We start from the raw sequence: 119410 nt of genomic DNA on the forward strand, positions 1-119410 counted from the left end.
GTCTGGGTTGGGGTATCACTTTGAATACTAGTGCGAGACAATTATAACATGTAAATATAGTGGAGCATCGCTTTAAAGGGGAAATCACAGAGAGGGTGTCAACTCATTGAGGTGGTCAGTGGTAAATAGATATATCCGATGTAGTCTCCTTTGCTGTGCTCATGTCTGTCTCTTTCTCTGTCTACCACACTGTATATCCATCTCTGTTCCACTCTGGTCACAGTTTGTTGCACATTTTCGTAAGGCATCTCTGTTTCAAATCTGTGGATGGGGGATGCGGAGAGAGATGAAATTAGTGGTTTGATTATTGTGCAAACAAATAACAATCAAAGTGCAGGGTTAAGCTACATACAGCAACATCAATGATTTGACCAAGGGTTCTTTTATGTACTGTGACAAGGATACTTCTTGAGATCATTGAAGAGTGTAAAGATAAAGAACGGTCACTCAGTGGCCACCATCTTCCCATCCTCCAGCATGAGAGTATTCTCTAAAGGGTTCATTAGGCCCGGTGAAGGACACAGCTGTATCTGTCATCCTATCATCCACACCTGGGATGTTGTGGATTGATCTAGCATGTCAAATGCTCTCAGAGAGAATGGTCTGTGCTGACCCCTCTCCTATATTAGTCTGCGTTTCAATGAGGGAGCTCACAGGTTCTGAATGACAGTGCTTTAATGAGGTCCAGTGAAGAGAAAGACAGTTCTGATCTGCTCTGTTACCTGCTTCTAATTGTTTCACTTTCATGAAAGGTTGGTAAATACTGCCACAATCATACTTTTTATCTGTCTCTTGATTGATAATATTTGAGTGATACTTGTAACTCACTCAAAACTCTAATGACATAAAGACCTACAGACCTCCAAAGTTTTATTTGGATGTGAGGTGAATTTACATTAGAAGTTACAGGTCATGTCCCATTATTACTAGTCAGGACATTATTAGTGGATTGTAGAGTTTGTTTGAGGCCTAGGGCTCCCCTCATGAAGGTAATTGGTCTATCAATGGCTCCTACTGAGTTATTTCTGTAGATTAATTACTGTATAAATACAATACATTGTATACATACTTACTCTGTTGATACTTGCCATAGTTTTGTATCAACTCCATATGAATTTGCTTAAATACTTTTGTTACACTAGATCAGTTATCAGTCCTCATACTTGATAATGCCCCTAAAACCAACACTTACTTCTTGAGAAGGACACTCTTCTGACCCGTCTGCACACCTCAAATGTATGTTTCTCGTACCACAGATGAGTATCGGCACAATACCTATTTCACAAAATCAGTAAATTAATAGTCAAATTACATTAAAAAAAACTTTGTGTGTGTGTAATTGTGTTTAAAAAAAGCTATTTCAGAATTAAATGCTAAAACTACAGTAACCATGGAGTTCATTGTTCACACAGTTTACGTAGCAGGTAAAACTAAGGTGGTGTTATATAGTCTATAATACCTCCTCATCTTAGTCTTTAGGCTGTAGGAACGGCAGAGACACTGGGAGAAAAACTTGCAGAGCTCGAGTACGCAGGGCTGAAGCTTTTGAGCGCTCACAGTGGTGGTGGTGGTAGTGCTCATAATGGAGTTGTCACTCAGCTCTCCTGTGTGGGACAACTCTGGCCTTCTCCATGGGCAGCCTGCCAAAGAGAGGCATGAGTCTTAAAGATAAAGAAGTCCTTTTGTTGAACTTTTAAAGTGTCAGAAAATGTCTTGCACATTCAACACGCTAAAATTCAGCTCCACGTCCTGTGCAGCACACCCGCAATCCCAAGTATCTCAAACATAATGTAAGACAAATTGTTACAATAAAGTTAAAATTTAAAAAAAAAGTAGAAGAATAGAGTGGCTTTGTCACATACCTCTACCTCTTCCTACACAGGAAGAACTGCATTCATGTATTACAATAGAAAAGAAATAAGGTAAATGATGATATATGAGTAAAAGAGATGAATGGAGCCACACAGCAATAAATCTCAGGTAAACCCTAAAGACTTTAATTTGTTTTATTTTTTATAATATGCTCGATAATTTATAACCCTACAGGCTAGGCTAGAATGATTCTGTAGGCCGACTGTCTATTCTAAATCAAATGTCCCTTTTCCCTTGTGAAAGGAAAATTGTTTAACTTTCTGAATCATATTTCAGAAACAAATCCAATAATATATCTAGGCTTTCAACAAAATCCTCTAAATTATTTTTTTTCTGAATATTGATGAGTCAAATAGTTTATCTCCTTTATTGCTAAGATTAATTTCACTTCTTTACATCCATAACCATTTTCCAGATGTTTCCCTTTGAAGCTCAACCTATATCCCATAGCCATGCTTCTTCTAGGTAGTGTGATCCATTAAAATGATCACTCTGTAGGAAGCTCCTATTCACTCTCACTTCTGTAACACATAGCAGGTGCATGGGGTCCAATTACCATAGAAATATGAAGCTACTTCCCTTCACAGCTATGAGAGCAATGGTACTTTGCTTTTTACCTCCGTGCTACAGTACTTGCCAGCCATGTGTCTGTCACAAAGCACACAAAGCACACTCCTCTTTAGTCAAATTAACTATTAGAAATACAGTCATTCATAAGTTGTCTGGATCGTGAAGTAATGCACTGTCTGACTTTACTAAAATAAGAAACAAACCAGCATTTTTAAATTTCTCATAAATGCTATTTGAACAGTGAGCAGGTGTCGCCACCTAGTGTCCCTTTCTCTATCTACAGAAGTATCTCAATCTGTATACTGGGAAGTATGGATGGTCCACTAAGGGGGTATGTATGCTAGCACAGTCAATTATTTGGATGATTTTTGTTACCGTAGTAGAGTATTAGTAAGAATCAAGTAGCTGTACATGAATACTGTTATTTCTGCATTATCAAAGCATAACATATTTTATATCACATATCAGGTAGAATTAGAGTTGGTGTGTGTGTGTGTGTGTGTGTGTCTTTTGTCAGCCAGATGTAATTTAAAAATGTGTCTAATGTTTCAAAAGAACACACACCCTTCACATAAAGTAGACTAATCTGAACCCACTCCCTCGTGTACCCATTCCCCATCTCCATTCATCCCTACACACAGACACATCAGAGTGCCCTTAACCATAGCCTCCAAAAGGCCTTAATAATGTCATAGAAAATAGATCAATCGAAAATACATAGCCATAATTTGCTTTTGACGCTGACTGCCCAAGACCATGAAAGCACTCCAACGGGGGACTATGTCTGCGTTTCCATGGCTACTATCTCTCCACAGCCTGCTGCATGCGTATACACACACACACACACACACACACACACACAAACTTTTCTTCAGGCTGGAGTCGAATCAGTGCCTATGGTCTATGCAGAAATGTTACCAGTGGATGCTTTATATCAGGGATTCCCCAAGGTTTTCAGCTCACAACCTCAAAATGAGGTTCAGGAAATTCCTTGCTAGTGATATTTTATAAGAGGAATCAATGATTAACAGATATTGTGGTATTTTACCAGAGGATAAGATGTTATTATGTAACTGATCTAATAATTTATTTCAGTAATGGTAGTGTATGAGACTGAATATGCATCAAACACAATGTCAATGCATTACATTAGTAAATATAATTTGACGGCTTACCTGGTTTCTCTGTGACTGGTGTTTTGGTAACCACTATGGTTGTGGTTGTAGTGGTAGTGGTTGGTAAGGCTGTGGTTGTTGTTGCAGGAACTGTGCTCGGTTGGACTGTGGTTGTGGTCAGTTTGGTTGTGGTCGGAGGGACTGTGCTTGTGGTCATGGCTTTAGTGTTTGTGGTTGGAGGGACTGTGGTTGATGAGGCACTGATGGTGGTTGGTTGGGTTGTGGTCAGTAGGTATGTGGTCGATGGGACTGTGGTCTGTAGGGTGGCAGTTGTGGTTGGTAGTGTTGTTATTCTTAGGTCCGCAGTTGTTGTTGTTGGCCGGACTGTGGTCCATAGGGTTTCGGTTATGGTCATTGGGACTGTGGTCCTTAGGGCTGCAATTGTTGTCCGTCGGACTGTGGCCTGTTGGGCTACAGTTATGATTGGTAGGGCTGTGGTTGTGGTTGCTGAGGCCATGGAAGTAGTCAATAGGGCTGTTGGGGCTGTGGTCAATGGAGCTGTTGCTGTGGTCAATGAAGTTGTAGTTCGGATTATAGGGGTTGTCATCGATGAGGCTGTGGATGAAACTATTGAAACAGGCAGATGGAAGTTCTGTTTACTCAAGTGGTCAAGTATGAAATGTATTACTCATAAAAGCATTTAGGAATACTTCTGTTTGCATTTGACATGTCAAATTGTTTCTTGAATTGATGGTTGAGAAATACATGCATGGGTACCAACCTGAATTCCACTGGTTTATATCAAACTATTGGATGATGATGATGATGATGGTGATGATGATGATGATGATGATGATGAATGTAGCATTCATTGGGGTATGTTATGGGGTACATTTTCACTACAAGCTACTCCTGATGAATGCAATGACTTGGAACTGCCAGAACAGCATATACTCAACTGGAGCATACAGGTACCCAGAGCAATAAAAAAAAAAATGCATTGGATTTGGGACTAGAATAATGTGTTGCACTAAAACAGATTTTATGCTCAAATGCACTTATCAGGAGCTGACTGTATTTGTTTGTACAGTACCAGGCAAAACTCACCATGTGCAGTGGCGTGGACTCTACTGGTAAGTATTGCACTTAACCCAGATGGAGACATCTGGCTGACGTTCGTCGGCAGTTGGTGCCACTCTAGTGGAGGAAAGGGCATTTAATGCATCTTGAAAGCATGAATTAATTTCATATTTTCAGGAACTGTGCTTTCAGAGTCATTAAAATCAGCTGACACTTGCTCACCAATGGGTATCTTGTTAGTTGAGATGTTACCTCGAGAAAGAAAGAGAGAGAGAATAAAAAGCAGGAGGGAGGAATAGATATGTTTTTATCTCATAGGAGATGTCACCTGAAATGTTAAAGTTGTTGTTGAGCTAGAGGATGTTTTAAATCAAATATAGCTTCAAAGACACATTTACACAAAGAGGCCTGTACAGTAATAGAGTATCTTTTGAAGATGGTGTCTCTTTGTCTCTCTGTGAGCCATGCTATCCTACAGTAGATTGAGATGGCATTCAGATATATCAATTGTGTGTGTGTGTGTGTGTGTGTGTGTGTGTGTGTGTGTGTGTGTGTGTGTGTGTGTGTGTGTGTGTGTGTGTGTGTGTGTGTGTGTGTGTGTCAGTGTGAAAACAGACCTTTGTGTGCATCTTCGGTAATGGTCTGATTGAACAAAGGCATGATGGAGTCTACTTCCCAGAGTTTAGACAGGTCTTTATCTGAACAAAACAGCAAAGAAAAACACTCATTATACCCATCATGAACATAATCAATGTATAACTGAAAGAATAAACCGCATGTGAGGCAAAAATATTTATATTTAGAGATTGAAGTTACTGTATAAGGGGTCCAAGCTTGACTAGAAAAGTACAAAATACTGTATCATACCTCAGTATGTAGCCCTGTATTCAACTGCTTAGGTCACACTACTGAATATCCATCCGTAGTTTACAACAATTCAATGTTGCTGATTAATATCAGTTCTCCTAATAATGAAAATGGTGACTCATCACACCACACCACCTTAGTAAGACAACGTTTAGATGAAGTTTACCAACCTGTTTTACCTGCCATAACACAGATGTATATACAGTCTGAATTATTCTTCTGGCTTACTGAAAGGAGTAAACAAGTTATCATCAAAACAAGATCAGAATAGTGATTACTAATAGATTAAAGACCCCATGCATGCAGGTGTTGTGGCATACAATTTCACAACTGCAAACAACTTGTTAAAGCTTCTCTCATCCACTGTACCTGATAATATGGAGCTAGATTTGAATAGCTCTTGAAGATAACTTGTGGAATTCCCCATAACATCCAACAGTATGGCAGTAAAGTCTGATAGGAGATAACATATAAGACAAAAATTAAACAGTACACACAATATTGAGTATTTACTCAGTAGTTACATGATGAAATGGTAATTACACAATAATAACATATGAATAATGTTTTGTTATTTTTGGATTCATTATAACAAGCACCACTAGGCACCATTTGGTTCCAGGAAGTTAATAATTGTTTTGAATTCTGTAAAGTACCAATTTTTACCACACATGTTTTAAATACATGGTAAATACAGCACCATGCAAACAGTACCGTAACATAAAGTGCCACAAATACACTATGTAGTATACACTATGTATCTATTCACTTAGGCATATTCATTGCAAATATAAATCTATCTATGATTTTCTCTATGTTGCAAAGAGAAAAATACCTACAGGTAGTAGTGAATATTGGTTATTTCCAGGTGTGGGTTAGGGTTAGGGTTTTATTTTTTTACTTTCATACAAATTGTATGTGGCATTCGTCACAGATTGTCTACTTTAAGATATTTCAAACTATGTTAACATTGGAGAGAGAACGAGTGAGATGGATGTCCTACCCGTTAAGTCATTAGTCTCGTTTGTTACACAATAGCAATACCTCTTCGGAAACATGTTGCTCTCAAAACTTCTGAAACTGGAAACTGCAACACAAAATGGAAAGCATTAAAAGAATGTGTTGTCACAAAGGCCAGTATAACTAAGGCACCCCGTGGTGCTGAATCAAACGCAGACCTACGGAAGCCCTAAAAGGCCATGATATTAATTAAAAAAAAAAAAAAATGTTAATTTTCTTGGTTTTCTCGAGATCTCAAATTATTTATGTGATTATCTCAAGATAACAAACGTTGTTTTCCTGAGATAACGAGTAAACGTAATGTGAGATTTCTAACTATTAAGCTATTTCAGCTTAATAGTTTCAGCAGTGTCAGGTCTTGATCAAAGAAATGTGACAGTGATCAATATGCTCCTGCTCCTCTGACATCGGTAAGCAATATAGACTATCTCGTTATCTCGAGAAAACAACATTTAGTTTTCTTGATATCTCAAAATGATCCTGTTATCTCGAGACAATGACATAAATAACTCAAGATCACGAGAAAACAAAGAAAATTAAGTTCTTATCACGGCAAAACGGAGTAAGAAAAATCTATCAATACATGGCCTTTTACGTCTTCCGTACAGACCGATAGTAAGTTGCCGATATATTTTTTACATTTTCTTATGCAGAATGTGTTATGGGATGATACCAATGAATAATGATTAGATTGGTGGATGAGTGGTACACGCTGCAGTTGCTGTTGCACATCAACTGATTGTGTGATCGCGGAGAGCTGTTATATGCAATCTATTCCCGCCTGAATGTTATCAGAACTGCGAAACAGAGTATACATGCAGTTACTATTACAGACCACAAGAGGGGAGTGAAATTACACGGTTTCACAAGATACTGACCATAACAGCTGACCAGTATCGGCTGTGTAATGATTGGATTGGATAACAGGTTGGATTTAGATCCATACGCATACTCCCCAAAAACCTCCAAAACATACACATTACATTTGAGGCAAAGGGCAAGCGTTTCACCCCGAAGGAAAACTGTATGTCAGAGATCAGTAGATTGAGGAAGAAGTCAGAGATATTCAATGTTATTTACTGTTGTAGACCAGAAGAGTGAGCTTATGAAGAGCCAGGGAACTGTGTGAGGTCACACTCAGTAAGGAGAAGAGCTGACGGGAACCTAGGGATGGAGAGGTAGAGATAAACAGGTATTATGATTACAACATGGAATATTCTAAAATAAAATTGTGTTTATGGTATATGTGTGTTACTCTTCCTGTTATACATTAACTGTACAGTATACACTACAACTGTACAGAGAATATGAAGATAACCTCTGAGTATTGGAATGTGTAAAAACAAGTTCTGGGATCAAATTACATGGAAAATATTAACCTGATTTGAGAGGGTAATCACAAGGACTCCTATAATTATGATATGAATTATTCATGACCCATTCACTGTCTATTCACTTGAATTAAAGATTTACAACACCCAATTTATTTCCACATTAATCATATTTTGGCAACATACCCGATTGTGTTGAATTGATTAATGTATTGACCAAGGGAGTGAGATCTATGGAGGCTGGATCAATATATTCTGCTGGAATTTCTGGGAGGGAATAGGAAACAATGCTATTAATGTGAGTTGATACAGTTTACTCAAGAATATCCAATATAGAAATAATCAACACATATCCTAAATTCAAGTTTGAAAAACACAAGGAATAGTTCAGCCTTAATGAATTTGAAGTACTGATACTGTTTAGGATTGTACCAGAAATTAGTAATTCTTGACCATTTAGTATTATTTTAGCCAGTATTTAAATAATTTGAATCTGGGTCAGAATTATTTTTTTTCTTATCCAGGATCAGATGGATCCGGCTGATTGGTCCTATACTACTCAAAACAGATGATCTGATCCTGGGTAGCAAATATTCTGATCCAGATTGAAAGTTTTGAAATCTTGGGTCCAGGTCACACTCATGTCGATGGATAAAGTGTTATGTACAGTAAATGCAATTTATTGTACATGCAAGATAAAGACTTGGTACCTGTTGATACTAGAACATCCCTCTTATGAATTTGCTCCTGGGTTCTATGTCTTAGAGCTGCATGAAAATAATATGCAAATAAAATTAGGAATTGATACCACAGGGCAAAATAATACAAATATACTGTAATGACAATAATTGTTATGCAATAAAAGTCTCATATTGATATGATCTGTAATCATTTTAAGATATACTGTATACGTACAGTAGGCCATGAGAAATGTAACTCTCAGTAATAATGCACTGTATCTAACATGAAAGCAAATGGCAACATCAATCTACTGCTTAAAACAGGGTAAAATCATACCTATGTACACTGCCTATAAAAAAAGTGAAGCCATCTAGATGGAATAAGAACATTTAAAACCTTGGTAGGATGAGTATTCTGTTAAGACATAATGACCTACCTATATTGAAGAGGACTAGGAGTAGAACCACAGTTACACATACTCTGAGACACAGCCATGGGGGATTTCTTGACCTCCAAAAGCCTGCCATTGCATTTGCAAACCCACCTACAAAGACACAACGCAAACTATTTTAGAGCCATTCAAAGTGCATCCTAACCAAACTGATAAAACTCATTTGTTTTGCCTCAAAAGTAGTATTGTTTGTAAGATATTTTTTGCCCCTTACAATGATGTCATCAGGTGATGTACTCACCACTGAGGTTAATGGAATTCAGCTCTCATGAGCTCTAAATAAAGCTCAATTTTGAGAACATATAGAGATTACGTAACAAGACTTACAAAACTACAGTATCTCTGGGTCTTCCGAAGTAATGCACATTTTTTCTTTTTATATTACCTCTAGTGTTTGAAGATGACATCTGTTGCTTTTGCTCCAGTGATGCAATGCGGTTTTGAAAGAGGTTTAGTGAGTTAGCTAAAGCAGTTAATTCATATGTCAAGGACTCAGAATAACAGACCTGTTGTTTTCTGTTCTTTTCAGACATGTTCTTTTCAGATGTTTGTGCTGCAAAATCTATATATGCTCACATAACTAGGAAATCTGATTACAGTAGTACTAGAATTATATACAATTACTTTGTATCAGGTCTACTACATACTTCTGTTTTGGGGAGGTTTGCTACAAAAAAAAAGTATAGATATAAATATCAGGAGGTTTACTTGCCAAACTTTCTGTCAATGTCTGTCTGTCAAGTATACCTACCTTTCCCGCCCCCATCTCTCAATAGCTTACCTTTTTGAATCCTTAGCCTTAATTCAGCCACACAATTCATCCAACGACATCAAACTCCACCTTGTCAAACAGGCACTAGTGGGAAGCCTTTTTTCAATTGCAAGATGGCAAAGCCTGGCAGTCGACTGGCACCTCACTGAGCTGAGGCTGGGCACAGGCTAGGCACTTGGGTGGGCACGGAAGGTTGTACTGTAGATAGGCAGACATACTGAGAGCATTAGCCCAGTCCTATTGGCTTCCTCCAGTTGCTCTGTATTTAGCTGTAATAAGCCGTTGGCGTGTCATATGAGACCCGGCAGCACCAGAGGAAAAAGGGGTGAATAGGAGTCTTTAATGACAGGGGAGTGGTGGGCACTCCGACCGCGGGCACACAGCCGTAATTGGCAGAGGGAAATAAGCCTTGGGGGCTTTGGGACACTGGTGAGGGCCTGGGAAAAGCTTCTCTTAAAAGAGAAAAAAAAACTAGACAGTGGTTGGAAAACCTGTCGGGTCTGTAATGTGGTGAACAAACTATGAACTGGTTGAAGGCTATAGTATTATGCCAACAGATAACCCATCTCTAAATTGTTGAATCTTAGTGCACTGTTAGGCTTCTGATCCGTCACTTTAACCTTGTAGATACATGAAATCAAAGCGTGAAAACAGCCTATGAAAATGTGGTGTTCCATTTGTTTTTATCTAAACGAATCAGAGCAGATATTTCTGTAAAATGATTGGGCATTTAATACCACCTTAACAAGCTGGGATGACAACTTTTCATTTGAATGTCTCTTTATTAATAACTGGTGCAATTGAAAAGACAAAAACATAAAAAATCAAGTAAGAATACCATTTGCATATTATATAATTAAATCAAAATATTAAAAGTGGTCTAGTTCATAATATAAATGACAAGTACAATTTAAAAACTGGAATGCGGAAATAATGTTACACAGCTCAGAAGGCCACTAGTGTAAGGTTGTTTCATAAATAAGATAATATGAGAGTGGAAAACTAGTAAAGCAAGAACAGGTTCTACCTTCAATTAAGTTGCTGTTACAGTATAGCCTACATAACACTGACATAGCAATATGATAATGCCTGCCACACTTCAATTCATTTTGAACAATTTTCTTTCCAACATTTAATGCCAGATCTAGCGTAGATTTATTAATGCTTATAATAACCTTTTATGACATATAGACAGAAATTATGCTATTGCTATGACAGTTCATGCCTTAACAGCCACAGCAAGGAAAGCATGACCAAAAACAAATGACCTGTTACACTAAGAAAACTTGTACTGTAACAGGGCAAGGCACAAATAATTCATAGCAGTCATATGCCCATAATCATAGGTTATGCAGAATGTGTACATGAGTCCATTGCTTGCTATGCTTTTATATTACTAATATTTATACTCTTTCTTATGCAACAAAGTGTTGTGGAAGTATCAATGTATATAGACATGTCTACAGCATGATATGTAGATTAAATCAAAAAAGGTTTTCATAGACACTGCATCTTTTATAAAAGGGCAAATAAATGAAACATGTTGAGTTTTGCTATTGGATAAGGTGCACATTTTGGCATACAGACTAATTGTAGCTTTTTTGGACAGTAGAGGTGATATTTCTAAACAGGGAAAATTAACAATATGGTGTTTTGAATATCCATAGGAGAAAGAAAGTTGGAAGTTCATGTGAGTTACATCACTTCAGCAATGTTCACATGGACAATGTGATCTACTATGACAACACTTGCCTGGCAGCATAACTCAAAATTCAACACAGTATCACTTAAGGTTTCTGGTCCCAATAAATCAAACGTCAACAATAAAGTCTATGTGAATGTAGCTGCAGATGATGAAAATAACACACCACTGATTGTAAAAGGTTAAAGGGTCACCTCTGAATGACAGGAACAAAAATGCAGAAATAATGTTGTTTTCTAAATACACTCCACTGATAAACAATTGCAGTCTCTTTCACAATGCATCTGTTGAATGTCAAATGCCATTTTGACGTGCTTACATTAACAATTATGAAAAATAAAACAAGTTATAGTTCTAGATGCAGTGTGCAAAAGGCTTAAACAGAAGAACATAATTTTTTTTCACAATTCAATCCAATAATCAAAGTGGAATCATATATGTTTACCTAAACATTAAAGTCTTGGAAGACCTCTTATTGTTTGTGAACAATTATAATGGTATTATGAGTTTATGAATGGTGTTAAAGGGATTGTTCACTATTTTACACATTATAGTAAGGTGATTCCTTACCTTGAAAGTAGTCTAGGGACAAAAAACAAACAAAAAAGTTAAACATGTATGGCCAAGTCACCTCAAATGAACTGTCTGTCTTAGTTGGAAGTTACTTTGAGGTGATTTTGCCACAAAACTTTTCAATCACTCCCATTGTTTTTTTTGTTATTGGTCGCTAAAGTAAGTAATGGCTATTTAAACAACTCTAAACCATCGATTACAGTTTATCCTGGCCCATAGGCAACTTTCAAGGTAAGGAACCATAAATTGACTATAAATTGTAAAATAGTAAACTATCCCTTTATCAGTAAATTGCAGTAGAATTATTTTCTCATAAATATTTTGTCATATTATTAATTGTACTTCTAATGAGAAGCACATTCTGATGCCAGGCCAATTATCATACAGTATCTGTGGACAAAAGATGCAGCTATCTAAATTCAATTTCAGATAAAGAGAGAAGAGTTCATCTGAGGTGACATTTGCTAGATACAGTATGACATGTGGAAATAACTTTAAAGACAACCCAAATCAAATTGTATGCATTCTTTGGTTAATGGATATGAGGTTGATATGTGATAAAATAAATAAAATAAAAATAAATAAAATAAAAATAAATCACTGAAACTGAAAAAAGACAAATATTCCAAACATGAACATTTTTTCAAAAAACTAATCTCTCATGGGAGTTATGACTTGGATCTGAATAGCAATTAATTTGATTCACAAATATACCATGTTCCATAACAACTATGGTACAATTTATGGCCTGTTTTGATGACTTCCAAAAGCCTGGTTCAATTATAGATTAATAACCTAATAACATGTCAATTGAAAACATTCAAATATCGCAAATAGTTAGTTGTAATGTACAGTAGGTGTGAGGACAGATATTGTGGACTGCATGTTTCAAAGGCACAATGAGCAGAATAATTCTAAACAGCTGGTACACCATTAATGGTAACACATTTCTAATAAAAAAAACACATGCTTTATTATCTCTCAGATAGTTTTATGTGATATGTTCCAGGCCACATATTGTATTCTTAACTAAAAAGTGGTTAAATAATGGTTAACAAACAGCCTAGTAATGTTTTTTAAGTAGATCTTCAAATGGTAGTTATGATGGGTAAAAACAGTTTTAACTGTACCTCCTTGTTCAGCCGAAAATTGCCCCCAAAATTGACCAAATAAAAAGAGAGATTTGTGGACTCCAACTGACCCTAGAGTACATACAGGCTGTATATTATTGATAAATCTCCAAGTAAATCAGAACAAGCTATTTTTGAAAAACACTCATAAGTTGTTTAAGGTAAATTATATCCATTTATTCTTGAAGAATATAACTTGAGTTTAGTTCAACTGTCTTACTTCATCAAAACCCAAAATATAAGCTTATTTTACTCCATTGTTCGTAAACAATGTAATTGTAAAAACAAAGCTTCCAAACATGGTAAAAACTGTTGGGGCTATTGCTCTGACAGCTAGCTATGCCATTTAAACCCAAATGAGATGCGCATACAGAATTTGAACTCACAGCTGCTTAAACATGATTGCTCTGTCCCACTCTGTCCTCAGCACTTGTGATTTAGAGCAGGCTTAAGTTTGACCTTGAATAGCACTGTTCTCCAGTAGTCACCTCACGTTCCACTAGGGGTCAGGTAAGTTGTAAGAAGCAGGTTTAAGCAGAGGAAAGCAGTAATATAAAATACTTTCTTTCGATACACACGTTATTATTATATTTAAAAATTTAAAATGATTATGCTACCATAATGTTTAACTGGCGCGATTTACTCTGTCAATGTTATTAGTGGTCTTTCTTTTTGTTATTGTTCTTGCTCATACTTCTTCTTCTTCCGATTTTTTCCACCACTACTCTTCCTACAGCTTTTAAGCTATTCATACCAATCCATCTTTAAAACATAAGCAGAGACGTCTGACTTAAGTTGCTTGTATTTGAAACTCACTCTACTTTTAAACCATTCAAACTTTCAAAAGTGCACATTTGAACATGGAGGTCTATGAAAACCAAAAGATGCAATTTTTGGACCACCGCTACTCTTACACCTTTCAAGCTATTCATACCAATCCAACTGTGAAATGTGCAGGAAACTCTGAATTATGAACCCCGACAAAAGCTTTCTGATACCTACCTGTTTTCAACTTTTTAAACTATTCAACTTTTTGTAACTTCAAAAACTCTCACCCACTAAGAAAGTCATTACAAGCCCACTAATGATTTCAGTCCAACTTTAACCTCTTAATTGTATTGATATATTCCTCTATATATCTATCCATTCTCTCTCTCTCTCTCTATTGCTCATCTATCTGCCTTTATGCTACCCTCTGACCATCTTTTATCCATTGGTCCATCCTATCATCTCACTGTCCTTCATCTGTCGTCCAAACTTAAATCTTCCATCTTCCAACTATTTCCACAACCAAAATAGGATTATGCAAGCCTACAACATTTCTTCTGGAACTTATTTTTCGAGTTTTAAAAAGCTATATTGTATGAGCGCACAGCTTACAAAACAGAACTCTCCATGCAAAACAACATAGTAAAAACTAAAAGGTGCATTCGCAGCGCCAGTCGGACACTGTGATTTTCAAAAACACAGACGATTCCAACCAATGAAAGGGTGATACTGCAATGTTCACTGTATTTTTATTTTTTATCTCATGGTTCAAAACTGAGAACTAGAATGTATTATGTGGCTTTAAGTATTTTTATAAGTATATTACCAAACGCAACTTGCATTGCCATTGTTTACAGCATCATGGATTCGCATCGCATTCGCTTCGTATAGACCCGGAGCACCTCTCAAGGATCATTCAGACCAGAGTTAGCGACAAGCAACAAAGTGGCCGGAGATCAGTTATTTTCAATGCTAGGCAGCTGGGCGACAGAGCAGAGCGACAACTCTGAGGGAAACAGTATTAGCAAATAGCCAAGCTAGGTACAATTATGTGAATTTGCTAATCTGGTACAGAATTGTTTTATTCTATCATAGTTATACTTAAAATGAACATAATAATAATAATTATTGATACATCAATTCATAGATTAATCATCTATGTAGTTTGTGTAGCTTCTGATGTGCACGTCGAAGTCACTATGTATTTTGAGCGTGACAAAATATTTGTGATTTGTGATATTTGTGATTTTTTTTTTCTAACCTGTGCAGTTTTTCACACTGTCTTCATTTCTGGGATGATGGGGAACGCTAAATAATGAAGACTAGTCCATGTTATTACAGTGGGATCAGGTTTGACAGTTAAATACTGTATCTGCATTATCATCGTCAGTTTTACAGCGCTGCACGATTGTTTGGGTGTCTCCAGTCACCTTCCATTTTACCAGTGTATTCTCACCTTTGAAATGATGTCATTCACTCTGATTAACAATCAGCTGGTCGGGTATGAAGTGATGTACGAGAGGAGGAGGAAGGAGGAGGAGACCTTAATTGCTTCAGCAATAAGGCACAAGAGGCCGTGCTTTATTGTGAAGAAAAGTCACAGCTTCATGCCGGCCCTCCGCTTTAGCAACCCATCAGCTTTGACTTCATTCCGGACTCAAGTGCCATATTGCGTTTGTACAATGGTTGCAAAACAAAATGGAGAATTGTAACAAGAAAACAATGCCTTAAATATGTATTGTGTAATAGATTGTTGTGGTTTCTGCCCTGCACTTAGAAATATTGTTATAACCCCCCCTCACTGTTGTCAAGGTACAACTGATAAACAAATCTTTGTAATTTGAGTGCAGGGACATTACTGTCATGTTTGGTAAACAAGAAAAACGCATCTTGTTCTGTAATGGATTGTTATTGCTGTTTGAAAGGCAAATGTGACACCTCTGGTATATTGGTAAGTGGCATATCTTTGCTGTCAAGACTACACCCACTCAATGTCTTCTAGCTTCACAAATTGCATAGCTTACTTTGCACACTATTGACATTTTCCCTCGTGTGGTTAAGCACAGCATTGAAGCATAATTGATCCCGAAAACATATTCATAATGGAAATATCCTCACACTGGCAATGTCAGAATGGACAAACCAAGCCTGGAGAGTCGTGGTGGTGGAATTGACATTTTCCATTGTCAGGACACAAAAACAAACCTTGTATCCATCCAGACTCCACTATCTTTTGAATGCCTTGCACTGTACACGCTGAGGTCTACAAACAGCAGCTGTACTGAGATGCTGTTTGACCTCAGTACCGCTTTTGACCACTCCATCCTTACCACCTTGAGTCCTTCCTCAGGCATTACAGTTACTGGTTTGAACTGGTTCACCTCCTACCTCTCTGACAGAAGTCACTATATATTCATCAACAACTGCATGTCCAACACAGCCACTGTCACCCAAGGAGTGTCTCAAGGTTCAGTGCTTGGTCCTCTCCTCTTCATCTTGTATGTGCTCCCTCTCGGACAGATTACCCTTCGCCATTGTCTCCAGTTCCATTGCTATACCAACGACACTCAGTTGTACCTCACCACCAAAACTATTACCCCAGCCACTCACTCCACCCTTGTTAACTGAAGCCCAAAGTCCCTCTCTCATTCTACCCAAGACTTCACCCTCAACATTGATGGCTTCACTGTCTCCACATCAAGCCAGATCCGTAACCTCAGTCAGCCTGGACTCCACTCTCATTTGAACCTCATGTCAAACACATGGCTAAAATGGCCTTCTTCCATCTCAGGAATGTTGCCCGTCTCCAACCCTCCCTGTCCTTCAGTGATGCAGAGATCCTCATCCATGTGTTTGTTACCTCCAGGCTGGACTACTGCAACAGTGTTGTATTTAGGGCCGCCAACAGAGTCCTCAACAGACTCAACATGTTCAGAACTCAGCTGCCCGCCTGCTCACTAGAACCCACATCATTCCAGTCCTCCAAAACCTCCACTGGCTCCCAGTCCGATTTAGGATTCAGTTTAAGATTCTCCTCCAAAGTCCTCAACAACATGGCACCCTTCTACCTCTCTGACCTCCTCCTCCGGCACACCCCTACCCGCAGTCTCCGGTCAGCTGATGCCAACCTCCATGTCCCCATCACCAACCGGCCCTGGGGGGGACCAGGCTTTCTCCGCTGCAGCCCCGACTCTTTGGAACACTCTCCCAAACCACATCAAAGAATCCAGCATGCTCTCCTCCTTCAAATGATCGCTCAAAACCGATCTTTTTAAACTTGCTTTTAATAAATTGTTATTGTTGTTTTTACTGACTGTTTTTGTTTTATCTATCTATCTATCTATCTATCTATCTATCTATCTATCTATCTATGGAATATAGTGTCTTTGAGTACTGAGAAAAACAATAAATGCATTATTATTATTATGAAACTGAGATCTGTATTTCGATCTATTGGGAGCAGATGAATCGCTGTTATATGCATTTAGGCAATCGCAACAGAAGAAGAAGATGAGCGCAGTTACAACGCAGTTACAAATAGTAGAAAACACTTATCCTCAAACTTTCTGTGTTAATCAACTAAACGCATGATTAATTTGACAGAGCAATCACGTCAGACTCAATGACAGATGCAGCGTAAACCAGTCAATACACTATGAAAGACTGTACGTCACAAACTGCAGAATGTAAACATAACTAGAGACATTCGTCATTTTTGGAGACACATTACCGTTATGATTACTAGCAATCAGTAAATTTGAGCGGTTGCTAACAAACGGTAAATATGTTCTGATTTTGTCCAAAGTTTACTAAGCTTGCAGGTAAGGTACATTTAGTCATTTACTGTAATTTACCGTTAACTACTGCAGTTAACGCTGACTCACTTTTGTTAGCAATCATAACACTGACGCCTGTGTCCAAAAATGACGAATGTGTCCAGTTTTGTTTACATTCTGCAGTTTGTGACGCATTGGCTTTCATAGCGTATTATCAGGGTGGTAACATTTCTCCAGCCCCATCCCTCAGCTTTTTACCAAAAAAGTGGTGGGTGACCGCTTTGTTGTTGTTTGAATCCTCGACTGCCCCTTTAATGTAATGAACTGTGAATGCTGAAAATTACACTGAATGTTACTTCTTTACCAACTATTGTCAACAAATACAGTAGAATCTTAACTTATATTTGCCATTTAGCTGACACACATGCACACAAGTAGAAGCTTACACAAATGCCCCTTTGACATCAATGCTACTTTGCTAGAGTAGAATCACTAATTTTTTCGCCAATCTTTGCTCTCAGTATTGAAATAAGAAGACATTATGAGACAGTATTTTCACCTATTTTGAAAGTGGCCTATATCATGCTACATTTGTCATACCTATTGATAATGTTGCTTTTGTTTTCAGATATTATATTATGTATATGTTAAATGTCACTGATGTCCTTAGCCTCAAATCAGTAAATACAAAATGATGTACTGTATTTCTTCATGTTATGGAATCATAATATTCAATATTGATGATTTCTGTGAAGCAACCTCTCTGGTTACTTTTGATTCTAATAATCTAGACATTTCTGGTTTGTGAAAAGTAGACAGTCAACCAACTGCTTATGCCAACTGACCTACAACTGTTCATCATGCAAGACATGCCTGATTTTACCATGCATTCTCACAGTGTTATGTCAGTTGTCTTGAATATGTAGGAAGGTAGTCGTAAAGCTGTTATGACCCACAACAACATATGCAGACCTGTGTTATAAAGTCTAATCAACACATTTTTCATTCTCTATTCACATTAAGGTAAATGACCCATCTATAACTAATTTTGTAAGTCTAAAATTACGTGATTATTTCAAAATGAGTTTCAAATGCAATAACAAAAAAAAAGTATTTGATGCATTTTAAAATGTTGATGAACTTTTGTCCGATGTGTAATATGTGTGTATGAAAAGTGCAGTAGTAAAACAAACCAGCTAAGTACATCTTAATGACTGTGTTGTATGCTTTAAGTGTTTATGAATCGATTTCAGGATCTACAGTATAACAACTTTTTTCTAAAACCATGTAACATGAAACATTTAGGGACACTCCTATAGTGTGCATAGTGCATAGACAAAAACACTCCTATAGTGTGTATACAGAACATACAGTAATTGCCTTTTCTCCCTGGCTTCACATTTTACCTCCAGCTCCTAGAGTAATAAGCAATAATAATAAGCAGTTATAATGTAAAAACAGAGACAGGAGACTTTTGGTTCCAAATATCCAGTTCAACTGTCCTTAAATGGTGCATCATCATGCAGACCATGCGAAAAAATGTATTCATATAAAAAAATAAGTGTTAAAAAAATGGTATAGCATTTATAAGTATCCATTCAAACTGATTTTCTTTTTCCTGATACCTGAACTCTGCAGTGTCTACCACAAAAAAATTGCATGCGTTACATGCAGTGCGGTTTGCTTTGCAGCGATAAAGCTTTGGGTGTATATATATATATACAGTATATATTTATATTAATGTTGATAGATTTTTTTTATCTTAGCTTAATGTTTGCGATGAGTGCGCTGTACAAAGTCTGTTTACTATCCAAACAGTCTGTGTGTATGCGGTCTAGAGACCATGGCTCTTTCTGGGCTATTGGGTTACAATTAGTGGCTATGGGTGTAAACCAAATGTATTCACCTTAAGTGTGTCGATGAAATCCGGATTGAGTTAGGTCTACAGGGAAAAGGTTCATCCAGACTGACTACGGTATAGTGAAACATGTATTTCACCCAATAGAGTTGTGTTGTTTTAAGTTATGTTCTGAGTAAAAGTTCAGTGTGGATTTGACCCAAACTGAATTGGGTTCAGGGTTTCTGGGATTGAAGATGAACAAGGCCTTCTCAGGGAGGCGTGTTCCACACAGACTCTGGGAAGCCCTCTCCAGTTGAGGACAGTGGGAGTTGCCCCCCACTTGGCGTGAAAGGGTCTGTGTCAGTATCCGTCTCCCCCTCTGCTAGGTAGCGTCTCTCCCTCATCCAGCTAGTCCCCCCCGCGGTCCCCAGCGTAGGGTCCTCCATGCCCTCCTCACGTTCCCCCGATATACTGAACCCACTGGGGGAGCGCTCCAGCTCCTCATGGTTCACAGAGAGCATGGACAGCGGTGTGTCCGCCCCCTGCCCCGTGGTCCTGCCTGGTCCCACTGAGAGATGCTCCATCTGGTAGTCCTGGAGGGAGCTGATGGGAAGTACGGTGGGCCGCTCTGTGTAGGTAGGGATGGGGGCTGGGTGGCGGTGGGGCAGAGGGAATTGGTGTTCTGGAGGGATACAGCTGCCCCCAGGCAGCCCCCGCTCCCCTCCACCTCCAGCACCATTAGGATCCTTGTGGTAGCTGTAGTAAGGGGTGACCTTGCTCACAGGCACCTGGTAGGACATATGTGGGCAGGTCTCTGTGTAATTGAAGAAGACCCGGCGGATCTCAGTGACAGGATCGCCTCCTGTGGGGTCGCAGGGCTCCATGGTCATGTGGGCAGCGCCGGCTGAGTCCACCTGGAGGTGCTCGATGTGCTGGATGTGCATGTCCACCAGGAAGTCCAGCTTCTTCTCCATGTCCTCCACCTGAGACAAACACAACACATCACTACCATACCAATCAAACTAAACTAAAATCAAATTGATACCTATCATCAGTAAATAAATTCTAATTTGTGAGGCAACACTATATACTATATGACAAAATATTGGCGGTATCTGCATCATTTCATAGTTTAATCGTAAGCTGTTTTCCCCATGGGACTGGCTCAGATCTCAGTCTACATTATTGTGATCAAAAAGTCATCTATCACCAATAACAGCCTATCAATGGTACAAACAAGATATAAAGCCTGCATTATGGCTCATTACCTGTCTCTCCACTCTGACAAATCTGCCCATCATGCTTTGGTCATCAGCATCTGACATGGATGCTTTGGTTAGATAGGACTCATGCCTGCAACACATTCATGCATTAGTACAGCTTGATCACAGAAATATGCTTATACTGAATCAATAACACTTCAAGAGGGTGTGCTATGTCATGGATATCAGAACGGCTGTGATGCAGTCAGAGGCAAAAGGCGTAGCCGAGTTTTTTGTAAGTGAAAGTGATGAGGTAGCCGTGCTGATATTGTGGATATCAGAATGGCTGGAATGCTTCTCGGCCAACCACAATGCTTGATTTGATCAACCGATTGTATAAATTACATTTGCTGTACACTAAAAGATTAGGAAACCAGTTGCATGTGGTGTGTTATCATGAACAATACAATGTAGTAAAAATACAAAAATCTATGTTTTTACGTTAGACATTTAGAGTTGTCAAAAGCCGATTGAGCATCATAACTCTAAATCAGACCTATGCACTGACAGGGTTTTCCAGCACTCTCAGTTTTGACTCCTGCTGCAGTAGCTTTGTTGGGCTACTTCAAACAACATAGGCTACACTCAGCACTGGGCATGTCGTTTGCTTCTCTCAAACAGCCTAATACTTAGAGAGATAATAGACCTTAAAGTGGACTGTTTTCAGAAGAATAACTCTTCTAGATTTGCATTTGGTTGAGATTGATGCACTCTAATGGAACCATTAAGCTTTTTAATGCTCAAGAGCTAATAGCAATCATCCTACAATAAGCTACTGTACTTAGCTACTGTACCAGCTACTGTAATTACTGTACAACTACGATTTCACGTTGATGTATGTAATAAATGTTTGAACATATTTCTTAGTCCAGACTTGTGTCCCCATAATCCAAAGTGCTTGTTTGAGAGTACAGCACCAAAGTGCTTGTTGTTTGAGAGCAATAAATAGCAACACCTTTGACCATCACCAGAGTGCTCCAGTATGTGGCTATGCTTGGTAACCAACACAGCTAGTCCAGCAACAATACAACGCAGAGTGGCTAGCTAGCTAAAGCCTAGTACACAGACAGGGCCATTACCCCAGGTAGGGTTAACATACAGTTTCTTCCATAGTGTCTACATTATTTGGGACTGAGTTACACACCCATCATAGTTTTACATTTGGTCTACGTTAGCTACAGTACAGTAGTTGTTGCGTGTTACATTTGCCATGTGTTGCATACATTCCATGATCCTGACTGCAGCGAGTTGTTGGGCTTGTCCTCAACATGATGTGCCCACTGTGACAACACCACCCACCGTGCGAAATGGCATGAAAAGAGAGTCCCATAATGATATGGGGCAAATGTTTTGAGGCAGAATGTAAGTTGTCATTGGACCTTGGTGACTGTTGAGGTGGATAGGAAAAGGGTGTTTTCTGGGTCTTCTTATGTTTTGGGGTGAGCGGGGGTCCAGGAGCCAGGATCATGTCTATTCTAAAACATCAAAGAGAAGAGAGAGAGATCAAAGAGGAAAGAGAGAGATGAGTTACACAATGTAAATGCTGTGAGATTGTATTAGTTGCAGTTCCTTACTGACAGAAATTAATTGACAAAACAACTTTGGTTATGTGGTGATCACGAGAAAATTAAGTTGTGATCTTGACAAAATCATAATCATGAGATATATAAGTTGTGATTTCAACATAATGAGAGAGGTTTTTTTAAAATGTATTAATATGTCCTCTCTGGACTTGCTATATGTGTGCTTGGAGCTGGGAGGTCTAAACTTTTGAGAAGTTGAGAAATTGTCCTTTCATTTCAATGAAGATTTATGCATAAATATTCATTTTGACTTAGTTAAAAGTCTGCTTACCTTGTTTGGAGGTATTTAATTCTACAGAGCATGTCCAGATGGCCAGCAGAGTACTGCTCAATCACATCCTTGACATCATAAGGCCTCAAAGTCTCCTTAAACCGCTTTTTGTTCAAGAGGAACTTCATGATCCTGAAAGAGTTAAATATGAAGCACTGTGAGGGCACTGTTAATACGATGCACACATACCTAAACCAATCACAACCTGAGAAATGATGAAGGAAGTCTAAATTAATGCACTTTGTCCAATCAGAATTAAAGAAATAGGAACCATTGAGGCTTCAACCAGGCTTCATAGCCACTTTGAACAAGTGAAAAACAAGTGAATCAAAACAAGGGTATCAAGAAGCCACAGCATAACGATGAAAGGGGATGAAGTTAGTGAACTAGCAACTGACAACTGATTTGTGTGTATTTGAGAGGACATCCACGTTTTAGTGACATGAACTCAACACTCTCCTCATAGTCGCATGGTGCTAGACAAGCATCACTCTCTGACAGTCAGAACTTATCTTGAAACAAAACCCTACAGAAGTCGACATCCCATTCAGAACTCTATTCACCTGCAGATAATGGTGTGGAAGGAAACAACAGTGTTGATCACTCATCTCTCAGGCATTCATGCTAGATTGGGTTCCTACATTATGTCAAAGGTGTGGCCTATAGATTTTCAACACTGTGTGTGTGTGTGTGTGTGTGTGTGTGTGTGTGTGTGTTTGTGATGGGAACCTTTTCCCTGTTCTGTGTCTGCTTCGTCTTTTAAACAGCTACATTTTATGTTCCAGACTGTAGTGTATATCAAGTCATAACAATTCAACAGTAGCCTACAGTCCTGTATTTTTATGGCACTCTCTGCTGTCAACCTATCAAAACTATGAACAAATTGTGTTTATAACGATGGCACAACTGACTATATGTGATTTAATTGCAATTAATTAATTGTTCATATAAATTATGTTGATTTAGGGTCATTAGCAAAAACAATATAAATATGCAGTTAATGACTAAATCATGGTAACTTCTCACATCTAAGTTTGGCATACATTAGTGCTCAGTATAGAATGAATAGAGCCTGCACACTCAAACGCTCCACCTTTATTCAACAAACAAGACAAGTGTCTACAAATGAAGTGTAAAAAGAACTCCACATTACTCCACATAAATCACTGCTCAGTAAGAGTCAACTGTGTCCAAATCTCCTAGGTTGGTTGGCAAGGGAGACACATACTAGGTTTTACCTGGCTGCCCTAAGCATTTAACCAGAAGATCACACTCCACGAGTCAGAGGTATCAGGTCTTAATGTCTTAGGGACTAAAGGACTGTCTAAGGACTGTTAAAGATATAGTTCACACATTCTTTTGAATAAAAAGCATAGGCTTGAAAATGCGTGCGACTTATGGACCATGAAAACAGGAGATAGCTGATGAAAAAAAAAATACATTAGAGTCTTCCACTACACTAATATACACTTTGTATATGAAACAAAACACTCTAAATGTATTTTACCCCCTCTTGCTAGCAAGCTGCTCTATTACTAGCATAGAAATGCCTACAATGTTTGTGTTAGCATAACCGCTAATCATTCCTAGCTATCTTGCCAGCTAAAATACTATCTGGTCGACAAGTCTTTTTGGTAGTCTTTTTCCACCCCGCTTTTAAGGCTGCTGTTTCAGGTACTGAAGCAGTGCACATTGCTACTTTTTAGTTAAAAGCACGTTTGGTGGACACAAGCCCTTAGTGGCCCTTAAAACGCAGCAATTGCAGTTGTTGCAGTTGTTTGCTCTACCCCGTCCGCAGTGGCACGGTTACCCAGACAGTCCTTTCTTCAAAGAGCTCTCCTACAAGGACATTTATTGTGTATTTTTGCTGTATATATGCAAAATATTATTAATGCATTCTAAGCTTACCTGACTGCCCTGATGACCAGCTTCAGCGTGGGGATCATCTCCTCTAAGAGGATGTCTGGGGGGAAGCCCTTCTCCTCACATGCTGGGTCAGGCAGGGCTCCAGCATCTGCAGGAAAACACACCAGCTTAGAACACCTTATTTGCAAATGATCAAAGTAGGTAGAAAACAGATGGGTGAATGTCGAATTCAAGGACGCAATGGTTTAGATGTGATGACGCTCATTGACACACAAAAACCTTCAGAGAGTTTCCCCATTAAGTCTATCATCGTACACATGACAAGACACCAAACACGATCATTCAGCTTTTATTACACAATGACTTCATTAGCTTTTAGGACCGCTTACGACTGTAGTCCTGTTATATTATATTATATTCAGGTATGTCATACTTAGACAATATGTCATGTTATTTGAGAACCTAGGCCCAACGTTGCTTCAGAGCTCTGGTAAGGGGCAGAAGGAAGGGAGTGTAGCAGTGTTCTTCTTATGACTGCTTATGACATACAGTGTGCCATTCTTATGACAGCATTATGTCAATGACATACAATCACAGTCTTTGCAGTGTTACAGAGCCCTCAGTGCCAAACAGCATTTATGCTGAAGTTGGTGTGGCGGTGTTTCTCTTATGATTGCTTATCACTTATCACAGTATGGGCTCCAATTTGCTTCTGCTAAACAGTGGCAGGCAGTGCTAAAACCATGTGCAAAGATCTTTGGTCATTTAGTGTCACCTGTCTGCTCCGACCAACACAAACTTTGCACCGACATACTGTAGGCGGAGCAATAAATGGAGGACTTGTCAAGGGGAGGGGCAAATTAGCCATTTCACTTTCAATAATTACCAATAGGCGTAAATAGACACCTACTTGATCATAACGGGCACAAAAGTGGTTGGGGATAATCCCTCATACCAAAAGCACATCCTCTACAAATATGTGGAAGTAGGCCTAGACTACTGCATTCTCACATTAGAAAATTACACGTTTCAAACAGGCTCCCTTTGAAAAGAGTCCCTTTTTTGTCGCTAGAAATTAGGCTCCTGACCCGCCCCCCTCCTCTATGGAGCATAATATTTTCTGATGTGGATATCCCCCCTTCCAAGAGACAATCCATTGTAAAACTATGAGGGAGGCGCACTAGTTAGTTAAGAAGGCCGCCTCTTATTGCGATCACCTCCGCACACAAGTGCAGCATAGAAATATCTTGGAAAATAGCTTCTCAATACATAGGTGCATCGTGAGCGCAGGAAAATGCTTTTATGTTTCTTTGAAAATCCCCCTGTTGGTCTGAGGGCTGTGTAGGCAACACAATAATATCAGACAAACTGGACAGGACAATGGACATCTTCATCTCATATTCAATTATCCCCACCCACCCATTGCCAGAGACCTGTCCTCCGTCTCTGCGCTAACTTGCTGAAGAATTAACCAATGTAGCGTCCACAATAAGTCAACTTAGTGGTGCGCAGCGCACATTCGAGTGGAAAAAATAGCCCTATGTCATCCTTATGATGACAATTATGTGCAGTCACAGTTAGTGTAACTGGAGACCCTAGTACCTTCAGAGCTCTGGCGCATTGTGTAGGCCTTCATTCGGAAGGCGGTGCGGAAGCGTTCACGGTTACTGAAGCCGGCAGGTCTAGGCTCCTTGGAAGGGCTCTCCTCGATGGAGTCTGGGTTCCCTGGCATCAGCTGCTTGCCTCTCACTGCCGATTGCCGCGTGTTAGGGAGTCGAACACGTTCCAGCAAACTTAGCTTTTGGCTAGGATGGGAGAGAATGAAAAAAAAGACATAGACATTTTTTGAGTCAGCAGCATTTGTTCACAAAGCTTCACATGGTAGTAAGGTTAAACACATTAGAAAGGTCAGCAGTCAGCTGATGTGACACAATTTCTTCAAAATTGAGGTAAATTCAGGATTCACATTGTGTATACACGCATGATGATGCCAATGCCTCTGCTTCAGAAAACCCAATAATCTCAGCCTGTTTTCCCTTTCTTTTGGCTGCCTCTTACTGTGGAGGTGTTCACAGTCTGTTGCTTCAACATACAGTAACGGTGCCTCAGCACTGAGGCGTAAGAAGGATTCAAAGAACTGCAGGAGATTGGACTCCTTTATTGTCAAATCACTGACAATATTTGGCAGCGCGAAAAGCTCCCTGGGTAAAATAAGACTCCTGTGCCTTGAAGGGAGTAACCGGAGCCGACAACAGCAAAACAAGGCCCCTGAAATGTGGAGCATTCTCCTGACTTTGCTCCCACAGCGGAGACACAATATGCTCCTCTATCTCGCCTTGAGCAGAAAGGGACGGCAGATTACGGCGCTGAGAGGCCGGAGAATGGGAAGCTTTAAGGGAAGAGAGACCCTCTTTCTGACTGCTCTTCCGACAGGATAAAGGAGAGAACATTAGATGTGATTATCGTGTAGTTGCAATAAACCCACAAAAAGGGCCACAACTCCCCATCATTCCCCCACCACTGAGTCAATCTGATCTTCAAAGCGACACACACAATCTACTCTCAGTTATGATTTAATTTCTCTCACAACTGCGTTGGTAACACTAGAGCACTGTGATAAAGGCCTCCCCATGATATGTTGGGAAAAATATGTGGGCCAAGACAAGTTGCGATAACCTCTCTGTTCTTCTCTTATTGTCCATTATTTCTACATCGGGCTACTTTTGTTTCTCACATGGTCGAAAACCTCTGGCTTACATCTCGCCTGATCTTTGAAAGCCGGAGCGATAATGTCAGGCCACTAATTTCCCACCCCCAGATCCTATCACTGCACTTGGAAACACACTCTCACTCCCTGCCTCTCTGTCTTTGAGTTGGCACAGATCCCCAGGCTAGGCTTTTGGGGCGGTTGCCAAGGAGCATTTATGGGCAGTAATTCAATCCTGAGTGGTGAACATGGATTAGAAGAGAGGGGGGTGATGGGGCCAGGGCATTGGGGCAGAACACAGCCTCTGCTGGCCTGGTAATGAGGGCCTATCAGGACCAAAGGAGCAGAGAAGTATGGGACATAGTGAAAAAAAACAGCTGGGAGGGAAACAGAAATCTGTTAAAGAGAACAGAAAACATATGGATTGTCTTCAAGGTAAGAAGCTGAGCAGAGGAACTCTGTCACATTGAGGTCAATGACAAACTCTTTGGTCTATATCTGTACCGCTAGTTTGTCAAGATGGCAGGCGGGTGAGATGAGCAGCACATTAAGTCCTGATTTCTCATGATACCAAATCAATCATCTTCCTCAGTTTTTAACGATGCCTTTTGATGTGGGGCTACATTGATGTAGAAAAAATACATTTATTTCATACAGCCCATGACCTCACTGCAACTTGTACAGTATAATTATCCCACTCACTGGATGATTTAACTGTCATTCATTCTTGAAATGTAACTAATGGACTTAATAAATACAAAATAAGTCTAAACCTAAATGTCATAAAGTGTCTGATGTGAAATTCTTCTTCATTAAAAGATTGTCAAATTGATAACATAAATAAATTAAAGCGGGGATATTCTGGGACCTTCATTAGAGGCTTTTACTTGGTATAACTGCGTCTGATTTTATCACTATTAGAGATCAAAGATTGGTGACCTACCTTGTCATGCCCTCTAAATGGTCCTTCCTTTGGATACAAAAAAGAGATACACTGAATTAACTTATGATGACAAAAAAACTTTTTTCATGAATATATGCTCATTGCAGTTTTACTTACACAAATATGTCCCCAATGTAGATTTGCCCTAGGGGCAGAATTAATTTCATTGGCTTTATGTAGGGTGCATTTTTATTTTTGCATTTTTTGTCATGTCTTTATCATTATCTGTTCAAAACTTTTGGAGTCTTTACCCTTGAAGGATGCTCCAGGACTTCTGTTGAACAAAGCTTTCATAAAGCCAATCAAATTAATTCTGCCCCTAGAGCATATCTGCCCTGGGAACACATTTGTGTAAATAAAACTGCAATGAGATGATAGTGGTTGGTGAAATGAGAGAGGACGGATTTTAGTTTTATACATTTGCCACCAACTTGACACCCCACATCTCAATCCCCAAAATGCCTAGTGGTGTCATGAAAATGCAATCGCACAAAATAATACCTTTCACAATTGAATGAGTTGAGAATAATTTTGTCAATAAGCATGCCACTGGCTTAAATCTAATGAGTTGACTCTCTGACTAAATTATATTGCTACTGTGACAGCCATTTCACATCATAACAATAAAGTAGAGCAACAATTAAACAAACAAACAAACAAACAATTAAGGTAGGACCAGATGACATCTGTGTTACCTCACAGATTTACATCCTGTTTTGTTGTGGAAGTCCAGCTTTCCATGGAAACCAATGTCGCCAATTCAGGCTAATGTTAATCATGCAAACTAAAAGACAAAACAAAAACATTGAACAAACTATGTGGTAAGAGTGATGATACACTATCAAATGAGTGGCTACATTATTAAAACTGTAAATGTACATATTGTATGTGGATTGATAAAGACAAACATGAATACAAACCAACAGAGACACATAAAATGCCATGAATAATTGGTTTATGCTTCACTTATCATGAACTTAAACATGGAATTACCTGAAACAGGGAAGAGAGATGACAGTTTCATAGAATCTCCACGTGGAAATAAGGTCTTCTCTGATTGGATTGGTGGCATAGTATCGCCAAGCAGACTGTGTACAAATGAAATAGTTGAAATAGTGAATTTGGAAAGTCATCACAGATGATTTTCTGTGTACACTAAAGGCTTTTAATTGAGGAAATACAAGTCAGCACTTTTATAAGACTGATCTATGCATGTATAGTGCTCCATGACAGGGGTCCTACTGGGCTCAGTCCTAGACCCTCTCACATTCCCATCAATGCAAGACACCATTGCTCTCTCCCATCATCCTCTTTTCTCAAGAGTGTTCATTATGTTGTCAATAATAGTGATTTATGCTTGTGAGTGAATCCTATGGATAGGTGAATAATTAGCTGGTGGACTTTGTCAGAGAGAGGGTACTGTCAATGGTATAGTAACCCAAAAATAATATTTTGCATGGACATTAAATATTGTTACATATCAGACGCAGTATATCAACCCAAATTATTGCACAAAATGTTTGGGAAACCCTGGAATGGCAATTGGGGGCTACTTGCAAGTATAACTCTATCCATGAATTGCACCTTTAAGATTCATATCTCACCTGAATGAGCCCTGCTGCTGGATGCCTGCGCTTTTCAAAGTGCTTCTGTCTGTGCTGCTCCTGGACCTTCAAAGCCAAGCCTGACCCCAGGATGCCCTGAAGGGGGAGGGACAGCATTCATTAACTACAGATCCCACCACGGAAAAAGACAGTATTAATCAAGTGCAGGTCCCCCATGGGACACACACACACACACAGTTTATCAACCACCCATAGCCATAGAAATGTACACTTTACATATAGATCCCAGAAGGAAATAGAGCTTATTGAAAGAGTATCATTTCTAAATGTCGCTTTATTTTTAAGATATTCACCTCTTCTGTATAAAATGACCATTGTGCATTGTGTGTGTAACATACAATATCGTTTTAGGCAACTAGGCCATAACTATTCATTGGTCTTAAATATTTACTTGGTTTGATACATTGGTACAATGACACATTGGTGCAGTGTAAGTGAAGCTTTGGTGATTGCTGTAATCATGATCAAAGAGTATACTCACTGCAGGCAAAGCAAAGAAGGACACTCCGATGAGAGCAAAAGTGCCAGCCAACAGTCTCCCAGCCCACGTCTTTGGGGTTTTGTCGCCGTAACCAATGGTGGTCAATGTGATCTACAAACAGTAGAGATAAGTTTCCTCTTATCAATGTACACAACATACAGTGCCCTGTGTAAGTGATGGGACAGTGAAGCATTTTTTCTTCTTTTGGCTCTACACAAAAGTTTGGATCTTAAATCAAACAATTGTTATGAGGTTAAAGTAGTATTGATTCTAGGATTTGGATTTGCCTTTGGAGTATGCTATTGGTGTCTGTCAACATGAGGACCAAATTATTAGGCAAAAAAACAACTATCAGAAACCTTAGGCTTGCCAAAAAGTCAGCAGTTTGGAACATCATTAAAAAAAATAAAAAAAAGCACTGGTGAGCTCAGCAATCGCAAACGGGCTACTAGACTTCCACAGTGGATGACCAAAGATTGCTGACCATAATTAAGAAAACTCCACAGATCAGGAACACTCTCCTGGAGGTAGGCGTGAATGTGTCAGAGACTACCATCCACAGAATAGACGAATTCAGCCAAACTACAGACGCTTCACTGCAAGGTTATCCTCAAAATTACCCTAAAAAAGGATGTTCAGGTTACAGTTTGCTAAAAGGTACCTACAAAGCTTGCCGAGGTCTGGAAAAAGGTATTGTGGACAGATAAGATTAATATTATCATGGACTAGAGTGCAAGAGGATAAAAAAGGATCTGCCCAAGATTTACAGCATACCACCTCATCTCTGAAACATGGTGCTGGGGGTGTTAGGTTTGGGCATATAACACTGCCACTAGAACTTGCTAAGTTGTCTTAATTGATGATTGTAACTGCTGACAGTAGCAGTATAATGTATTCTGAAGTGTACAGAAACATCTTTGTTCGAGTCCAAGCAAATGCCTCCAAATTCATTGGACGGCGCTACACAAAAAACAATTACCACCAAAATATTGCCATAGCAACTAGGACGTTTTTCAGAGCCAAAAATTGGACGGGCCAAGTCAATCTTCAGATTTAAATCCAAATGAACATGCATTTCATTTCCTGATGATAAGATTTTAGGCAAATATACCTCAAAACAAACAACAACTGAAGATGGCTGCAGTACAGGCCTGGCAGAGCATCACCAGAGAAGATACCTGGCGTCTGGTGGGGTCAATGAGTCGCAGACTTCAGGCAGGTATTGAATGCAAAGGATTGTCCACCAAAAACTAAACATGAGTGTTTGATTTCAAATCCAAACTTTTGGAGCGTAGAGCGAAAAGAAGAAAAAATGCTTCACTGTCCCATTACTTACGCAGGGCACTGTATGTATATCTTCACATGAAAGTAGCTGATATCAGTTGAAGGAATGCTCATAACATGTATGTGGTTTGAAAATATGTCATAAGGACACAGCCAATTGAGTTTCTTTATGTTTCTTTTAGTTGATCTTTGGTAGGCCAAGAAGGATGTGTTGATACATGATTATGGCTCTAGATTGCAGGAAAAAGCTGTTTCAGGTGTTCGAAAAAATACCAAATTTTTCAACTTCCAGAGGAGAGTGACACCACCCTCCAGACCTACTCACATCCTTCCTCACGTACATTGTGCCCCCTCAAAGAAATTGGGTGCACAATACTCCTGGCTGGAACCAATACAGTACATACACTCACTGAACACTTTATTAGGAACACCTGTACACCTCCTCATGGTGGAGGTGGTGTAATGGTGTGGGGAATGTTTTCTTGGCGCACTTTGGGCCTGTTAATACCAATCAACCATCGCTTGAATGCCACAGCCTATTTGAGTATTGTTGCTGACCATGTGCATCCCTTCATGGTCACAATTTACCCATCTTCTAATGGCTACTTCCAGCATGATAATGCACCATGTCACAAAGCAAAAGTCATCTCAAACTGGTTTCATGAACATGACAATGAGTTCAGTGTTCTTCATTGGCCTTCCCAGTCACTGGATCTGAATCCAATAGAACACCTTTGGGATGTGGTAGAATGAGAGATTCACAGCTTGAAAGTGCACCTGAAAAATGGACCAGAACCTCAAAGGACAAAAACATCTTGTGGAATCAATGCCACTAATAATTGAGGCTGTTTTGAGAGCAAAGGGAGGCCCTACCCAGTATTAGTATAGTGTTCCTAATAAAGGGAGGCCCTACCCAATATTAGCATAGTGTTCCTAATAAAGTGTTCGGTGAATGTACATTCTAAATGAACACAGTAGATAGCTCCATGTACAGTATACATATGGCTAAGTATATGCTTGTGGCCTGCCTACAAATACATACCAGGCCCCACCAGAGAGCGTCTGCGTATGTGTCAAAGTCCTGGGGGCTGGGCTGAGCAGTGGGATTCTCAGGGTCTGTCACCATGGTGCCGTCATCCTTCTCCACCAGATAAACCAGGAAGGAGGCCAGGATGAGTGACAGGAAGCCAATGTACCAGGCAGTGATCAGCTCCTGGAAACACATCATAACGGTCAGTATACTGTAGGGTTCAATCCATTCTCTGCCAAAGAAAGCTTCATACAGTACCTTATTATCGGTGGTGAAATGAGGACCCCATTCTTTCCTCTGTGTGAATATGGAGTTACATGAGGATGTTTACTGTGCATACGGACCTGTTTTAGGGTACTCCATACCTTACTGTGTGCATAGATGGAGTCATCATGGTATTAAACAATAATGCCAGAGAGGCCATGATTTATCGTCAATATTGTCACGGGTAGGGAGATTTGTGCCGGCAAACCCCTACCATGTGAAAATGTTGATGATAAATCACGGCATCATCGACGACATTATTGCTTTTATACAATATTGCATTACAGGTTACACAACAAATCCCCAAATTGTGACAAGAAAACAATGCTTTAAGTATTTATTTTGTGATAAGATTGTTGTGGTTTCTGCTCTGCGCTGAGAAATACAAACCTTGTCAAGGGACTGGGATTCCCAAATCGACTGAGGTGTAGGAACGCCTCTCGGCCAATCACAATTCTTGTTTTCATCAACCCGTTGTATAATAGTCCACTACAGTATAACTTACTGTGTGTGTAGATGGCATGACGGTACATAACATTCCATACCATATATGATGTCTTCATACTTTAGTGTGTGCGTAGATAGCATTACAGTATGTATTAGTGAAACAGACGTCAACTTGCTGCAACCGAGCATCGAACTTGTGACCTCTGGTTTGCCAAAACACGTGACCGTCCCCTCAAAAACCCGATGTTAACCAACTATGTTATCGAAAAGCTAGCAATTCAACAGCGCGGGTGGGGTTATTTGAACTTGAGGCGTGAGTTTACCATCTCAACTCGGTTACACTAGTCCTCCCATACCTTACTGTGTGCGTAGATGGCGGACCCTAGTAGTTTCCAGGTGCCTCCGCGGCGGTCCATGCGGAGCATCCGCAGGATCTGCAGGAAGCGCAGACTGCGCAGGGACGTCGCCAGCACATTGCCCTGGTTGCGGACGGCAACCACCGGCACAGAGGCAATCAACACAAAGATGTCTGCAAGACAATAAACGCAAGACGAAAAAGTTTTACAACTGAAGCATGTTTTATAAATGATCCCATTGTGGGATGCCACAATGGGATCATTTATAAATCATGCTTCGTTTGTAAAACTTGTCGATATATAGGTGCAAGCAAAACACTCTTATTCCACCTGCCTACCTAAAATACACAGGGGCTTGCGGGCGAATTTGAGCCGCCCCCTCCATCCTTTGTATCGACAGCAGCAGCCTGCTGCCCATATCCTCAGTCCAAACTCTGCTCCAAAGATGAAGATGGTGAAGGTTTCCTGAGAGTGTCACAGTGGACAAGAATAATACTTTCACAGTGAATTACATGATCGTTTCATCGCTATTCTTTCTAGATCGCTACACATATAATGAGAAGGACAATTAGAGGCTTTTTTGTGTATTCACAAAGTAAGGCAAACTTACCAATATGACAAGCCAATGGGCGGAGACCCTTTCGTGTTCTTTAAAAGTTGTTAATATGGCCAATATCAAGCATCCCAGCACAATCACAAATCTGTGAAGACAAAACAAATATCTGTTCAGAATTGTATTATCAGCCCTTCGGTACTGACAGAAATCCATGAGTTCCCCATCGCTCCTAAGATTGCACTGGAACTGCTCATGGCTGCAAATGTCTTGGATTGTTAAACCCAAAAAGAGATAGGAATGTAAAACATGTTTAGATTATCTTTTTAGGGTATCTGTATGATGTATTTAGAAAATATCTGCCGATTTCTTTAGTCAATTTGTAAGAAAATATTTTATTGACTGGCCATACAGTCCCCCATCACTTTCCCATCACTGTTTCCCAACATTGTGATCACTAAGTGCTGCCACTAGAGGGAACTACATCTCTTGGAATGTGAAGTATAATCATGACTTACAACATACCCGGTGACAGCTAGCAATACAGGAGTGTATGGGGTAGAACCAATTCAGCAGCTGAATGAATGGTTCAGTCCATCCACATTGGCCCAGTGGGGTTAACTGTTGTAACTCCTGGATGCCAGCTAACAGGATACATGCTTAGGCCAATCATAACAGGGCCAAGGGATCAGTCAATCTGTGGAAAGCCCTTCAGGAAGTAGTGCTAATGTAGAACATTATGGAGTGTCTCAATAATACAGTATAGCCCCAAGCTGGGTCATGGGGTGGATTCCAATAAAATAACCCCCTTTTTGTGACCTTGTGGTCTACCATTTAATTACCCCCTTACAGATCTAAGAGAACTGGACAGGTAGGTGCAACATGGTAATAACTCCAACAGGCCTCCTGATTGGCCAGCAGTAGTTTCCAGCCTTTGGCTTCAATTTCCTATTGGCTTGAAATTAATTTAAAGTGCTGAAATCCTCCTTTAGTTTGAAAAATCCTGACATAATTAAGTCATTCACACCCTCATGCAAATGCTCTATTGACAAGGTGTGACTCAAGCCAAAGTTACAGTTGCTCATCTAAAATAATTTCCAATATTTAACTGTTGTATTGCATTATCATTACTCTGTACTGACAGAGCCTCTGAAATAGAATTCCCCATTCGGTGCCGGTGTCGTGGCATAGTGGTAACACAATGGTTCTGGGGTTGCTGCCCGAGTCAGGTAGTGTGCCCTGTCCTCCCTCTCATCTGTTTCACTTCCTCCTTTCCCCAGTCTATATAAATACAAACAAATCCCCTGTCAGAGTTGACTAATAAGTGATATCAGTTTATCTGTGCTTCAAAAATGCTGTAAATGACAATGATGATATCACACAAGTATGGCTACCTAAACTCTGGCAAGCAAATCCAGCAGTTCATTTGTGAGTGCTACTGTATGCTGGCTTGATCTTAGGTTACACATAATGATACTATATTGCATTTCTACTAATATTAGTTTTCGTAGCCATGTGTTGACAGGTACTAGACACTGACTGGACCCCAATTAAACATTTGTATCATCATCACGCCGTCACAGCGAAACCACAATTTGTAAACCTAACCATTCGCGTTTGATTCATGGCTAATATCGCCACTTTGTAAACTCAGCCAACAACATAAGCACACATGCTGCTCATTAGCATACCAATGCTGCTTGTCGAATGTTCTCCAGCAGCATTTCTGCAAAGGTTATATTCCCAGGGCATGTCCCATTCATCAGCACTAGAGCCTGGGGAGTGCATATGCAATGCAGACTTTTAAAGATAAGCACAGACTGGTCAGGAGCATGGTGCATATTGGCAGTTAGCTCTGAAGAGGCCAGGGTTTATGACGGCTGTAAAGGTGATGGATTTACAGTAAACACTGAGTAAAGCACTAAGCTCACTATGAAGACAGTGTTGAAGAAGGGAGCAGTGCTTCAGATAGGAGATGGGAGATTGTTAATGTAATACGCTAAGCTTAATAAGGCTGAGATGCGCCAAAAGCTATCTTTGAGGCTATTGCAGAGATTGAGATTGGAACAGGGCATGAAAGTACATGCTAAGCTAACAAGACAGTCATACTTACAGAACACACACTGAGCTAGCTGATGAATCAATAATGTCTTCACACAGCTTTAGTAAAGGAATATTCAACAAATGTCAAACAAAAAAAAACTATTCTTTTCTGTTTGCTGGAACTTCAAAGCCAACCATTGTATTGTTGGCATGCCTTTTATGATACTTGAGGGGTGCACTTTAGACAACTCTGATCCAGCATTGAGGCCTCAGAAAGAGACGCCTTTGAGATTCCAGGAACTAAATCATTCATGGATTTGTTGTGTTACCATTAGGCAGCGACAATGCCTCTGATAATGTTCTGATAGGCCACACCAAAACAGCATGAATACTGTATTTCACCAGCAGCGCAAATAGCGCAGGGAGTTTACAAAATTCACTTTAAGCAAACAATTACAGGGAGTTAGCTCCTCTTGATTGACTCTGGGTAGAGTGGTTTTGCTTTAAGAGTCTTCCATGAGGCCAAATGTTATTTTGCCCAACACACAGACACACACAGACACACAGACACACAGACACACAGACACACACACACACACACACACACACACACACACACACACACTAAAGGGAAGATGTTAACTTGAGTACTGGTCACGTCAATGTTACGTCAATATAGTACGTCAATATAGTACAGTATATGTCACAATATGTCACGTCAATATAGTACAGTATATGTCACAATATGTCACGTCAATATAGTACAGTATAGTAGATACAGCAGATCTACTAATCTAGCTCATTGTGATGAAGAGGTATTTACAATAAGTGTTTTTACTTCAAGCAGTTTGTTCAATAAGCCACACACAGCATTGTCAATGTCCAATACGATTACCTCATCAATAAAGAGAGAGGAATCAAAGGGTTGATCATTAAAACAATAGAAAATGGGAGCCTCATCAAATATACTTTGTAGCAACAGGTGTTCAACACAATACGATCGTCATTCAGAGGAACTTGAGACCAGGCTATACAGTATAGTATAGGACAATGAGGAAACATATTTACACAGGGATTCAACTTTGAGGGTTCTGTTGATATCAAGTTGCAGTACAGTGTGTTTCCACTTCCGACAGATTGTCATGACAATGTCTGAATATATAATGTAGCCATATCAAAGTTCAGGTGTAAATGCAGTGCACCTTGTGGTAAAAATAGAGTACTACAGAAGCTTGTGAACAGACCGGAGATTCTATCCATTCTTCACACTTTCCACTATCTGATGGATTATTATCTGAATGAGAGCGAGTTAGACACATACTGCACCTTGGACGCTGCTACTGATACACTCCATTACCTGTTTGTTAGCGAAATAAATGAGCCGTGGAATCCAATCTCTGAGATGATTGGCAATCATGGGATCCTTACAAGGGGGCCACCCTGTTTGTAGATGCATCTGCAGAATGAAAATCCATTTATGAAAGGCGATACCAATAGGTTGCAAAAGAAGGGGAAGATCCTTCCCAGTGTCTTGTGCAAGACAGGAAAGGAGGGGTATTCACCAGGGTTGGGAGGGGTATTCGCCAGGGTTGTCAATTGTACACTTTAGCAATAAGCAGTTCCAGTATCCTCAAAAAGGATGGTCAGGTTACAGTTAAAAAGTGCCTAAAATGCCTGCAGGGGTCTGGAAAACGGTCTCATGGACAGATAAGACAAATACTGTCATGTACCATAGCGATTGCAAGAGGAAAGTTTGAAGAACAAAGGACCTGCCCAAGATTTACAGCATACCACCTTCATCTGTGAAACACGGTGGAGGGGGTGCTATGGTTTGGGCATGTATAGCTGCCACAAGAAGTGGCTAACTCGTCTTAATTGATGATGTTTTAGGTTATTTTTTGAGTGGGGCTGTCCACTCTTATATTTTTCATCTTTTTATTGGATAGAGACAGGAAAGTAAGGAGGAGAGAGCATGTCAGCAGGGCATGGGTCAGATTCAAACCCATGCTGGATGGGCATGTGTGTGCACTGTAAGCCATGGTGCAAGACCTCTGGACCACCCCAGGCCACAGCAGAATGTATTCTGAAGTGTACAGAAGTATCTTGTCTGCTCGAGTACATTCATTGGAGGCGCTTCATCATACAGTAAGATAATAACCCCAAACATACTGCCATAGCAGGGCCAAAAAGCAGAAAGTTCTTGACTGGCCATGTCAATCTTCAGATTTAAATTGCATTGCATGCATTTCATTTCCTGATTTACCTAAGAAACATTTTGCACTTTCTAAATGGTGAACCCAATCTGAAACCCCCCCCCCCGATTGAATTAAAGCTACATTTCTTCTTTGACCCCATAGTAATTGTTTGATTTCAAATCCAAAATGTTGGAGTATAGACAAAATGGAGTAGTAAAAACTCTTTCCTCTTTCCAATAGGGCACTGTATTTAAAATGATACAGCCCCTCTAAATGTCTATTTCTATTCTCAGCTATTCCATTAATCGTACCACAACTGTTCTTTAAAAGAGTGTATCCCCTTATAACCTCATTTATTTGGGCCAATAAATCATGTAGAATTAAAAGAGGAACAGTGGATAAATATTAAAAATTAACTTGTACAAGCTCAAAATCTATTTAAATCTGGGTTTTCAAAACGTAGTGTCAAGAGCATAAAGTACATTTCATTACAAATACTACGTAATGATCCTTGTCCAAGATGAAACACACGACACAAAAACCAAAAGTAATTCTAAAAAAAGCACAAACATATGGAACAACCCAACCCAAAGTAAAATGCTATCGTGGGACACATGGAGCTCCAAAGGAATACTACAAATGTAAGATTTATTAGAAAATAACCAGCTCATGCGCTTCAAGCAACCAGCTTCATGCACTAAAAGCAACATTTGGTTTAACTAATGTAGATATATTCAAGGATATGCAATTAAAAATCTGGCTCAATATGAATTTTGAGCTGAAGTTCTCTACAAGCGAAAGTGAGGTAGACCAAATACTTTCTGGAAAAGGGTGGAAAATATACTCCATAGCTCCAGATGGCCAGTCTGCTACTGGTTAGAACTACAGAATTGGGTAATGCAGGTGCCAAGAGGGATTCAACGTTTACACCACTTCTGTGCGTGTTCCAAGGCACTGAGGATCTAAGCTACCTGGTGGGACGGATGATTCTATTTTAGGATGGATGATTCTATTTTAGGATGGATGATTCTTTAATGCTCAAGAAATTTATCTTAAAAATGTGGAAAAAGATCCTTCTACAGTAACTCTTGATGAAGTCTTTAATGTGTTATTTTTTTTGAAAGAACATTAGCTGAAGAAAATGGCAACTACGCAATTTGATGATGTATGGGGAGACATATTTCCCTTATAAGCGAAGGAGGGAAATACAATGAATAATTATTAAAAGAAGGTGGGTGGTGTTCATGGGGGGTGTTCAGAGTAGCAAGTCACCTCTCATATGGCACCATGTATAGATAGCTGGATGTGTGTTTGTGTCTATGAAAGTGTGTGTAGGTGTGCGTAGGTGTGTGTGGACTGGTGTATTTGTATCTGTCCCTGTGTCTTGTGTATTGTAGGTCAGATCTATGCAGGAATCTATGCAGGCCTGGGCGAACTCCAACGGATGCTCAAGCTTACATAATCTTTTGTACAAATAAGAATGGACCTTGTATGTCTTGTAAGTCTCGTGTAATATAGCAACTGAAAAATGTATTTAAAAAAATGGCTAAATTGTCTTAATTGATGATGTAACTGCTGACGGCAGCAGCGAAATGAATTCTACAGAAACATCTTGTCTGCTCGAGCACAAGCAAATGCCTCCAAACTCATTGAACAAAACTGGGGAGTGTAGGCAGTTTAAGGACATTGTTGTTCATGTTGGCTCCAGCTTAGAATGAAGCAGTCAGAGGTCCCTAATTGCTACAGCCTGTGATCTTGCTAAAAAGATGAGTCGGCATTGAGTAGTTGTCTCTGGTCCCCTCCCACTAAGGACGAATGACAGATTTACAGCACACTCACATCACTCAATAGCTGGCTGGCTAAATGGTGCACCACACAAGGTGTAGGGTTTATTAATAATTGACCCCTACTTTTTGGGGTAAGACTTGCTAAAGAGTGATGGACTCCACTCGAGCTGGAGTGGTGCTCATCTCCTGCCTAGGAACATCGTTGATCAGACAGACTGATGCAAACTATGTTAGGGTGCATGCCAGGCAGCAGACTTTTACCCTCAAGTCTTTTAGCTTAGAGGAGTAGTAACTACAGGTACAGTAGTTTGAGTATTTTAGCTGTTTGTTGTTTGTTGTTCTACCAATGAATTCTTTGCAGCAGGACCAATCGTGTAGCTATAGCACGGTACTTACTCCACAGTCGCTCACTGATTACTCTGTATAGTCCCCCTGGGCTGTACTCAACATTCCTTAAAGAATTTGCAGAGCTCCTGTGCTATCAGACCACCTTTTTTTTCACATGCCTGCTCAGAGTAACAAATTACCAAATTACCACGGATCCCCTGCCGTCCGGCCACATTACTATAGAGGAATATAACTTCACTATCCAAAAGACCCTTGACCTCGTCACTCCACTCAGGAACAAAAAGCAGACACAAGAAATTAGCTCCCTGGTACACCCATGCACTTAAACAAGACCCAAGAAAACGTAAACGGAATTGGCGCTCCATGGTGGTTTGCTTGATGGTTTGCATCGTTTAGTGTTAGCGTGGTTTAGATCCTACAAACAAATACCAGTTTGTTCTACTGGATGAGAAAACCTCAGCTCCCTCTAAGGTCCAGTTTGGTGCCCCTTAAGACTCAGTACTCTGTCCTTTACTGTTCTCTCTGTATATACTACCCAAAGGTGATATTATTTGTAAGCATGGTGTACTGTTATGCAGATGATGGTCAACTTTATATTTCAATGAAATGAGGATTGTTGTATCGGACACAAAAAAGTGGATGGTGGGGAACTTTCTACTCTTTAACTCGGACATTGCTGAGATGCTCATCTTTGTACCAAAGAAACAGAGGAACTTTCTATCTGATCTAACGCTCAGTCTTGATGTCCACACGATCACACGAAGCAGGCAGTGAAAAACCTTGGTGTTACTATTGACCATGATCTCTCATCTAACTCTCATCGAAAATTAGGCTTTTTTTATCATTTAGTTTTGCATAAAAGTTAACTTCACACGATCGTATCCTTGCGATGTGATTACTGTAATGCACTATTATATGGCTGCCCAAACTGCTTTCTGAAAAAAACTCCAACTAGTACAGCTGCTAGAATCCTTACCAGAACAAAGCATTACATGGATTCACTCCCTCATATCTCACCAACCTCCTTCAGCCGTACAACTCTTCATTGTGCGCTTCATTCACAAGATACAGGGTGTACAGGAGTAGGCGTGTTAATGCCAGTACTGGGTGGTTACTGGGGCGCCTTCTGTTGTGGGGGCTGGGTCGGCCATACGCAGCCATATGGGCTAGGATGGTTGCGGTGTTAGCTCTGGGCAATTACGGGCTCTTGCTTCCGCCCCCTCTACCCCCCTGATGTCCCTCTGGTAGGCCGGCCCTGTGATGGAGTGGACCCGGTGTAAGCAGGCGCTGGCCATGTCCTTTAGATGTCACTTAGATGTGCAACCTGTCCCTCAGGCAACCTGATTTATATTGATTCTCTCCTATTGTTTAATATATCAAATTTTCAGTTTTCCACAGCCGATAATCTTGTGTTTTCCTCTTTCTGCTAATCTGTCAGGGCTCTGAGCCCCTAAAACTAGATTCCAGTTCCTGAAATCTTCTTGGCTGAGTGTATTTTGCCCTATCCTGGTCCTTGGTGGAGGAGGCTGCCCTTTCCCTATGGACCCCTGAACTCTTGCACCACACTACACTACATTCCACATTAGTTTACTGTTCAGCACTTGATCAGCCAGAGGAGGATGGGTCTCCCTTGGAGTCTGGTTCCTCTCAAGGTTTCTTCCCCCCAGGAAGTTGTTCCTTGCCACTGTACCCTATATTTCTTTCCCCACTGGGGAGTTTTTCTTTGGCTTGTTTTTTGGGGGTCTACAGTTCAGTGTAAGTTCATATTGTTTGTATTGTATTTATTGTTTATATTGTTTGTATTGTTATTGTTGTAAAGCACTTTGAGACAATAGTCTTTGCAAAAAGCTATATACAAATAAATTTCATTGGTTAATTGGTCGGGTCACCACTGGCTTCAGGCAGCGGACCTGCCTGTGCATGAAGGTAGAGCTTGGATCTGAAGAGCAGGATGGCAGCATTGTGGTTAAGAAAGGTGCAGAGACTCTTGCACCATTCAGAGGTCTATTGGAGAGAACCTGCATGTGGTCTATTGAGGAGGGCTAGAGGTATGGGACTGGACTGCAAACCTTTCCTTGAAGACATTGCATCTGCTAAAGGCTGCAAATGAAGGGGGTGTAGTGGCCAGTTGGAGCACATTTCCCCCAGGCTCAATATCTCATCCCTCAATGTATACGGGTATTGAATTGGTACAAGGACCACGCAGAGGGGGAGATGTTAACTTGCTCCTACTCTGCAGGGAGTCTTTTTGGATATACTCCCCACACACTCTGGGCCCCTATGGAGTGGGATATCCGGCCCTTCTTGTAAGGCCCTTTTATGTGGCTCTCTGAGGAGTCATTCATCCCACCTTAGAAAGCCCTGTTAAATATGTTCTCTCTCAGTTGCAGCTCCCCATGGTCTCGGAAGAATGGGATCATTGTCCCTAAAAAAAGAGATATAAGTTGCATGTGTTAAGGTAAGGAACATCAGGGCCTAAGAGAGCACCAGTGGTAGGAGTCCTGAGGAAACAGGGTACTGCAGGGTTTAGGTGGTGGTGTTGTATAAGTTGCCTGTGCCAAAGATGTCAGACGCCCTGAAGTGGGAAATAATCATCTAATGGACGTGCAACAGATCTTTCTCTCAACATCAGTGGAGCTTAGCTTGTTACCTACCAAGGACCGTTCACTGCATTATTAGACAGAGAAGATGATAAGAGAATTTAGCACGTTACTACGACGCGCGCAACACCAGACAGACCAGTCAGGCTAAACCACTGTTTTTTCTGAATGGGATTTTTATGGCATAGAGACGGTCTCAGGTGATGATCTGATCATCTGCCAGCCAATTTCACTGCTGAATTGCTACAGATATACCAGGGTCATTTGGCAACATTTGAATGATTAAAACTTGTCTACTGCCACTTTAATGATATAGGGGCCTTTCAAAATGTTTGTGTACGGCTGATGAGGAGGGGTTGAATGTTTGTATATGAAACATGTTCGTAGGGTTGTTGTGTGTATTGTGATGGTTTCTTGTTTTGTGGTGTGTTTTTGTGCTGTTGTGGCTTATTTGGATTTTGGGATGTGGGGATGTTTTTTAAGGGGGCTGGGTTGAGGTGCATACATTTTTAAGTGTCAATGTAAAAAAAAAAAAAAAAAAGAGGATCAACAGTCCAGCATTTTTTTGCAAGCTGCAGAGTCCTATCTTGGGATGAGATGGAGGAGGAAGTAGGATACTGCTCAAAAAAGCTACAACAGTAACTCATCCACACATGCAACCCATACACTTTATACTCCCAGCTTGTTACCTTTAAAGAAAGGAATATAAGAAATATAATGAACACCCTACTAAGCATGTAAGATATTGATATTGTAATTGAATAGTCTTCCCTTTTATATGCAGATCACATATGAGTCATTGAGAGTCATGGAGTAACTCTCAAATGAAGCAAAATGATCAGTCTCTCTCTCTCTCTCTCTCTCTCTCTCTGGAATACAATGCTTAATGTATAACTACTGTTGCCCCAGTAACCCAGCAGAGGGTAAAGTAAGTAAGCATGACTTCCTTGGATTGTTCTGGGTTTGGTGTGACATTCCCTTGAGAACTTACAGAGTGAGGACAGAATATCAAACAGCCCTCTCATCTGTGCATAACAATCTTTACTAAAACTGGACTAAAGCCATCTTCACACCGAGAAGATATGGGGCCATAGAGGCTCACCTCATCTCTGAACCACCTCATCCACTAGTACCTGAGGCGCCTTGGTAGCATTGAAATATAAAGTTGCATTTTGTCCATGGACAATAAAGACGTGACAGTGAAGCCCTGAATGCCATGAGCTGCTTTTTGACAGTGGTGCCAGTGCTCTACCAGCTGTGTGGTGCATGTGGATGTGCATCCAACGAGCAAGACAGAAAGCACAACTGGCACCTTTTCCTCCATATAGCTCTCTTACAGTATGCCTCTATTTTACTGTTATACACGTTTTCAAAGTTGTATTTTGAGTTTTGTTTGTTATACCTTTGAAGAACAAGTGCGATCTCAACCACTCTGCTTCCTCAGTGTGTGCGCAAGTGATATATTGTTACAAGCAGTTACTTTTCTGTGTAAATACGTTATGCCGTCTTAAATTGCAGAAATAGAATGTCTGTATAAATGCATCTTTTTTTATAATAATAGCAGCACTGATGGCTTTTTATGGCGGATCACCAGTGTAGATATAGCTTTAGACACTCAATTCTGTCTGAAATTATGCCATTATGTGGGTGGAATAAAGATTGGGTTTGCAACATTGTTGTGAGAAGTGATTACAGGTCATCACAGGCATCCCAAGGTAGTTGGGCCTGAACAGCAACCATGCTGTAGCTTTAATACTGTACGAATATGGATATCTCCAATATGACTTAAAGTCATAAAGCACTGCCTTGATACTCATACTGTACATTCTAAACATGTTGTAGCACACGCGCACACACACACACACACACACACACACACACACACACACACACACACACACACACACAACTAATCAACTCTGGCTCTAGGCTTGTGCAGGTTTCTGAAGGAGTCCACTACGACACTGCTCTCTTCTAGTGGTCCGAAATGTTCTCTGTGCTAATGTATTTACAGTAAATGTGCCATATGGAAACACCTTTAAGTGAGTCTCCCTTGCGGTGATAACACCTTTGGGTATTCCTAACAACCAATGCATGAAGAAGATTCAATAAAGAACTGCAGAATATGCAGTTCTGAAAGTTTGCTCTAGGATGTGCAAACATCGGGGAGGAGGACACCACTGGCACAGGATAATGACTGCACTCACAAGGACAAAAAAGACAAGATATTCATCTTTATTCAACTTCTAGTGACACCATATTACAGCTTCAAAAAAGTTTGCCTCATATCATCACAACCAATACAATTATAGTAAATGGACAAACTGACAAATGCTAACTGGAGATAATGTTTCAATGATAAAACTATGCAGCCACCTCAGCAGATGAAAATCAGTTCAATTATACAACTTGGAACAGTTTACAGTGTTCAGCTACACTCACCGAACACTTTATTAGGAACATCTGTACACCTTTGCATGGTGGAGATGGTGTAATGGTGTGGGGAATGTTTTCTTGGCATACTTTGGGCCCGTTAATACCAATCAATCATCGCTTGAATGCCAAGCCTATTTGAGTATTGTTGCTGACCATGTGCATCCCTTCATGGCCACAATTTACCCATCTTCTAATAGCTACTTCCAGCATGATAATGCACCATGTCACAAAGCAAAAGTCGTCTCAAACTGGTTTCATGTACATGACAAATGAGTTCAGTGTTCTTCAGTGGCCTTCCCAGTCACCAGATCTGAATCCAATACAACACCTTTGGGATGTGGTAGAACGGGAGATTCACAGCTTGAAAGTGCACCTGAAAAATCTGCAGGAATTACGTGATGCAATCATGTTATCATGGACCAGAAGCTCCAAGGAATGTTTCCAAGATCTTGTGGAATCAATGCCACAAAGAACTGAGGCTGTTTTGAGAGCAAAGGGAGGCCCTACCCAGTATTAGTACAGTGTTCCTAATAAAGTGTTCAGTGAGTGTATTTCACAGTGATTCATTCTGTAATTTGTATTTCTTAGAAAATGTCCTTGTATTGTTGTGTGCTTAGAGATGGGCAACCAATGTACATATACAAAGACATAATAAATGCTTATCTGTCTCTCCTCCCCATATTTGACATTGTAAGCTAGCAGGGCTTGCCATTTTTGATGACTTGACAGGATGAGGAGGGGGGAGATTGACTGTCAGAGACTGTTGTAATTCTCCCCCCGATAGGACCCTCTGGCCACTCTCATGACCCCCTGACTCAGGTCAGATTTGCAGTGGAGATCTCCACAGGAAGCTGTGTTGTGAGTGATGGATATCACAATGGCCTTGCTCCCAGCAGAACAGAGGGAGGGATAACACGGCTGAATTATATCTGCTGATCATGTAGAACAAGCGCCAGAGGAGAACATCCTGACCCCAAATAACACCAGAGAACAGCCGGTTTTCCAACATCCCAGATCGGCATGACAGTTGACAGCTTCATTGAAAATATAAAGGGGTCATTCTGGAGAGGGCTGCCATTTTGTGATATTGCAGTTTGGCCGGTATTGCATCGAGAGAAAAAAAGGAAGCATACTGTATAGGTATCGGTAATTTAAGCTATAGTTAAATTAAGGCCAGGAAAAAAGTTAAATACAAAAATGGCGTTAAAGGCAAACAAATGTATTCATACACTCAAAGATATGATCGGCTATTGAAAAGCATATTAAAGCAATAGAAGAGTGTAATGTACTGACTGTAAATAATAGGCAATTTAAAAAAAAAAAATCCTAGCCTTGATTTAGCCTTTTTTCTCAATGCACATATTTTTTCTGAAACACATGTACTAGAGACTTACATAGGTCGCCTAATTGTGCTATATTTTACTGCAGTAGCAATGGAGTTTTCTCTCAGACCAAAAGTCATATTGATTTTGTACCGATTTCCTGTCAATATAGATGAGAGACAGATCATATATTGACACGTTTATGTGTAAATCACTCTGGAGAAATGGACTAGATGCAAAGTTTCTACTCTGTCACAGTGGGTCATAAATGCTCTGGCGCTGCAGTTAATTTTACTGATGATCCAAGGTGACAGCCAATGAAATGGAAACAGCACACAGATCAATCATGCTTGGCAGTTTGAGTAAGTCTCATTTTGATATGCGCAGGCTTTGAAAGGTAGCTTCAGAGTGACATTTGAAAGGCTTTAGAGATGATGTTCGCATAAAAGGTGATTTAACTTGCGCTTAGTTAGAGACCAAATAACCTTGTAGAGACCAGACTTTCCCTAGTTCCCAAAGCCTGGGGAAATTCAAGGAAGAAGTTTGTTATCAAGGGCTGGACCTGTAACATGCTCCCAACTGGTCAATTGGCAGCTCAAAATGGAACAGCCAATCATTTTCACTGATCCCCCACGTGGATAGTGTTCCAACAACCAAATTATAATTCCAGGAAAAATAAAACCGGGGGGGTTGTAGTTCTCGAAACATGTTCCATCCACGGGAGTTCAATTCAAGATACACATTCTTCAGATAAATCTATGTCCTATGGCTATAAAACCTTTATTTTGAAGGCAGTCCTTGGATAAGAAAATATAAAAACTGGAATCTCATCATTAGCATTATGCTTTAAATAACAATTAAATAGCTTGTTATTTGCCATAGCTCACCTTGTGAATACACTCATGTCAGGGTAAGGAACCAAATATGTGATTTTGTAATTTGTGTGAAATATTTCTTTAAGAAAGCATAGGGAGTTGAGCTTGAACAGAAGCTTCACTAAAATGAGGAAGGTGTCATTGCAGTTTATATTCTCAATGCAGTGACGCTTGAGCATCAGGCATTTATATCTTCACATTCAGATACATACTGTATTAACATCCCCCCCAAAATTCTATAATAAAGAAATCTGACGCACTCCATTGACCTCATTTTTGGCCAGGTTACAAATCAAGTCTCAAATCCCGGGTGTTAATTAGCTTAAATTTCCTTGGCGTATAATTAGGGTCCTTCCAAAGGTTCCAAAGGAAATGAGTTTTCAGTAACGGCTCTTTAACCTCCCCGTATTTTGGTAATGGACAGGGAGATTGGGTGGCAGAGGAAATCGCCCTGACAAACATGGCCGCCAGAATCTGACTTCAATAAAGTAAAAGTGTTCCTGAAGTGATGTGAAATTAAGCATACAGGCCCCCCGTATTCGTCAACACAGTACGATACACCAGCTGAAGTTATCCTTCCCCAAGGGCAGAGCTCACTCATCAATCTATAAAGACTTTGCTGTCATTTTCACGGCCTGTTCAGAGTTATTCAGGGGGAAAATGGCATTATGATGAAAAATCACACTATTAGTCTAATTGGAAATTGAGTAGGCCCTGTTTACTTTTATGTGTTTAATGACCAGCTATTTGTATTTGTTGACTGATCTTATATGAATCCAGACTTATTGACCCAATTTCAAAACAATAAATTATCATTATCAGCTGTGGAACTGGAAATCGTGGTATCATCAAGAGTAACAGTATAGGGCTGGCAGTTGTAGAGCTAGCATTAGAAGTCAGTATACAGTATTTATTGATATGGTGTGGTCAACCAGGTCCATTCATGTGTTTATTCTCAGCCAGCAAGAGCTTATCGGGCTGCTGGTGAAAATAGAGCGGCTCATCAGCTAATATTGGACCCCTACCAAAATGTTGTCATGGCATATAGGTCAAGAGAAGTCATACAGATATTGAACGGAGAGAAAATGTTAAATTACAACTATTCACATACAGAATTAACCCTTTAGCACCCGATTTTGCATGTGTCTTCAAATGCCTGGTAAAATGTCTGTACACAATCAATTCAGAAAAGGTAAAGGTAAAACTACTGTCTTGAACAAGATATCCTAATAAACACTTTTAGCTGGTGGCTGATTGTTGTAATTACACCAGTGTAAGTTTTCTCTGAAAAATTGCTGTAAACATAGAAATTATTGTGCGTGGTCAAAAGGGTCAGCAAATGCTCATAAAATGTCCTGAGATGCCAGAGTAAATTTTCTAAGAAAATGACTCATTATTGGCTAAGGCATAATCACTTGAAATGGGCGTTAAGGACTGTAATCACACGTTTTCACAGGTTTCATGTAAAATAATATTTTTGTGGCTCAAAAGCTGAATGAAAACTTACATTGAGAGTCTGGATCTCTTTATCACATATAAGAGTGTTAACTGCCTATATTTGCATTAAAAAAAAAGTCATAGAGACATGCATGTAGGCAACATTGCATAACTATTGATATGAAGAAAATATGACATTTAGATTTTCTTTTCAGAAATGTGTTATTTGGGGTCTCCTTGGGCAGTCCTAATGACTGCTTAATTCTCATGCAAGGAAAACTTCGTCTGGGTATCTAAGGGTTAAGAAGTGTCTATACAAATTATAAGGCACCTTAGATCATGTGACCTATAGAGAGAAAAACTCAATATATTTTCTTATGGGACATTTTTTGCTGCTTTGCTCTACATAATTAACATACAAGACACAATATCCTTGTAATATCACCTAACTTGCAGGCCAACTGCCAAGCGCCATATGCCGCGAGGCCCACATTTTCTTGTGGTGGGTAAATCTCACAGTAATCACCTGCCACTCTGGCAGGTGCTTGGGAATGGCAGTGCATGGCAGTGCTTTATTCCATATGACCACAGAATTTGTAAACCTCTCTTTGGTATCATAATGTAGGCTGTATCATTTTTGTTTCTCAATTTTCTCAACATTTTGGTCACGGCGGCCCCCTAAAGTTTGGACGGATGCGCTTTGCTTTGACATACAGTTCGAGTCGGATAGCCTATCTTGCAGTGTGAGATTGGTCTGTCTGTAGTTTTCCTGTCCAACATCAATGCAAATAATTTATCAACAGATAATAGTTGTTTTCATGTATGGCTTTCACTGTAGCAGGCCGAAAATTACAGGAAAATAGTTTTGCCCGAGAGGTGCTTCTAAACATGATTGGTCAAGAGAGATGCGCTACAATGTTTTAGCTGAGGCACACATATCACTCAGTAGGCTATTAGGTTACTATTACAACATAACAACATTGAATATCAAACATGTTGCGTTATATACAATTGCAACATATTAACATTATTTAGGTTAATGAGTATGTAGTCATACTGTCGTTTTTGCAGCTCGTACTGGTGCGACCAGTACATTTTTTTACTCGCACAGCTGGGCTCATGGGTTGCTTAAGTGCCCACTCTGGAGCGGAGGTTGGTATACAAAGACCCATGCTTAAGCCATTTGAGCTAAACATAAAGCTCTGTAAAGGAGTGGATATTCTGCCATGCCGACAGCTTTTGCGGGCTGCTGACCCAACAGGCCACAAGCTTGCTATCTGGGTTTGTTTGTTTTTCTTTCCATAGTATATCAATGTAATAGTAATGAATATAAAGTGAATCCAAATTAGTTCACTAAATCAATTAGTTGGTACACTGATACACTTGCAACATGATCAACATTTGGAATTGATATTGTGGTGACACTTTACATTAAGGTCCCCTTTGTAAAGATTTATAAATGGTTTATTATGAATTAATAAATCACTGATAACCAGTTTATTATTCAATTTTAAACCATTTACAGTTAACTCAGTAGTTTAGATGCTTTATAAATGCACATATAAATGTTTTGAAAATTAACCCTGATGTGAAATCATGCAACATTATTTCCATATGTGGGTACACTTTGTGGTGCTCCTACTGAAAAACAATGAAGAGAACACTGGTCTGCTATCACTGTTGTCCAATGAGGTCTTGCCATACCAGGAATTAATCAATAGGTGGAGGGTCTCCGTTTCTACCATATCTGATGAGGGTAGTAGGATGGAGGCATAGATAGATAGAACACATTAATTAAAAGACCCATAATTACACAATTCCAGTGTAAAAAGTAGCAAATACAATATCCCAATTGTGCAACAATTGCAAATAATGTTGCATGATTGGCTCCTGATTGCAACCTCCCTATTTAGCAAGCACCAAGTGAATATGGAACAATCTAAACTAATGAGTAACTGTTTTGCACGTATGACCTCGGAGTGCGGAGGAATCAATACTGAAGCAATACTGTTTGCAGTAGCATGACGCTTATGACATACACGATAAACATAGTCCAAGTGAAGCCAAATTAACTTGCCCCTTCAATTTATGGGTGGTGGATTTCATCAGCAATTTATGTGATCAGGTCTCTGAAGGTCCATCTGCCAAAAGCTGTAATTTGTCACCTGAGTGCCCTTGAGGCCACAGTGCCCATTATGTCGTTGCCAAGAAGAGGTGTAAGCAATCAGTGTCACACGGCGGGTAGGCGCCGTGTTCATTGGAGAAAATAGGCCTTGTTCCGCTTAGCTCTGGCACTGTTTGGTCTAGACTCCAGAGTGAAGAGGAACTTGTTTGTTTTAGTGATTGAGAGTGCAGTACCAGGAGGAGGAGATGGGCTAGAAACTCCAGATGCTGGTTGCTTGAAGTGTATTGTACTGTACATACTGTATTGCTGACATGCCCTACTGGCAAATACCCTGGATTTTCCCAGAGTGAATCCAGCTATAGTGATGGCATACTGTATAAAAAAAAATGCTCGCCGTGTATGTATGTCATTTTGGATAGCTTATAAGTGTTTAAGAAGTAGCTAATTGGGCAATTTTGGGGTATTACTAGCCATCCTCCTGAAGGCCAACCTTGCCCTTGTTGTGTGTGTGTGTGTGTGTGTGTGTGTATGAGTGTGTGACAAATGAGTGTCTAATATGTGTTCACTAAAATAAATAAGTGTTAAAACAAATAAGTGTTATCGTACAATGTTCTATTAAGTCATCTATATCCATTAAAATATTGTTAAGTAGTGGATGATTCATAAAAAGGAGACAGTATCTAATCCATAGGATTGAGCACTGCCAATAGGGTAAACCATGCATCTTTGTAGAAAATGTACTGATTAGTAATTCACTTCCAATAAGAGGATACCACATTAAAAGAGGCTTAAATATGGTGTCTATCGACATAAAAAACAACAACCTAATGAAATACGTATTTTGATATGGATGGAACACAAGAATCTATTGCCATTTGCTCAATACATGAGTGAAGATGAATTCTATTAAATGCCATTGGGTTGAGAGAAAATGTCATACAAGCTGTTACATGAGGACAAGAAAACAATCACAAAAAGACTATAGACATTTCTTCCAATTGCAAAGACATATGGCAGTCAGACACAGCAGAGAAGAGAGTCATTTGATTACCAGAAATGCCAGATTGTATATCCACAATAAGGCATTCATACTAAATGTCTACTGACTACTGATTTCTTGCTTTGGACAGCAAATGGCACTCTCTACTGTAAAAGATGTTCATCTGTTACCCAGAATACCTTACCGTGTAGACATTGACTCCAACTTGAAGGCACAACCTGTAAATCTACCTTCGGTAAGTGTTCCTCTCAAGAGGTCCAATTTTTGTTTCGGAGGACTGAGGGGGAGGAGACTTTGCGAATGCGAAATCAAAGAGGAGGAGGACCAGGCGCCATGATTGGCATTGAACGTAATTGGTTTTGGCCACAATTGTGTGTGATATTTGTGCCAATATCACTGGGGAAAGCTCAGCAACAGATGTCACCTTTAATACATTATTTATGAGGTGAAGGGTTCAGTGTTTACCACTTTCTATTGCTGTGTTTCAACTTACATGTTGTTAGTACAGTATGTAACGTCATATAATTAGATGTCACCAGTGCTGCATCTACTGTAGACCAGATCTCAAAGAGAATTTCAGTTTCAATAGGATTTGGTACATGTCGCTTTTATTGAACTACACTTAGAAAAAAAACAGTTCCAAAAGGGTTCGTTGACTGTCCCTGTAGGAGAACCCTTTGAAGAACTCTTATGGGTTCCACGTGAAACCCTTTTGGGTTCAATTTAGAACCTTCTGTTGATAGGGTTCTACATAGAACCCAAAAAGGTTCTTCAAAGAGTTCCCCTACAGGGACAGATGAAGAACCCTTTTGTAACCGTTTGTTTCAAAGTTTCTCGGTAAAACATTTTTCTTAAGAGTGTAGGACTACAGCATGGCATTGGCTTGCTGAGATGGGGGTTGAGCAAAATCATTTATCTTGGCAAACAGTACACATTGTAGTTGAGTACAGTAGCTCAACAGGACGTGTCGACAGCCAAAGGAAGAGCATTCCAGTCGCGCTGTCCTGAGGGAACCCTGTCATGCACACACATGCACATTCTTTGACATCCCGCGCAATGCGCCATGACAATGTCAGCCCATGCAATCTTTACGACTGCCCCACATTCCGCTAGTCATCACCATGACAACTGAGGTCACTCATTCCATGTACTGCTTCGCACTGGAGGATACTATGTTTACAACAACAGATCATCCATTAAGCACTATAATTATCGCTGACGCACAAAAAACATGACGTTTGTCAGTTGGGGACCACAGTACTTCAGTTCTCAGCAAGGCAATGTCACTGTGCAATCAATTAATCAAATCCAACTGTATTCCTATAGCGTGTGTTGGGGAGTAGTTCCACTACATGTAGTTCAACTCTTAGTTCAACTACATTTTGCAGTAGCTTGGTGGTACTGTAGTTAAACTCATTTCTAATCCCAGTAGTGTTTACAGTAGTAAATTGCTTTCACCTACTGTCACACTACATTTTTTCCCAAAACAAAAACAAAAAAATAGGAACGTAACTATTATTCCAGCCCTTGAACATCAAATGTCCCTAATGACTGATTGTTTTGTGTTGGACGAAGTAGTTTTGATGTAGTAAACTGCTTTTTAGTGTTTTTGTAGTATAGCAAAAAGGGTATAATTGGTGTAGCTCCACTACTTCCCATGTAAAGTCATTCGTAGCTTAAATAAAGCTTCCCTAACACTGCGCTTTTACAAAAAACCTTTACATCACAAAGTACCAAACAGTGACCCTAACCTAAACCCCCTAAAAGCATGCAGAAGCACAGTGGAACAGTACAATTCCCAGTAAAAACGATGCTAGGCTTGCTATGAGGAGCTGCAATGCACTGCATACTACATCATTGTGCAACATATGTAATACTATCTGTATTATAGAAATGCCTGATCTCCATCACAACAGCAGCTCATAGAACTCCTAGAGGACTGTCCCTCATTCTCCAGGTCACCATGACGACACAGATAGATTTTCCAGCCGACTGAGAGGGAACAGGTTTAGGGTTGTTAGCGCAATGTGATTGGAGCCATGATGGCTCTTACGCCAGCCAATGTCATGGGTTGTTTAAGTGCCTATACGGTAGCACACAGACCACTTGGAAATTGCTCCCTCTCCCTGCTCCCATTTGTACTGGTATGTGTGCCAACAGGTTCATCTCATATCTACAGCGCAGAGCCGACTACTACAGTATTCACGTCTGGCCCTGGAGGTTATTGAATTGAACCATGTGAAAATTAGGTGAGAGGTGCAAAAAAGCCCTTTCCCCTGGTGCTGCGTTCAGCTGGCTATGGGCACAGGGAGCCTCTGACGGTGACAGCACACAGATGCTACTGCCACACAGCCCCATTTATAATAAAGAGAGCGGGAGACAAGAGAAAGACACAGAGAAAAAGAACTACAGTAAGCAACTACTGTGTGACAAGCAGGTAGCCGTTTTATTCCACAGTCAAATAAAGTAAGGCTTTATTTTGCAGTCCAGTTGGTTTACCTTTTTTACCTACAGGCCTTATTATGAGAAATTGCTATGGTAACAATGTGCTATGTACTTTGTATTTCAAATACCTCAAAATGGGTAACTACTACTTTATGCCTACAGTATGAGCTCAATGTATCCCAAATAAATAGAAAGGTAGGGACTGTGACAAAGTTACAGTAGTTGGTTGTCACAGTGCTCATAATAAAAAATCTGTGAATAAAAGTAAACCCAGTCTCCGCTGTAATTATGGCTTTATTTTTATGTAATCAAGTTGGTGCCTCTGTCTTGGTTTAAATCATCTCACTAACAGATACCAATTTGTACACATCGGTGGCGATTCATCTGAACTTTGTACTGTCAATTATGGTGTTCCACATGGCTCTGTTTTGAGACCACTACTTTTCCCCCCCAATATATGCTCCACCTAGGTAATGTAATCCATCATCATGGTGTAAAATATATGCAACTTTATGTTGCAGTGAAACCTGGCATGCCGCTGACTGTCCTGGAGTCCTTTGTGACTGACATTAGATTATGGATGGTAAATAACTTCCTCCTCAATTCTGATAAAACTGAATTGTTGGTCATTGGCACAAGAAATCTGAGCTCAAATTTCAGAGAAGTGGCACTCAATTTAGAGGGATGTGTAGTTTCCCCAAAAAACTGTAAACAATCTTGGTATTATTATTGACTCCAACGCAGCCATACGAAGTCTACAACTTGTCGAAAATGTAGCCCCCGGACTTCTCATCAGAACCAGAAAATGCGATCATATCACCCTTATTCTATCATCATTGCATTGGCTACCAGTAAAACCGTACATAGACTTCAAGGTCTAGCTTTTAACATATAAAGCTCTAAACGGTCTCACACCTGAGTATTTAGCAGATCTGATCAACTCCTACCAACCCAATCGCACCCTCAGATATAAAGATGCTGGATTGCTTGTCGTCACCCGCATCAAAAAGAAAACAGCTAGAGGCAGGGCTTTTTCTTATCGAGCACCACATCTGTGGAATTGCCAGTCTGCCTTTGTTTGGAGGTCAGCAACAGTTACCACTTTTTAGACTAACCTCAAGACACACCTTTTTAGAGTTGCATACAGTTGCCCTTATCAACTCCCCCTCCTCATTGCATGTCGAGATTATTGTGTACCCATATGTGTTTATTTGAATATGTTTTGTTAATGTTTAGTTTTTTTATTAAATGTACAATGTGTTGAGACCTTGGTGAAAATGCACTTTAAAACTAAATAAACTTTAAACTAAAAAAGCTTTTACCAGTTACCAGACTGAAGTAGACTGCAAACCTCCAAAAATCCTCAGGAAAGTCACTGGAAAACTCAGACCTGGTTCAAGCCACGTGTAATACATACGTGTATTGTACGTGTAGTACATGTGTAACACTTGACAGTATTGTGGAACACTTGTTTGCACTGAAAGATTAGTTAGGTTCTTAGTGTATGCATTAATTACATTTAGAAATGTGTCATTTGTACTACACTCTTAGCGCTAACAAGATGGCACTTACCAGGGGAGGCTGGTGGAGGTAGAAATCGAAGGACGGACTCATTGTAATGCGTGGAATGGAAAGAGGAATGGTATCAAACACGTTTCCACCTCCACCAGCCTCCACTGGAACTTACAGTACAGTATCACCATCATTTCTTTACAAAATACAGGTAAGTCAATCATGTGACAAAACATTTTAAATAGTCTCATTAAAAGATAACATATTACTGAGAATACTGGATATCTAGGCGAATAAATCTTAGACAACTGCAAGAGTGAGAGAGGGACAGATTGTGGATGGATTTGAGTAATCGCACATAAAGAAACCCAGGGACCCCAGGAAGCCTCCGACATGGCTTCAGTTTTATGAGTCGACATGCAGTCTGTCTAAGAGCTATTTCTGCTGCTTTTAACAGTTTATTTCCCACGATAGCCTACATGTTGGAAGGAAAATGGTGGCCTCTCTCTACTGCGGGTTCTTTGCACTGACAGGTGGAGGAGAGAAAGCAAGAGTTTTTTTCCCCCATCTCTAGAGATCTCTTGACTACAGCACTCAAGATTTGAAAAACATATTTAGAATGTATAACCTATGTAACCTGATATCTCTTAGCTTAGTTGTGTCAGCTAAAACATTCTGGATGGATACAATTGAATACACAGATGTTGGAATACTGTATGTGTGTCCATAGCATGATGGCTGTTAGTACATCATTTCTTCAACAAGGTCATCTAAAAATGAATGATTTAGAACCCTCATATCTCAATGTAAACTCGGTGCATTAGGAGTGGACTTACATGGTGTCTGCCCAATCAATGGTCATCTTTTTGGATGTAGTGTATTGAAAGCACTGATATCAATAACAATAGTATCAAAAGGATGCAGCCATATTACCTAATGGCCTTCCCACGACAATGATTTTTTTTTAAACGATTTCTAGGCCTGCTGTCCCGACTTGTAGAACGGTGGGAGCCGTATAGGTTCAGCATCATTGATGATGTCAGTGAAGTGCTAAGTGCTAACCATACACTTGTATCATTTGGCCATGTGCTGGAAGGTGAAGTGAGACGGTCGTGTTGAACTCTGACCGTAGTCTTCTGACTCAAACAAAGTGGAGGAAATTGCAGGGGCGGTTGAATGTACCGTGCTGTAAATAGCCATCCTGACATCAGAAGGTGGTTGACATAAATCCCCTTTGGTCTGTTTCGGTCAGTGACTCACACACATACTTTCCTCAGATCTCCTCCCAATTCCTCTTGACATCCCTACATCTCTCCATCGCTTCCAATAAAACTTAAAGGAAGTCCAGTCATTAGTTGGCATATGATGCCATTGTTTGTTGGCAAAAATGTTGCTCCTATTGAACATAATATAACATTAAACTCACTTGAGTGTGTTAATGATCCGGCACACACTTATACAGTCTGTAATACTATACATTTTCTAAACTAGGCACATTAATAAAGCATTGTTTTTGTCTTACATGGCCCCCACATTGTACAGTATTGATATAGATGGTGCACCATGATTATGACTTGACACACACAACAGAGTATAAGATCTTTATGTCTTTTCTCCAACAGGGTTAAGCCCAGCCAGACAATGACAATGATTGAAATGAACGAATGAATGACATGACAATGAACAAACAATATGGAATTTGGAAGGACAAAAGGAAAGAGATACTTCTCGAGCATACAAGCAGACAACCCACACAGAAACATTCAGGATTTAGTGATGACTCTTTCATACTGTAGGTCAAGTGAGAGACACATATGTAAGCAGAACGTCAATTACCCTTGTGTGACCTACTTAAAGACATATAGGCTACAGCACAATTCTCCCTTACAATCACTGGTGTCCTTAAAGGTGCAATCTGTAATTCAAACAACAACAAAGCAGAGTCCCCGCCACAGCACAATACCACCAATTGTCATTGCTGATACCGATTCCGAGTACTGAACGGCCGTGCCTAGTACCATTCCGATAAAAGGCTCTTTTGTAAAACAGCTGTCTACAAACTCTGTGTGTGGATGTGCTGGGATAGGCATCATTCTTGTCCATCTTGAAAACAGATAACACCGTGCTCAACCTGGGAAACATTAACTTATTGATTAAAGACTCCATTTCATAACTTTGCATAAGAAGAAATACGTGACTGAACTATGCCATACAACTTTCTTTTATTTAATTCCAGACTGCAGACACAGCGAAGAGCAGTGAAAATTACGATTTCTTCCACTAGAATTTCTGAAATAAATGTGACTTGCTCCATAGCTTTAAGTCGCTTGTGTCTCAACTCCCAATAATGATTGAGAAAGAGCAGGTGCAATCAGACTATTACTAGAGTATTAACACTGATTTGGAGAAATCCGCTCCCGAAGTTTACTTTATTTTTTGGGTAGCGGCTATTGCATTCCAGTCGCAGCACCGCAGACACCCGCACCACGGCTCAAATGAAGACTTTTTGTCTGACATTAAGCAAATCACATAGTTAGCTAGCTAGCTACTTGGCTGTGTTCACAGTTCATCTAATGAGTTTGTCAGATTGATTTTAGCTAAACTGTAATGCAAGACAGCCTTTCAAACGAAGCGGAATGGATAGAAAACACGTTGTTCTAGAGAAATCTGTAAATGTAAAGCCTAGCAACAAGAGCAAGAGAATCGACAAGAGAATCTCGTCTTTTCCGTGCGTGAAGAGCGAACATGTATGATGTAGCGGCTACCTTCGAATCTACCTTTGAGTCTTAAATCACATTCCTTTTCACTTACCTTCAGACAAAAATGATTACATGGAAGTATAGTGATTTTGGAGACAGAGAGGAAGCAGGCAGCTACATTTGGATTGAGCCATGGTTGTTATTGTTGTCACCGCAGCCGTCAGTCAACGACACGTGTTTGGACAGTTTGCGTCATGGCATTGGATCGGTAAATAGCATTCCCTATCTCCAGAGTCAAGAATCAATAGCTATATATAATTCATTTAAAAGTCCAGAAATGTACCAATGTACCTGTCTCCAATACACCGAGACTTATGTCTGACCAACATTATCTAGTGATGTGAATAACTTGCCATAACCTACGATTACATACCGTATGCAACCAGGGATTAAAGCAGTATTTTGGAGGTATTGCAGTGGAACTATCCTCAATATAAGTTGGGTCTTTCAATGTTATTTCAAAGTCAACGTTCATATAACATAGTAAATATTTGAATATGTTCCTCTTCAGCCCGTGCTTTCAGTGAGTTTCTGTCCCTAACCTATTATAATAATCACCTCAAATATTTGCTTAAGCACCTTTCTGTCCCACACAGCTGTATTAATTTTATCCTAATTCCATCCCATGACAGATAAAACATGCACACATTTTTACTTTTCACATAACTATAGCTACAGTATGTATAAAAGCTTACAATCGCTTGCAGTCGTCTTGAGTATTAATAATCAGAACAGCATGTGGGGTTTCAGTGTATCTGTCAAAAACAGCACCAAGCCTCTTAAATATGGTAGCTAACACAGACATGACAGCTACACTTGAGAGGGGTGCTAAATTGCTACTCTATAATTTAGCTGCAGAGCCACACAAATGAGCTACAGTATGATGATTAGCTCTTAAGGGGCTAATTATACAGAACACATTGTATCTGTGGCTCAAGGTACATTAGCTCACCCCCCCATTGTACCAAACCTTTCCTCATTGGTAAACAAGGTGAAGGTCAATGCTTCAGGTAACCTTTAGCTTGTTGAAGTTTTAAATGAGTGAGCTAACATTCATCTAAAGTCAATGTCATCCAGACGGTTATCTCTTTTGTGTCTAACACCACTAACCGCTAGCTCGATATTAGCTGTCCAGGGCTGAGCCAATTAAAGTCCTGTGTTATGAGGGTGTTCTGTCTCCAGAAATGAATGGGTCTTGACTGCAAATGGACTGCCATTATAGGCTTATTGTAAAAGTCCATCGCTAAATGGTACAATACCTGTGAGTGCTTGTGAAGGGGCTTTTGTGAAGAGTGATTTCAGAGAACATGTGAGATTATCCCCCCTTAAGGGGACTGATGGGGCCTTGGGTTCTGCTAGAAGTGCATTCTTACAGCATTTGTAGCCATTTTTTTCAGTAGAGCCTATTATTTGAAAGCAGCCCAATTTGAAAACAATAATTGTGTACACTTGTGCTACAGAAGTAGCTTGTGAGAAATTAGGAGCATTAAAAAAGATTATCTTGCACATTAAGAACAGGGTTAGGGATAATCAAAATCTGACCTACCATTACTCGCAGTCGTGATTAAACTAAACTTCCTGTCGTTATAAATTGAAGTCATGGTGTTATTTAAAAGCAGTCCAAGGATTTGAGGGTTAGTTTGGGATTAACGCAATAGTAGGAGCCGGCAAATCGGAATCATTGAATCTGATTCCTTTGACTTCCTGTTATTGTACCTGATAATACAATCCTTTACACCGGAGCGTAAATTACAAAAATGGGATCCCACTCTCCTGCGAGACAATCCCATTGGAAATCAAAAGCATTTAATAACTAGGCTTATTCATACTGTAAATATGACAGTGGCTGACATATTTGGGTACAAAACAAACAAAAACAAAAGATTTTGATCAACACAAATTACATGAATGTCACAGCATAAGCGATCGATCCAAGCAGCCAGGCTCAAAGTTTGGACAATATGAATACTAATGACCCTCTGACATGTCACCTATCACCTGTCAGCTGAGGCTGTACCATAGACTTTTATTACTGGACCTATCTCCATATGTAAAAGCAAACAGTAAAACGATGGGAACAAGGATGAGACAAGGCTGCTGTTTTGCAATATTGTTCTCTCGATTGAAAGAGTAGGTTTATTTTGCGTGGACTATGGACACAGTACTAGCCTGTTCGTGCTTTATTAAACCGATTAATTTGAGAAACTTCTTACATCCAATCTTGGGTATTCTCGCATCAGCAAAATGCATCATATTGACAGTGGGACGATGTAAACATTTTGGGTATTTCATCCAGCGTTATAGCATCAGGAACCTGCATCATATTGACAACAAGACAATGTTTATTTTGTGAATTTTACTCAGATGATCCATACATCAAAGTTATGTAGAAAGGTAATGTCATAATAATTAAATGGAAGCTAACGCTAGGAGAATCATGGAACACACCAGCATGCACCGTTTCATCACCTGTTGAATAACTAGACTGGAGTCAAAGCAAACTACTATTCTATATTCTAAAAACAAATACACATATACCAACTGTCTAACTTAGCGTACTGTAGCAGTGGCATGAGTGCCGCCTGCAATTTGGCATTTTCAAGGGTAGCTCGATTCAGGCCATACTAGGCTAACCTTTGTGACATGCATATGCATCATCATAGACATTGTTAAATGAGAAGTTTTGCAATATCCCGTTAAAGGCTGTGTGCGTAGGAAAGCATTGCCCTCTTTTCTCTCTACTTAGAACTGAGGTGATATGGAGAAACTCAATCAGTGTGCCTCAGTGGGCATTTACAGCTAAATGCACATGAGCTCTACAGCAGATGCACAGTACTTCGGAGGAGGTACATTTAAATGTATCTGTATAAAATACAGGTAGATGAATCTGGCTTAAGTGATGTGTTTGGTGTGGAACATTAATGGAAACGGTACACTCAAGCGATAAATGCACATGTGCTAAGGTGAGATACATTGAGATACATTTCACCTGACCTTATTATCTCCCAGTCACCAGAGTTTAAAGCCCTGCTGTTTGCACAGAGAGGGGAGTTTTGGCCGGTGGTAAGTAATTCATCACTGCCTTGGCACCAAAGGGGGGAGATAGATTTTGTTGTGCAGTTTGTGTCCCTGAGGGCCAGGAGGAACACTATCTAGATGTTTTGGGAATCAGGGTGAACTGGGACACATGAGCTGGACCACCAATCTGACACTATACAAACGGTTGTTGACAAAGCAAATTCAGGTGTGATATGCCACCAAAAACAGCGTGTAAGTGAATATACAGTACTGTAATACTCGCAAGCTAGAATAATTAGCCTCTCTCTCAGGCTGGAAACTATGTCATAGACATAATATGTCCATACAGCGGGGTATGTACATAAATCACTGGAAAGGGTTATTATTGGATCATCCTTTTCTGAGGAAAATATTTTGTCCACCTGCACTGGCTTAACAGACCTTGAGCCAGGTTGTAGGCGGTCCAGCATGAAGTGCGCAATCCCACTGATTGCTGACCTCACCCACTTAGATGGAGATGATTGGCCTGGTCATTTTCCGACCAGAGCAAATCAATTATGAGTAGATTGTCTTAATTGTTAGACTGGAAACTACCTGTAGGCTGATAGTAACATTATATTAGCCTACCTTACATGTTCTTAGCAACACCCCAAACAACATACTGTAGCAGGCTAATGAGGACATGAAATGATTGTCAGGTTTAAGAGAACGGATGGGGTACACTTTGGTTTTCTGAGCGTCAATGGCAGGACCCTGTTGTTTTGTCCACAGTTAGGGGGTATCGCTGTTTGTTACCTACTTTGTCTGTGTCTTTATATTTTCTAACGGTCTGATATACAAATCTAACACAATTGATTGTGGAATTACTTGATAATATAATCAGCACACATACTGAGGACTGGGTTAGGGAGATGCAGGACATAATCCATCTATGTTCTCTACAGTATGTGTGTTAATGCAGACTAATACACAATGTGCAGAATTTCTCTATCACCTTCTGTTTAATGGGACCCATTTAGGGGCCTGTGCATTATTCAATATCCTGACCTGTGAAATGTAATGCAATTCAAGAGAATAGGGCATTTACAGTATGCAACATACTGTATTTGGAAGCTGAGCATGTGTTCCGATGGTATTCGATACAAATTGGCATGCAATTATTCAATGTTCTATATATAATATATGCCATTTAGCTGACGCTTTTATCCACATTGCAGTGAGTGCATACATTTCAGTATATATGGTCCCAGCAGGAATCAAACCCACAACCTAAGCATTGTTAGCACCATGCTCTACCAACTGAGCCACAGAGGACCACCTGTGGTCAACCTGTTTGTTATTAATTTCCTTCTTTTGCATTCTCATCGTTCAACAATAAAACTTTGAAATGAATAAACAGCATAATTAGGTGGGCTTGTTCTTCAACATACTTTTTATTATTATTATTCCAATTCTTCCACCTGCTACTCCTCCTACAACTTTTAAGCAATTCACACCAATCCAACTTTAAAACGTGCAGAGAGGTCTAACTCATGTTGCTATGATTTTTGGTTGTGATACCTATTAAACTTTTTAAACGTTACAAACTTGAAAGTACACTTTTAAACATGGAGGTCTATGGAAGTCTGTGGTTTCTCTGCTCGGTCAAGGCTCTTCTCTGTCTTGGCACCCCAGTGGTGGAATGACCTTCCCACCACTGTCAGGACGGCAGAGTCACTACCTATCTCCCGCCATAGACTAAAGACCCATCTCTTTAGGGTACACCTGGGTTCTTCCTCCTCAGACCTCTGCACCCCCTAACACCCTACATTATCTGGACTTCCTTTCTCTTGCACTGTGACTACTGATGGCACTTGTTCATATCATAGGTTTCACTTCCGATGACTATTGTATAGTTGATTCAGTTACTTAGACAAATGTACTTATTGTAAGTCGCTTTGGATAAAAGCGTCAGATAAATGTAAGTGTAAATGTAACTCCAAAACCTCTCATCTGACTAATGGTGGAATGTTGATTTAGGCCTACATTCTGTGAGCCCCTTTGTTACTACAACTGCTATGGACCTTTCAGGACTCTTAAATGAAAACAACCTGCAGAACACATTCTTTGAATGATTACACAACAATGTACCCTTTTTGCTACCAGTTCTACTCCACTGAAACCACTCTCAACCACTCAGACAACCAACTCTCTACCCACTCCACTGAACTACCCCTATATACTGTACATGGAGTGGGGGAGAAACTAAATAACCGCAGAATACATTTATCTAGCAAGCACTGAAGATAACAGCTGAATAGAGGACAATCTGATGCCTGAAGTATGTATGTTTGGGTCAAACAAGTTCAGGGCCTTTTTTGTTTACAGCATATTGCGTATTGTAAAGCGGGTTGGGCAGCTGAATCACACTGTGCTCACTCTAGATTTTAGACTCATCCTTGGATTGGTGGCATTCCTCTTTAGTTTTTTTATCTCCTTATTTGAGATGCATAAGCATCTTTAATTGACGCCTCCAAGTGATATCATCAAACATTTTGTGAGATTACGTACGCAATTCTCAAATGAGGACTCAGCACTTAAGCTGAGACTGGAACACACTCCATAGCCATGAGTAATAGGCTGATATATTCCAAACCCATTTTATAAGATGGTATTCCATGGTATATAATGGTACTTTGCCCTGAATGAATAATGCAAGATCATAGAAAAAGTGAATTCCATTAGACTCCACTGAATTAATAGTCAATTCAAAAGAGACAAATCAAAACTTTGTCAAGGAGGATATCAATGTAAACATGAACCGAAGTAGTTTCCATTTTGAAGGAATGACAAGAATGCACTGATGTTTAATCATTGGGCTTGTACTGTGTACCTTTGAAATTGTTCTTCAGGGCATATACTCTGGTAATAGTCCTAGTCTCACTTAACCATACCTCCAAATCATGTAGCCCCACAATTCCAGTTGGTCCGACCGAGTCTCGAACTTGCGACCTCTGATTTGCCAACATGTGACCGTCTCCTCAAATACCTGATGTATTTGAAAAAGTAGCGACCTGAATTTGTATCATTTCTCCAGCTGAGAACAATACAGTACACAGCCACGTCGATGACGTCATTATTAATTTGGTTTGAATACAGTAGAAACACAGCCATTACAGCATATTGCTCTGAAGACGTTGTTTCTTTGTCAGTCATTTTGTTCAGAATGAATTGCACTTTTGATGCTTATGAGCTTTGTCATGCCTTGCCTTCTCAGGTGGCTTGGCAAACCTTCCCTTGACACAACTTATTACAACTGCTCATAAGGTTGGCATGATGAGGTTTACAGAATCTACCCTGGACATACCGTTGTTATGAATGCTGAAGTGTTTTTGTTTCATGATATGGTGATATCATTTTGCATGAGTGTTGTGTTGTTATAACTTGTCTTGGCATGTTAGAACATGTGCTATAACTTGCTTGTAAAAGCATTATGACCAGTGCATGACATCAACCAACTGGGAACTAAACAAATAAATACTGTAATCACTGATCATCATTCTACTGTACATGGCGCATTACATGGATTGAGCCACTCTGAAACAACATCAAATTCTCATTATGGCTGAATTAGTGACAAATAGGAGTCTCTACACTTTGCACATCTCAAGGTTTCTCAAAACCAAAACACTTGACCCCAATCATTTAAATCAAAAGTACATGGAAATGTATGAAAAGTATCACTCCTAGGCATAAATAAGATAATTTCAAGCCATTGACTTAGATAAGAAAAGTAATAAGATAAAGATTAAATCAAGTACAGACACTACATCTAGAAAAATACATTATCATATACCCAGTACTGTATTCACCAGCTACAACAAACATAAGTTCTACAATATGTAGAGGTGTGTAGAAAATTAACCTTCAGTAAGACACAAGAATTGACCTCAAACTAAAAGAAACATTTGATGACAAGAAAGGCCTTCTGGCATAAAGCATCTAATTAAAAGAGATGAAGATACAAAATATGAATCTACCTTATGGACAACAACAATGACCCTGCCTACCCCACAGACTCACAAATAGGTAGTATAACTTCAGCATTTTGAGTGTCTTTAGACATTTGCAGCAAATTCCAGCCAAAACAAAAACAGTTGCTAATTGTTGCTGATGCTAACACAGGCTAGCTGCCATGGCTAGACATGACGTCAACAGGTGAGCTATATTATTTATTAGTCACAAGAAGGAAAACAAATAAGAAACATCCGCAAGCTAGAGAGTCACAACAGTACAGTATCTAATAAGGTCAGATGGAGAGGCTATTACAGTAAGTTCGTACTAAGCCAAAAATAAAAATGTTTTTATTTTTTTTTGTCTTAGTTTGCTTTTAACACTTTTAGTTATTGTCAGTGCAGTCACACCTTGGGATGTTGTTCAATTTGAATATGCCTGTGGGCCTTCCCTTTGAGACTGATAGGACTTATTTCAAAACAACAGTTCAATTTCAGGGGATTTGTAACAGCAGGCGACACCAAACAACAAGATTTAATAATCTGGCATTAGGGTATTGGAGTACAGTATGTGCTATAACAGATTCATTATTTTATTACGCAATGTGTTTACAATGCACAACTGTCTACTATGCAGTATAGATACAGTCCAGAGTACAGAGTTACATTATTTTTTCCATTTCATAAATGTTAGGAGATTCAGATATTGATATTGATCTAGTGTGTTTGCCCATTACCTGGGTATAACTTACTTGGAAATTATTAATAAATAATAATGAATTTGAATTTGACAATCCTGAAAAAAAAAGAAAAAAACAGGCGAGAGGAGGTACTGTGCTGATCTGCTGTGGAGAAAACAAATGCTAAAATCATTCTATTTAGCCTATTTATCTGTTCATGAAAGTTACTTCCTAAGCAATGCTAATATGTCGATGTTTATTTCAGTAGCAGAGGGTCTTGGCTCTACATCAGAGTGGAACAGCAGGCAGGTACGCAGCACTACCTCCTGACAGTCAGGCTGACAGAACAGCTGCTTCAGTTCCCCTTTGCCCTGCCAAAGCTTGTTCACTGTTTACGAGACTGCATCGCACTGCAGCTATCTATCCGGACTCCTGTGCCAGCTCAAAGTTGTCTGAAACTTTACAGGAATGTATTAAAGTGTTGATTAGAAAGAATGGCCATGGCCTATATCTTGCATTCAGTAAAACATTCATGCATTGGTAAAAGACAAAGGCATCATCAGAGTATAGTTGAGGTTCACTGCTGCAGCCAATGACAGCCCACATAGCACCATGTAGACTAAGATTAAGGCCCAGAATGCACCAATGGCACAAAGGGTTAACAACCAGCTATGGTTCAAAGAATGATTGGTTTGGGCTACAGAGATAGAACTGTTTTATTTTCTATGGCCACTGTGTGGGTGGTGAATGCTGCATTTCAGACCCAAAATCTATTTGAGTATTTTAATCTTAAAATCACTGCTGACCGAAACGCAGTGATCTCTGAGAGGCCCACTCATCCAAGTGAAGCTGAACAGGCCGCAAAACAGGCCCCTGCTTTGAGTGAAAAGACCCCAGGCCCGCTGCTTTGCGTCATACCTGCTTGACCTCTCATACACACCGCAAGCACTGTGCCAGTGATAACCCAACGCTACAGGGGGTTCTGTTTAGAGAACAAGGAGGGTCCGGAGAACGCTGGGTGAAGAGAAGCGGGTGTGTGTAGGAGTGGATCTAGTACTCCACTTGGAGCTTACTTTACCACTTGTGTTGGCAACCTCCACTGCCTGAGCATCGACACTTCAAGTGGGAGTCCTAATTCACTGTGGTTACACACTCCAGTGTTTCTGTACTCCTATTGTGTAAAACACTAGGAACCCTATTCTCTGCTGAGAACAGTGTGTGAAACGTAAATAGAGGGATGTGTTTTCCTTGGGAACAAGGCACTTCTGCGCTTGGCATTTCAGTTTCTATGGTAACTGAAACATTGCAGGCTAAAATAGCATTTGCATATTATCCCTTTGCAACACTGTCATATCAAAGTGCAAACCTGCTTGGTATGCAGGGAGAAACCAAAAAGGAGCCTGGAAGATTGTAGTTTATCCATCAATAGTGTGATGCGTCTGAGAGTGTGGCTGACCACACAAGGATCTAGATTCAACAATATCGAGGGAGGCAAGTTGTCCCTTGTTGATCTAAGCTGGTGGACAACATGTCATTCACCTAAACGGTGAAACCAATATGCACACAAATAGCATCAAATAAAAGCTGAGAGTCTTTACTTTAGCCTCACAGTAATTGTTTGATTTCAAAACCAAACTTTCGGAGTGTAGAGCCAAAAGAAGAACAAAATGCTTCCCTGTCCCATTACTTACACAGGGCACTGTATGCATAAGTACCCTACCATATACAGTACCGTACATGAAGAGTACATGCATTCCACAGAGGAGGAGGATACTCGCCATTGATTTGAGTGCCAATTTGAAGGGCCATGTGGCAACCAAGGAGGTAACAGAAGTACTGAAGGCACTGCAAGACACAATACAGGTACCTCCCTCTTCCTCCTAAGGACTTTCCATCAGCCACGCTTGACCCCCATGCAAAACAGAACACACAAGATTAAAACACACTTCGTCAATTGGATTGACAAAAACAATGTTACCCCAATGCAAGAATTTTCACTTCGGCTTAATACAAGAGCAGCAGTTTAGTTCGAGGTTACCCAACAAGAAAAATAACGAATTTTGAATCACATAACTCAGCATATTTTCCACCATGAGTAAGAGTTGAGTTTGAGGGGCTGACACCCACATGACTGTCCAAGCTGTAATATCGTCTTGTGAAGTCAGCACTTATTGATGGTTTAAACAATACCTTAACAATACTCTATTACAGGGGCAGTGCATCATATCCATTCCCCTTCTGCAAATGATGAGCAAGCTCATCCACACAACATCCGACACCCAGGAAAGACTTTACCCCCCCGCCACCCTGCCACCCCGCCACCCCTCCATCCCTCCCAGAATTTCCACTCCCTTCTTCTCATCATGTAATTTGAGAGAGTCCGATTATGGTTTGCTGATAAGGAGAGCGAGAGAGAGAACAGCAGTGAACTGGATGGGATGCGTATAAACACGGGAGTCTTTACTTGTAAACAGGGTCTCACTTGCCGGCTTTACAAAGCGCCCTTTCTCTCATCAAGGCAAGTGCACTCGGTTTTCCAGGTTGTTCGCACGCTGAATGGCTGCATGGGAAAATAGAGATGTCAGACATGACTAAGAGGAGGGTGTGTGTGTGTGTGTGTGTGTGTGTGTGTGTGTGTGTGTGTGTGTGTGTGTGTGTGTGTGTGTGTGTGTGTGTGTGTGTGTGTGTGTGTGTGTGTGAGAGAGAGAGAGAGTGTGAGTATGAGAGTGTGAGAGTGTGAGTCACAAAGCTTCCAGAAAAGGAAGAATCTCTCACAGGGGGTGAGTTGTTTCGCTCAGCATGAGCAGTGGATTAAATCACGACTGTTTCTGCTGGATGTTGCCTGAAGCAACACTTAAAGGTCCAGTATGTAGATTTGAGCTTTAAAAGTGCAAAATGATCATAAATCTGTAGCAATCAAGGAATGAGCTATCTTGATAACAAATGTTCAGTGAAGAGCACTGTTTCAAACCAAACAAAGCACTTTCTAAAATCTAGTGTTGAGGTTGAGCACTGGTCTTTACCTTTAAGGCTGAAGACTGCAAAACATTCTATTTGAGTCAATATTTTACAGGCAGAAAGCCACACCCTGCCTAAGTGATAGAGGAAGAAATATTGTACCCTCTGGCTTCCCATCTACTGTACCTGCCTGTCTCCCCCTCTCCCTCTTTTTCCCTCAGTAGCTCCCTCAAGTAATTGCATCATAATGAAATAATACCATGACAACGAAGCGGACAAACCTGTTTGTATTGGATGCTCCATAGGACAGTAAATAAAGCTTTTTTAGCTATTTTTTGAGCGTGATAAAATAATTGTATTTGATATTCGAGATATGTGTAATAATGTAAGATAACGTGACCAGTTGCTATTATAGCTGAAAACCATTATTTAAAATATATATATATATCTTCTAACCTGCATAGTTTTTCACACTGTCTTCATATCTGGGATGATGAATAATTAACACTAGTCGTTTTTACGATGGTGGAATCAAGTTTGACAGCCAAATATCTACATTATCATGTCAGTGTTGCAGTGTTGCGCACTCCAGTGACATTCCATTTTACCAGTGTATTACATAAGTAGAATAAGGACTGTTCTTATGCCACCACATCTTAAGCTTTATGCCCTATTTGACTAATTTCCGCCTAAAAACCAGACCCAAACTAAACTGCTTATCATAATAACCTTGACATTTTGTGTGGATATGCTCAGATCATAGTGCATAATAACATACTACACATGACAAGGAGATCAAGTAAACAATAATCAAATTAATAATCAAATTAAAGCAGAATTTGGGCCCAATTATGGGCCCATCCAGTTTAAAAGGTTAACTCCATATGCTGTGTAATTAACTAATGACTATGTAACATGTTAATACAATGTTGTTACTAGAGTAAATATGACACTACACAGAGGCGTGATGTCACTTCAGGGTCCACACAAACATTCCCCATCCATCTTGATATTTTAAGAAATAAGAAGAAATTCAGTGTTGAACGAATGCTTTGAGGAATTCCCTGGCCAGTATCTTCAGAATGTGCTATCTTTATCACTGTAAAAGTCACAACAGTTGCTCTTCAAGAATACAAGTAATTACAAACTAGGGCCTTATCTCGGATGTTATTGAACGGGTGGGTTCATGCTTTCAAATGTTAGAAGTCATACAATGCCTACAGGTACGGCGCAATGCGTGAGGAATGTTAAAGTGGAGTTTCTCCAGTGTACAACTTAAAGGAGAAGGTGTAAATCACTTTTGGCCACCGCGGCAAAACTCAGTTTGAAGTTCCAAACAACTGCATGCTCCCTAATCACCCCCTGAAATTGACTTTTAGTGGTGAACATTAGCTGTTGTGTTTGTGTGTGAGTGTGAGTGTGTGTGTGTGTGTGTGTGTGTGTGTGTGTGTGTGTGTGTGTGTGTGTGTGTGTGTGTGTGTGTGTGTGTGTGTGTGTGTGTGTGCGCATGGGTGCACAGGGGTGCACAGTGGTCTCTCCACCTGACCTGACAAACTGCAAACTTGTAGACATTTGATGACACGCTTCCCAACTACAGATTACCAAAGACTGAAACTGAATCAATACTTGAGCCAACATCAAAATTCAGCCAATAGACTTTAAAATTGAAACCAACCTCTTCTGGGGCCAAATCTACATATTGCAGCATGTGCTGTTCAGTGAGTTCAGTAATTACCCAAGGTCATCCTCACAGCTTCCTGATCAACCTGGCCCAAACTGCAGTGCAGAGGGATTGGAATGCTTCCGGGGGAGAAGGCTTGCACACTTGCTGCCACAGCCATTTTGAGGTCATTTCAAGAAGAAACCTGGGCTGCATTCCATTCTAGAAAGTTGCTCTCAGCCCTCTGCCCTCATTCACTCACCTTGGTGGACCTTTATCAGGTAAGTTGACTGAGAACATGTTCTCTTTTGCAGCAACGACCTGGGGAAGAGTTGCAGGGGAAAGGAGAGGGGATGAATGAGGCAACTGAAAGCAGCGGATGATTAGGTGGCCATGATAATATAAGGGCCAGATTTGGAATGTAGCCAGGACACCGGCATTTTTCCCAATGAATGGGATCTTTAACGACTTGGGACCTGCTAGGCCTGGGTAGTTGACGCTCAGAATGGGGGTGGAAACTGCGCTCTCTGTGAATCTAAATCCATCTAAATAAATCTCCATAGCGAGCGCAGACAGCTAACATCGGCAAACCTCCAAGAGTTAGCGACTAATTCTGCTTCCGTGGGGGAAGTTGACGATAAGGCACAACCAGATCCAGAAGACGAATAACGATAGGCAGATTTCCTGCACATGCATGTACCTCCCCATCCGTCTATAGAAGGCAAAGACAATAAGGTCCCAGACGGTACAGTATGCCGGGAGCAGATACACTTCGTGGAAGGCAACACGTCTGGCCTGCCTCAGGGCATATCAGAGGGAACAACATTCTGGTATCAAATGCATACTGATCTTGACTCTTGAATACATTCCTTACCTTGCCTCCTCTCCTTAATGTCAACCATTGAAATGACAGAATGAAATGACAGAATCTAATTCAACGCTATTGCTTTACCCTGCCAAGTCCTTTTAGAGTAGAGCGCATGAAGGGAGAGGAGCGGGGGAAAGGAAAGTATGCCTGATACTGGTGCTGCTAACTTATTGTAACCTTTTTTATGCAAACGTGTTTTTTTTTCTTTTGCACATGATTGTTACCAATGTGTGGGAGCGAGACTAAAGAGTAGCGGGCCTCCACCAACCAGGGGCTGTTGGCACGGAGGGGTTACCATAGCAACCTACAACATGGTAACCCATGGTTACCCGCACCCGGGTCCAGATGCCGGTGGGAGCTCAGGGGAGGCGTGCTTTCAAGCGGTGAAAGGGGTCAAAGGTTAAACTACAGAGCTAGTGGAACCTGAGGGCTTTTTGGTCTCTGCAACACACTTTACTGTCTCCTCCGTCCTCCATTTTGGTTATATTTGCAAATTCACTGTCTCCTCCATAAAGGCAACTGTCTCTACTGTATTTGCTGATTCCTCGTTGTGTTACACAACGAGAGACGCACTGCTGTGTGTGTCTGTGTTCATAATATGCCGCAATTAATCTGTTCAAAAGTGCTTATTTCCTCCCCAATTAGCTTTGACAAGGAGAGGGATTCTTATATAAGACAACGTGATGCTGCCAGTTGGCATTTCTAATGTTGTGAATTTAGATAGCTGTATCCACAGCAAAGGTAGCAGAAAGCTGAGTATACTTGCCAAGGCTTTGTGGAAGAGGTTGTACACTTTGAAAGGGTGTTTTTAAATGGAATGCATGAGTGTGACAACAAGCTTGCTGCTAGCTCAGGCATATTACTTTGAGTCATACAAACAGCAATCTTCAGAAAAAACAAATTGTGTGTGTGTGTGTGTGTGTGTGTGTGTCACTGTGTGAATGTGTGTGTGTGTGTGTGTGCGTGTGTGTGTGTGTGTGTGTGTGTGTGTGTGTGTGTGTGTGTGTGTGTGTGTGTGTGTGTGTGTGTGTGAGCAATTCAGTCGAGTGCAAGAAATGGAGAGGGAAAACAGAATGAGCCTTTGACTGCTGGTGGCAGAAAATGATAGACACAAAGAGAAAAGGAGGGAGGGAATGTGGCTTTTACTGGTGGTAGAAACCACTAGAGACAACAAAAATGGGGGTAGGGATTGAAGAGAGATAAAGAGGCAGTCTGCTGGTGGCAGAAAAAGAGGGAGATATGAAGAGATTGAGAGACTGGGAACAAGAGAATGGAGCTGGTCAATAGAAAAGAGAGAAAGACAGAAGATAGACGTTCAACAGCTGGTGGCAGAAAACAGACACATAAAAAGACAGCAACGCAGAAAACTAACAAAGACAGAAGCTAAAAGACAAAGAGAAAAGCAGATGTATAGACAAATAGACAAAAAGGACCTTTGGAAGGCTAGCCGTAGAAAGACAGGCAAGCAGAATGAGAGAGAAAGAGAGTACGAGGACAATTTTGAGACAACGATATATGCATACAGTAGAAAATAGACCAACAGTATAGCCTGACAGAGAAAGAGACCTACTATACATAGAAATACAGATGGCTATCAGGACAGAGAGGGAGATAAGGAGACAGAGTGAGTGAGTGTTTGAGGGCTTCTAACACAGACAGACTCAAAGAGGTGAGGGCTCTGATGAATTATTCACAAGCCTGGGCCGGCTGGGAAATGTCAGGGGTTTCTGGATATGCTTAGACCGCCCGGACCACCCGCCATTTCACAGTCAAATGGTTGTACAGTAAAGGCATTGGCCCTGTTCAAATACTTTAGAGATATACATAATAATAATAATAATAATAACAATTAATCTGACCACATTGAAGTTGTGGAAGCAATCTGGTGGTTGTAGATGGATTTGAAGACAGGCTGATTGTTAAACTGAAAATATGATGAGTGTGGGGAAATACAGCTAAATTCGTGACCACTACATTCCATTTCCATGAGTTTATCTGTGTTTATGGGCCAAAGGAATTGCCTTGATCAACTGTTATAACTCTTCTGATCCTTCTGTCACAGGAGAGTGGGCATGCCTCATCAGGACCTTTTCACATACTCTCTCCTCCAGGTGTTCCAATTATGACATTTGAATGTTTCATAGATGTGTGTATCTTCATATTTGATCTAATTTTAACACGTGTTTTACGAGTAGTATTTTGATGTTATTTTCATTATTGTGTCTTTCTAGTATTTGGCTATGTGTCTTTGATTACACACCAGAGGAATTCAGTCAAATGGGCAATCAGTTTATTACACAGTCATGGTATCGCACCATTATTTCCGGGCCCAGCTGAAGACCTGTGGAGAACTCTGTTTATGAATAAATACTATTGTTGTTTTACAATTTGCCAGAAGGTATCCCCATTTGATAAAAGGTCATTTGATGTGTTCTGTAGAAATTCCATTTGGTCTGGAAACAATTATTCTTCGAGGAGTCAGTTTACCCAATCTCCTACGTGAGTTATCACGTATAGTCTTTCTAATTTGCGATTCCTGCATAGAATATTATAATCTAATTAGGAGGGACATTTCCGACGTATATATACGTAGAACGACAGGAAATGACTTTTACTTAAACAAGTTATTTGCATATTGATTCCCGACTATGGTAAGACATTGAAATACTCTAGTGAGGTGCTCTCCTTATAGGCCATAACGTTTCAAAGGCTGTCCCGACTATAAACTTCAGGCTCATTTTATTCGGCTAGTTAAGCAAGTAGAGAGCCAATTATATTATATTTATTTATTGGAGTCAGACCAACATTGTTAACTAAGTATCTTACGCTCCCTGATCGATCAAAGATCCAGCCTCACTTTAGTTGGTGAACCCTGACCGTGATCTTTTGCAGAGGTCTGACGCACATTCTGGTTTTGGACATGAACAACACTCTACAATTCTGTGAGAATTATTTTGTCTTGGTTTGGGTGAGTACTGTTTAGACTAAAGTTAATGATAATGTCAGTACTCATCCAATAACCAATAGACAAATAGTTTTACGTATCAGTAATTATGTTATGTTATGGACGCGCCTACCAATGTACGCGCGATAGCTGAGATCCTCCTTCATTTGCGCAAAAGAGGATCCAGATTTAAATCTAGCGCCGAAAATGGTGACATGTTTGGTTGCGTCACAAGACGCAGCAGTCATCATACATCAAGTTTCAATTTTAGGAATAACCGGTAAAGTTAACATAATGTTGTGGCAGTTAGGTTCTGATTACTATAAGCTTCACTTATTGTAATGGCGTGGCAATGGATTCATTGTTCTTTATAGCGTAATGAGCTGTGTTTAGAATCTGTAAAAGGTTAGTAGCAGTTTAGTGTTGCTGTTCAGTGTTTGTACATGTGCACTGAGTTTAAGTCCACATGTGTGGTTATGTCTTACAAATTCTTGGGAATGTTCCCCGCGCACGTAGCCTATGCTGAATAAGTGATTTTATCTCCCATTGTTATAGACCGTGGCCTATCTATGTCAGATGTAATTTGTACAGCATTGCTGACACTATTGTTGTCCTTTATTTTAAGTTTCAAGTCTTTTGTTTTCAAACATTTCATCTTCGGCATTGCTGAGACTTAACTTATACAGAAGTTATCAATTATTGTGTATTTTGCTTATTTTCATATACAAGCCTTAGCTTTTGTCACCATACATGAATTACAGAAATGGTTTGAATGTGCTTATGGATAGTTTTCATCTTGCTAAACTTTTCCTGTGATTTGTTATTGTTTTTCAGTTTCTTCTTTTATCTCTCCCAAATAGATCATTACCCTGGGATATTGTCATACTGATATGCAGCGGAGGGACGGATGCTACGACACCATTCTGTCTCTTTTCTTCACCATTCAGTTTCTCTGTGTTTCAGGCGAACAAGCGGGCATATCTGTAGATGGATTTTGGTAGCGCCAGCCGTGATTTAAATGTCTATACCTATTTACAGTTGAATGAGCATGCCAGGCGGACATCCTGACATCCAGATATAATGTAATGTTAATTTGTGTTAGTTGGTCATGTGACCACTGTGATAAGTTTGCTTCATCATGTCCATAACCATTTTATTAATTATTGGGAATAAATGTATGTCTTATTTTTGACCCGTCCTCTATTCTTCAGTGTTTTATTTCCAATTCTTCAGTCGTCGTCTTGCTTTCATGAATGTTTTGATTCAATCAAAAAGCCAAACCCTGACACATTTACTGTCCGCAGGCTAGCTCCAATCTTCAATGGGCCACAGATGTTTAATTGGGCTAACCCGTCTAACAAATTTGACTGCACTATTGAGATGCTGGTGTGGTCTACTGATATAGAGGGTTAGACCCTGTGACGACTTAAGAGCACAATTCATTTAATTAAAAAAAAACACTTCTCCTAACACTTCTGGGTGACTGATGTCATCACAAGTGTACAGACCTACAAAACTACAATACGCTTATTTGCATAACTTACACCAACTTTTGCAGAGGTAGTTTTTTGTTGTTGTTTGTTTTCAATGGATTGTGACAGCATTACATTTGGTAAGTAGGAGACCGACGCCTTCGCAACTTGAATAGAGCATTTCAAAGCGACCTGCTCACTCAAGAGCAGAATGGATGTATCAGCACATGGGTTGCCCCCGGATGTTAGTGGATAGGTGAAAAGTGAAGTAGCAACCACTAAAGGTTGTCCGGGCTAGAATGCCATTGAGCCACACACACGTCGGTCAGAACACATTTAGTGATCGCCTGTCACTATTTCTCCTCACAAGTTGTTCCTTCCAGTTATTTCAAACCTGGTTCATGTGAGTGGGATACAGCCTACCTCCATTGTTGTTTAAAATAAATCCTTAGTTTATCTAAGCTGCTCTAATCCAATCATGGCAGCAGGCACATCACACACCTTGTTTACAGACTGCTAAATTGACAAATGGAGTAATTATTTGGAGATAGAAAGGTATTTTGAATTATCAGGTGATGATCATATCTGTAAAACGTACAAAATCCTTAACAAGAACTCGGCACAGCCCTAAATGCTAGTTGCATCTTGGCTGCGGAATAAGACTTGAGTGCAACTAGCCTCTGGCATGGATCTTTTGATACGGTAGTCTTCATTGCATCCACCTTAAGGGTAATCTCTTCACCATAATGTTAGAGTTGAGAAGGCCAACTGTATGCCTTGAGTTTGTATATGGTTTCAGAGTTGAGTGAGTCAGTCTATGCTTGGGGCTTGACTACAACCCCAGAGATCGATCTCAGTGTCATGTTGCCAGCCAATTCTCTGTATGACTGAAGGGTTGTGAAATTTACATGAGATATGGAGTTGTTATGTAAATGTGTCTGCGCTTTCCAGCAGATAATACAACTGGCCTATACAACTGGCCTCTGACAAAGTGAATGGAACTGTACTTTTTGAAGCAGTTAATGCATGTCCTTTAAAACTGTTAATGTTACTGTCCTTTAGGAACAATGAAAGTAGAAAATCAAACTGTCAAGTCAGCATCCTCAAAATCCTTTCTCATCTCAAGCTGTGTCCTCCATCGTCCTTCAAACATATAACGTGAGCCTGCATCTTTCAGAGCAATTTGGCCTTAATATGTGTTAAATATTACCAGATATAGCCCCCTGCCACTGCTGATCCAATTACAATCCCTATTTCCATTCTAATGTGACACCTCCTCTGTCCCAAAGTTGGTGTCAGCACAAAGTATTCTCCATGATCCATTACCTCACCTCTCTTCTGGGTAGCACAACGTAAAAAAGTAAGTGAATTACTGTGAATGAGGCTGTTGATTAAAATGTTGAGATAATTGTGTACCCTATATAGAGAGACAAAAAACTGTCTTGGGATCAGTAATTGTTTACACTTTTCAGACAAACTAGAAACATTTTACAAACTAAAATTCAATTAATTGGATTTATACATTTTTAACAACAGTTTTTATTTTACCCTGATTCCCAAATCTTTTCATTAAAAAAAGTTCATCTTCACAACACAAAATCGAGTTTTGTATCACCTTATTTGTAGGATTTTAGGTTACCATCTACCACACACTTTGAACAGATGATGCTTTCACTCTTACTAACAGCCAGATGTTGACCTGCAACTGCCATTCTAAGCCTTAGTGGAATATCCTGCCCCCAATATTGTCTCTGTCAAAACAAACATCACCTTTCATCAACAAAGACAGGCACCTCTGCTATTGAGTGGAGGATTATGGGAGATAGAAACAAATCCACCATGGAATAGTGGAACTCTGTCCAATCACCTGAGCCTTCATCGCCAGCTAGGAAGCAGGAAACATAACACATACTGTGTCTTAGTGGCAGTCTCGCAGGAATTGGTACTACCCATTACACACCCTTGAGAGTACTAAGGGGGAGGGAATGGAGTGGTGTGAAACGAATGGTTTCTGATGCAAAATAAAACATGAATAAATGATGAGCACCTAGTTCACACTGGTTCTAAGTGCCCAGTCAGATCCAACATCAGGCAAAGAGCCATGTAAAAGCCTGCAATTTCCTCTTATTCTGAGCTAGCCTGTGGTAATACAGAACAATCCTCTCGCAAGGCCGGGAAGCTTTTAACACTAAAGCCACCGCCTGGTTAAACACCATTCGGGGACTCTGTGGCACACTGAAAATGCAGCATAATTTTCCAAAATGGATCCTGAGGATGGCATAGCCAAGCGAGGCATTAAGGAGTGGTAAACGGCACATGAACTGACAGCCGGGACTTAGCCCAGCTGCTCTGGTTTGAGATAGGGGAGTGAGGGATTTGTGTGTATGGGGTGGGCTTTATTAGTGAGGCAGGGAAAATGTGTGTTTGTGTGTGTGTGTGTGTGTGTGTGTGTGTGTGTGTGTGTGTGTGTGTGTGTGTGGCAGGGCTTGAGCTGCTTGTTAAGGTAGATGACATCCCCCCATGTGCAAAGATGAGAGCTAAGTGAGCCAATAGGGACAACTGTGGGTATGGGAATGGTCTTTAGCTTTCCTGGCTGATCATGCTAATTGCCTGGTGAGATAGACTCAATCGCTTCTTCCAAACGGTTAGCTGTTAGGGATATAGATCCTATTTGTTTTTTCAAGTTCAAAGAAATCTCCTCAGGTGGTCCTCTGTGGCTCTGTTGGTAGAGCATGGCGCTAACAATGCTTAGGTTGTGGGTTCGTTTCACGCTGGGACCATATATGTATCCTGAAAATGTATCCACTTACGGCAATGTAAGTTGCTTTGGCTAAAAGCATCAGCTAAATGACATACATTATTCTTATTATATTATCTCCATTATGAGGCCCACTGTACAGTACAATACAGTACTTACAGTAAAACTATCACGAGTATGACATAAGAACACACTCATAACATTATTACGCTTATGACAGCTGACTTAATAGCCTACCTTGATAATAGTTTATTTAAATTATATTTTCCAACGATTTTCCTATCCTGATGGCTCATGAAACATATTAATTCATTTTCATGACAGCTTTATGTCGGGCTTTAAGATGGAGGAGTCTAGTAAAGTGGAAAATTCCATCTCAAAAATGGAATTGCCATGGAAGTGGTTTAATTGCTGCCAAAATGAACCTGTGATTCAATTGATGTATTGATACAGATGTATTGATGTATTGACACAGATGTTAGCTTTGCAAGGCTTTCATTTTTCCAGTGCAATATAAAAGCCATGGGAGAACATGGAACATGGACTGTCTGCCAACAGAGACATCGGCTTGTCTGAGTGCCAGGAAGAGAGGCAAGGATCACTACTTGTTCAAGACAAAACTGCTGATGTTGAACGTAACAGTGTATCCCTTTCCCTCTCTGTCTGGCTCTGTCTCCCCTTTCTCTTTCTCTGTGTTCATTTGAATATAGGCAGAGATCACTACATATATCTTTCTCTTTCTCTGTGTTCATTTAAATATAGGCAGAGATCGCTGCATATATTTTGTAAAACACTCTTCTTGCTTGCCATGACTCATAGGCTCTAGTAGCACACTAATACCATAATCACACTATGGAGCCAACTGAGCTGTGCTGTTATGGCAAGGTTACGAATCTGTTGTAACAGTGCTGGAAAGGACAGTATGAAAAGGAAATATCCAAACCAGCACAGTACGGTTCAGGTCGGTCCCGTCATGTGTAAAGCCGCAAAACAACCCCGCCAACAAATCTATTAAATTGGCCCCATAATCTGTACAGTCATAACAAAAAAAGTCCCTTGTAATTGACTACAATTTCATTGCAAACACAAACTGAGAAAATTCAACTGAAGAGCTCCCAATGTTGGTAAGCTGAGCCTCCAGTTGACCCTGACTACAGTAAATCTCTATGATTCCAACGGCCGATAAAGCTGGACAGGAAGATTCTAACACGATTAGCATGGAGTCGCTCAGACAAGCCAATGGTTCTGGCTACAGTAATGTCCCTAAATAGCCTGGGCCATGCTACAGTATCATTGCCACAAGCTCTAGAACAGTACTGAGAAGAAGCAGCCAGTCGTACATCACTGGCTAATGAAGAGAAAGCAATTGTCCTAGCCAGGCTTCAGGAGGAACAACACTGAGATGATAATGAACTGAGATGGACCATATTCAGAGTCACATTACTCAAATGCTCAGTCACCATTTTGTGGTGGAGAAGGAATGACATAACACATGTTATGAGCTCATGTTAGCAATAGCAGTTTATGTCTCATATGTATCAGCTTATGTCACACTTAACATGAATGTGTAGGCCAACTGACAACCTAATAGTCATTATGGAATTCCACTTCATACCACAGTATAGGCGGTATCAACTGCTAGGACTGCTTACGACATATGTTATGTCAAATCCTAATCCTATCTATCCCCTTATGGAAGCTTTTATCAGTGACAGATAGGGTTTAATGCTATGGTGTATGACTTGTGGTGGCATCCCTAAACAACTACCAGTGATCGTGGTGTCCACCCATGGAGATCATTTGTTTTATTTTCTGCATCACTACTACAGTATTATATCCAACAAAACACAATATTTCCACAGTCAATGGTCATGTAAGTGGACATTAACTGAATATCTGTGTTCCAGAAGCCACACATACAATTATGACACAGAAATATCACTGCACTATCAAGTTCATTAGGGCTAACCAGCTCCTCCAAACACACATATTTTCAGAGGAGATTAAAAAGATGAAAAGACAGTAAGGTAACAGAGGAGAGGAGTGTGTGATGTGGTGTTTTGTAAAAGAAAAGGGCAGTCTTTAATATCTCAACATTTTTCACACTGTTGAGGCTATAGTATACCTCAGGAATATGTTGAAGCTGTACTTGAGCAACATTGTTCTATTGCAGCTTATCCATCCATCAACCAGACACTGCAGCTCTGCTCTTATTGATGACACTCTCTCTGGTTCCACACCAAAGACATGACTCATACATACAGTATGAGTGTGAGGGTTGCATTGTCTTTCCTACTCATCTTTTTCACTGTAACAGGTGTTTTTACTGTACTGTAGCTAGCTAACCAGCTAAACACCAAATAGGTTATAGTCCTCTTATTATTACATTGCCCTGCACATATTTGACATTGAACATGTCATATCCAATATAAAAGGCCTTGTGATTGCCTTGGAATCTTTGTTTATACGCGTGTGTTGTTCCACATTGTGTAAAGCTCTACTAGAGCCATCTACGTGACCCACTTGTCTTCTCCTTGGGTTTATGATGCTCACTAGGCTACACAAAAAGGAGGAAAGAATGATTCACTTGATGCAGAAAATGTGGTTATTCAAACCCTTACTCCCTTGACTCTCAGTTCTCAGTTATGTCTCTCCTTGAAACTCAATTCTCCTTTGTGCCAGCAGCATACAAAGCCAGACCCTGATCATAACCACAGATATTTCACGTGTTGTCGCTCAGCCCTAGCCATGGAGAGGGGCTTCCCCTTACAGGGGCCGATCTCCTTTCCTTTCTTGGTAACAGCATCCTCCTCAGGGTGCCTCTGCTGAACCCTGCACTATTGATCGCCGTCTCCTTTAAGAGGACTGGGAGAGGGCAGGGAAAGACACTCAGTAATGACCAGACTAGAAGAGGAAGGCTTCAAGCTGTGTGTGTGTGTGTGTGTGTGTGTGTGTGTGTGTGTGTGTGTGTGTGTGTGTGTGTGTGTGTGTGTGTGTGTTTCAAATATTGAATCACATTGTGTCATGATTAGGGTTGGAGCATGCTGTAATATTTGGAGCGTATCATGACATTGTTCTTTGTCTGTAAAAGTTCTTAAAGATATGTGCATAACTAGTGCAGTGTCCCACTTTTTGCAAGGCAAAGGACATCTAGCATTGAAAACATGTCTCTTTGTTTCACCAGACTATTTACAACACCACCCAGACACAGATATGCGATTCAGTTCAATCATTTTTGCTCACCAACCTTGTCTCAACCATAATGTACTTGGAGGATATTATCGTATACAGTATTGTGATATTTTCAAAAGTAATATCATAGCTAAGAACATTTGGATAGCTTGCTTCAGTAAGTCCAACTATTGTTCTTGCTGATATTTATTTGTATTATTAGTGAGCTTGCTTCAGCAACTCCACAACACAACTCCCCAAAACATTCTTAGAATGATTACACAACAATGCACAATCTTGGCTACCAGTTCTACCTCATTGAAACCACATAGGCCACTAGGGATGTCACAGTAACCATACCACCCTGGGGACAGAGCAAACAAACGCCATTGTTGCATTTTTTCCAATTTGTTTATGTTTTGCAAATGTTATTAGATGTCTATTTGGTATAATCTGAAAAATATACTCATAATTAAAACAACAGGCCTATGGGCTTGTGGCCACAAAATGTGCTTTTGACTAAAATAAGTGAGGCGCGCTTCTCTGTGACTTTTGGTTTTGACACTGTACCGACATTTTTTCCACTTTTAACTATTCCACTTTTTATAACTCAAAAACTCTCGAACCCTAACCCTTAACCCAAATCATTAACATGAAGGAATGTTGATTTAGGCCAACATTCTGTGAGCTTCATTGTTACTCCATTGTTACTGCAACTGCTATGGAACTTTCAGACCTTGAATAAAAACAACAAGAGACCAGCAGAACCCATTCTTAGAATGATTACATAACAATGCAATCTCTTTGCTACCAGTTCTACCGCACTTTCAACCACTACTGCTTCACACCTCATCCTAATATACTCTGTCGTATGTGTCAACGTGCTGCACACTATAGAGGCTGTCCTGATATGATCCATCAGATGACACAGCAAGACAACACCACAGTGGATGGAACTAGGCAGTGCGCGCCTCTGAAACAGAGACAGAGCCTACATGTACTGTACGCAGAGCCTTTTGACGGACGTGGCTGATTAAGACACACAAACTGATTATAGTGGGAGAGATTAGGATGCGGTATAACTCAGTACCGTATAACCCATACTGATTAACTTCTTAATTGTATTGATCTACCTCTTATCTATCCATCCTCTCTTCCATCTATCTATCTATCTATCTATCTATCCAACCAACCAACCATCAATCCATCCATACCTCCCCTCTCTCATCTATCCATTCAAGATCTCAATTTCACTGTCCAGCAATCTATCGTCCAAACCATCTTTAAACTTAAAAGTTTTAAGACTAAAAATAAGACTTTGCAAGCCCACAAAGTTTCTTCTAGAACTTATTTTTGTAGTTATTATTATTCCAATTCTTCCCAGTGTTACTCTTCCTACAACGTTTAAGCTATTCACATCAATCCAACTTTACAATGTGCAGAGAGGTCTATTTCATGTTGCTATGACTTTTGGTTTTGATACCTATTAAAGTTTTTAAACTATACAAACTTGAAAGTGCACTTTTTAACATAAAAGTCTATGGGAACCAAAAGATGGCCGCTGCTCTTACACCTTTACACCAATCCAACTGTAAAATGTACCAAAAACTCGTCAAGCCTGATAAAATCTTGTTTATACCAATACACTTTTTAAACTATTAAGCTTTTTGTAACTCCAAAAACGATCATCTGGTTCACATTCTGGGAGCCACATTGTTACAGCAACTTGCCAAGGAACTTTCAGTACTCAGTTCCAGTATAAAAACAGCATGAGACCTGCAGATCATTCTTAGAATGATTACACAACAATGCACTCTCATGGCAACCACTTCTACCCCAAAGTTCTAATAAAACCATCTATCTTACCTTTACAATCCTCTTACCTTCTCTCATAGATATGCCTATATGCCACCCTCTGACCAGCATTCATCATCCCCTCCAAGTCACCAAACTCAGTGACCTTGGCATCAGCACCTCCCTCTGCAACTGGACCCTGGACTTCCTGACCAACACACCCCAGTTTGTTAGGTTAGACAATCACACCTCCTGACCCTGAACACCAGTTTCCCACAGGGCTGTGTGCTAAGCCCTGTCCTCTACTCCCTCTTCACCCACGACTGCGTGCCTGTGCATGGCTTTAACACCATCATACCACGACACCACGGTGGTAGGCCTGATCAGTAACAACGATGAGCCGGCCTAAAGGGAGGAGGTCCAGCACCTGGCGGTGTGGTGTGCCGAAAACAACCTGGCCCTCAACACCAAGAAGACCAAGGAGCTCATTGTGGACTACAGGAAAGCTGGGGGCTACAAACACACCCCCATTTACATCAATGGGATGGAGGTGGAGCGTGTCTCCAACTTCAAGTTCCTGTCCACATCTCAGAGGACTTCTCTTGGACCCTCAACTCCTCCACCCTGGTCAAAAAGGCACAGCAGCGTCTATACTTCCTGAGGAGATTGAAGAAAGCCCATCTGTCTCCTATGAACTTCTATTGGTGCACCATTGAAAAGATTCTGACAAACTGCATCACAGTGCGGTATGGCACCTGCTCTGTCTCTGCCCTGCAACGGGTGGTGAAAACCACCCAGTACATTACCGGTGCCCAACTCCCTGCCATCGAGGTCCTCCAGCGCAGGCGGTGTCTGTGGAGGGCGCAAGGCATCAGTAGGGACATCTCTCACCCCAGCTACGGACTGTTTGCCCTCCTCCCATCCGGGAGGCAGTACAGGAGTCTCCGTCCCCGCACCAGCAGGCTCAGGATCAGCTTCTTCCCTGCAGCTGTTACTCTGCTGAACTTAGAATCCCCCCCCCTCTTCCCTACCAGCCGCCCCCCCTCCACCCGCTAACAAGAGGAACATTGACTACCAGTATCAGTGTACCCTCCCCCCATACCTATACTGGCTGCAAACTCAGGACTTCAATTTAGCTTTTGCACTACTGCTTGTTTGCACATAGCATATTTATTATATTGGTCTCTAATTATACATCTTACATATATGTAACATACCTCAAGACCTATTGTTCTTGTTCAACTGTACATATCACATTGATATTCATCTTATGTATATTCACTTATTATATTAATTTATTTATACTCAATGTAATTCCATGCACTGTCTACAATATCATATATTTTGTGCTATACCACTATTTGCACTATTTGCATCTGGTTAGATGCCAAACTACATTTCGTTGTCTCAGTACTTGTACTCGTGCAATGACAATAAAGATGAATCTAGTTAATGTGCCAAAAACTCAAAATGATCAACCCTGATAAAAGCTTTCTGATACCTATTAAACTTTTAAAACTATTAAGCTTTTTGTAACTACAAAACCTCTAAAGCCTACCGCGGACTCAAACGTCAGCATCAGACTCTTTTTACTGATGCTACCATCGTTTTCAATTGGTCTACCGCACACCAGAAGCATCAAGATGTGCATCAAGAGCTGTTGATGCAGCTCCCAGCTTCAACTCAAAACCTGGTTATATTATGAGCAACAAATGCCAGGGATCAGTCATTGAAATTACATGTCTATAGCCGAAGTTAGCTGCATAATAACAATAAAAACGGAAACAGATTAGATATAGGTGTACCTTTAGCTAGGCTACTTGAGCTAACAACTAGCCTACATATATGCTATGAACAAATATTTAAAAGATCACTATTTTCATAAGGAAATTACCCATGAAGATGATCAAGCCAAATGATGTCATAAATGCTCCTCATACCCCTCTCTGACAATAACTATAGCTCTGCTGTAATTAGTGTGTTGTCAGTCGGTTGACGGTATACAATTCCGCTTCTGGTGTGCAGTTATGCCATCACATGGTGGAATGTTGATTCAGACCAACATTCTTTGAGCTCCATTGTTACTGCAATTGCCATGGAGCTTTCAGGACTGCATGAGACCTGCAGAACTCATTCTTGATTACACAATAATGTGTTCTCTTGGCGATCAGTTCTACCCCAATAAAACCACCTTACACTCTTTATATAAACAGTTAGGTCCAGAAATATTTGGACAGTGACTTTTCAGAATTTTGGCTCTGTACGCCACCGCAATGGATTTGAAATGAAACAATCGAGATGCAATTAAAGTGCAGACTTTCAGCTTTAATTCAAGGGGTTGAACAAAAATATTGTATGAAACGTTTAGGAATTGCAACCATTTTTATACACAGTCCCCTATTTTCAGGGGCTCAAATGTAATTGGACAAATTAACATAAATAAAATGTTCATTTTTAATACTTTGTCGAGAATCCTTTGCAGGCAATGACTGCCTGAAGTCTGGAACCCATGGACAACACCAAATGTTGGGTTTTCTCCTTGGTGATGCTTTGCCAGGCCTTTACTGCAGCTGTCTTCAGTTGTTTGTGGGTCTTTCTGCCTTTAGTTTTGTCTTCAGCAAGTGAAATGCATGCTCGATCAGGTTGAGATCAGGTGATTGACTTCGGCCATTGCAGAATATTCCACTCTTTGCCTTAAAAAACTCCTGGGCTGCTTTCGCAGTATGTTTTGGGTCATTGTCCGTCTGTACTGTGAAGCGCCGTCCAATCAACTTTGCTGAATTTGGCTGAATCTGAGCAGACAGTATATCCCTAAACACTTCTGCTTGGGGTAGGACTGCATTCATCCGGCTGCTTCTGTCTTCTGTCACATCATCAATAAACACTAGTGACCTAGTGCCATTGGAAGCCATGCATGCCCTTGCCATCACACTGCCTCCACCGTGTTTTATAGATGATGTGGTATGCTTCTGACCATGAGCAGTTCCAAGCCTTCTCCATACTTTTTTCTTCATGCTGGTACAGGTTGATCGTAGTTTCATCTGTCCAAAGAATGCTGTTCCAGAACTGGGCTGGCTGTTTTTTGGCAAAGTCTAATCTGGCCTTTCTATTCTTGAGGTTTATGAATGGTTTGCATCTTGTGGTGAACCCTCTGTCTTTGCTCTCGTGAAGTCTTCTTTTTATGGTAGACTTGGATAATGATATGCCTACTTCCTGGAGAGTGTTCTTCACTTGGCTAGATGTTGTGAAGGGGTTTTTCTTTACCATGTGAAGGATCCTGCGATCATCCACCAGTGTTGTCTTCCATGGACATTCAGGCCTTTTTGTGTTGCTGAGCTCACCAGTACGTTCTTTATCTCTCAGAATGTATCAAACTTTTGATTTGGCCACTCCTAATTTGGCCGCTAATCTCTCTGATGGATTTTTTTTGTTTTTGCAGCGTAAGGATGGCCTGTTTCACTTGCATTGAGAGCTCCTTTGACCGCATGTTGTGTGTTCACAGCAACAGCTTCCAAATGCAAATGCCACATATGGAATCAACCCAGACCTTTTACCTGCTTAATTGATAAAGAAATAACAAAGGAATAGCCCACACCTGTCCATGAAACTGCTTTTGAGTCAACTGTCCAATTACTTTTGGTCCCTTGAAAAAGAGGGGGCTACATATTAAAGAGCCCATATTCATTATATAACTGTATCTTGATTATGCTTTGGTAAACAGCTAAAATAACAAAAATTGTGTCAGAGTCCAAATATATATGGACCTAACTGTATATATATCTTACTTACCTTAACAGTCCTATAACCTTTTGTCATGTCTCTCTCCTACCATCTGACCATCTTTTACCCATCCATCATTTTATCTCACTTTCTTTCAACTACTTTCCTTTTTGAGGATAACTAGTGGTTTGCACCTTGCAGTGAAGCCTCTGTAGTTTGGCTGGTGACGTATTCTGCGGATGATAGTCTCTGACACATTCACGCCTACCTCCTGGAGAGTGTTCCTGATCTGTAGGATAGTTGTTTTGGGGATGTAAAAAGTGTTGTCATTTCTAAATGGTGAAACCAATATGTACCCTAACCCTCAAATAAAAGCTGTGAATCTCTACTTAACCTTATAGTAATTGTTTGATTTAAAATCCAAGCTTTTGGAGTATAGAGCCAAAAGAAGAAAAAATCTTTCACTTTCCCATTACTTACGCAGGGCAGTGTAGTTGTTTCTTTAAGCTCTTGATATGGATGACATGTTAATGGTTGTTTGCAAGCAGTTTACTTCTCAATGAAAACAAATTACCACACTGGGCCAAATGGGCGGTAGATTTTGACATTGCGGGTAAATCTGTAAATCTTGCCAACCACTTTGGCGGGTAGCCAACAATGGTTCGCGAATACTACAGTATGATTCAATTTAAAACAAAAGTGGTGTGATCACAATTACGATTATCATTATTATCACCATTGATTCAACATTTGTGACAACACTCCTGTTGCTCCTGCCTCCTCCAGCTGACTGTAACTTATGCGCATCTCACTCATGCTTCTTCTTTCAAATCCAACCCCCGAGTCTATGAGTGTTCTTAATTCCAACCTTCCAAAATAAAGCATTAGAGTAAAATTCAACTACACTCGACAGCACGAGATAGAAAACATGCAGGGGGAAATATTCAGCAGTATTTTGACACAGGGATAAGTGCGAACCTTGACTGGTAGACCAGAAAGTAAATTTTATGGCCTGACATTTTACTGTTAAAGTCTAAAATGTTATTAAACTGAAACAAGGACCTCTGATACTCTGACACCTAGTGCTGTTTGTTGCCTAACTGTGGTGAAGGACAGGTTCCTGAGAGCTCAAATGCTTCTTGTTGGCCTACTTGACATAATTAAATTGGATGGCATCATCCTTCAGCAGCTAGGCCGCTAAAGTAATGTCCCTGGTGGACTGAGGAGGGGTGGGAGAACTTGGACGCCTTACCCATTACGCTTGTCTGGACCTGGGGAAAGCATAGCGGAATGTGCCTCTGTAGTGGTGGAGGGGGGTGGAGGGGAGGGGAAATGGATGAGTGCTGATAACACTAGACAATCGGATTTGTTCTGGTGTTTGGAATAATTGTGCACAGAGCACGTCCTCGTGGTGTCATCAGGGAAACTGGATCGGCCGGGTTAAAGTGCGAAAATGCTGAATCACAGACGACATGAGCAATTTTCACACATGGAGCATAAAAAAAGACCTGGGGGGTTCAGTGAATGCATTCTGGATACAGTACATCCCCCATGACTAGCTTAAAATGTGCTTAAATACTACCACTTAAAAGTAACCCACAATTCTACTCACCTCATACAGAGACATACAGTACACACACTTTAACCAAGTCATTTGACACACACTCTCACACAAACCACATTATCTGTGTGTGTGTGTGTGTGTGTGTGTGTTGGTGGGGGAGTGGGTCTCATAAAGGTCTAATGAGTGGCTTTTACCCCATCCCTCATCCTTAATAACACCTGCCACTCTCATCCTCTTACTGTAATGTATGTCCTCATAATCCAGCCTCATAGAGGGTGTTTTACAAAGACCTAAGTGCTCTTTAAGAGTATGTCATAAAAAGACCCACTCACAAGGACCTACATCATTAAGACAATAACAGCTGTTTCCCTTTGCGATGCCCTACAGAGAAAACTACAAATCCAGATACTTCAGGCAGCCCACCTGTGGGAGTCAATTCAACCAATTGGAGCTCATCACAAAAAATGGGAGCCACCCATCCACTTACGGACAGCTCACATGAATTACTAATAGCCTTTGTGGTTTGGGGGCTTTGTTGAGATGCAATTGTGCCATATGAGAGAAATAACACAGCATCTGCTCATAACTAATAACAGCATGACAAGGCGCATCCACATAATAATGCATTCAAATACGTTCAGTAGTAAGTAAGTAAGTAAGTATCATTAGGCCAAACCACAGACTCCATTGATATCTACTGTATCTGAGTGGCTACTGAACATACATACACAGCCTAATTCTTCTTTCATGTCATCCAGATATGAAAACAAAGTTGCTCATGTACTGTATTGTGAGTGCATCCAAATTCATATCTTCACATTGTTTGGACAATAAATGATATATATTTATACTACTGTTACTGCCATTGCTCAAAATTGTTACAATGAAAATATTGATCAATACGATGAGTATAGCTGTTTCTACTCAGACGGAGCTCCTTCATCTTCCCGCACAGTCATTTACTTTGTATTCGGAGTGAACACATTAAGTATCATTACATTCATCATCACAACATGACATGTTTTTAGTTCTGGAGAGCTGCATGGCACAGTGAGATTTCATATTGACAACCCACTGTCATGACAACATGGACATGTCTGACATTGGTGCATGTTAATCTGGAAAAGTTGAGAAAAATAAGTGGAAAACATCTATGTACAATGTAAACATCCTACCTCAAGCAGAAAAAAGTGTACTTAAGTGTATTATAAACAGATTTAAGGAATAAATAATATGTTTAGAATATATTCATTTTGTATACATATATATATTTATTATTCTTACTTAAAGTACATTAAAGTTGTACTGACTTTGTACTTCTGTGTACTTATTCAAAGTATACTTTAATTTTATGCCCTTAAAGGTCCAGCGTCGCCGAACACTAACCCGCTGGCGACACTGATACTTTGAAAATGCGCATACGCTAAGTTTTCTAATAGCACCAAACATGTGCATGTCCTTGTAAACAAACCAAATGTGAAATAGGTACGTAAAGGCCAGTGTATCTGATAGTTTGCTGAGAGTGTATAGCTGGTGAATAGACTGTTGGATGACGAAGCCACTGATCTCTCCTTCTTACAGGACCTGCTTTAACAGGATAAGTCCTTTTCCACCATTAAGGGCTACCTAGCCACCGTTTCGAAATGGGCCATATCAATCTGGATGAGACGACTAATCTGTCTGGTTTCCAGGCCACCTGTCCCATCTTGGGATTTGTCACTGGTGCTCAATGCGCTTATGAGCACTCGATTTGAGCCTTTGGAGACCGTCGACATGAACACTTTGTCTTATAAGATGCTGTTGTTGCTAGCCTTGACCACGGCCAAGTGCGTTAGCAACCTCCATGCGCTCTCGATTCATTCTTCACTCCGTTTTCCCTTGCCAATTCAAAGGTTACGGTACATCCTAACGCCACGTTCGTTCCCAAAGTCATTTATTATGACTTACAGGAGTTGTGCAGTGTTTCTTTCCATCCCCCTGCAGTTTTCATCCCTGAGAATAGGTGCCTAGAACACTCTCTGCCCCGTTGTGTACACTATGCATCTACATGAACAGAACTGAGGCATTCAGGGGATGTGAGCAACTGTTTGTGAGTTTTGCCAACCCCTCACGGGGTAGAGCGCTATCCAAACAGCGCCTTTCCCACTGGATAGTGTAGGCTATTACAGAAGATCATAGTCCTAAAAGCCTGCAGCCCCTTTTGGGAGTCCGGGCGCATTCCATGAGAGAAATTGCTACGTCTTGGGCTCGTCTTGGGCTACTTTTGAAATTGTCTCAAATCAGATTCCTTTTCAGTTACCTTCCGACAAAAACAATACCTTGGAAGGATAGTGACTTTGGAGACACAGAGGCAGCAGGCCGGCAGCTGCCTAGGCTTTGGATTGAGACATAGCCATGGTTGTTATTGCTGTTATCGGTACATCTCTAGTTGCTATAATCATAACTTGAAATAATGAAGGGCAAGATAGGCTATGCCATTCAGTGATAAGTCTAAAGCCCATGGGCCTCCTTGCTTGGTGGTTGACCTGCTGCAAGAGTTATTAAGTTCCAGGGTAACATGCAAATAGCTAATGCATTAAATGATTGTGAAATCAATCCAATATGTTTGAAGAGTAATTGCACACCATCCAATTGAGGTCTCTTTATTTATGCATACTTGATTTAATTTCCTGAATGCGAAAGTGAAGACTTTGAAGTCATTTGCTTAAAATCTTATCATCAGGAAATGAAATGCATGTAAAAAGAAATGTCCAGACCTCTGCAGGCTTTTTGGACCTTGCAGTGAAGCCTCTGTAGTTCGACTGATGACGTATTCTACGGATGGTAGTCTCTGACACATTCACGCCTACCTCCTGGAGAATGTTCCTGATCTGTGGGACAGTTGTTTTGGGGTTTTTCTTAATTATGGTGAGCATTCTTTTGTCATCCCCTGTAGAAGTCTTCCTTGGCCTAGTCTCACCAGTGCTTTTTTTTTCTTGTTAATGATGTTCCATGATGGGTTTTTTTTAGCCTAATCATGGCTTTGGTCCCGATGTTGACAAACACAAAGCCTAGAATCAATACTAGATATTGACAGTTCTCTTATGCCTTACAAATTATGTGACAAAGCACCTATCAAGCCAATTGTCCCATTACTTTTGGTGCCCTGAAATAGGGGGACTAGGTATAAAAAGTGCTGTCATTTCTAAATGGTGAATGGAGATCTCTAAATGTGCTTTTGTTCAGCTATGGTGAGATCTGACAGCAGTTGTCTTCCTGTTTGCTGATCTTTCAGTACCAGGGACAGCTCCACTCTAACACGAGAAACTCTTATTCACAAAGACATAAGGTTAAGGACTGAAATATTCTTCGCTAACCTTCAATTTGTGAGGACGGAAACCTACTGTACAAGTCAGTTACATAACAAGTGTAAACTGCGAACATCCTTTTTTCGGCACAGGGATAGATACACCTACAGATCTACTAGCTAGACACCCCAGTTTTCATCTAAGAGCAAACCCTGTGCCAACTGACAACTCATCTTATTAAGAGCAAATAGGCCTGCCATACAGATCCATTTAAAATCATCATGTGTCATAAAAAAACACAAGTAAAAGTCAAAGCTTCCTGCAGTAGCACCCGTTTGTCTGGATGGCAAGTTGAGGGCAAGGATCACAACAACACTGCTGATGCACAACATCTCTATCCACCTCTCTTGCTCTTTCCCTGACTTCTATTCCTCCCTTTCTATCTGTTCCTTCCTAGCTCTCTCTACCTGATACCGCTCCCTCTCTCTCTCCCTCTCTTGCTCTCCCTGTCTATCTCTATTTTTCTACCTGGTGCTCTCTGATATCCCTCTACCTCTCTCTTTTGTTTCTCTCCATATTTGATCTATTTTTCCCTCACTCCTTTCCCTCCCTCAATCCATCTCTCTCCCTGTCTGTCTCTATCTTTTGTTTTTCTCCCTCTATCATCCCTCTTGAGTAAGTGCATGCACCCATCTCTCTGCAACACAAGTCTGTGGAACGGAATGGATTCTGACAGTCTCACTGACACACACAGAGAATACATCTGACCCTACTATAGTCTCACTGATACACAGAGAATACACCTGACCCTACCACAGGCTGGGAGAGGAGAGTTCAACAACTTCGGCCAATGACCACAACCACAGACACACAACACTAACACACCACACACACAACACTAACAGATCACTCAAACACAACACTAACAGACCACACACACACACACACACACACACACACACACACACACTGTGTAACACAAGTCTGCGGAGCAGAGTGGATTCTGACAGTCTCACTGACACACACAGAGAATACATCTAACAGACCACACACACAAACACACCCCTACACGACCACACAGTACTATCATAGATGCTGTCCTGAGCCCAACCCAGACCACAAAAACGTTCTGTTACCCTGCAATGGAACATAGACATGATTCTGACCTGCTCACATACTGGGATATGCATGATCTGGAGCTAACTTTGATCACATCAGAAAATCAATACCAGCATCACTCTCTGTCTAACTACCTTACTTTTTACAGTTCCAAAAATCAGAATGGATGATGGCAAAAAGTGTTCTAATTACACAGCTCTGTGGTCTTGGATTTCGTTCTAACCTAGTTTGAAACTCCAGGATCTTGTTTCCTTGGACAAGTTTAAAAGGTTGGTTGGTTTACATGAGGAATGTAATTGTCAATATGCTCTTAGGGTAGTACATATGATTGATTTTATCTTTGGCTGTGCTGTATGTTTGTGTGTGTAATTGCATTGTATATGTGTTTAAGTAAGTAAGTTGTTTATGATGTGTCTATGTCTAATTTGTTTTTAGTGTGTTATGGTTGTAACTTGTTTGTCATGTAAGGGTGTAATTTGCCTTTGTTTTGTGATGTATGTGTGTCTACATTTGTGATTTGTCTGAAATATTGTTTTCCTTGGTTGCTGTCCTGGACCAGGTCTCTCTTGAAAAATAGATTTTATCTCAATGAGACAAACCTGGGTGGGTTTTAGTGCCTGAAAAAACGTGGGCGTGTGTGCGTGTGTGTGTGTGTGAGGGTGTGTGTCTGTGTGTGTGTCTGTGTGTGTCGTTTTCTGTAAACGACTTTTCTTAGTGAGTGCTTCAAGTGAAATCAATATAGTAGTAGAACATTCTGTAGATATTTTCTGTTTTCTACTTACACAAACGCATGGTACAGAAGCGCCCATCCTCGCGGTCTCTCAAGCGCATCGTAAATAAGGTTTTGAATTCTCCGCTTCCTGAGGTTATTCCGCTTAACGGGTCGTGTGTACCCCAGGGGCGTCTTGGCCAACAGTCCGAACCCCTGTGAAGACCTCTTGAAATCATCTCGTCCCGGAGCAACGAGGAGGAGAGCTCCGTCTTTGTCCGCCCCGGTCCCTGGTTCCAAGTCCCCGGGAAGAGCTGCTGTCTTTGTGTCCCTCTGCTCCTCCGCACCGTTAGCGACATTTCTGGACCTGATCCCCATGTTCACTGCTGAGCCTCGGCGCCGCGCTGTTGGAGATCTGGTGTGAGCCGCATGCCATGGTCCGGGCGATAGATGAAGATGCCTTCAGCAGTGGGTCATTTAAGGATGTGGTCCCTCTCATGAAGGGAGGTGCTCGTCAGTCCGACTGGAGAGAATATATCCTAGAGGGAGGAGGGGGGAGAAAAGCGGGATGGAGAGATTGAAAAAGAGAGAGATTGAGAGGGGGGGGGGACGTGTCACAGACGCGAACATGAGATTCGGAAATTAGGAAACTGGTATTCTAGCGTAGTTACAGTACGAAACAATAACAGTGTCGCTTTTAATGGATGCATTCGACCACATCGAGCAACAATTGCCATGGTTCATTATTTTATAGACCCCCAGAATCCATAGCCAGCAAATAGACAGGCAATAGGCTACTGTTCACTTAGCAGAAATTGAATTGTTAAAATGTGAAATTAATAGATTCCACATTAAAATAAGATGAGAAATCACACTGGATGATATGCATCAATGGCTTCAATAAGACGTTCACAAAGAGTTAGGACCTAGCCTACCCATGTTCCACTGCCGTCCGTTCCCGACAAAGCATGATTTCTGTCTCCAAGTACACCCAGCCTCCACCTGCCGCTCCCAAAAAAACCGCTGTGAGAAGATGGGTGGGAGGAGATGAGCCTTGCGTAGAGTCGATAGTGAAATTGAAGCCCATTACCAAGCATCACTGACGAACATTTTCTTTTTTTCTCACAAACACAAGAGACACAAGCTTCACGGAGCACGTGATGCGTTGCTGACATGGCATCTCCAAAAACCTCAAGGCTCTGTGACGCGCGTAAACGGATTTCATTTGGCGTCTCGAATAACAGTTTGCCTATCGATTTTTGTATTTGTTACTTGTTCGTGGTAAGCGGCAGAGGAATTCTTTTGCTATCGGTAATGCCTTATGCTATTTTTGCTGCACGTAGTGTATTTTAAATGATGAAAATATAACATCTCCATGTTAAAAGAGGCATAGTGTTGTTGGTTGGCAGTATCTGGATCATGACAATATCCCTGTCATTAAAGTTGCATGTTTAACACTGTCACAATCTACCATAGTGATTCTACCATAGATTGCACATTGGTTGTGCACCTTGCAGACAAACAACAAAAACCTGTACTCGATGCCATGGCAAACATTAGCTCTCTTTACTCTGTTGGTAAGGGATGCTTCAGTATCTCAATTTAATCAAATCCCCTTGGGTTCCCAGGCCTATCCATCTTCCCCCTGCCTCCCAGAGTGCAATTGCCTCATATAAACTCCAGAAATCCATACTGTATAGGGTGTGACAACAGGTCCTTACATCTTACATTAACTATTTTGCTTCCCTTTATATAGCATGACATGTTTATAAGTGATTTGAGAAGCATCTACTGTACTGTATGCCATATAAGGGGTTTATGAAGGCATTATGAATCCTAATTTGTTGAAAGTGGCACCAACATGTTTCATTGGTGCAGAGTTGGAGATGAGGACATAGGGGTGATAAAGGGGCGGGGTTCTTACAGTGCAGATAATTTCTGTTGATTTTTTTTTTTTTGCAATCATGTGGAACCGATGTACAGTGCAGAGGACATCTGGATACGGGGTCACAGACCACATTGCAATGTCAGGTGTAGACAGGATCCATGGTGAAAGAAACAGGGACCATTGAATAAGGACAGAAATACAGATGGACGACAATGTGATGAAGGGAAAATATGCTACTGATAGACAGGGGGCCCGGAAGCTCGTTTCTATGGACAGATATACATGATATGGGTTGGGTTGCTAAGGACATCTATGGATGTGTCACAAAAGACAGACAGGAGAGGGCAGGTGGCCATAGGACAGGGGGCGGAACATTGTCAGCTTTAGGTCAAGTGAGGATCAGACAGTGCAGTATATAGGGGCTCCTGGGATTCCTCCTACTCTCTGCAATGACTAGGCATTGGCAAACTGACAGCGGTGCCACCCAGGGCAGACATGAAAGTGAGAGAGAGATGCTGATGCATCCTCTATAAAATTGAGGAGCAGTCTCAGGGAAGGGCCCTGTGGGATACTCAATAGATGCATGTAATCCTGTAAGCCATTTCCTCTCACCCTCACCAATCTTGCCTGCGTTACTTCTTTCATTAATTCCCTTCTTCAATCTTTCCCTCCTCCCTTCTTCTTCTTCCATGCCCACTCATGATTTGATAGAGTTACAGCACGAGACTAAAGTCATAATGAGTCATAATGGCCTACATATGTTGATATATTCATTTATAAAGGATGTTATAGATATGTTATGCAACAATGACATTAAACATTATCATAAGCACATTACTTTGTGATGAAAAACCTCTTAATCTCGGTTACAACATATACTTCAAGCAAACCATCATGATGCTTATTATAAGGCCTTATGAATACACAGCAATATATTGTCCATTTATGAAACAGCTGCAGATTTGGATTGTGCATGATATACAGCCTTATATCACATACATATACAGCCTTATATCCCTGTAGGCTATTTTCACTGTTGCATTTCACTGTTCAGATGTTATAGTACAATTATAAAACATCTATGCAGTTGTGGATAGAACATCAATTCACAACACTCAATGCTAGAATCAAGTGTTCACACATGTGGAAAACACAAGGGGGCAAACTGGACTCTTTGTTTCACTTGTGTAGTAAAAGAGATCTTTCGCTTTGTGTCGTAAAAAATGGGAGCACCTCGGCGATCATGTGCTACAAGAGCTCACCCACCAGCTAACAACAGAACTCGTGTGGTACCCAAAGGGCACAGGAGAAAGTAGCTAGGCTAGTGACTCATTCAAACTCTTGTTGAGGAATCAAACTAGAGAGAACTTGGCTCAGTAAGAGTGAAGCCTGAATCAGCAGGATTCCTGTAGGGAAGAATACGCAACCTAACACCCTGGGGAAAGCTGTGAACTTTCCACCGGAACAGTTAAGCTGAGTATTTAGGTTATATCACAACACTGCAGACAGGCTTGCGAATAAAAGAAGAGTGAAAAGAATGAAATGGCAGTGCATTGCAGTGGCCTTTATAAGATGGCTGGGGCGGGGTCAGCCATGCAAAGCACTCCCTGTGTTCCAGTCATGATTGAATCGGGTTTCATCTAATAGGGTACGCAAGGGTGCATATCCCAGAGTGAGATGTCGAACCCAGTCGACTGAAAGAGAACATGACGAGAATTTGGACACGAAAGCCAAGCATAGACAGTATAGGCTGTCTATTCTCTGTCTATATTGTAACAATCATGATCATTTTCGATAGATATATCAAGAAGGCAGCAAAGGTTTTTCTTCAACTTCATGGTTATTAAGTATTATGTGGCTAGCTCAAAATGTTCTATAAGTATTCTGCTATGGTCCTAACTGAGTTTCAAATGGGTGTTGACTTGCTAGTTCGAATTGCACTATGGACAACAATATTAGCTAATTATTGTTGCTAATGCCTTTCCCTGACAACTTACTCTTACCTTAACCACTCAAAATGAATGCCTAATACTGCCTAGCCGCCACACAATTCTAAATTAATAGAGATTATAAAGGTGGTTTAATTGTCCAAAAAAAACTCTCTTATATGCGTCAACCAGGGCACACAATTGGAAATGCGTACTATCGTGTAGAGTTACACTATTTAATTATGAGACAGTGTTGGGGAAAAGACAGCTTCCGCAATAATTAAAAACAGGGAGTTCTTTATTTTTTTATTTACTGTCCTTGGGCTGCTGATGAATCAAACACAAATGGGCCAAGAAGCAACAACCCCTGTGTGCACATCTGACAATATAACCTCTGTAATAGCAGGGCATCATCAACAGTATCAACAGCCTTAGCCAATATAGAGGGCTACACAATGCTGTTTCTTATCCAGAGGGATCATAATGTAATTTATAACTAAGGAAGCAACAGAAATTGTGCTATGTCCAGACCTAAAGCCTGACTGATGCGCATTTAAAATGCAATTTATTGTTAAAAAGGACCACATCTGAGAATTAATCAGGGATTTGCTAAGGAATTAAGTTTTTCCATTTTGGCCTTGCACACTCTGGGAATAGTATCAGGGAGAATTGTCATGTTAGAAATATGAGCCAGAGGTTCAGCTAATAAAATTGAAGAGATCTGCAGGAGATACTGATCAAGCATGTCAACCCCTGCAGACTTTTAAACATCAACCTTACACAACTCATCAAACACTTCCTTGGTAGAAAGACACCAGATGGAGAATATAGGGTCAGTTGAGGCAACTACCAGGCTATCAATCTAAACAGGGTTTGGGGACTGACCATCGTTTGCCGATAGGGAGGGGCTGTTCCGTTTACTGCCCTGTAGGCGAGCACCAGGGTCTTGAATCTGATGTGAGCTGCTACTGGGAGCCAGCAAAGGGTGCAGAGGAGGGAGGTGACATGGGAGAATTTGGGGAGATTGAACACCAGATGAGCTACAGCATTCTGGATGCGCTGTAGAGGTCTGATGGCGGAGGCATGGTGCCCGGCCAGAAGTGAGTTGCAATAGTCTAGATGGGAGATGATAATTGCCTGGACCAGGAGTTGCGCTGTTTCTCTCGTATGGGCTTGTCTGGATAGGGTCTATCCTTAATTCTCAACCTTTTAACTGGAGCATGCTTATCTGCCACACAAATAAACACAGAGGACATTGATTCAGTTCATTAAGTTTTTTTGATTACACCCCTATCACAGTCAAACTAAAGGCATTTTCCAGACAAAGGCATTCAAATTGCTTGGGTACAGAAGTGGTATTCAATACAGATACAACATAACCGTTTTTTACAAAGACAGCAACACTGCCACTGAAGAAGGGGTAAAAAAAAAAACCTGAAGGATTATATTAAGGAGTGAGGAGGACTATATGGGATTAGAATAAAGAACATACTTTATTCCCCAGTATAACTTATGAAGGTTATGGACATGATAAAGCGAACTGTACACACTAGTGGTCACATGACCAACTAACACAACATTACATTATATCTTACTCCAAAAGATATTTTATGATTAATAATGATTAATGATTGATAATGATTTGCTCATCCCTGTGTGACAGACACTCGATCATACAGGATCCGAGATTCCATTAAGAGTATCTAATATGTTATTACCATGCTTTTAAGTTACAATGAATCGTGAGGAGTTTACACTTGGTCCAATACCTGAAGTCGATGAATTGAGTCTACGTGTTGTTAACTATGCATGTGAACATTCGATTATTTATGGTGAACTCCATTAATGTGATAATCGGGTCACGATTATGTTGTGCTGTTTTAACATATCTTGCGTACAACATCACATTAACGCATATAGGAAGAATGAGGATAGAGAATCAAGAAATTAACAAATGTAATAGTTTCAAAGAAACATACAAAATAAACAAACTGTAGTTAACGAATGGAAGTTCAACCATAAGTCTAACGCTATGTGTGTCAAGGACAACACAGGAGACCTGAGAAACTCAAATAATTAATGTTCTGTATCTCCTTAAATAATCTCCAAACAATAGGACATCAGATATATTGATGGGAGAGGTCTGTTGGCCTATACTTTATACATTACAATAGCAAATGAACTCACAACAGGCAAGGCGTGATATTCTCAGGACGTCCACCAGGCATGCTCATTCATGTTATATCAGCATCAGATACAGAATTGGTTAGCCATGTCTCTATTAAAATAAAAACATCTTTGCCTGAAGGACCCAAATTCTCCCAAGTCCTTTTTAGAAACCAGTCCTTTTTAGAACCTTACATTCAGTCCAACAGTCTGAGTCCGTGGTTTGAAATCAAGCGGTGTCTCTAAAACTGATAAGTCCCCACTAGCATTTTGTCTCTGTACTAACTTGAATTGGTACCAATACAAAGATGCTTATAGACACATCATTTGGTCAGTGTCTCGAACGAGGAATCAGATTATGGTAAGAGAGAATGGGAGTTATGGGAGTTCCCTTATTTGGGCCATTATCCTTACCTTCACTTTTTAGTTTTTCTGGTGTTGTCTCTATCATTATGGTGTAGCCCTTTTATAAAAGTGTGGCCTCTTCCAAAAAAGATGTCAATATAATCCATAGTTGGGAAGCGAAGCAGTAGGATTCTAGCCAGGTGTGCAAGTGCAAAAGGCTTTTTGACTTTTTCCATGTCACAGCTGTACGTTGGTAGTTGGCCCAGAGATGAAAGCACACCTTCCTGAGTTCTACAACCTGTCAATAAGCACTGCGAAATCTTCCTTCAATACCTATATTAGCTTAGTGTTGTTTGTATCAACAGGAATGACAGCTGTGTGCACATCAGACAGCTGTTTCAGAACTGTAGGGATCTGATGATCAATGTCCCGAACAAAAGCTCCAGGGAAGCAGGTGGTTCTGGCTCCAGTGATCGCCACGTCCCTAACAATGGAACTTCCAATAAAGACAATTTCTGGGGTTTGAGAAGTAGATCTTCGCACAGGAGGACCAGGCCTCACCAGGGTGGCTGAGACGCATTGGAGTGAGATGGATCATCTGTGATCATTGAGGCTGCTACCAGAGCTGGAACACTGGTCACCAGGGAGCTGTGTGGGCCCTCCAGGGCTGGAACATCTGGCTGCAGGGAGACAAAGCTGTTACCGAACTGGAACCTCTGGAACTGGTGAGGGCACAGAGAACATTGACCACTTCCACTGTTTCGATCATTTCTTGAATTAATGACTTAATTTGTTGTTCTTATTCTTAAATGCTATTAGTTACAGTATATAATGAGTATATATTCAGTATATTCAGTGGCTCCATCCAGTCTAGTGTAGATATGCTTGGCCCTGAATCAGCTTATTGTGTCCACAGCTGTGATGATGAAGTCATCATCTTGTGGGACACGGAAGATGACACACTTTTTCTGATTAAATCTGCATATCTTGCTTGGTAGACAAACATCTCCAGCTGCACCTGTAGAATCACATTTAGAAATAGAACTAGGAATTACTATTATAGTAAGTGGTAAAAAAATGACTCCATGCTATGCTTTTTGATGTCAGACAACAGGTGATGAGGACCAAGTTGGACCTAAATGGATTCTGAAGCCAGCCCTTTCCATCTGCAAGTTGCTGTGGGTTTTGTGTATTTGCTCAACCCCAATTATTTGCTCAGAGGTGCCTGGTGTGGTGCTACTCACACCTACAGCATACTTGTATGTCTCTATGGCATCTGACTCAAGCTCCTTGCCCCACACCACAAAAGGTTGTCTCAGTTGATTCTTCAGTGAGCGTGGCTGGCAGAGGTCCTGGCTTCATGGTTCCTCCTGATCTGTGTGAAGAACCTGGTGTGCAACGGATGATGTCCCTCACCCTACCCTGTGGTGGAACCAGGTCTTACAACCAGCCTCTTTTCGGGTTACCTCCTCTACCTGACAAACACGTTCCTCTGATATAGATTGTAGGTCATGGAACCATTGTTTTGGAGTGAACATATTGGGGTGCTCTTTGTATGTGCTCAGGCCAGTCGGTAGTTCTCCTGTAGTAGACAGCATCAGTAGTAACTGGTCTTCAGAGGCGTTGCAGGCTTTTGTGCGCTGCTTCCTCTCTCTTTGACACTGTTGCTCTAGAACATAATGTCCTTTACCAAAGAGGTTTCTACATTTTTGTAGACACTCTGTTCCATGAGCAGGCACCACTTGTGCAGGATACCTTGGTGTAACCCAGGCGAACAGAGGCCTCCAGCATGAAAAGGACTACTCCAAATGGATCGACTTTCCTGAAGTGGTCGTAACCCAGACTGAAGTTTCAAAAATATTCATTTAGTTAAATGGATTTAATGTTACATGAATTGTGTAGCAATATTGTGGGCTTACCCGGCCATGCAGTTACAGTGTGCTGCTATTATCTTTCCATCACTCTGGACAGCCACCCCTGTGTGATGCGTTTTTTCTGTCACCCTCCACGATGGCTTGACTTGTGCCTTTAATATGTTGCAGCCTGAAGCCTCAGGTTTGTAGTAATGGATCATTTGCATCCATCCACTCTCAAAGAAATTATGGGTCTCCAAGGAACGGTAGTTTTTCATTTTGTGAGCCGTGTAGATTCCAAGCAAGATAGGACCAGTGGAGGCTGGTGGAGGTAGAAATTGGAGGACAGGCTCATATATATATAAAAAAAATTCCCCTTCTTTTCTTTACTGTCTTGTGTGTTACTGGCTGGTGGAGGTAGAAATAGGAAGAGGAGCTCATTGTAATGCATGGAATGGAATATGTAATGGTGTGTTTGGTTCAATTCATTATTTCATTCCATGCATGAGCCTGTCCTCCAATTTCTACCTCCACCAGCCTCCACTGGTCCTATCTTGCTTGGAATCTACACGGCTCACAAAATGAAAAACTACCGTTCCTTGGAGACCCATAATTTCTTTGAGATTGGATGGATATATATATATATATATATATATATATATATATATATATATATATATATATATATCAGTTTGTTAAAACCAGACAGTCATGAGGACAGATAACAAAGGGGAGGGTGGGCCGGAAGGTATATTATTCAAGCAGCCCTAAATGTAATTACTGTTCTAACAATAAGAGGACTGGGTGTAATCTTATTTGCAAATAGTTATTGTCTATTAAGAGCCATCTCTTTTTGTCAAAGGACTCACTCCTGTCAGGATTTGAACCTGATACTTTTTCCCAGGGGGGTGAGTGTGTTATGAATACACCACAGGAGTTGATTTTGGTGATGTTAGCTGAAATAGTGGCATGGATTACAGTTTCTCCTGGCCCATCTGACCATAAGGTAACAGAATAGCAAAATAGTTAAGGTGTAATATAGTGAAATAGCTAATTTGCTAACCAAAAGCTGGCTATGCTGTGTCATAGCTACCTTATTAGACATTTTCATAGACACTATTGACACACAATTAAAGGTCCAGAATGTAACATTCAAGCTTTCTAAAAGCTTCCTAATAGTTGTAATGGCGATGTTCATTTTGGTAGTGATCAGGGAATGAGATCCCTTGAAAGAAACATTTAATTTACGAAAGCTGTTTTGGTCTGGAAAAGGCGCTTTCTAGAATGGAGTGTCCTACCCGACACTCGGTTTGCATACATATATGTTGTTACTGCCGGGGGTGTTCGAGGGGAGTGGACCGATTTTCGTCTTTCTGTCTCTGGTGGCAGCGTCTTCGAAATCGTGTGCGCATTGTTATGGAAAATACATTCATAGAACTATTTTCAGGTTATACACTTTCATATGACTGATACAACTTGTGTAACTACTGTGATGACATTTTCTCTTGCCACTCCTCTAAAGTTCTATAGCCATTGTTCTGAGAAGCACTGTATGATTTACCATATGAACAGCGGTGATCTCTGAGGGAGTGGTATGAGAGAGCAATAGTGGGGGGACAGGCGCATCCTGTCGATAGGTGTGAAATGTTGAACGGCGATTAATCAATAAGAAAGTCTCCCCATTGTTCATTCTCTCCCGCCCTTTCTCACGTAAGCACAGGCCCATCAGCCGATAGCCTTGGCGGCGCCTGTATTATGTTTAAACTGTATAAAAGACGAACCTGATCATTGACTCTTTAGACTTGTGCTGAACGGACCCCGGTTCTACGCTGGGCTGCTGTTACGCTCTTGTCTCTTGTTTGCAAGCAATAAATACCGGACTCAGATATTGTGGCTACTCAGGACTTGTTTCTTGATTCTTACCTCCGAAGAGCTAAAGTACAGAGTGGTAAATCCTAGACTTCCACCACAGCATGCAGAAACACAACAGCTAATGTCTGACACTGCAAGTCCATTTCGGGGGTTATATTATTATTAGGGAGGATGTTGTTGTCTGGAACTTACAACTGAAGTTCAATACGGTGGCCAGAAGAGGGACATTTCCAGCAAACTTACGCCCTGCTGCTTTAATGCATGTAATTGATATGTTACCTGGAGATTCATTGAGGTATATATGTAGGTATATATGTGGATATGACACATCTGACCACCGGGTGGGGCTGTTTCTCCATGTTGTGTCCGGCAGGTTGAATGGGCAGCAGGGTAGCCTCACAAGATCGAATTTATTCAGATATCTAGATCTCTGTATAGCAGGAAGGTTGGTTGAAGCTGCTGTGAATTACTTCCACTGGTTTATATTACCCTATCCACTGGTTTAAATACACTCACCGTCCACTTTATTAGGTACACCTGTTCAACTGCCCGTGAATGCAAATATCTAATCAGCCAATCACATGGCAGCAACTCAATGCATTTAGGCATGTAGACATGTTCAAGACGACCTACTGAAGTTCAAACCGAGCATCAGAATGGGGAAGAAAGGTGATTTTAGTGACTTTGAACGTGGCATGGTTGTTGGTGCCAGACGGGATGGTCTGAGTATTTCAGAAACTGCTGATCTACTGGGATTTTCACACACAACCATTCCTAGGGTTTACAGAGAATGGTCCAAAAAAGAGAAAATATCCAGTGAGTGGCAGTTCTCTGGGTGAAAATGCCTTGTTGATGCCAGAGGTCAGAGGAGAATGGCCAGATTGGTTCGAGATGATAGAAAGGCAACAGTAACTCAAATAACCACTCGTTACAACCAAGGTATGCAGAAGACCATCTCTGAATGCACAACACGTCAGACCTTGAAGCAGATGGGCTACAGCAGCAGAAGACCGCACCGGGTGCCACTCCTGTCAGCTAAGAAGAGGAAACTGAGGCTACAATTCACACGGGCTCACCAAAATTGGACAATAGAAGATTGGAAAAACGTTGCCTGGTCTGATTAGTCTCAATTTCTGCTGCGACATTCAGATGGTAGGGTCAGAATTTGGCGTAAACAACATGAAAGCATGCCTTGTATCAACGGTTCAGTCTGGTGGTGGTGGTGTAATGGTGTGGGGGATATTTTCTTGGCACACTTTGTGCCCCTTCTTACCAATTGAGCATCGTTTAAACGCCACAGCCTACCTGAGTAATGTTGCTGACCATGTCCATCCCTTTATGACCACAGTGTACCCATCTTCTGATGGATACTTCCAGCAGGATAACGCGCCATGTCACAAAGCTCACATCATCTGAAACTGGTTTCTTGAACATGACAATGAGTACACTGTACTCCAATGGCCTCCACAGTCACCAGATCTCAATCCAATAGAGCACCTTTGGGATGTGGTGGATTGGGAGATTCGCATCATGGATGTGAAGCCGACAAATTTGCAGCAACTGCGTGATGCTATCATGTCTATATGGACCAAAATCTCTGAGGAATGTTTCCAGCACCTTGTTGAATCTATGCCACAAAGAATTAAGGCAGTTCTGAAAGCAAAAGGGGGTCCAACCCGGTATTAGCAAGGTGTACCTAATAAAGTGGCCGGTGAGTGTATATTTAGTAGTTTTTTTCATTAAACGCCTATAGTCTATTATATAATGATTGGTTAATTGTCTTTTTAACAAATATTGATTTCCCTTAATGTCAATCAGATCGTATCTGTTGCTGGAATAGTATAATGTATTGCTGTTTGTTATATGGCTAGCCACTGAGCCTATTACAGGACTTGAATTGAAGTAGTGAGCTTCTTGCGCAGGTTTCGCACTGTGCCGTGTGTGCACCACGAGGATAGCGGGAAAACGCTTGTATGACTTGAAGTAAACTGGATTGCTTACATTATTTCTGGTCTGCATAAATCTCCTCAATTGACGATTATGCTTCTCTCATTTGTCCGAGAATGCAACGGTTGAATCTGTATGCTAGGATAATCTGCTAGCACTTCGCTTTGAATGATTTTGGCGCGGTTATGCCTAGATATATCTTTATGATCAATGGTCGACGCACAATATGGTTGAGGTGTCCGTTTGGCGTGTGAGGCATTGTGATTTCGGCAATTAGAGTCTTATCTCATAATTAGGAGAGTTAATCTTGACTTATAGCATGTCAGTAGAGATCTCTTATTAACTGGTTATTTGCATAATTGATTCCCGACTAATCTGACATTCAAAGAGTCTAGTGTGGTGCTCTCGTTGGTGGCCACAACGCTTGGAGGAGTAATCCGTCTATAATTCGTTTGTGTTCATTACATTTGGCGAGACTAGCAAGTAGGGAGCCTCTGTATCATCCTTTGTTCTATAGGAGTAAGATCAAACTCAAACACTACCTATCATCATTGATTCCCGATCAATCCACGATTTGCACGACGTCTACAACGTTGTGACTCCTACTTTGTGTGATATTCCCAGTCAATCGCTTACATGAATGACTGTGTGCCAAGCTAACAGATAGCATGTTTTTCTTCACAGGTAATATTTAGTAACCCATATGGGAAAGCCATATGTTTCAGTCCAATGCTTACCAGATGATGTTACTCACAGCCAGACCAGAGTAACACGGAGTAACACGGAGGGGCAAGTCAGTATATTAATATGCATAGTGCATTTGGTAATTCAAGAGTATCTACAGGAGTAGGTGTATTGACACCGCTGTACAAATGGCTTTAGACCGCACATGGACTTTCTGACGGCCAGGCCACAGGTGGTCAGGGTGGGTAGACACACCTCCAGCTCACTCACACTGAGCACAGGGTCCCCCCAGGGCTGTGTCCTTAGTCCCCTCCTCTACTCCCTGTACACCCACGACTGTGTGGCTAAGTCCAGCGAAAACTCCATCATCAAGTTTGCGGACGACACGGTCGTGGTGGGGCTGATCTCAGATAACAATGAGAAAGGCTACCTGGACGAGGTGGCGGACCTGTCACTCTGGTGTCAGGAGAACAGTCTCATCCTGAATGTCTCCAAGACAAAAGAGCTGATTGTGGACTTCAGGAGAGCACAACAACTAAGGGCCTACACACCGCTGGACATCGGAGGGACTGCTGTGGACAGGGTGAGCAGTTTTAAATACCTGGGAGTCCACATCTCAGAAGACCTGACCTGGACTACCCACATCAGTTCTCTGGTGGGAAAGGCAAGGCAGCGCCTGTTCCATCTCAGGCAACTGAGGAAATTCAGAGTCTCCCGGAGGATCCTTCAGTCCTTCTACTCTGGAGCTGTGGAGAGCATCCTGGCTGGCAACATCACCGTCTGGTACGGTAACAGCACGGCCCAGGACAGGCGAACTCTGCAAAGGGTGGTACGCCTGGCAGAAAAGACCATGGGAGCTCCAACCCCCCCTCTCCATGTCCTGTACACCAGGAGGTGTAGGACCAGAGCATACAGGATTATGAAGGACCCTCACCACCCGAAACATGGACTGTTCCAGCCGCTGCCGTCAGGAAAACGCCTCCGCTGTCATGCAGCAAAAACAGAGAGGCTAAGACTGAGTTTCTTCCCCCATGCCATCAGAATTGTCAACGATGACCCCACCAGTGCCCCCCTCAAGTCACTCACACATGCACTGTCATTCTAACACATATGCACACACATAATCATCCATCTGCTATTTATATTGCTTACTGGCTATACTGTTCATATTGTTTATACTGTTTATACTGTCCATACTGTATATTTTTTAGTACTTCTATTTTTATTTTATTGTATTTTAAAACTTATTGTGTTGTTGCACTACTCTGTGGCACTGTCACTTTTGCATTTCACTGTATACTTGTATGCACGTGACAAATAAAGAAATCTTGATCTTGATCTTGATGGGGCATATACTGTTTCCTGTTTGTTATATTGTTAAGCATATTACAGATGTTGACACCTGTTAAAGGGTGATCTGTTACGTGAGTTTTTTATAGTCATACATTTGACTCATCTTTGTGTTGTTTATGATGTTTGTATAACCTGCACAGACATACAATTCTGTTGCAGTTTGTTTTCTGTCTCTTCAGACAGACCAGTGGTGACCCTATGTCACTGCAGCTATATTTGACCATGTTCTACCGCAGCAAAAGAGTGAGTTGGGTGACGGCCTAATGTTAAACCTCACATAGTATCATCATGGCCTGCCTGGAGTAAAGCCAGGACTACATTTCTGCAATATAAATTGTAGTTAACCTAACCCTATCTGCAATGAACATAGCATATCAATTTAGCAAACATATATGTTTATGTAACTAAACAACACATACTGTAACTCAGATGCACATAGTAGATTTTGTTGAATTCTGATTTCATCTAAGTTTTAATTGTACTCTACAACACATTTCTATGTTGTTTATCTAAAAACTGTGTTACATCTGTTTAAAACTCAATTTTTGCACTTTTCATTTATCATCTTCTTTTGATTTTTATTATTCTTTTGATACTTTGATAGTTACAACGCTATGCCTATGGAATTGTTCCTAGGCGCTATATTGTTTCAATTAAACCTTTTATCATTAAACCTTTTAATCATACTTCACCACCAGGTGTACTTCAACCCAGACGGCCAGCCGAGGTGGAAGGGTGGAGTGATCAGGCAGGGGTTTGGGGGCTGATCATTGCTTGCAAATACTGTGGTTTTTAGGATGATATAAAAAGCAGAGGTCAGGGAAAAGCTCGCTCTCTTGTTCCTGTGTCCTGTTGTGAGGTTCTCATCATGTTGTGAGTAGCATTGTTTTGTGATGACCGGTGGTCATCTCTCTATCTCTCTCTCTACTCTCTCTATTAGAATGTAACATTTTTCTATGAAGTATTTGCCTTGTAATAGATGTATAAGTATACAGTATACAGATGTATAAGTATTAAAGCCTCATTTGATTAATTCTATTTGAACTTTCTTGCACAAAATAAGCACAGACTCAACAATTACATTGGAGTCAGATTATCAATATTAGATATGCTTTGCTATCAATAAAATATAGCCAAAAGTCTCTGCCGAACATAAATGTGGAAACGGGTATTAATATAAATCCGTCTACATTGGCAATATAATCAAAATTCCCTGACAATGTCCAAACAATCCATTTCCATGTATATCTATAGCATTCTTTTTAAATAGTTTCTTTTTACTCCTTTCATCACATTTTTCCTTTTCAAAATCTCAATGACCATTTCACTATCAACAAGGATCCTTTATCCTCACAAAAGTGCTTCAGCCACCAACTTCTACAGTGTATCAACCTTCTCCTTTCTCCTACCAATTCTTAATCAACCACCTCCTCCATCCTAACAGACATCTTTGGACACACTTCATAACCTAATCTACAATAGTAAAACCCTGTATTTTCTTTCATCCCCAAACCCCCCTCATCCACATCCTCCGGTCTCTCCTCTGACCTGTTTCCTGTCTACGGTGTACAGGCCAGTCAGCACTGCTGCTCTCCCTCTCTGTTATTTGCCAGAGTTTCACGGCTCAGTGCCAGGGGCAGCGAGGCAGTGCGTAACACGGCAGCGATGGAGGAGAGTCTTCCGGGACCTGCAAAGCACACCCCCATCACACCCTCCCAGACGGGCTGTCTGTCTCACAGGTCTGGGGGGAGAAGGCTAATCCCCCCCCAGACGTCAAGGTGGCAAGCGTTTCTCACTATTAATTAATGTTTGTTCATTACAAGCAATTACATGGCAAAAGGCATATCCTCACCGCTAGTTACTTTAGAGACTTTATTATAGATTAGAAATCATAGGTTGAAATGGTATTTTACACCTGTTTTAGGAACTGAAAAACTCGTCAATTTCATATATTAATAAATGTATCTTCCTGTAAAACACAGAACATTGGATATATTGCTTCTTTCAATGGTAGCAGAACTGAAGTTAGTTTGCCTAGGTCCCCTCAGCAGAGAGCTTGTAAATAATTTAAAGGGGCTTACATTGCTTAAAGGGGAACAACTGCACATTTTGAAATGTGTCAATGTGCCTTAACCTCTCTGACTGGACGAGGGCTGTGGAGGACTGTCTGTAAAAGTGTGTACCTCTCTCACTCACACTACTACAACTTTGTAGAATACAGCAAATCTACAAATCTGTCACAGTGAACAGCCTATGTTCAGGAAGCCCATTTGATTCTGAGATATGGCATATGCATTTTATGGGATACTATTAGGTCGTGGGTTCACAATTTTACATTTTCTGAACTCTCTGCCAGGCAAGGATGAAAGCCTGAGGAGCCAGTGGACTTATTGCACGTGTGCAGTTTTTCACTCTTGTTTTCGCTCTAGCTCCGCTCTCCGTGAGTGAGAGAGGTGCACACTTTGACAGACACTCCTCCATTGAGTCAGAAAGGTTAACACTAGTCATCCCGACGGAGGTGCACAGGCATTGAGACTAGGTCTGGTGTATTGTGATTTAATAGATTAGACCAGACCTAAATAGTCTGTTCATAAACCTTTTCAGCATTGAGATAGGATTGTCAAAGGGATATTTAAATCATTCAATGGGACCATGGCACTGACATTTTGGTTCAACCGATTTCGCTAAAATGTGCTGTAAAAAACCCTGATAAAGTGAAGCTGATTTATTCTTGAAAGCAATAGTCCCAGCTCATTACAATGGTTATTTTACCTGAAACATACAGTAATCTGGTCTTCTGTAGAAGGCTAACATTTATGTCTGCAGTAAGGCACACTGACATCTTCTAAAATCAAACCTAAAATAATCCTCTCCCCATTGAATTGAAGTACCTTTTGTCATATGCCTTTGAAATAAAGGTTGCCAGAGTAAGGTTTATTGATTTTGAATAAACCCCTGTGGACTGACCTAACACTGACACCTAATAAAGATGTTGCTGCCTCACTGGCCCCACAGAAAATTAGAAAATGTACATATGCTATGTTTTCTAATACTGGCAAACATGTGTATATCCTTATCATGTGATGATGATCTCATTCCTTTATTTGCTGCCAATTTATAATGGCCATTTAGCACTATTTTAAAGCTCAAAACTACTAGACCTTACCTATACTGGACCTTTAAAGGCAGAAAAATATGGCTGCCATTGATGTCATACCTATTCTAAGCTAATTTATAATTTCAAGCCCTTCTCCCTCAGTGAGGAATCTGAGCTAAGCTAACTCTGCCACAGAGATGGGCCTAATCAAGCTTCCCATTCTTGATAATGTGGCATATCAGCTGTTTCCTGGTGGCCCGCGCTGCAAAAACGTAAGGTAGCGCAAGCGCTGTCCGGAGTTCAATATCATAGAACTTTCATCACAAGCTGCGTCGGACCTGGTGTCGAGGGCAGCGAATTCTGCGACTCATGTGAAGTCCCTGTCAAATCTAAAGACTTTATTCAGTACATCTCTCCATTACCTCTCCATGTTACCCAAGATTGGTAATGGAGAGCCATTGAAAGACAAATTGAACATAATTAGGCTGATTGTTTACTCTCTCACTGAACCATGTCTGGGGAGGGGGGAGTGCAGGACGACAAGTGTGACCCAATGAGTGGTTTTGATTTACTCATGGAAGAAAGGGGGCTTTATCAAGAGTTCCAGCCGCTGAATAATGAATGACCTTACAGGCGTTCTGCTATTCCTGCTTGATGTGGCTGACTCTTCAGTGCCATGGCCAATGTTTTATTTATCCATTTCATACAAATTTCATAATATGGGGTTAGAGAGAAAAAATAATTCTGCTGAAGTCGATTATGATAATAGAAGCATGTGCATGCAAATACATGAAATAGTAACTCTTTAATCGTTTGGAATCGATAGAAACACTAGCTTACAGAATGCTTTTCCACAGACCTACGGTTGTGAACCAAGTAGGCTTGATTCAAGGCCATGTATATGTCATACATGGATTTTAAACAGAAATCTGCATGTCCAAGGCCCTTGAAGATAAGATTTGGTTTCAACAAAACGAGAAGATGGCAGAAAAATAAACCCTTCAGTCAGCACTTTGAACTCTTGTAAACATCTTCCTCCTGTCTCGTTTCCTGTAACATGAGGGGCGTACTTCACAGGGTCCTTTAGAGTGGCCAATTAAACAAAACTCAGCACTTTTCCCGAGAGGAATACTAATGGCCAGTGCCCTTGCATGATACAGGAGACTGTTCTCCTTGCTACCACACTGGTCTTAATGGGATTGTTTTACTGTTTTACTTTTAAGACAACATTTAGTTGTTGGCTGCATTGAAATATATTTTCCAGAATGAGAAGAAGACGAAGGAGAGAAATAGAAAAGACTGATGGTCTTTCTTGACAGAACAGAAGAGATCCTCATGGTGTCAGGGATTACTATTTATTCCTTGATACCCCTTAGAGATGTACTTTGTACTATTGTGCTGACAACACAGTTTCAGTATGTCTAAACGTCGTGCAGTTCAGAACATCACACATGACATGACACATTTTGCATTGTCTTGTTTATACTGTATTATGTAATTAATCCTAATTTGCAAGCATGAGCTCTACTCATCTTTATAGGGCAAGGAGGTGATATACTCTGAAGCCAGCCAGGTTACATAAAAGGTGATAACCTTTGAAATAATTACACAAGCTTGCAAGGGGGAGGAGGTGACTGGAGCCAACTTTGCTACTGGGGGGCATTCAATGACTTTCATCAAATGTTAACATGACAGCGCATCTACTGCCATGTGAACAATAACTCTAGGTGTCCCATCCTGACGGATGAAGTGTTGCTGAGGGTTTGGAAGATGCTGCGATTCAGCATAAATGCTAAAAGAAACATATCAATCACTAATGTTTCCATAAATCAAGATGTGACCCCAGTGAAAGTGCATTATGCTCTGTCATTGGGAATTTTTCATTATCCATAAAATAATTGCCGGTCATATTAATAGTTTATCTCATGATCTCAACAAATCAACTTTTGTTATGTCGTGATCACAGGAAAATTATCTTCTGATCTTGATGAAACATAAGATAAAGAAGTTGTGATCTCAACGTAACAAAAAATACAGCTAACCATGAATATTTGCAATATAGTGCAATAGAATATAATGTTTGCAGTAACAATATCTGAATTGTTATTTGGGTAGCACTTCACATTACAGCATGGATTAAGTGAAGGTACAGAGAAGGTAGTTTCTATGAAATAAAGTGGTGTCAGAGATGCGAAATGCTTTATTACCTGTTTCTATTGTCTTCTAGCCTTGTACCCCATCTAAACCTCACAACTAAGACCATGGTTACTCAGTCAGTGGTAATATGCAGGCATACAGTACTACCGGTATGCATGCATCCACTGAATGTACCACAGTAATAAGCTACCATATGGGTCTAATACATTAAGTTTTTATGGATGATTTCCATGCAGTTGTATGCTACTATTTACTCAGAGATCGCTTCCTGTTAGAGGCTAATGTGCAATTGTTTCTTTCAATAGAAGAATTGTCCATCACCAGCTACAAACTACCAGCCATTCAGGCATTCAGGACCTTTACCCTGAGAGGTGCAAGAGGAAGGCTGGGAAGATCATCAGGGACCTGTTACCTTCTCTCTGTTACCTTCTGGCAAAAGGTACTGGAGCATCCAGACCCAGTCCAATGGGCTCCAGAACAGTTTTTACCCACAGCCCCCCCCCCCAAATATCATTCATTCTCCACACACAAACGATTTCATTACAGAGCAACATTTACCTACTGGACAGCTTATTATTACAATTTTTAAATTATTTTTTATTATTACTAATTATTATTATTACACAATGTCAACAATGTGTTAATAAGGGAAATGTACATTTACATTAACTGTATGGACGCAAGCCAACATTGAGACACATTACAACCCAATGAAATTGATTCAGTTCCACCATTCCACAACTGAAGTGGTCCAAAGGACTAGGCTGTGAGAGGTCACATGAAAAGGTTGCTTGACAAGCACATTTTATGATGTAGCCTGTGTATGTGAATGTGTATTTTCAATTCATCAACAATTTGTTCGGACAGAGTGATTGAGTGAAACTTTATTGATTTATCCCCACATAGCTGAAAGATTCCACATCGATCAAATTTTGCAGTGGAATACATTGGACTTTCAATGCACATTCCACATCAATTTTCCCCCTGGCCTTTGATGCTCATGCTGTGAGAGCAGTTTTCCAAGGTTCTGCTCTAGTTACACTGGCAGAATAGCAGGGTGTTTTACAGTGGCCAAGTGTTCCAGTGTTACCTGTCATAGTAGTGGTGCACCCACAACGTCCTCAGGTCTCACCTGATTGGTTGAGCTGAGGAAGACGCATAGGCCCAATGGAAGATGGGGAGAGTGATGAGACGTAACTCTGACTGAATGGTTCAATAATTAATCTAAAAACAGGGGGACAGAGGAGAGAGATTGAGTAATGACAGAGAGACAGCACAATTCAGAAAACAATATGCCGATGGACATTCATTCTACAATCTATTATTTCTGTTCCCTTGGTAAGGCCTTGTGTGTACAATGTGATTGAAGTGAAACAATATAAAACCTTCTAGGATCTTTTTCTCATGCAATAATTCCAAGATGTGACTGATATACAATAGAATCTCCATCTGTTAATGACAATACCTGTACAGGGAACCATGTACTATTCAACAAGCCACACAGAGAGGAGCTCAGTTTTCAAATTTGTTTGAATTGCGGTCTGACAAAATGGGCACAGATTGTTTGCATTCTGTATGTCGTGATAAATATAGGCTCTAGGCAGAGACGTGCAGGGTTACCTAAATAGTAGGCTAAGGCTCACTGCACCAAGGTGGTGGTTATAATAGGGGTGACACATTCACTTCTCAGGTCATTGATTATCAACACTGTTGCCAATAATGGCCACGGGTATATGCAGTAAGAGGTGATTCAGGCATCTCTGGCCAATTTCTTTTTTGTTGGATGTTTTGCATGGAGGTATCAGAAAATGCCCTCATGTATACATTTATGTGGAATGACAAGTAGTGGTACGGCATAGAACCAACAGATATGTGTCAAAACATTACTGAAGTAGGTTTTGTCAGAGTATGATGATACAAAAATACTTAGATTTATGTATTTGACTGAGGTCTGATACTAAACTCTCTCTGTATTTAAAATGGAGTAGTATCTGCTGTCATGGCAACAGACAAAAATGGAGCAGGAAGGGTGAGATATGGATGTAGGTCCATGTTCCTGAGTGCCTTGAAGTGAACTTAAGACAGGTGAGCGGGGATGTTGCTTTACACAAAACACCTTTTGAAACAAAGTAAGAAATGTCAGTGATACTATAATACCTGTAGGGCCCTGAAATTATCCTGACCAAGTGAACTGAGCAGGAAAATCTTTGGATCTTAGTTATTACATTCTATAACTAGGGCCTTGAGCTGTTCCGCATTAAGGCTAGGGTTAGAGTTAAGGTGGGTTAGGGTTATGGTGGCAGCTAGCTGAAATGTACAGTTTGTTAAATCGTGCAGTAGCTGTCTCCTCCCAAAAATGTGCATAGGCTATGAGTGCATAGGCTAAAGTTCTGAAAAAGAGTGACCTAGTTATGAAATGGATTCACATAGATTTTAACAGTATAAAAAACAGTCTTAGCGGAAATGCAGGCTCTGTCTGAAATATTATTGCTATTCCCAAGGGTAGAATTTTTCAGCTCAACTGATTGAGTGCTTGACCTTCTCATTGTCATGAACACGCCTCTATTACCGCTACTCCACCCACCTGAGCGCAGACGAGCCCCAGCACTCAGGTAATTTCAGCTATTACCGTCGACACAAATTGCCAATACGCCTGTTTTTGAAACCGATTGCGTTTATAATAATAAATAATAATAATACCTTTATTTGTACAGCTCTACTTATCATTACCAGGTGAATTGATCATTACATTTTTTACATTTAGCAGTAGCCTTTATCCAAAGTGACTTACAAATGTCTAAAGTAAGTGAATCTTCTATACATCAGTCATCATAAGAAAAATAAATCTATGACCCAAGGGGCCATTGGCAGTCACAATGCTAGAAGAAGGAAGGATTAATTCTTTTTATAATTATTATTATTTACAGTAGAGACACTGTACGGGTGATCAACATTTGCCCTGCTCTTAAATAATAGCCAAAATCAGACTACTGTCATTCATGTGATTTTTTAGCAAATTATAGATTAATTAATGTATGACTTCGAAGTATGTTATGAGATTGGGAATGCATTATTGTCGTCTTAAATTGATGATGATGTACATTGACTACCCAGTTTTCTCAGTTTAGGCCTACCTTTTGGTGAGTGATTTTCTGAATACAAAAGGAAAATGCTTAGGATTTTGGGTTGCTCCTGAAGTGATGTCATCGTGCCAAAATGCTGATGAACTGAGATTACTACACGTTCTTCCAAATTGCCGCTTGTTCTGGGTGTTGAGTTTTACCTATATTTGTCTATTTTTTATGTTTTAGTGTCCAGATGTTTGTGTTGAAATAAGAACAATTCCAAGTAAAAACAAATAATAACAATGACCATTTTGGGTGTTGCTCAGATGGAGCGAAAGGGGACTTAAGGGCTGACCAATTCAACCTTTGAGGATCAAGGTTCGCACGGGTTACCTGACTACGGTATCGCTTAGAGAACTGCACCTGACACGCTCTGCGCCGCTGCCTGCAAGAGTCAATGTACTATCCATAAATCGAAGCGACAGGGAGGGGCCGGCCTGTATGGACGCTCATAATCGGTTGTGCCGTGGAATAATGTGACCTTGTCGTCAACATACAAATATGAATGCGGCATTGAGCGGAGTTCAAATCACTTGACATGGGCCTGTCGAAACTGCACAATATGCATCTTGGTGAACATGAGAAAGCCACGTCGGGCATTGCAAGATTGCAAGAGTTCACAGGTACAGCTGGAAGGATAGTAAGGAGCACATTTGACTATCTAATGTCTCAAGGACATACTGTAGACTTAGTATCTCTACTAGTGAGTAACTGTAGTGTAGTTTACTTAGTTTTCTTTACTCATGGATATTTCTGGTAAAGCCTTGGGCTCAATGAAAATATTTAGCTAGTATTCGTCAAAGCAAACTGCCATTATGCAATATTAAGTCGTTTTTTAAATTATTGCACAGATATCTACATTGAGACTAGCGTATTGGTGGAGAACTTACTGCTGTCAACTGATACCACATATACTGCATTAGTCAATAAGCTACAAGAACATTAAGTGATGAGTTGGAATGAAAACGTCCAGTGGGCCCACAAGGATTGACATTGGGAACCTTTGCTTCAAATAATCATTGAGGTGTTTGTGTTTCACAAAGTTGACAAGTTGAAAAAAGGCAAAGACTAAGACACTTATAGGGTTAAATGAGTGTTTAAATATCACTAATTAAGAATTTCCTCCAAACAGGACACCTCCGATAACAAATGGAACTGAGTGGGCATTTTTAAAATGTCATCTGCATTGTACTATCTGCCTCATTAGACTGTGAAATGATTCAGAGGAAAACATGCAACATGTGTTATCTTTATATACCAACTGCCATTTCAAAGACCATTCCCATTATCTATGAAGAAATAATAGAGGTCCATTGTGCACCATTTTGTGAAGGGTATGGTGCTTTTTCTCATGACCAGAACAGTTCTGATATGTAAGTCTGGTATTTTCATAAGAGCAGACATAACAGATTATCTGAGTTTTGTGTTGTGGGTATTTGTATAACTTTCAAAAGCTTTATTTGATCACTGAATGTCAAATATGAATAATAGTATTCTATACATACAGTGAAACAGAATGCTCCATCCTAATGCTAATGGAAATATGGTTTAAAGGCGGGGCTACAGTGGGATGCAGCGCACGCAATCCATGAAGTATCTGTCAGCGCAATAATTTAAGCTGCTAGACCAGAAATGTAGTACGTTCAGTACATTTCTGAGAGATTCATGTACAAAAAGTAACATGGACAGTTGTCAAATTCAGATATTGTCCATACCTATTTTACTCATTTGCCAATGTGGAATTAAGATTTATTCATGACAAGTATATGCTCTAGAGGGGTACTGAAACTGGCAGGAAAAAAATATTGTCCAACCTCAAAATGTTCTCAAGCCATGTTGACAGAATGTAAGATATAACAGTGGTGTGGGAGGGAGGAGAATATGAAGCCATGACCTCAAAGCCTTTCAAGTGACAAAGCAAAGAGAAGTAAAGAACAAGGAGACTTTGTTGGGGCTGCTAAGAGCTACAGAACCTCTTCCAAATGTTTATTTTGTCCTCTGGGCAGTAGCTGTGTCCAGGGACAATCTCAAAGATCTGGAAGAAACATTTGCTTTGGTAGGCATCTGGGAGGAGTATCAGAAAAAAGAACAGAATATTACAGTTCAAACAAAGCTGGACCACAGGGCAACAAAACAATACAGTCCTGGAGGGTTGCTTGGCTACCAACCAGTGGTAT

At 40.6% G+C, this 119410-nt stretch overlaps 2 protein-coding genes across 2 annotated transcripts; both read right to left on the minus strand.

Annotated features, from left to right (window-relative positions):
• Positions 1–217: 217 nt before the first annotated feature.
• hhla1 (HHLA1 neighbor of OC90) lies at positions 218–9031 on the minus strand (the record flags this gene model as incomplete). Its single annotated transcript, XM_083690487.1, has 13 exons — positions 218–261; positions 1193–1275; positions 1460–1640; positions 3802–4209; positions 4665–4754; positions 5255–5335; positions 5675–5731; positions 5874–5957; positions 6508–6591; positions 7605–7688; positions 8042–8122; positions 8566–8622; positions 9016–9031. The coding sequence occupies 13 exons, from the start codon at positions 9029–9031 to the stop codon at positions 218–220; spliced, it is 1350 nt and encodes a 449-aa protein (XP_083546613.1).
• A 10786-nt stretch (positions 9032–19817) lies between these two features.
• Positions 19818–95196, minus strand: kcnq3 (potassium voltage-gated channel, KQT-like subfamily, member 3; the record flags this gene model as incomplete). The annotated part of the gene is made up of 15 exons (XM_083673308.1): positions 19818–20531; positions 20817–20901; positions 22190–22285; positions 22665–22796; positions 24573–24678; positions 26133–26335; positions 28181–28207; positions 29174–29268; positions 29785–29880; positions 30287–30397; positions 32613–32783; positions 33668–33840; positions 34006–34132; positions 34278–34368; positions 94892–95196. The coding sequence occupies 15 exons, from the start codon at positions 95194–95196 to the stop codon at positions 19818–19820; spliced, it is 2532 nt and encodes an 843-aa protein (XP_083529434.1).
• Positions 95197–119410: the final 24214 nt, after the last annotated feature.

This window comes from Argentina silus (assembly GCF_951799395.1).
Source record: "Argentina silus genome assembly, chromosome: 1".
NCBI classification, from domain to species: domain Eukaryota; kingdom Metazoa; phylum Chordata; class Actinopteri; order Argentiniformes; family Argentinidae; genus Argentina; species Argentina silus.